Raw genomic sequence first — 105,226 nt, forward strand, 5'->3', positions numbered from 1 at the left:
AACATACAGGCACTGCCAAAGAGTGCCTACAAAATGTCCTAAAAAATAGCTGGCATGAACATCTCTCCTCAGAGATATCTGCCTTTTTCTGTAGAGGGTGATCCCCTAGGCCATTCACAAAGACAGGAAAATCTGGGGTTTATAGAGATGGGAAAAGCACCTTACTGATAAAAGGAGGTTGTACCAGCTTGTTCAGATGACTGGAGTTAGTTTAGGGATGAAACATGTCTGTTCCAAAACCAACTCACTGGCTCCATTAGCCAACACTGGGAAACTGGAGGCGATCTTTTTGGAAAAAGATGACAAATAAAGGAGTTGCAGACACTTTTTCCCTTCATAAATGTAAAAGGGCTCCCTGCAAAACCTTCACTGATCCACAGCTGCATTGCAATAGCTCAAAGAACTCAGAGACTGGAAAGGAGTGGATGTGGAGGAATCGCACAGCGCTAGCACTGAAATGGCGCAAGCTGAGCTCACCAAGCCGCAGTCAGGGATGTCACACCTCGGTTCCTCAGTGCTCAGCAGGCCAGCTGAGATGGAGAGAGATTAGCTCAAATGAAATGGAAGACGAAAAGTCTGGTAAAATTGCCACAAATAAAGAGTGGTTCCTGGAGAGACAAGCAGCTTCATCTGCAGCAGAGCTAATGAAGACTGAGGTTTTTTCATCATTTTTTGTGTGTCTTGTGGTTGGATTCTTTGGTGTGAATACCAATTAAAACTTTTCCTGTGGTTGGGGCAGCCATAATAGTTGTCTTCTGTGTGAATTCTCCAGTGGGTGGAGAGCGTGCTGCAACCTTGTGATCAGAGAAGGTCTGACTCAATTAGACCACTAACAACATCTCTTTCCTGCTCAGCCACCTATTCCTACAAAGTTGGGTATTTAATTCCTGCTAACTTCTGTTATACTTGGTTGAAATTAGTTAAGTGATTCAGAATTACTGGGATGTAGATGGACATGATGGCAGACCTAAGTGCACAGATTCCTGCATATGCACAAATGGAGCATAACCTCATATTGCTTACTCTGCAGGGAGCATCATATGCTGCAAATGTATGTATATGGACCTATGATATTATCCCCTGGGTAATGCTGGCTTGTGATTTAAATAAGAAAAGCTGAAACATGCCTTCTGTCAAGGTGATGATGTTTACTAAGGCAACAGCGAATACAGAAGTGTTCTTGAAGACACATGCCTTTCAGCTTAACAAAGGTCAGTACAGGCTAGTGGGTAGATCACTGTGTGGGACAAAGGAAACATTAAATCTAACTTCATGCTTTATTTGGAAAAGCAACTTCAGCTACAACTCCTGTTTGTAAGAGGAAAACAGTGATCCGTTCCATCCACATTGTTATCCTCTTCATTAATTTCCCATCACATTTTCATGGACTGATACCCCTTAAGCTGAGGAATGCTCACCACTTACGATGATGATGGTGACCACAGTTATTGTTGGTTATCCCACTTGTGTGACCAGGGAGCGGCTATTTCAGGTGACAGCACTTTCGTTTTTGGGAAGCAGAAGTCACCGTCAAGAGAAAGTCCACAGCTCTAATGTAAAGGTCTGCAAAATTTGAATGAATTTTCTTGACGCTCACTTCTTGGCACTGGAACAAGTGAACCTTGTAGCTCTCTGAGCTACTTACTTAACTCCTATTTTTAGTAAACTTTAAGAGTGAGAATAAAATAGGAAAGATGGTCTTATATTCGGCACTACCCTGGCTTAATTTCCTGGCTTGGTTGCAGTCTTTCTGTGTGACTTGAAATCTTGTACCCCTTTCCACCCTGTAAAATTCTTCACTGTCTAGCAGGGTCATTGTAAACTACTACTCCTTCCTCTTTTTAGGTATAAAGATACTAAATGATAAAAGTCTATATACAACCATATAAACATTAAATTAAGATTAATACAGTTCCAGAGCTACATAGTAACTCACAGAGATAGGATAAATAACTGAATTCTTAAAAAAGGCTAACTTTTTATAGACTACAGAAAACTATCTGCAGAATTCTTATTTTGTTCCATAATTTTAACAAAAACAACAAAACCCCCCCAACCATACTACTCCCAACCCCCCCCCCCCCCCCCCAAATCTTACCCCAGCTAGGATTTAAACCCTAAACAGAACACTTTTGTTAAGGCAACTATTTCACATTGTGTCCAGTGGTTGTATTAATTATGATGCACTGCTCCAGAACTATTGGCCCAGACTTATTGCTGTGAACTTTGGTGTAATAGGACTCTCAGAATAAGACCATTTCTGTGATCCAGTCACAATGGTGATCCCATCCTCTTGCTGTCAGAGCTGGAACATAGACTGAAACCAACTCTTCTCAGATGTCAACAGAGAATTACCATGTATTTGTGGATCTTACTCTTGAGAAATGTTATGCCAAGAACACCCCCACCTGGTCAAGGAAAGAAATGGAGTCAGAGAAAGATTACCACATCCGAAATATATTGCACAAAACCCTACTATTCTGTGCTTATTTTTGGAAAACTGCTGTTTCATGAATGTCAGCATGAATGAAATTCTACAGGTCATGCAGAGAGAAAATAAAGTTATAATGACAATTTTTAGTGTTTTGGTATTGTCCATTGAAAATTTGTCACACAATCCTTGTATTTCAGATTGTAGTGTAAATACTCAAGCTAGCTTGCCTGGCATCAGCAGTCAGGCCTCTGCAACACCAGCGTAAGTACAAACTAGTTTCATTTGTTGTTACTGAGGAAGACCACTTTTCTCACATAATAATCCAAGTGCTAGATATGGAATTCCTGTGCTCACAGGGATGACACCATACTGTACACATTTATTACTGAATTCTTTACATACGGCTGTTTATGTTGCCATCTTTTAATTCACAGTTAAATCTTATTTTACAGAATCTAATAAAAAGCACAATATCCATAAACTCTTTCCTCATTGAAACTCCCTATGAGATTTTCAGTGTTACTTTGGTGATGCTTGGACTGTAGCTTGGTTAGATCCCACTGGGAAGTTAAAGCCAACAGCATGTTACAGAATTCATAGAATTGAAATAGTAATGGAAATGAAGCATATGACCAGACTTACAATCTCATGAAGGTTTCATATAATAATTTTTCTACCAATCCTTTCAAAAGAACTTTTAAGTTACAGCTGGGTAAAGCAATGGTGTTTCTACCCTCTCTCCTGAGAAATGAGCCCAGGCACATTCATTGAAAGAATGCTGTGAATTTTAGCACATGGTTGTTTTTATTATTTGTTTCTTTCCTTTTTTTAGCAAGAAGATTTGTACAGAGTTGTACACTCACAAAGAGTGTCCGCCTGCATACAGCCGTGCACAGATCACAACATCAACACAAACGTTTTTCCTGTAGTGAGTATCAACTTTCCAAGAAGAGCAGAAAAGAAAATCAAGAAGGCCTATTTTATTTACTGTAGACAATCAACTTATAATAATCCCTAATTAGGCTTCCAACAAGATGTTTGGTTCCAGTCCAGAAGTTCTTAATTAGTCTATATAGCCATCGATTTCAAGGGGAGTTTTATCTGAGTCAGGATTTTGAATGAGGTCATGAGAAGTGAGCCTCGAGGAAGCAAACGGAGCCTCACCCTTGCGCAGGTGTGTGGGTGAAGTTGCAAGGAGCTTCTTCAGTCTCTGTAATCTTTTTGGTCTCCTGTAGGGAAAAGGCTGTATTTTTAGTGTGGTACTACAGGAATTTAGTAGCATCCAGACAGGGTTAAATGTGCTTCAGAAAAGGAAAACATCCCAGGAAAAACAAGAAAAAATGCAGGGAGAAGGAATTCACAGTAAAGTTCAGGAACAGCAAAGCTCTAGAACTATGAAACGAGGGTTTGAACTTGACACTGGGTTTCTGTGGAAAAAAAAAAAAAAAAAAAAAAAAAGAAGCACGTGGCAGGATACTGGGAGGAAAATGTGAGCAGGACGTGAAGAGCAGTGCTGGTGAGGAGCTGAGGCTGGACGGAGAACCAGAGGTCAAACCAGCTGCCTGGGAGGGGGCTTTGGGAGGTCTCTGGCCAAACCTCCCGCTCGTGCATGGGAAAGAAACTTGGCCTGAGCACTGGCGGGTCTGTAAAAGCACAGACAATGAAATGAGAAAAAGGAATGACTTTACAGAGAGAATGGGGTGACATGCTGTGCTGCTGCAGGAAGATGAGGACTGAGATACTGTAAAAGGCACAGTCCTCCCCTGCCAAATTTAAAGCCTCATGGCATATGGATAATTGGATCACTTAAAGTAAATCACCTCTGCGACACCAGCAAAATCATATACTTTTCTTAAAACTGATGTATTAGTTTTCTGAAACAGCTGAAGAATTTTGGACAAAATTTTCTATGCACATGCACAGAACTCCACACAAAGCAGATGCTTGGCTTAAAAATAGCAGCCCAGAAAATAGGAAAAATTCTGAGCAACTGAAAATGGATTCCTGAATGCAGCAATGCCTTTAACCTTGATAAGATACAGGTCCCCCTCTAAGACTTTAAAATATGAATTGAAAGATTTTGCAGACTGTGTGCATCTAACAGTGGGTAGATGATGAAGTCCAGCAAATGTAATTGTAGCAATCAATAGGTATGTATTGGCTTTGTAATTACCTTCCTATTAAAGCTAAATTAGCTAGGGTATATTTCAGGCATTTGATATAATTTAAAGGATTGCCGATAATTCTTATCTTATTGAAAAAAAGATTACTTCTTATTGGAAAGGCCATAAAGCAAACCTGAAAATCTTTATCCACGGAGTTTGTCTCACAGCCTGTGGTGTCATCAATAAAACACCTCACGGACTGCTCGCTGCTGCTGCTGCACAGAACTGAGGACTATTAAAAGTAGTAGGTATTGATCATTTTCTGTCCTGACACACCCTAACACATGTTTTAATGTTGGTATTGCTCTTGGATCATGTCTCACTCCTTTAGGACATGTCAGTTCAGCACCCAGCTGACCTATCCGGCATTCCTGGCATACCTTCAGTCAAGCCCCATGAGCTGATATCCATAAAAAGCCACTTCAGCTGACAGAAAGGGTACAATACCCTGGTTTTAAGTGCTGACTTTTTAAAATCTGCTTCGTAAAACTTATTTTTGCCTGGGCCACCCAGCTCTGTTGTTATTTTATGCTGCAAGGAGCAGCTTGCATCTTCCCCTCCAGCCATTAGCAAACAGTCTGAGGGGGGAGAAGGCAGCGGTTAAATCTCTCGTAAACCGAATGTTAACTCTCACAAATCACCTGGCGGGGGGAAGAGTCTGCCTTTGCACATGTGCCTCTTAGGTATTCTGTGCATGCTACAGTTTCTCTCCCATGCAGCCCAGGCAGTTTTCTCGGGATTATGCGATTTACATTCCACATAGGTCTATGTGGATCCATACCTCTCAGCAGGAGTGAATTTTACAGATTTACTGTACCAGCCAGAGGCCAGGGTAGGATTTGAATTTTTTTTCTTACCTAGATGTGATTCACAGCAGAGTCTCAAGGGCAGAACATCCCCCAGCTGCTGCAGGCTTAAACTCCTGGGAAAATCATACCTGTCTGAGGTGGAAGGTCCTTCCCAAGGCATAATCCCTGCCTAAGACTTTTTAAAGGAGCTAAAGAAAACTGAGGGCTCTGACACATGATCAAGTCATTGAATATTAATGAGCTACCATGCATCAGCTGAACCACAGCAGCTCCTGCATACTTAATTGTAGCCCATTGCTACCGCCAAGGATAACATAAAAGTATTACCTTTTTCACTGAAGTCTGGTGTGACTCATTTTATCTACTTTTGTACAAACTAAAAGCACACACACAGAGCCGGCTCCTGCCACTCAGCTGACACGTGGGAAGTCATGAAGCTATGGTCACAGGGGATATAGGGAAATCGGTAGTCAGGTTCATCAAAGTTGCTCATGCACTTCTGAAATGCCATGTCAAATGTCAGTACTGTAGAAAAAGCACTAGCAAATATCTCCTGATTTAAAAAAGACATCCTTCAACTGTCAGGAGAACAGCCACAATGACATGCTGAGCACTACTTTGACTTTGTCTCTACAGCGGCTCTGTTCCTAAACTCTCCCTCTACCTTAGGAGCTTGCACCTCACCCCAAAAGACCTTGTTTCTCACCAGAACTCCTTTGCGTGGCCACCATGGTCTTGACAAGAGGATGAAGAGATGGTTTGCAGACCAGTGCAGCCCCATCTCAGTAAGATGTCTCAGTCTGGTCCTCTCCTACTCAGTATGCGGCACAGCTTAGCTTTTAAATATTATTTTTTTAAGTTTATGCACACAAACAAGCTTTATAAGTTACTGAGAAAAGCGGCCTTCCTGGATTTTGGAGGTGGAGTTTTTTCGTTGTTTTTTTTGGTTTTTGCTACTGCAGAAAATGGCACATGGGGTCTATCCACAAGAAATGTTTTGCTTTTAGGTAATACCAGCCAGTGGGGTGGGGTGTAAGGACACTAGTAGGCTATTGGTATTTGGGTGATCTCAGGGGGCAGAAGCCACTGAACACTCTTAAAATGGTGTTGCTAAGGAAATCAGGTAAATACACTATGCTACAGTGATCATTGCCAGTTTATGAACACAAATGCTAGGATGGGAGAAGTTTCTACGGGCCACCAGTGTAAGACACGCTGGATTGCTGCTTTCAAAATTCCTTCCCTGAAATATATGCTTCAAGTGTGGCACTTCAACATGACTTGAGTCCTTTATATTTGTTCCTAGTTTGATATTGTGCAGCTTATTTAATGCAGTTCAGCCTCAGTATTCTAAGGGAACTGAGTATTCTTATGGGCCTGCACCCAAGAGAGATAAAATCTCATCTTGAGCTTAATTCAAGCTAGCAGCATGCAAATACAACAGTACAGTGCATGGGTGTCTGTGACAGCTGTGCAGCTAGACCTCCTCTGCACTAATCCCCAAAATTTCCTTTGGTAAGGTTAGTTTATGCTGAGATAATTCACGGTGTAGAAATCTCTTTGCAATTCCATTCACCTCTACTTCCTGTAAAAACTGATTTAAAAAAAATAATCATATTCCCTGATTATATATGCATTATTAGCACTCTGTCAACCTTACTGATGGCTTCCCGTTAAAATCTGAATTCTCCAATACCTTCTAAATAGACATTATAAGGTGGGATTTCACAAAACACATCATTAAGTGAATTTTGCACAAACCAAAGTCACTGAGAAAATTACAGAAAGAGTTGCAGCAAAGCTGGCAGGTTTTCAGAACAACAACAACAAAATCAAGCCAAAGAATCACTAACCAAGAACTCCTTTGCCATTGTCACTGCAAAATGACTTCACCAAGTAGACAGGACCACTCTGCTTTGACTGGTGAAGAAAGAATATTGAGAGGCTAATATCAATGTGAAAAATACATTCGCTTCTTTTCATACTATTTAAATTCCAGTTCTGTTACCGTACCATACTGATGATATGCAGGAGTAATATCTATAGAAAACATTATTTTATTTTACTTCCAGAACTTTTAGCCCTCCGAGAACTTCATGCCTTTCCATTTAAGATAGTTCAAGACCTTATATGAAGGCATGATTTTTGCAAATAGCCTTCACTCTTTGTACAGTGTTATACCAAAGGACTTCTTGCAGCCTCACTTTCTGTCCCCTGCTCATGCGCGTTTCTTGGAGCTGTGGATCCCAGGAGCACAAAGGAACCCCGCAATGGCTGCGCAATGGTCACGCCTGACAGGCAGTTTTGAGGACCTGTCTCTGGTGGCTGCTTCTAGGCAGAAACACTGACCGTGCCCACAGCACATGGTGTCATGCCCACTGCCCTTAACATCTCATCAGGGGTGTCTAGCTCCCTCCGTGAACTACATGTGGAATAGAAATGCATGGTTTTCCTGAGATCAGAGGGCCTAAAATCCTCCGCCTCCCCCCCCCCCCCCCCCCCCCGTTGCACTAGAGTATCTATACTTAGAAATTAAACCATACCAAAGCCTGTTCCTTGGGCTCACAGGTCACAGGTTGCTCAGAGCCCCGTCCAACCTGACCTTGAACATTTCCAGGGATGGGGCATCGACCACCTCTCTGGGCAACCTGTGCCTGCCTGCCAGTGTTTCACCACCCTCATCATAAAAAATTTCTTCCTTACATCTAGTCTAAATCTACCCTCCTCTAATTTAAAACCATTACCCCTTGTCCTATCACTACAGGCCCTGCTAAAAACTTTTTCCCCATCTTTCTTATAAGCCCCCTTTAAGTACTGGCAGGCTAAGGTCTCCCTGGAGCCTTCTCTTCTCCAGGCTGAACAACCCCAACTCTCTCGTGCTTTCCTCACAGGAGAGGCGTTCCATCCCTCTGATCATTTTTGTGGCCCTCCTCTGGACCCGCTCCAACAGGTCCCTGTCCTTCCTGTGCTGAGGACCCCAGAGCTGAAGGCAGGACTGCAGGTGGGGTCTCACCAGAGCGGAGCAGAGGGGCAGAATCCCCTCCCTCGACCTGCTGGCCACGCTGCTTTTGATGCAGCCCAGGATACGGTTGGCTCTCTGGGCTGCGAGCGCACATTGCCGGCTCATGGCCAGCACTTCATCCACCAGCACCCCCAGGTCCTTCTCCGCAGGGCTGCTCTCAATCCCTTCATCCCCAAGCCTGTATTGATACCGGGGGTTGCCCCGACCCATGTGCAGGACCTTGCACCCGGCCTTGTTGAACCTCACAAGCTTCACACGGGCCCAGTTCTGGAGCTCGTCCAGGTCCCTCTGGATGGCATCCCGTCCATCAGGTGTGTCAACTGCACCACTCAGCTTGGTGATGTCTGCAGACTTGCTGAGGGTGCGCTTGATCCCACTGTCCATGTCATTGATGAAGGTCCCAATGTGGTCCCCTGAAGGCCACCGTTTGTCACTGCTATTGGTGCTTCCAAAACAGGTTGTCTGTGTTCAAATTGCAACTGGGACAAGACGTTCCTGCAGAATCGAAGATGCCTCTGACAGACCCAGGTCTAACTGAGCTTCAGTGTTCAGATGCAGCTCCTGACACTTTACTAGTATATGCCTAATAGATAATTTTCAAGTTCATTATCGGCTTGACAAATAACAAATAACTAGCACTTTGGTATTTATCTGTAACGCAGCTATGATAAATGTCTTCACCGGCTAAGAAGGAGACGAGAAAAAGCCCTAAACTGGCTACCAAGACGGAGGTTAGCATTTATGCAACTACGGCTTCTCCGGAACACTGAGCTTTGATTCTCCAAGGTTGAGAGATTATTTCTATTTCTTTATTAAGATTCCCAAGATAAAGACAAAGTTGCCAAGCTTTTCGTGTTAAACATCAGGTAGAGAGGGAAACTGCACGCCCTAGGAAAAAAGGATGCTGTGAGGCAGAGGGGTTTTTTCTTTTTCTTAAATAAGCACGATAAAAGCGTTTAGCAAAAGTAGCAAACGTAAAGAGGAAAATAATGAACGCGAAGAGGGAAACCACGCGGGTCCTGTAGTGAGGACACGACGCTCATTTCTCAGCTGTGCCTGCTCGGAAAGGGACCATTTGCTGCCGGTTTAGAGACTCGGCAGTCGCCCCCTCCCACCTCGCAGAAGTTCCGTGCAGGTTCCCGCAGCCCCTCACCCCAGGCTCCCACGGGGCTGGGGGGCTGCGGCCGCACCTCGGCGAGTGCCCGGAGCCCCGTCGCCCCTGGGAAAAAGATCGGCGCGGCTTGCAAAGGCACCACGCAACACGCTAGGGAAGAAAACTCAGCGCAGCGTCCACCCCGACGTGATTTTTTTTTTTTTTTTTTTTCTCAATTGCCGGCGTGTTGGCTCGCCAGCCCCCCGCTTCCCTGGGATTAGCATGGAGGCTCCGGCGCGGGAACGGTTCCAGACTGACCGGCGAGAGAGACAATAGACAAAGCCGGGCTCTTTCATCTGGGGGCTGCTGGAGCGGAGCCCTGACAGGTGATGGATGAGCAGAAACCCGCACGGCTTCCCCACGTTCTCCCCAGCACGCCGCGCTTTATGGCGCCACACACTGCGCCCATTATCCCGCCCCGAGCCCCCGGCCGCCCTCCTCCTCCTCCTCCTCCTCCTCCTCCCCGGGGCGCTGGGGGGGCGGCTGCGCCCTCCGCCCGCCCCGCCGAGCCCCCGGGCCGGAGCCGGGAGGCGCCCGGGGGGGGGGGGGCTGCGCGCTGCCCTGCGCGGCCCCGCTGCGCGCCGGTGCCGCAGCACCACCTACGGCCGGCGGCGGGGCAGCGCCGGCGGGGACGGGACGGGACGGGACGGCGGGAAGGGCGGGCGGGGGGCACTGCCCGCGGGGGGTCGGCGCCGCTGGCCGCGCCTCCCCGCGTCCGGGCATCGCGGGGCGGGCGGGGGGCTGCGCCTGCGGGCGCGTCTGGGTCTGGGTCCGTGGGGTGGGAGCGGCGGCGGGGGCGTGTCCGTGTGCCGGTGGGGGCGTCTGTGTGTCTGTCTGTGTGCCTGGGTGTTTGTGTCTGTCTGGGGGGGGGTGTCTGCGTGTGTCTGTGTCCGTGTGTGGGTGTCTCTGTGTCTGTCTGTGGGGGGGTGTCTGCGTGTGTCTGTATGTGGGTGTCTGTGTGTCTGTCTGGGGGAGGTGTCTGCGTGTGTCTGTGTCCGTGTGTGGGTGTCTCTGTGTCTGTCTCTGGGGGTGTGTCTGCGTGTGTCTGTATGTGGGTGTCTGTGTGTCTGTCTGGGGGAGGTGTCTGCGTGTGTCTGTGTCCGTGTGTGGGTGTCTCTGTGTCTGTCTGTGGGGGGGTGTCTGCGTGTGGGTGCGTGTGACGCTGCCGTCCGGGCGTGCGCCTGCGTGACGAGGGCACCCACGGCGTGGGACGTCCCGGCGATCCGTCCTCCTGGGTCTTTGCTGCCATCAGCCCCATCAGGGCTTTCAGCCACCTGGGCACAGAACGGCCCGTGGGTTCCTCTGTCGCTTGCGGTACTCCACGCTTTGGGGTCATAACCGCCATCAGACGTGACCGTCGCACAAACGCTATGGAACAGACCCCTCGAGGGTCCCGGAGGGACACTATGTATGTTTAAGGAGGGACAGGAGCACAAGAGGGGGCTCCTCCTGCTCCATCCGTCCCTGGACGGCTGAATTCAGCCCTTCACAAGTCTCAGCTCCGGAAGATTTTAGCCCGTGCACGTGGTGCTTGTCCAAAAAGACAAAAACTACCTCACCTGCTTGGCAGGTCAAGACTTTTCGGTCTGGTTGCTTCTGTATGAATTTCTATATGCTTCTAAGGCAACCCATTAAGCATCTTACAGCAGCTTGGTTAGCTCTCCGGTGATAGAAACATTTCACTCTGTGATTCAATCACTTCCCTCAAAATTGGCTGAAGTCTAAGATGCTCTAAAGTACCTAAAGTCCTTTGGATGTGTGCTCCAAACTCATGCTTACTAAGAAAAAAAAATTAAGCTTTAAAGCTTCTGGTAGCACAGCAGTAGTGCCACTTTGGAAGCTAAAAAGGGATCTCTGATTAGCAAGCAGGAAATTCCCTGCAGTTTAACCTGGTTTTTTTCACTCATTTTTCATTCTATTTCAGATAGGGAGACAAGAAAGACTAAGTACAAATATTGTAAAAGAGATAATAGTGTAATTAATTGGGCTTGGGAGGGGGTGAGGAATGAATGAAGAACGAGTGACCTTTAAAATGAGCTGAATTTAATGGAGGGTTATGTGTACAAAATTTAGAATATTTATATCTGTCATTGTTAACACAGGTATAGAAATAGCACATCCATGGCCTTTTTTATGTATCAGCATAAGGGTGTGCGTTCCCTGCAAACGGGAGTTGTTGAGCATGGCTAATTTGGGTGGGGTTTTGTGCTTCAGGAATAAATCACAGAGAGGACTTAATGTTTGTCTTCGATGTGCACGTACAGTGGAGTCGTTGCACCTGTAGATGATGATTCGGAGACGTTAAGAGGAAGCTTGGGGAAGCAATGAGAAACCATCCGAGCTTGCTCCTGATAGACCTTGACTGACGTGCCCGGTATTCCCTATGTTACTAGTCAATACACAAAAACTAATAATTCAGCAAAACACAGCAAATGTGATTAATAGAGAGGCCTTTGAGTCCACCGTGTTATACAGGTGACAGTTCTATAAATTCAAACTTCAGGCGAGCAATGAAGAATGCGTGCCATTAAACTGAATAATAATACTATGATGCCAAATGAGAAAGCATGAATATAAATGACAGCTAGATGGACTGGAAAAGCAACAAGATAGAAAGTTGAGGTGAACTGCTGCGGCTTTGAAAGGTAAAAAGGTAAACCTGATTATCAGCTTTTGGATTGTTTTGCTTCTTACCACTGGCAATTTCCTCACCTCACAAAACACACAGACCTGTTCTTACTAATTTCATGGTGCACATCATACTGTTGATGAACAGATTTTATTTAGATTTTGTCACCACATAAACAGGTAATTTAAAAAGCCGGGCAGTAAAGCCGTTTTTGGCAGTGATGCTAGTATTTTAAATTATAAAAATTTGGATTTGATACAATGTTAGAGAGACCTTCAAAAAATTCAAGCTCTGGTTGGCATTGCGTACCAAATGTTACCCTTTTCATTGAACAATCCAGCTGCAAGCCTTATGGGTTTACCTAAAAAAAAAAACCCAAAAACTCCGAACCCCAATTCCTTTATTTCTACAACTTGCAATAGATGACTTCAGATTGCCAGTAAGGTTTGTGCCCATCCTCAAACCATTGCTGGCATTTCCACCATGCTGTTAGATGAATTTGGTTGATGCACTCTCTTCTGCTCAGTTTAAGGCAGAGACTGGTAGTATTTATGAAAATTTTTCTGTGCTACTTTTCAGAAAGTGGTTCTAATCTAATTAATAAATGTTTGAAACATTTTGTATTTTACTGTGATTAGCGAATAGAGATCGTTTTGAGACCCAGGCAAAGTTCTCTAACTGTTACGTTACAGGTTCCCTCCTGCCCCTCCCCCCCCCCCCCCCAACTTGCTCACATTCTGGCGCTGTGATTTCTGCATTCCTGAGACCAGCTTTAATAAGGGTGTAGGGGTGGTGGAGCACAATTGTGTGCAAGCACATAAGTTTTGCTTTGAAATCACAGGAGATCTTGACATTTCTAGCAGGCGGAACTTCCACTTGTGTAAAGCTGCTGGATTCAGTCCAGAGAATTTGGCTTGGATGAGTGAATAAAGCTAAACAGAGAGGCACTGCTGGGCATAGTCAAAATCTTAAATGAAAATTAAAAAGCTGCTTGCTTTGTCATACATGTGTTTCTGATGATTTTAATGAAACTATTAACATAGGGGAATTGCGCAACATTTCTCCCATTTTCCGAGGAACACTACCATATTATATAACATCGTGCCACTGATGTTCGGCTAGCTGCACTAATAAAAGTTAGCTGTGTCACAGTATTCATTTTAAATTGCCCTGATAATATGTTTCCATAAATTACAGCATCTGAGCTTTCTATATACAGTCCCTGTCCATGTGTTGAAACTTCAACTTGTTCCCTACTGTTCTTACTAACGAAAAACATTGCTATAAGCAATTTTCTATATACATATATTAATTTCAGATTACCGAGATTGCCTAATGAGATTATAATTCTCTGTCAAATATCTCTGACAGAGAATATACAGTACAGAATTTGGAAAACATCTTTATCTCGTGATGAAACCAACTTCCAGCAGGTTTTGTCAGAAATATTCCCAAGAAAGCCTTCACAGTTCTGCAAGAAATTATCCTGCAAAATGCTAATAAAGCAGAATTAGTTCAAGTTGCTGCTGACAGCAAAAAAACCTTCTCAATTGTTTCACCCTATCAGGCTCCCACACTTGGGAATTATTACAAGCAACTGGGAGGAACAAGAAAATGAACATGGGAGAAAGTGGAGAGAGAATTTTCTTTCCTCCAGTTACTCTCGGCACCTTGGGATGATCATCCTAAACTGGATCCCAATGCAGTTATATGGGTGAAATCGCCTCCAGTGGAGCACTTCTTAACACACAGGAAAAAGTTGGTTTGGTTTTATATGAATTCTGATTTTTGCGGGACTTCTGGATTATGTTTTATTCTGCAACACTGAAACAGTAGGGTTTTAAAAGAGAAGATTATTTTTCTCAAATTATTTTTGAAGTAAGGTGCTGCACACGCGTGCTTTACTAACCGACGTGGACAGGCAGGAGTTCAGTTGGTTGGAGGGAATGAGGGCTTTGGTAGTTTTTGGTTTAGTTTTCTGGGAGGTGGGGTTTTTTTTGCTGGTTTCTGTTTGAGATGCTGCAGCTCTGGTCACCTTGATAGAAATGGTGAATATTGATGCAAGTTACATCTTCTTGTGATGCTGGGAAATCAGGGAAGACGCTGTGCCTTTGACCACCATGTCCCGCTCACTGTGGTAAGATAGCGTTGCAATAAAGAAGGGTATTTAAAGCTCTGACTAGCTTAACAATGAATTTGGCCCTTTCCTATTCACAATGTCTGTACTAAACAGAGCCAAAGCATGAAGTAAAAAAATTATTAACTGATCATCCTTGGGTTATGCCAAATGTAAGGAGTCGTGCGGCCCAAGAGGAAATGGATCTGTAGAGCAAAACTGTTGGTGCTGAGGACGTGATGCCCCCTGTATATGTATTCTGGAGGTTTTACTTAAGGCCAGGTCTATTCTGGTGTCATGGACTGAACGCTCATTAGCACCTAGAGCTGTGAAGTGAACTTCTGGAGCACATCTCCTGGCTTAGTATCAGAGGAAAGGAGTTGTTTCACGTGCTCCAAGAGAGCTCCACCACATGGGCAAGAAAGTTGCTTCAAAAACTCCATTTCCCTGATCTAAATTAAAAAATTAATGCATACGCACCCAAATATAGGGTTTAATTACTACCATGGGGCCTGGTGTATATGGATGCAAACTTTGCCGTGTCACTCACCCTCATCTTAGATCCAGCCGTGGGCTATTGTGTTTGCAAAAAAAGCCACAACCGTCCTGCCCTCACCACACACAGGTCTCATTTGCAAGAGAAGGGGTGGTAAATGCAACTCACGTTTCCTGGACTTAATCTGCAGATTGGATATTAAGGAAGTGGGAAATGTGTGTCTGATGACCTCAGGCTATGTCTATGCTTGAAAATAAAACATGCCACAGATTATACCTTGGCTCACACCCATACACGTAAGCTCTCTTCCCTCCAAAACCAGGGTCTCCTCAGGTAAAAGCCTCGCTTTCTTGTAATGAAGCTGCACATCTCTCTTAACCATTTCCTGCTTTTTTTGTTGTTGTTTAACATTTTCAATTTGAGAATTGAATAAAAACATCTGTCAACAGCCAGATAAATCCTCTCTCTTCCTTCTCTCTTCAAAAGAGTGGCACTACCATGCTACTACAGCTTCTTGTAATCAGATTGACAAAACTTCCAGAAGCAGAAGAGCCTTATTATACACCCTGGCAAAGACTGGTGGAATGGGACATGATGATGAAATGATATTCCTATTTGGGAACTCAGTGTGGTGTACCCATCCCTTACTTAAGCATTCTTACTCTGAGGACCAGACCGCAGAGCGTGCGAGCACAACTTAAGTCTGCAGCACCTAACACTTGACCTCAGGGACCAATGCATCTCAAATCCTCCACGCTTTGCACAAAACTAATACAACTCAAGCCCTTCCTGCAGATTCTATGTAATTTGCAAATTGCTTTGCTTCCCTGGCACCCATTAAGATGCTGCTGATGCCCAGGGGCCCTAGTCATCATTGCTTCTAGTGTTGGCACTTCTGTAGGTGCTGTGGTCTCTCTGTTAGGTAAAAATTGCCTTTTATCCTCAGCTCACACTGAAATCTTCTCTGTCTTCTGCTATTTTTGACATTTTTTTTTGTTCTATAACACCAAAAATGGTGGTATACATTTGGTACACATAACACCAAATATTTCTATGCAGACAACATAGTTAAACAGGGTTCAGGTGTAAGCTGCCAGTATTTTGCCTCAGAATGCAGTGCGTGGTACAGTCACATCCTTTACTTGGATAAATTAGAGTTGCTCATTAAATAGAGCTATTCTGATTTGCGCTGGTCCAGGATTTGGTTTGATATGATGTGAAGAAAAAGTTCCTAAAATTTAGACACAGCATCCCGATGAAGGAATATATTCCTTGTATTTGGTACAGACAATTTCTTGGTTTAAAAATCTCTGCATCTATAAAACTCCTGTCCATGGTCACTTTAAAATTGCACATCCAATACTTGTCCATATCAGGAGCATTAATTCCAGTTAGGAGTGAAGGCTTAAGAACTACCTCTTTAGTCTAACAACTGGATGTTCAGGGGGAAGTATTTATTTTAAATCTATTTGTCTAGTAGACATCTTACAGGCTATCAATTTAGCATGAACATGGTTGTATAGACAAAGCTGCCTATCAAAATTAGCCCCCCCCCCCACTCCCCAAATCCAGGCTAATCCAATCACTTAAATGAATCTCATAAAGGAAAAACATACTTAGAGTCATCAGTAGTTCACTGCGTGAAGTAGTTCATTGCAAAAGATTTGCAAAGGCCTGTCGTAATGCCCAGCGTTGTTCAATATATTTATAAAAGTCATGGACAATGGGCTAGAGAATACTTTCATTACATTTGTAGATAATACTAGTGTGGGAAGGACTGAAAATGCAACAAAAAGACTCAGGTACAGCTTGCTACTGAAAAATGGTCCTATTTTCCCCAGGCCATTCTTTCCCTCAGACACAATCATTCACGTAGCAGTTGGAACTAATGTGACCAAAAAAAACCCTGAAAGGATTAGTTTTCAGCCGCCTATTGTAGACTGCAAAGTGACATGACACCTGGCTCTGAGCAAGGAATAGGGTGGGAATGTGTGAGCAGAGCTGGGGGCGGTGGGGGAGATGCCCTTTTCAGCCACAGACATTGTAAAGGGACCCTGCAGTTGCACCCTGATAATACACTGAAGGCTAGAAGCAGAGTTAAAAGATCATCTTGACAAATGGGAAATTCACTGAAAATAGGATTAAATAGGATAGGAGCAAAGTACTGTACTTAAGTAATATAAATGGCCATTGTAGGTGGATTACAAGATTGCAGTTCCCCCTTTTAAGTTTATTTTATTTCCATGCTGACTTCCAAGCGCACCATCTTGATCCTGTGCCTCTGTGCTACCTATGTGAATTTTGGGTTGTCTTTCCAGTTTGGTTATGATTAAGCATTAGGGCAAACCAGAGGGAAGGCTGTTCTACAAGTCAGTGAGCCGATACTCAACCCGCTGCCAATGGTTACTGCAGATAACATCTGTAGTAATCCTTGTGTCCTACAATTGTTTCACCTACAGCCTCCAGTTTCTGCCTTTTCAAACAAGGCAGGAGGTAAAAAAATTGCTCTCACAAGCGAAAATCACAACCTAAACAGTATGGTTAGAAGGCTTCACGTCTCTCATGTTGCATGTCCACAGTTAAACCCAACGCGGAGGTCTTTCCTCAGTCTTCAAGTGGAAACCTTGTGGAAGGGCTCAGCTCACCAGAGCTCTCAGCTGCCTTCTCAAGGTATCATTCTCGCTTATATTTAGGCTTTATATTAATTTGCTTTTATAGACAGGCACCTCAAAGATGTACCTGTGCCCTTCTATATACTTCAACAGGGTACAAGGGCTATATAGTTTCCTACATTGCCCTCGTTCCCTTCCCACTATGAATGAAGCAGTATTACGTATGTCTAACCTGAGATTTCTTTTCTTAGGCTTTTACCAGAGGGATAATAATTTATTTTCCTAGCATTTAGATCAAAGGAAAGCTATTTCTTTTTTTGAAGAATTACCTTCTGATGTCACTTAAACTAATGGAATTACACTAGAATATAAACAATGCGCAAAAGAAGAAACTCAGGCTCCTAAGCCGTGTTTACATAGGCGTCTGAGTGAGGAAACCCTTTTTCTGAGCTGCACACACATCATTCTCCATGGAGCGTGGTTTGCATAAAGCTGTATTGTTCGGCCTTCCAACTCACTCAGAAGGCTTTCTGTGTTTTGGCCGTCTTCTCCCCCCCCCCCCCCCCCCCCCAATACACAGCCCATTTTTCTCTTTTTAGCCTTACTGCTGCTGTGTCCTGCTTCTTTCTTTGGCCTCTTTGCAGGATGTAGCAGAGCTCAGACTCCCACCTCTCAGCACAGGAACAGTCTCTCTCTCAAACCAGCCTGCAGCCCGCAGGAACGCACCCTTACATCAGCCCCGGCCGGGGACCGGGAGCTTCTCCAAACAGATCCCGAGACCCTCGGCTTCTGGCAGCAACGCGAACCTCAGGGTGGGGAAGTCCGTGGCTCACCATTTAGCCTATGTCAGCAGCAACTCACACCCCCCTGGTTTTACTCTACAGGCATATAAAAAAAAAAGCGCCAAAGAAAACACGGAACGTGTAATACTGGATTTAAGTTTGCTTCCAAAACATTGTGCTCAACAGCTGATGCTGAAAAGAGAGAAAGGTCTTCGCCAGGGAGGATCAAGGAGTGGTGGAGCCGAGATAAAGAACGGTTCGCAAAATTCAGCTGTTGTTTGGCACCCATGGGTATTAAATCAATCATTGTAACTATTAGATTGTCTTTTGTTCTTTTCTTACTTATTTTGACTATCTGCTGATAATTATATAGCAGCAATAAGAGAGCGAGAGTAACATTTTACCCATATTCAATTATGCTACACTTCACCTTTCTCAGAGTATATTAATTATAATTCATGGCTTTAGCAAACCACTTTTAAAGGGCACTCAAATAAGGAAGAAAAACAAATGTAATCTCTCTGACTCCAGTGTACTCATGCAAGCCCTGTTAACCCACTGATTAAATGATCTAGCCTTGCATAATTACCCCTGTTATATGAACTGGTAAACAAAGGCAAAAACGTGGCTTTCCTAGTGAAAACCAGCACGAGGATATCATATCAATTAATTTCCATTGAAGCTTTAAAAATATTATTGTTAGAATGTTAGTATTTTGCCTTAACGTTCACAAATTTCAATCTGGATAAATTCTTACATTTGTAATCAATTATGGTGTTTCAGCAGGGGACGAGATGACCTGTAAGTCCCTCATATTTTAGACTGCACGGCAGAGTTCGTACTTCATCCGCTGGCTACAGTTTTACGTAATAACACTTAATAAAACTGAACATTTTCCTTGATACAAATGAACGTATTCTGGTGTTTGTTTAAAGGCATAACTACAGAAGAGGTATAATGTAATACAAACCAAATGTCTGATGAACCATTTTTTTTCCCCACCCAACATCTCTGTCTTCTTGAACCAGAGTTCTCTGGAGTGAGATTCAGAGTGCCCACGTGAAAAGGCGACGTCGCTACTAATCAGCTGAACAGGTCTAGTTTCTGGCTGGTGGGCTGACTGGCACGATCTGGCTACAACCATACCCTTATTCTTTCTCTGCCTCCAAACCAGCACTGTCACAACTGACGGAGCAAAGGCTCGAGCTGCAGGAGGACCTTCTCGGCTCCTGGGCTGTGGGGTGGGACTGAAGCATGCCGGGCACCGAGGCACTCTCGGCGCTTACACCCGTGCCCTGGCCCCATGCAGTGGTACAGCTGGAGCGTCTGCATTCCAGAAACGGCTGTCGTTCACCCTGCAACAGATTTATCTTCAGCTCCTTACAGGCAGTCAGCGTGGGGTAGTATCAAAAGCCTCACGGAAGCAAATGGCTTGATACTGCTGCTTCTCCCCTGCTACTTCTTCCTCTCTATTAAGGAAACTGTACTGCTTCGACATGGTCTGACGTGGCCCGTTACCTAACCGGGCTCTTATTTTCACACCCCTTCCTGATTTTTAAGGGCAGGCACTTGCCTCACCTCCCCTTTAGAAGTTACCACATGCAACTACAGTCTGTACTAAGGCAGTTCATCAAATACCTTATGATGAAGTTCATCAGGCCCAACCTACTCCAAAATACTGAATTTAGCTAAGGCTGGGGCACTGAAGCATGAACTCGATATTTCAGGATGTTATTTGCAGCATATCTACTAGCTATGGGATAATGGTGAAAAAAACACTGCCTAACGGACTGATCAGCAAGCAACGCTGCAAAGCTTTTCTATTACTAGGGCTGTGTTTTCTCCTATCAGTATTGTCAGTGCTACGTGCCATTGGAAGCATCATTCTTTCCTTTTCTCAGTCCATTTTAATGCTTCCATATCTTTAGTATTTTATGTTGAGAAAGATTCTTTCTCTACAAATATCTCCACTAATATCAATCTAGAGTCACTCCACTAAGTCAGTGCAGCAGTACCTATGGGAGACAGTATCTGGTTTTAAGTATTCCAAAGAGCTGAATTGCTTTGAAGTACCTCTTGGTTTCATTGCCTAGTTCTAGAGGCTTTTTGTGGATCCTAAATATTTTCAGGTCCCCCTGTCCATATTTGTTTGTATTTGCCTCTCACGTTCTATTTCACTGTTTAAAGGGCAAGGAAAGTTGACTGAATGGAAAGACCTTGGAGTCTACAATATCAAACAGCGGAGTGACCTCAAAGGAAAACATATTTCATTAAAAAGAAAAAAGAGTTTCCTTGCAAATCCAGCTTGTTTTACCCACCCAGATCTGCCTTTTTGCTGCCTCTGTGGTAACACATGTTTTATATGAATCTATATTAAGATGAATTTTAACCTACAAATAACTAGATACAGCTATGCAGTAGGAGGGAATTCCTACAAGATGATGTAAAGTTTTTTAAGCAGTAAAATTAAAAATAGCACATAAAACCTGACCAGTAGATTTGGATCTGAACCAAGGCAACACATTTGGGAAACATTATCAAGTTTATCAGGGGTAACATATCACAGAAAATCTGCTTCTGTTTATACGCCATTTATTATTCATTTTTGACATTTCCCTTTTTTCTTCAACCTTTTTTACCCCTAAGCAAATATATGTTAGACTTAACTGAAATGTGAGATAACAGACTGGTCTTTTAATTTTCTTCCCCTATAAGACAAAAGCAGATTTGACTAGGAGTAAAAAAAATTCTATGAAAGGTAAGTACAGGAAAAAAAAGTTGCCAGAGTAGCTCTGGTAATAAAGGGGAAGTCTGCCTCACAATGAAAACCAAGAAAAAGTAAAATGCCTAACAAGATTAAACTAAGGGCCAAATTCTGTCCTTCCCTATGCTGTCTTGCATTTCATGATGTATGAATAGAACATTACAGACTTCTGCTTCACACAACATACCCTATCTGTGATAAAAAGCTATTTTTTATATCTAGAACAAGTACATTAATAGGGTTATGCCAGTAGACTTTTTTGCCCATTATTGTTAGGATGTTTGCAGGTCAAAACAGTTTATAGTAACCAAGTCTAACTCAGGGAAAAATACAAACAATGAAAGCAAATTCAGTCTTGGTAAATGACCCAGTCCCTCAACTTTACTTACACAAATTCTCACTCATATCATCACAATACACTTTAAATGAGAAAGAGCTATAACTTTACTTGCTTTTGATCTGTCTTTGAAATAAATTAAAATAATTAAAAGTCAGTTTAAACCTGGTATAAAGTCAGCCAAGATTCGTGCAGTCTTTCTGCTGAACGTAGTTCAAGTTGAAGCTCAACTTAGATTTGAATTCTTTCATGTTAGTCGTTTGCCCATCAGTAGTTTTTATTTTTCTTCAATAGATTCAAATGCAAAATAGCAACATGTCTTTGAAAGTTGTTATTGAACAGTGGTTTGTTCTGATGCTGAGATCTCTAGCTGAGGTGAATGTTTATTTTTCTTTGCTTGGATGAGCAAAACTTCTGGAGTGGTTTCAGAAGCAGATCTTTCCTCTGTGTGGTCTAGAATCCACACTTAGACCCCATCCTATCAGCGAACACTCATTATATCTCAAAGAAAGCAAACACAATAATGGGTATAAAATGGTGAGGACATTTATTTTAAAATGCAAGCAAACCCCCATAATATAATAGTATAAATATATATTATTTTGTGTTTACTTATTCTTTAATTTTAGTAAATGCTGCAGTTTGTAAGTAGAGGCTTTTTTTAGAATCTATGTGAAAAAACAGCTCTGTGATTTTACCAGGTTTTGCATACTGTTGCTGATGTAAATGCTTTCTTTGATTATCTGCTAAATACTTCCAGTTGAACAATTATTTATGGTAATAAAAGATAACTGTGAAGATTCTTGTAATTACAACATACAATGAGTTTGCAGATTCACACCCAGACGTTACTAAGGAAATTTTGGGTAAATCTCCACTACTGTGACAGAGCATGAAACTCATGTTTTGGCAAATGTAAGGTAACGTGTCTTAAAAGACGGAATTTAGAAGACTTCTATTCAAAGTGGATACAGATGGACGAGACCAGAGAGAGTAAGTCAAAAGGAGATCCTAGTAACCCAGTAAGGTTGAACTGTTGAACCCTGTTGTGGAAATTAGCATCGCTGGTGATGCTGTCAGGTACCTGGGCGCTACTAGAAAAGATGATTTGTTAGCACGCATGATGAAAAAGTTATAACTTGTAAGAATGAAGAGGTTTTGTTTGGTGTTTCTTTTTGTTGTTTGTTTTCAGCTTGGCAATTTGAAGGCTAATGACTTGACAGGCTTTGCATCAGATCCTCAAAGATAAACTAAATGAGAATGAAAACCAAGTCATTTATTTTATATTGCTACTTGTGTTGCCTCTTTTTTGCGGTTGCAGAAACCCCAGCACAGACACAGCACTAGACACTGCTCAAAGCAAAAACTTTCAGATACTGGGAACACTTAGATGCTTAGTTGCCTCTCCTGAGGATCAGTGTAGGAGTTGGCATTTCGTCCAAGGTAATAATCCAGGATCTCCATAGTCTGCAGTGGAGAAACAGAATCATTTCTGGGGGTGATTCAGTCCACCCTAACATACAAGTCGAAGAAAGAATGAGGGTCTTCAGCATTCTGTCTCTCCATAGTCTTTGGAGGACCGCACATAGGAGGACATAATTTGCTACCTCAGGCAAAGCCCATGGCTGTTGCAAGTGGTGTCTCTTGAAATGTCAAATGAAAATTAAGGTTATAACACCTGCCACCTGTATTTTCAAGATGTCTGTGGCAGGCAGGACTCAAAAGTCTATGCTTCAAACAGCGTATCAGGTCAAAATGAACAAAACTGTGGAAGAATTCAGCTGCTTCATGTGGAGGCAAAATTTTCTGATTTTGAAAAGAGAGGATAAAAAAATTTAAAAATTTAATGCTATTAAAAAGAAGGCAAGAGGATGTCCTTTTAGCAGCTTTGATGCCAGTACTCTGACCATGAATTATTTTCATTCTGCTTTCAAGATCAGGGAGGTAAATGACCCGTCACTGCTAAGTCTAGAATGCTATCTTTCATTTTTATGCTTCTTGACCCATGAAGTTAATAAAAGATTTCTCAGACAATTCTTCCAGCAGAAGTTTCTAATACAATTATGATACAATTGAATGAACACCCTAGGAGAAATGGAACTTTCCAAATACACGCAAAATCCCAGACTGACTTTCCATGAGGGGAAACCCCTGATATTTCATGGGCCTTTTGTTTTACACAGAACTGGTCCCACTACTATCTGGCATGAACATAATCTGAATTAAATTGAAGCCTGTACCTCTCAGAGCTAAAATCCACAAATGTTTGCTTGTTAGTGTTTATGGGCTGATTTTTATTAAGCATGGCATTTCAAATTGTTCTTGGGGTCAAAGAGGACAGACTTTTTTTTTTTTTTTTCTTTTAATTTTACAAGTATGAAAGAACTGAGGAATCTCAAACTTTCCAATGTGAACAGTGATCAGTGGCTTGGACACCTGCGTCAAACTCTACCAAAATTGTTCTGTCTTTTCTCAGCTCAGTTACACTGTGCCTCTCGATTCAAACTCCTTGCATACTCAGGTAACATAATATCTATAACAGTAAACACCCAGTTTCTATTTGGAAAATACGTATATTAATAAGGACTACTGATAACTTGTTTGAAAAATAATCATGTCTCAGAAGTAATATTTTTCAACATAATAATTTAAACTAATTTTCAGGTATCATGGATTTGAGTACTTTTGCTGACTTCATTTAACCTACACTGGATTGTATTATTTAAAATTCTGGCCAATTAATCATGAATAACAAAAATAAAGAAAAAAATGGTCTTATTGGCATATCTCAATTAAAGTAATTACAGTTATACAACATATAATCAGAATAGCGGGTCTCAATGTGATTGTGAAACCACTGAACAAAAGGAATCTTCATTAGCTTTTTAAGCTTTCAAATTTAATAAGGCAAATGTCATTTTGACAGGCTGTGTAAAACAAATGTGGCATTTACCTTGTAGTTTTAATACACAGCTGCAAAGAATTGGCTAAGTCAGTGGTTACAAATAATCTTTCATTGTATAAATATCATAGATATTATTATGAAAATATACCCGAGTATGCATAATCTAAATGTACATTTCATCTGATACACGTAACAAACCTCCACAAAATTCCTTTAGTTAGGATGGCTAGATAACACAACTTTTCTTTCTCCAAATTAAAAATTTTCATAGAGACGTAATACCTGGTTCAGTCTTATATTGATACATTCCGTATTTTAGTAACTAGGACCATGTATCCCTCTTCGGTGAAGTTGCTCCAAGAAACCTAATTCAAGTCCACTGTAAGGAATGTTGTTTGGGAAGGTTTCTATTAAAGAGCCTTTGAGCTCTGATGCTGCATGCTATTTAAGTCTGAGTTTAATAGTTAAAGTGCCTGTAATTAATCACAGCCTTGGATGCAATACAAAAAAGAAAAAAAAAAAAAAAAAAGAAAAAAAATACATTAAATGGATTTTAACTTTTTTTTTCCCCAGCCACCCTAAACTAAATCAAACACAAAAGACCATAGAACTACCATATTTCACTGTCAGACATTTTTTTATTATGAGTTTATAAAGACACAAACAGGAACCACATAGAAAATTCCTGTGGAAAAAAAATTAAAATCATATAAACCCATTGCATTCAATTTAGAAATATATCTGAAATTGTCAAACATTAATACTGTTGAAAAACCAGTGTAAGATCACTTTTTTCCAATAACCTTCTCATAAATGTTACCAAAATGAGGTTCAGTTCCCATCTCTCTGAATTCACTGAGAAAACTGTTTACAAGAGCAGAAGGCAGATGGAGGCTGCAGACAGGTGAGCTAAGGTGAGCCACCTCACATTCTCTCACACACTGCTTTACATTACTCGATAAAGCCAAGCATCAAAGAGCAGAGGTTACAGCCTGAGGTGGGCTCTTAAGCAGCCACTGGAGTGGAAACAGGCTCTGCACAGTGCTGTGCTGCTGCCACAGAAAGGGACGTAAGGTTAGTAAGAACCCTTCAGCTTCCTCCTACCATGGCATCCTAAAATCATGTCTGTAAAGAGACAAGATTCTTCAGTTTGGGTAGAAACCTTTCCTGGTCAAAGCCCTTCAGAAGTTCTCTGTCCATCTAACATGATTTGACCTTCAGACATTGCCAAGTCACACAACCCACCGGACAGGGTAGTTTCTGAACCGCAGGGGGACTGCATCCATGTCAAGTCTCCTGCTTTATCCTTGTGTCATTATGGAATATCTAAACCAGTTGAGGTTGATCATCTTCCACTGTCCTCTTCCAACTTCTTTGTGTGTCTAGAGAAGATAGACAAACTCTTCCGCAATTTTCAAGGCAATAAGAGAGAGCTGTTTGACACATCACTAAAATCCATGGGAAATTTCTTTGAACCCTAGGATTTCACTGAAGTGGATGCAGAATCAGAATGAGAACAATCACTGTAACAGCAATTTTGATCCAAGCCACATACAAATATTTTAACCTTCAAGTTCTGTTAGCAATTTTAGAATGTCAAGAGGTACGTCAAATTCTTAATACCCAAGCCTTCATATTTAATTGTCAACAGCCCAAATACCCAAGACAAAAGAGTTGTATTAATTCCAGCTGGACCTCAAATTAAGATCTGTTGAAAAACTGTGATATATCTTCCTCTTAAACTAGGGATTAGCACTTGGTTGGTCTACTTTTTAACTATATACTTATTGATTTTCTAAAACACCTACTGCACTGCTCATTTTAGTTTTAATTTCAAAGCAGTCAAGTGCAAGAGATCTCTGCAAGATTATCATGTTACATCATTGATCTGCAGCAGCAGAAGACTCAATTTGCTCAGTAATAAGCAACTTAGGTCAAAGGCCACAACAGAGAAAAGACAAAGAGTATTGCTTACAGCCATGTCAGTCACAAACAGCTCTACCGAAAATCAATTGAGTTACATTTGTCCCAAACCAGTGTGAAAGAGAATTCTGTGTTTGCAGAATTTGGATTGTGTGCCAGTCACGAATTCACCTTTATTAGTCTCTAGCAGGAAGCATTACAGACTACTAACTTAAAATACTAGATCTGCTATATTGGATTTTTAACCAAAATGGTTTTATTCTCCTACTGGCAAATCAAATTCATGTCACTGTTTCAGCTCACTGGCTTCCATTGTGTTATCTACCACTGCTTCACGGTATGAATTCACAGATTCTGTAATCTTGCATTAGACAATTCCTCTGAGGTAAGAGAATAGTAATTAGTGTCCTACTTTTTAAAGAAAAAAAACCACACAAAACCAACCAAAAAACCACCTCTGCCAACTATTTGCAACTATTAACAAAAACTTTTGAATATGCCAGATTTTGTATTTCTTAACTTTTGATGTTCATAGAATCATGCACTTCTAACAGTCCTAGAACACATGCAATTTTAAAAGCGTATTCCTGACTATACAACCACAAGATGATTTACAGGAAAGATTTGGGAATTTTAATTTGACTTGTTCAGGGATCTGGTTGGAAGAATTGCATGGGATACAGCCCTGGAGAGAAAAGGAGCCCAGGAGAGCTGGATCATTTTCAAGGATCACCTCCTCCAAGCCCAAGAACGGTCCTTTCTGATAAACACGAAACCAAGCAAAGATGGCAGGAGGCCTCCATGGATGAACATGGAGCCCCTGACTCAACTCAAACATAAAGAGGCAGCATGTGGGAAGTGGGAGCAGGGACAAGAGACCTGGGAAGAATATAAAGACGCTGTCTGAGCATGCGTGGTTGGGGTTCGGAAAGCCAAAGCCCTTCTGAAGTTAAATTTGGTGAAGGATGTGAAGGCCAACAAAAAAGGCTTCTACAGGTATATCAGCAGCAACAGGAAAGCTATGGAAAATGTATGCCTGCTGCTAATTGGGGTATGGGACCTGGTGACAATGCAGAGAAAGTCAAGGAACTCAATGCCTTCTTCGCCTCAGCCTTTAATGGTAGGATTTGCCTTCAAGGAATCCCAGGCCCCTAAGACCAGAGAGAAAGGCTGAAGCAAGGAAGACTTACTCTTGGTGGAGAAGGATCAGGTTAGGGAACATTTACACAAACTGGACATACACAAGTCTATGGGACCTGATGCGATGCTCCACAAATGCTGAGAGAACTGGCTGATGTCTCTGAAGGCTTATTTATCTTGACTTTAGCAAGGCTTTTGACACTGCCTCCCATAACATCCTCACAGACAACCTGATGAAATATGGATGACAAACAGACAGTGAGGTATATTGAGAACTGGCTGAACTGCCAGGCTCACAGGGGTTGTGATTAGCAGCACAAAATCCATCTAAAGGCCAGTCACTAGTGGCGTACCCCAGTGGCTGATACTGGGACCAATACTGTTTAACATCTTCATTAATGACCCAGAGGGTGGGACAGAATGCACCCTCAGGAATTTTGCAGATGATACAAAACTGAGAGGAGTTGTTGATACACCAGATGGTTGTGCTGCCATTCAGAGGGACCCTGACAGACTGAGAACTGGACAGACAAGAATCTGTACCCGTTCTGGCCAAAACCAGATGTGGCATGAAAAAATGATGCCTTATTTCCCAAACGTGCATCCACCTAACTGGCACTGTATTTCTGTGAGAATATATTGATTCCATTAAACTTCTCAAGAAGTAAATGGGGAAGGGGGAAGAAAGATCATTTGATATCAAGAATTTATATCCTACTTTGTTTAATTCAGAGTAAATGTAAGAACACAAGTTATCTTACATACTACTTATGTCTTCCAGTTTAAATTTAACTGAAATACAACACAGAAAGCAACACAGAGAAGACTTTTTGTTGCTTTGTAAATTTTAGTAGACACGGAAAACATTACATAATTTATCTGAGTGATGTGGTCTATCACATACCAGTAAATATAATCTTAGTAACAAACCTTCATGACAGCCACTTAGTAGCAGCGGAAAGCTTAGAAGTCGTAAATTACGTTTCAAACCCATTCATTTGTTTGCAGCAGCATATTCTAGTCTTTCAAGTTTATACCCCCCTAAAATAATATTTTCTTCTACCACAAAACAAGCAAATTTTTTTAGGGCTGTTTTGACCCAAACTAGTCACACTCATTTATGCACATTCTGAAATGCTGTCATTATGAGGCTTAAATATTTATCATAATACAAACGTGTATTCTTACATAATGATGACCCAAAATAAGAAGAAACACCGACAAAATGGAGATCAATAACTTTAACCATTAGTCTATATAGCTCTTCTTCCAAGAGCAATTAACTTGCATGTATCTTAAGATTAAATGAATCATCCTCTGGTGACCTTACTGATTATAAATGCAACCCGAGATGGCCACCATAGCCTAGGATGACTAATGTGAAGATATAAAAGTCACAGAAGGGATTCATGCCCTCTACTCTGTCAAGAAGTATCAACAATTTCCTCTGGTCAAGATGACAGACAAGTGCCAAGAATTGTCAGAAAAAGCCAGGAATTGTTTAAGTGACATGAGGTTATATTGTTGTGGCATACAAGTGAAACATTTTAAATGCTTTTAAATAAACTATAAACTATATATATAAAGGTAAACCTACTATATCTCAGATCCAAAACTTCAAATGAGGTATTTCTCAACCTGTTTATGTTCTCTCTAAATACAGACAATCCCAATGCTTACTGTACCAAACTTTTTATTATTTGAAACAAACTTCTGTACAAAAACATCAAAGCAGGCAAAGAAATTCAGTGACTTCGGCAAACAGCACATGACAACTCACGGAATGCTTTAAGGTTTACATTTTTATTATACAAGTGACAAATAGCTTTCCTCTGGGCTACTTAAGGATAAGACTTCATTGTTTGACAAATAATTGCAGGTAAGCGTGTATTAACTTCAGTTACCAAAGCTCAACAGAATGACCTGTCATCCACCTAGATTTACCTAACTGGAAGTGACTCTGAAGACAGCAGGATTTTCCCTAATATACATTTTTAAATGTTGCCCATTAAAAACGGAGCTTGTAAACAGTGGATTTACTACTGTGAAAAAGCAATGTGATCACTGCTTCCAGGAAAAGAAAAAAACCTAGCGTGATTTCTAATTCTGTTCCTGACAACAACATAGTAATCTGCTGCTACAACTGCAGATGTGTGACATGAACACTGGAGTTGCGGTGCTGTCCAGTAACACGACACGTTAACATTGGCGCCTGTGGGTTCTGATCAGGCTCAAGAAACCTCACAGTGGTCATTCTGCTCAGAAATAAACTCCAAAGCAATCCCTACTCCAAAGAACTTAGGATATTAAGACTGTTTAAAGACTGAGTTCAATGACTCAATTTGTCACAGCACAGCCAAATTTCAGCAGACCAAATGCATCTTCAAAGTCTTAAGGTAATGTTTTTAGAAGTGATATGCATGAAAATTCCAGTGAGAGCACACAAACTCTGATTTACGTACACAGGAATAAGCAAATACAAATCTGAATCTGTGCACAAGCACTGGAGTTTTCACACATACATGCAAGCAAAGTACACAAAATTGAACACATTCTCAGAACATGACCTCTGCAAGAATATGTACAGCAACTGCAGACCACCCAGAAGACACACTTAACAGAGCATGAACACTTTGCTGCTTTTGGCAAAGTGCTTCTATTCCATTTACTGGAAAAATTACTAGAAAGTAAGAACAAACAACTCAGCAAGGAACTCAACTCCTTGAAGCATCAATCACATCTCAAAAACAAATGAAGAGCAGTCAGCTGATAGATATTTCTGTGTTGACTCTGAATCATCTAATGAATAATACTATCAAGGAACCTGATGGAGTGCCTAAGAACAGCTCAGCTCTTAAAACTTATTTATACCGTCCCTAGTTTGATGAGGCCAGTTTGACACTAGGGAAGTTTGCTGCTACAGAAGAGTGTTCTGCTTTATACAAGTTTATATCAGCAAAAAAAATTACTTACTGGGTAGAGCTGCCTGAGAGATAATGTTCATCATGATGTATTTACATTGACAAATCCTTTCTAGTTAAGTCAAGGCATTAGTATTTTCCCTCTCCTTTCTAAATCTAATAACATTATATAGAATTTTCAAAATCTAGCAATTGTCTTAAAACACATTTTCTGATTATTTATATTGATTCTGAAAAACGACATTAATTTCCTCAATTGTTGAAAGGTACAGGTTATACTTAATAAGAAAGGTAAAATGACCTCTTTGCAATACCTTTTTGGATGTCAGCCAGCACATAATCCTTAAAATTAGGTGGATCTCCACTTATTACAGGAAAGACAACGTATTTTATGAGAGTGATGACTTTCAGGTATTCTCCTATTCATACAAGTCTGAGGAGATCCTAAAACTAACTGACTACAAAACTGTGCGCATGTTCTTAAAACATATCCAGTGAATTTTACTTTCTCTTACACTAACTTTCTCCTCCTTTAAAGTTCTTTTTTTGTGGCATCTTCGACATTTCAGTTTATCTGATTTCCATTTTGTCTTCACTACTACTTACTTCTCTGAGAGAGAAGATGTTTAAGGATTAAAATGCACAGATAAACTGTCATAGCTGAAGTATCTAAAGTAAAAAAGTATTTTAAAAGTCAAAAGATAAAGGCTAGCATAAAAACTTAGGCTGCACTATATAAAGTCGGTCAGTCAGGTTATGAACAGATTCATGTATTTTAGCAATGTGAAGAAAATGGTTATGTAAATACACACAAGTATTAACACCAAACCGTATTAAATTATGTAAACATACACATCTTCTGTGATCAATACAAACATCTACTTGTCTCAGGATACTACTGCAGCATAGCTCGAATTTGTTTTGAAGTAGATTCATCATTCAGGTGTTTTGTAGTGAACCTAGAAATTACAAATTAAAACAATACTTTATGAAATGAACAGGGATTAGAAAAGACTGAAAACTTCAGTGCCTGTTTTTGAAATCACTGCAGTTCAATTACACAAAGGAGGAACTTACATGTTCCTCTAGTCATGGATCACTGGAATTTGACTGCTAATAGTCTGGTGCTCTTTATCTTATAAATACCCCTTGCAATAGATTATTCCCTGTTACTAATGGAGAATTGTGGCTAAATCCTGGCTAAAATACTGTTTGCCATCTGTCTATGACATTGTCATAATTTGGGGCCAAAATTATCTTTTTTTCCAGTTAAAAGCATCAAAAGAAGTAAAAATCATGCAAAGACATAGAAACAGGGTATATACTAAAAGGACTTAGGAATCTAGATTGAGTAATTTTGGCATAATCTATAAACCTAATTTTAAGCAGCTTTCTTAAATGTCCTGGGAGGACGGCAGAGCTTTAGTGTGTTTTTTTCCACGTAACCCCAAACATTCTCCACTGCTTATATTCATAGGGAGATTGATTATCACAAACTCAGAACACACCTGATACCTGTAGGATTTAAATCCACAGCGATTTTAATTCAAAAGACATCATAAGCAAATATGGAGGTGGTTATGACTGTAGTTCTCACTCTATCCAAGCTAGAGATTTCAATACAGTTCTGAAAAACTTTGTACTAAGACTACCTTCTCAGCTTCAGAGAAGTGTCAGACCATTGTGTCTTGCTTCCCAAGACAGCACCTTAAACACTTAGCTACAAGATTGGGATTTAGGTTGCTGTTTTCTTGAAGTTGTATAATTTAGCAAAATTTAAAAAAAAAAAAAAAAAGTCTTATTAAAAGGGAAAGAGAGAAGGGAAGTATCAAGAATTTGAGAAAAAGAAATTCTACTCTTTGCCTCCAAAATGTCTAGCTGCTGGGGTATTTTATATAACAAATCTTAGCTCAGATTATTTCATTTCCTTTTGAAGTATTGATTACCTTTTAGATGGCTAAGTTTTAGGTGATAAAACAAACTTCATGTGTCTCTGAAGAAGGACATTATGACTTCCAATACTAATAGTCATTGCTTATCAAAGTGAAATGGAATTGAAAGAAATGAATATTACTTAAGAAAACCCCAGGTTATGAAGGCAAACCTGAAAGGACAATTCTCTTAATAAATTAAGCTTCTAAGGTGAAAAATCGTAAATATAAAGAGACTGGTAGAAAAACAAAGAGGAATTTGTTAAGGCTGAATTGGGTAATTATGCCACACATACCTGAGAGCATTCAGAAGTCCCTCCACAGTGTCAGGTGGTTGTTCCTTTAAAACTTTTATGCATCCCTTCATCTGGGAACAGAAGCATGCCACTATTGAACAATAATATATGAATTGCACTAGCGGAAAACAAGGAGAAATTTCACCATAGACAGACAGGTTTTTTTCCCACTGAGTGTTAATGCTGCTTTATATATGACATAATAAAAGCATTATATCTTATTAAAAAATATCTTAAGTTAAAAACCTAACTTTTGAGAAAACATCTACTTCAGTAAGTATTTGTAGATAGTAAATTATATATCAAGTGTATGTATTTTAACTTGCAGATGATTTCTCCAATTCCAACTTAAAAAAATATCAAGAACAGCTGATATAAGCTAAAAAAAGAGATTTTGGAAGATCGCTCCATGCCATTGCTGTTAGCAACTATCAGAAGACATGTTTCAACTTTGACTTTTATTTTTATGCTTGCATACAAGGAAGTAATTTTCAGTATTCAGTTTTTAGTTGTAAACCTAACTGGTCATAACTTATGATTTGTTTCATAACTAGTGGTTACAAATTTAATCTGAGATAAGGAGTCCATGATGTTGATTTTAAACACTACACTGAATGAACACCTTCATGGAGACTGTAAAAAAACACAATGAAACTCTGTCCAAATTTACAAAAGGGGAAATGAAGCACAGAAAGCAGAGGTAGAACTCATTTGACCCACTATACACTCCCTATCTAGTCCGTAGAGAGAAGTAAGAAATTCCTCTAACCTATTCAGAATATACTTTCATATGCAATGAATCATGCTCCAGAAGTACCTATTTCTTCCCATTGCTATGAAGACATCTAATAGCTATCCAGAAATTAGTCTAGATTAATTTAATCTTATTTAAAATGACAGATAAAGATATGGCAGTGTCAAGATTTGAACCTTCTAATTTTCCAAGTCACATTACAGTGCTAAATCCACATGGCAGTATTTTCTTTGCAGCTAAAGAGCAACTCTGCCTTATTATGGAAGTGGCTGATGAAATTGAAGTCAGGGTCCATGTATTTGCCAATAAAAATTATTCAGAAAAATGTAGCTCAGCCTCCTGCACCATGACCAGCCTAACAGTCACTAATCATTGCTCAGTTGGCTCATTTCTACCAGGAAGACAAAACTAGCTTTGCAAGCAGCAGATCAGATGAAATTCTCAGGGTAGCAGCCCATGTTTTGAAGTGACACAGTTACATTTCCTGACCTAGAGAAACTCAGGACTATATTCACGTCACTCAGTCCAGGTTTACATGCCCCATGAAATCAGATCAGACAAACTCAAAGGGGATAAAAATTCAAACCATTCTTTTCCATTTTTCTTAGAATCAGAATCCCTAAAACAGTCAAAAAAGAGAAGCTGTTAGGATGTTCAAGCTAGGAGCCTGTAATTAACAGCTTGAAATACAGTCTCAAGTCTTGAAAGAGTAAGGAAAGGCTAATTTGTTCCACCATCCCTGACATTCTCTTGAAATGGCTCCCAAGAAGTGACTAATTTCGAGAAAAGAACTGTTTTTCACAGTAAAACAAACTCATCATCTGAAACTTTTTTTTTTTTTATTAGAGAAGAATCATCAAACTGCTTAGGCAAATTAAGATTTGGGACCATGTACTCATTTTTAAAAACTGAGTCATACATCTCCTGTCTCCCATTTATATCTAGCTAACTTTCCTGTAAGATTACAGGGCTTTAGGATAAATGTGAGAAACAAAGTACACACATCATATGTTTGGTCCTATCAAAATTTTACTTGTGGATTGTCTCTGTAGGCAAGAGACTGAATTAGCAGTCAGGAAGTCTGCATTCAATTCCCGGGCTCTATCTGCTGCATGACCTTGAGCGAATCAGTTCACCTCTTTGTGACATATCTTTCCCTCTGTAAAACAGAGTCAAAGAGGGGATGTGGTAAAATACTGATATCTGCAGATGAAAAATGCTAACAAAGACTCAGTGTCATGGAGCACAATAATACATATATATTTTTTCTTCTCTTTTGATGTAGGCTCTCTCATAAAGGAAAAGACTTTGCATCTTTTTTCATGAATTACAGCTGATTTCTACTGAAAGATGTAGCACATGACATCTAGGTTTATAAAAAACACGAAGCAAAAATAAGAGTACTTTTTTGTGTGTGCTTGCAGTATCTCAGATGAAAAAATAAGGTTCATTTCCCTGTCACTGGTCACGGCAAAGCTACAACTGAAGGCTCATTATCAGCATTACAATAACATTTCAGTTCTGCTACTTCAGATCTCGGACAAAAGGGAAAGAATGTCGAATATCTGCTTATTTACAACAGAACTACTGCCAAGATGAACATTTTAGTATAAATAAAGTACATGATTAATAAACAATTATGACCATAGAACTTATTCCAGGGTAGGTGTAATACAACATTATTTTAGTGTAACCATACAGTTGGCAGGAAAGCAGAGCTAAGACAAATGAGTATCTGTGTCTGGAAGAAAATACAAAGAACAAAAGACTGACCCTTATTTTAATTTCAAACAAAGTACACAGGTGAAGATAAATTCTAAATGTTGCCATTCAAAAGTAATTAAAATGATGTATACAAAGCTGTAAGCTTGTGCTGAAAAAAAGCTGCAGACTAGTATTCTCAAACCTACAGAGTATTAAAGAAAAGTCACTCTTACATCAATCTTTGATGTCTTTGAGAAAGCTCCCACAGGATGAACATGATCATACAGAATAATAACTCCCACCATTACTCGCATACAGAACATAAGGGTCTCTTCACTGGTGAATCTACTCCTGTACTCTCTGGAAAACAGAGCAAAAGAAATAAAGTTGACTTTTTACTGGACAATTTTGCAAACTAGATTATGAGTACATGAAATCTGAACTAAAACTGTATTTTAAGGTTGAAGATGCATCTTAGTAAAATTTTAAAGAATTTTGAATTGCATAAGTCCTTGCCAATTTAGAAGAATGGTTAGAAAGCAGAGATATGTAAACCCCTTCTAATAACCCTTCACAGTTCAGATCCTCACTTCAACAAAATGTCTGTGATGATGGCTTCACAGAAGACTTCCACAGTTCATGAAATATGATGGAGACTGATCATACTTCTGTTTAATCTTAGAAATACAACATATCAGGACCTCAAAGGAAAGCTACTCTTTTTGCTTAAATTCCTACTTTTAAACAGTTAACATTTAAGTGGGATCTAATTTCAGCAGCTAGTAAGTTCAGGGCTTCACCTAGGTGGATCATCGTCATTGCTCTCTCTCTCTCTCCCTATTCTAAGTCCATAGGCAAGCAACTTCAACAACCCAGGTTCACCGAGCATCTAAAATGTGGAAGCCTACTAAACAGGACTGGACTGAACAAAAAGTTCTTCTTTGACTTTTCAATACCAAAATAAGAATATGGATGGCACAGTGTCCTGGTTTTGGCTGGGATAGAGTTAATTTTCTTTCTAGTAGCTGGTACAGTGCTATGTTTTGAGTTCAGTATGAGAAGAATGTTGATAACACTGATGTTTTCAGTTGTTGCTAAGTAGTGTTTAGACTAAGTCAAGGATTTTTCAGCTTCTCATGCCCAGCCAGCAAGAAGGCTGGAGGGGCACAAGAAGCTGGGAGGGGACACAGCCAGGACAGCTGACCCAAACTGGCCAAAGGGGTATTCCAGACCATGTGACGTCATGCCCAGTATATAAACTGGGGGGAGTTGGCCTGGGGGGGGGATAGCTGCTTGGGAACTAATTGGGCATTGGTCAGTGACTTGTGAGCAGTTGCATTGTGTATCACTTGTTTGGTATGTTCCAATTCTTTTATTATTATTGTATTTTTATTATTGTTATTATTTTTTTTCCTTTCTGTCCTATTAAACTGTTCTTATCTCAAACCACGAGTTTTACTTTTCTTTCCCAATTCTCTCCCCTATCCCACTGGGTGTGGGGGGGAAGTGAGCAAGCGGCTGCGTGGTGCTTAGCTGCTGGCTGGGGTTAAACGACGACATGCAGTTAAGACAGCCCCTATTGGCTCTAATCCTTGAAACCATCATCAGGAAATGAAAAATTAACTACAGCAGAGAAAACCAGAAATTATCACAATTTTTCTAACAAATATTATTTTGAGTAGATAATACATAGATTTGTCTACTGTCACATTCATTGATTTTCAATATAAAACTTGATTTTTTCACCTAAATGTATTATTAAAAATTCTAAAATCTGTGCTATACTACCTCTCAATTTACAGTAACTTCAACTTTTATTCTTATACAGCACTGTAACATGAACAGTTTTAAAGGCTACAGATATTTTGATGTGAAAATGCTTGATTGTCCCCAAACTAGAACTAAATATCAGATAATCCTCTGGTAGATGACTCACAACTTTCTGTTTCTCTACTTTTGCCAAAAAATGAGCTGACGCATAAGGTTACTTTTCAATCACTACTTCTATGATCTCCCGGGATCGTGAGATGAGTCCCACCTCCTACATACACTTCTCCAGAATTTTCATAAACAAACACAATAACTTCAGCAGTTCTACCCCCTACATGGCACCATGAACAAACAATTCAAAGATGGGAAGACTACCTTGACTCTATCTTGTATGTGTTTTCCACTCAGAGAGACCTCTAACCCCAAAAATAGTCAACTACATGCATACCTAAACAATAGCAACCCCACTGCCTCTATCTACGCTAGTAGATAGGAACACAGTTGTACAGTTTCCATATAGCTGAACTTTCTCATATCCAGGATAAGATGGCTACATCCAAAAAACATCGACTCAAATGATCCTCAAAATAGTCCCTGTGTATAATTTGCAAAAGCAGTACTTGGAAGAGCCAGAATCTTGCTAATAACTGAACAGCATGGGCAAACAAGAGACAGTAGCTGGCCTATGGCCCTAGTTAGAGAAGACACAGACACTGAAGCACAAGATTACACTTGTATTTTAACCTTCTGATGAAATGCAGGCTGACCACGTAAACTCTCTCTAACAAAACTCAATGCTAATTCATGAAAAATATCATAAAGTGGTTAAAATAGGAGGTAGGGCTTTCTAATACCAGGTCATGCTTTGTATACAAAAGTGATAACAACTTAAGGCAAACACACAGGAACTCATTGGGAAAAAACACCTGTGTTTATCCCAGATGGCTACTTAAAATACAATACAAATGCTCTCATACAAGAAAAACAAGATGTAAGGTAAAACTTACGGTGTTTCCAACATGACTTTACATACACTAGCCATAGTACTTAGACAGTCCGTTGTATTTTCAATTGGTAACGTTTTGTTCTAGAAGGGTTAAAAACAGCCAATGTTCAGTAAACCATATTGTAAAATTAAAATCAAGAATGTCTGTGTTAGACCTTTTCTCCCCCATTACCTACTTCTGATACAAAATGTGTAGTCGCATTACTGAGTGTTTTCAGCATTGGTGTGGCTTCTGCATAAAACAGGGACATCCTATTGGCCATTTCATTGTTTACTTCATTCTCAATGTCTAGCTGATGAAAACATGAGAAAAAATAGTCAGTAAAACTCTTTAAAATCTTGCCAGCAGCATGAAAAAGGTATAGTATATGCTCATGTCAGCAAGCAGATTGTCGCATGAATAGTTCCACTCTAATCACGTCATCCGGACTGCTGATTAACTCTCAGTGTGAAGGAGAGAACATGACAGCTAGCGTATCAAAAAGAAAAAACATTACCACAAATGGTATAAATGTGTACTGATAAATAACTGAGTGTGAACAGCAGATCAGATTTCATTTACTTACATGCATGTTGTTTATTCTGTTGCGACTTATTGTCCGCCTGTAATAACTGAAGTCATTCTGAATTGCTGGATTTCTCATCTTCAAGGAAGATAAAAAGGAAATAATCAGTTTCAGTTCAAAATACACAGAAAAAAATCAGCATGTATTCAAAGACTTTGTTAACCTTGAGTTCATCAAAACGAAGAGTAAAATGTAAGATTTCTGCAAACTCTTTCGCTAGAGCCTGTTCCCGTTCCAGGTGCTGAGTTGGAGTATAAGGTGGGCACGTCAAGGACTCCAGTAAGCTCTGCAGGGCTTTCTCTGAGTAAAAATCAGAAGCACAAATTCTATTCAGTCCACCTTACAACAAAGTTTTAAGTACTGGGAAGGAAACCTCCAAACATGCAGAGCCCTAATAGAAATGCTTTTCCTTACTATACTAAGCTGAGAAACATTAGTCAAAGACACCTGTCTCTACAGGCGCTCTGCCATTTTCTCTCCATTTTGTATCACTGAGATATTTCCACTTTTTATCACCCTTTATCTGGGTTCCCTATCAAAAATTCTAAAGAAAGCATTTTTCTGGCATTCAGATATTCAATTCTTTCTCTTTCATCTTCCCCAATTAGCCATCAGCTCAGTAGAGATTATTCTGGCATCTCTGTTACTAAAAGTGTACTCTTAGGCTCTGATAGCAATGTAATTCAGCTCCCGCAGCTATAATTACTAGCATAACTCAAAAAGTGAAGGACTTAGTAAGCAGGATGTTGCAGAATTCCCTTGCATTGGGAGCTCTCCCACTTCATACATACATTTTTGCACACTGGTTCTCTTCCAGAGTCCTAATTCAAAGAGTAATTACATCATTTTGGAGGTTTGTAGGGATGACATAGTCAGTGTAAAACCTGCCCAACTTTGGATTTTCACCCTGTGAGAGAGTTTATTGATACCCTTCTCCCCGTTATCCCTGTTTTTAAAGTCTCACAATGTTATTGGTTTACATTCCTTTTAAAACTGAAAGATCCAAATTAAAAATATTAAATTGCATTAATACAATATGGACCAGTGAAGTGCTGAAGAGTGGCAGGCACCAGAGAGAATATACAGTTTTACCACATTCTTTTCTTGTACTCTGTTTAGATAATACAGATCTATTTTAAGTGACAAACTAATAAACCATGACAATTTTGAAATTAAATTAAGATTAAAAATATGCCTTGACAAATGTAATTGCAGTTAAATGTCTGTTGATATCAAGCAGAAAGAATAATAACCCTTTGATATCTGTGGAAGAAGAAGCTTTCTATTTTTTTTATATATAAAGTAGCGTAATAAACAGATATACTAAAACAGAGCTCACCTAATCTGAGTGAAAACTCATAAAAGCGCTTCAGCCTTACAACCAGAGGACATACTGAATTCCATGCTTTTTCTTGCAAGTGGATATCATTGGGATTTTGTATTGCCTGAAATGAAAATATTACTGTAAAGAACTGTGATACATGAATAACAAGCAAAAGGTGGTTTGGAATTTTTCTACTACGTTATTTTAGAAAGTAACTATTGTAAACTATAGAACAATTATGAGAATTTACATTGCACAGGAATAGGAAATTAGTAAGTCCAAAAATGCCATGTTTTCCACCTTCCCTCCCCCCTATAACATAGTGATTTAAAATTCCTCATTCCAATGCACCACTGACATACAGAAACACATTTTAACGTATTCTTTGGGGAGCAAAACTATTGTAGAAGCATCAGGTAAAACCTTTTGTATGAAATTGCAGAAATAGCCTTTTTTTTAAGGTTTTGATGCTTTTGAAATCTTCAACATATTCAGATTCTTAAGTAACCAACAGGTCACAGTAACAGTAACTGCAAAGCTGATGCGGGAAAAGCTTTGGTCAGCTGAGAAAAATTTTAAGTTACAGTTCAGAATTGTACTTCAGGACCAGTTTCATGGAATAACATGCCTGTAAAGTGGATGTAAGGTTATCATGTACTGTGGTTCATTATTTCACTTACACAAAAGAACAACTATTTTCAACTTTTTTATAGTGTATTTCTGACATCTGAGTATTATTTCTATGTCCTGAACTTTGACTTCTACCATGAGATATATGAAACGAGGTATATGAAATGCTGTTTCTTAATATGGAAAATAATTACTAATTACTAATAGTAAACCTAAAACAAGTTCCAACAGCCATCATTTAATGATTTCACATTAGAGCTCTATATTCAACATTACACATAATCTGTAACATATTCTCTAAATACAATTTTAATGAAGATTTTTGTATCGTTTCATAGAATGTGCTTGGATACAGAACAGAAGCAAGAAACACATCAAGTTTTGCTTGATTTTGCTTCCAAAGAACTGTCATTAACTTTAACAAACATACATCTCTAATTTCTTGTCCAGCTCCTTTGTAAGCCTGAAGGTCTGCAAGCATACTTTCTGAGTCTTGTAAAACCGCACTGATCTGATTCCATACCTCCCTTTCTCCATCTGTGGGCTGTGCATCTAAGAAACAGAAAAGCAAAATGCAAAAAGTCAAAAGGTAGCTACAGTACAAATGGCAAGATTACTCAGCTCTACTTAACAACATTATGTCCAGCTTGACTATGTGTAACTCTATTCTGATGTACTTTTTAAAAATATGCAATTATACTGCACTGCCATTCTGCTAACATCAAAGTTTCTGCTTTCTATAGCAAGGAAGGAAAAACAGTACAGGTTTTGCATGCTCTGAGTCATAATGCCTCTTCTCAAAACGCAGCATTTTACAGTGAAGCAGTATCATAGAGCAATGTTATTAGAAAACAGGATAACGCATCTGTCCTTTAGTAAAAATGTCCCTCTCTTTCATGAGCTCCACAGCTCGATTACAAAGAATTGTTCATTTTTCTTGCAGCTTGGGGATAAAATCAGGCCTTTCAGTGGATGGAGCAGTGTGGTATTATGCCACTTTGACACTCCTCCAGGCTTCCTTAACCAGGGTAATTTATTTCTCCTTTTGTAAAACACAGATACAGTACTGTTAAAAATAAACATTTTTCTTATGTACGTCAAAGATCATTCCTGCTACTAAAATTCAGTGCTGTCAATGATCAGTTTTCAGAGTGGGAGTGACCTGTAGACCTTTATTGTTCAGAGAAATGACATTTGGAAGTAGATCAATTCTCCCATTCAAATCCCATCCGATGGGATTTTCACAGCAGTGTGACACCAGGGAGCGATGTTATCCCTAGAACATTGACATATTAGACAAGGTAGAGGAGATCTGCCTTCTTTTGCTTTAAAACATAAAGACGACTGGCACTGACTAAAGAATGGGTGACCTATATACAGAATTGTAGTCAGTATTTGTAGAAACAATCACATTGTCCCAGCAGATTCCTACAGAGACACAACTTCCCCTCCCCCGCCCAATTTGTATTATCTTGTAAAGATAGAATTTTAATTTTTATGGAAGAAAAAAATACTTTGAAGGTGAATCTTAGGACTTAAGGACTACTTGTTTCAATTAAAAGCAATGAAATACCTTCAGTTCAAAACTCACTGATTAGGAAGAGCTACTGTAGGCATCTCTACATTAATAGACAGGAAATATTAAAAATACTTTTTTTCTATTTAGTCTTCTCACTCTCCTTAAGAAATGAGACACGGTTTTCCACCCATATACCAGTATGTGATTCATTTACCCACCCCCCCATTAGAAACAAATGAATGGGTTCACCTTGGAGAGTATGGAAAGAGCAGGCATTCTCTCCATGACATTTCAGGCTGGGATAATTTGTTTAAATGTGTCAAGTTATCCACGGGCCTTGCACGAACGACACACAAATGGCTGAGATTTACATGTCTGTAGCTCTGAAGCAACTAGTACTTAAAATCTTTCACATATTCTTATATCTCCATAAGTCCCTGGTGGCTGGGCACATGAAACAACCCTGATTTGACTTTCCTTTTATTCTGGACGTTTTCCCTAATCTTGTTTAAAAGACAGAAGAAGTGAAAGTAAAACTAAGCTGGGCTTGCTCAGCTGGGTTTTGTATCCAAAATAATTCATGTAACTAAAAAATTCCGCTATCCTTCAAAAAGCAAGAGAAAGTAGCACCAAGGGGAAAAACTATCCCAAACCGGAAAATCCCAGCTGGGACACGGCAGTTCAACTGATCTATTAGTCACATTAAGTTTACAGTGTTACTGACTGGTTCTTTCCCCAAGCTGCAAGAAATCTCAGGTATACACCATTAAGGGGTCTGTCACCTTGTGATAAAGAAACAAAACCAGTAAATGCTTCTGAGTTTAATGAAGAAAGTGGTAATCTTGCTAAACCGTTACATACCACAGAACAACGGAGTAGGGGCAAGGTAGGAGTCACCTATAAATCAATATCTATATTTTAATAGTTAAACAAAAGTTATCAAAATAACATTTTCAGCAAATATTAAGTCACAAAAGAGAATAAGTAATTTATTAGTACAATTAATGAGTGTAAAATTTGCACGTTCGGCTCACCTGAAGCATGGGTTGGTTAACAAGGTACTTCTATGTTACTTTTTACAATTTATTCGCTTTAAAAAATATTAGCCCCTAATAGAAATGTAAACACTATACACTGCTCAGCACTTTGGGACTTAAAAATGGCCTTTCGTAACACCCTTTATTGTTAGTCTTTTTCAAATTTTCCCAATTCATCTTTTGGGAGTTGGGAGACAGTTGAATATTTGAAACCCATTAAGCTTTCTGTAGTATCCCAGCACCGGGGGAAGTATGAGTAAAAAGAAGGTAGGTAGCTGGAAAAAGGAAAGAAAGGGAAGGGAGAAGAAGAGGGCTGCAAAGGCTATACAGCAACAGGCTTAGCTTGCATTTGCAGAAGTGTTTTATATTTATGCTGGAAGTGTTTAGCTTAAAAATAAAGGTAGGGAGGATGATTCAGGCTTTTTTAAAAAAAACATGCATCTTGCTTATGAAATATATGTTATGCAAACAGATGTTCTGGTAAGACCATGGTCATGTTTCAAAAGGGATTTTACATGAAGATCTTGCCAAAAATGGTCAGCTAAAATACCTCTAATCGATCACTTTGAAAAAGATTTCATCTTGCTGTCAACAACAATAATAATAATAATGGCAACAACAACTAAAAGGAATACAGACTTGTTCATAACAGATTTGGGCTTTTAAAATTGGTTTTCTATTCCAACAATACCAAAGCTTGTTTCTCTGTTCTGAGTAAAAAAAACCAAAACCATTCCTGAATCACAGTGAGGAACCACTGCTTGGCAGTGCTCACCTCTTAACCCCATACCACCAGAGAACCTGCACATGCTTAAGCTTAGAGCCCATTTATAAATAAAACCACAGCCACTGACTAATCCATGTTGAATGCAAGCCCTCTCCATAATAAGTTACCATAATCACTGGACTTACTGCATTTCAAGTCTGAGTTTTTAGAGTACTTTTGATTAGCATTCAGAATATGCTGTCTTTAATAAGACAAAATAGGAAACCCTTGCACCTCCCTTTGCCCAAATGTTTCTATAGTGAACCCTAAACCCGACAATTAAACTAATCCTCTATCAAATTAATTCAAGAGTCAGACCAGGCTTTACTCTTCTGTATACAGCAAATTTCCATTTAGAAAGCAAAAATTTTAGCTCTGGAGAGAAATGTAATTCCATTGGCTCCATCAGAAAAAAACAGGATATGAAAATTCATTCATTGCATGAACAAATGCTCTCTTTCATCTTCACACATGGTCTATTCCATGTTTTGGATGGGGCTTCAGACTTCATTAAAAAAAGGGGGAAAGCTGGACCCACCACAGTCCATTTGTGGATGCATTAAGTATTTCAGGTGCATGGTGGGGTGCGAAGGTGGAATCATCATTCTTTTCTTAGAAAAATATCTATTATTTGTTTCAGAAAAACCCTAACAGTGCAAGGTGTCTACCTCATTCTTCACCAAGCGTGCATTAGAAAAACCGTAGAAACTGCTATGTAAGAAAGACATTAGTACTCATATGACAAGATCAAATACAAAAAGGATATGAAGCCTTTACCAATATAAAATCAAGTATAACAATATCTCAGTAATTAATTTTTATGAAGAGATAACAAGACAGTACTAAAAGAAGTACTCCCAACCCACACACCCTTTCTGTAACTGAAATGCAGACCAAAAGCACAGAACTTTATTCCACCTTCAGTCAAACTGCATGTTAAGAGGATTCCCACTGAAGCTGGTTAGTGCTTGCATTTCAGTGAATATGGAATCGCATTTGTCAAAAATACATCACACCCTCCTGGCCCCAACTGCCTAGCAAAAGAATAGTGAGTAATACAAGTTGTCTTACAGGCTCTGCTTTTAGCTTTTTTTGTCCTGTCCACTGCTGAAGGTGGCCAATAATTCTACCAGCCACTGACAGCAAGTTAGAGAGCAGCACATGTATTTTACTGTATAATGCTAAGGTCCTATTTCAGGTTTGTCACCATGACAACAATTTTTCCCATTCCAGTCTGGGACAAAATTAGATGAAAGGCTAGTTTATGTCCTTAGAAAACACAAAAGGCATTACAACTACAGGCAATAATGCGTTTTAGAGGGTATCAGAACCTGCTATACTCCATATATTAAAAATAATAGTATGAGGTAGAAACAGTACCCTATCCAGTCTACACTGGATTTTTGAATTTCATCCTTTCTAAACTAGCTAGAACAAAGCGAAGCTCCCTAAATGGCTAATACTTGCTATGTGCATGGTGCTGTGCCAGGGATATCAGCGCCAGGCCTCAGCTCCGTGGCGGACACAGAGTGGACAACCTTTCTCCAACTGAGCCGTAGCTTCTTGCTTAGGGCAGTCTCTGCAGTGCGGGAGGCAAGAGTTTAACCTCCTGCAGGTTGGATACAGATAACATCTCTAGCCTTGCTGCCTGTGGAGTGAGCGCATTAATTAATATCCTATTATGCAAAAAGTGGGCAGTTGCTCTGCTGCCAGACATGTTCTAATAATAGACACTTTTAATCATACATGAACAATAACTGAAAATTGAATTAATCTTTCTGGGGATGGTGGGGGGAAATCCTAGAAAGCAAGTGTCCTTGATTCTTCAGGGGATGAGGGGGATTAAATTAGGATCAGGTAACGAGCCCACCTAGCTAACCTTTAGGAAAAAAGGAACCTGCTCAGGTTAAGGTTCGAGAGTTTAGTCTTATAAAAGGTATTTGTATCTGAGGAGGATGGGACTGAAGGTGTCACTTAAGGACACTTCCTCCCAATAACCTATAAGCATTAGTCTATTAGGTTCAAAACAAATTGTTACCTCAACCTTCAAATTATTTCCAAGAATTCACGTGGAATTATTTGTTTACTTTGCCTGAACAAGGCCTTCTACAGGCAGCAGAAGTTTGACAATAGATTTTCTGCAAAAAAGAGCACTCATAAACTTCTGTGGAAAGAGCCTCAAATGCCCGGAATTCATTTACCTGTGACTAATTTAAACAAGGTCAACATCTAAAGAACAAAACAGTTCTTGAACTGACAAAATCAGTTTCAAGAGAATTTGCCCTATGGGCTTGTGAAACCCTGAAATCCACAGACTCTCAAGGCTTGCCATGCACTCGCTCTTCCTAACATTATTTTCGAGTTGAGAGCTAAGAAGGAATTAAAGTAAAGTAAGTGGTATATAACCAAATCCAATATGTAGCAGTTTGATTAAGAATACCCACACCAGGATACAAGTGTAAAACAGCAATATGGTTCACTTTCCGGGAATGAAGAGATTCTTTTTCTTTATGTAAACCTTTCAGTAGACCTTAAAAAAGAGTAATTTGTCTGAATGCATATAGTTTGCATTTCATCTCAAAGAAAAGGCTATTTCACCTGCATAGGAGAACGCTATTGTTCGTATCACTCGCTGAAGCTACCACAGTCCCCATTTGTCCCTGTTTGCTTTCAAGGCTGGACTGAATGTTCTTCAGATTGCTTCTCCTTGTACAGATCCAGAGTAACCACCTAACTCTAAAATGATTACCAGAGAGCATAAAGAACTGCTTTTGCTATACAACATTAACTGAAATTAAAGCTGGATTCAAGCTTTTTCAAGTATGAGCATGGAGTAACGAAACTTGGCTCCCAGTTTGGAACAAAGAATAATGACAGTAAAAGGTGTCCTAAAAATTGCAAATGATGATATAGACAGCTGCAGGAGAAGGAGGGGGAAAAGATGATTTTAAACAATTTTTTTTGTAGCCTAAACTTTTCTAGGGAAAAATTAAAATAGCTATCTAAAAAAAACCCCAAACAACTGGGAGGTGAAATTTTGAAACTTACTTCTTCTTCTCCTTTCATGATTCTTTCCCATTTTCAAATATAGCACAAGGGCAGAATTTGAAAGAAAACACAACTTTGAATTGGGTGAAAAAATTTAGTTTTTCTACACGTTTCTGTTTCTACCTGCCCATTTTTCAAGACTTCAAGAATTGCATAGAAGACATGCACTGGAGGGACTAAAGCTGAATATGAAAAAATCAGGTTGGTGAAAAATACGTAAGACGAAAGCGAGCATGCAACTGATAAAAAGCAACTTGTAATTAAATGTATTTTAAACCAAACAAAAACCATAATGGAATTTTTCAGAAGGTGCAATACAAGATCGTCCTCCTCAAAATTTTCATCAAAACAGAATTCTGCCCTGGAGAACAATAATTCACAGGAAAATAAATGTATTTTTGTTGCAAGGAACAACTCATCCTTACAACACACTGCCTATAAAACGTATATTAATTAAGGAGGATAAGGGAAAACAATAAAATAAAAACCTACTATGGTGACCATACTGTGTAGCTTCACGACTGACCTAAGATATCTAAATCTGTACAACTGCCATCCTCTCCTGCATTTCTGTTCCCATCCAGGTGCCACTGCTGCGGCTCTTCCAGCCATGCCATCATCCACATCACCCTGACCTGACTGGAAGAGTAGTTAGTAGGTGGGGCAGAGAGGTAAGGTGGTAGTTTGGTGGGGGTTTTTTTGAACAGCTAGTTCTTACTAAGTTCATTTTCCCACATAGCTATCATTCAGAATGGGTGCAATCAATCCTGTGTACATTTCAACTCTAGCATAAGGATCTGAGACTATGTGGCAAAGCATCACCCATGGGATGACCTCCTTGGAGCAGCACAGGTTAAATCGACTATCAAATGAAGTTAACACATTAATGTCCTTTTCTCACTTTCTTTACATACACACTTGTATTACTTCTGACCAACATCAGCCCATAAAGCTTCTGACTTTTGAAGCATGGAGACAGATTGTATTTGTTCTGCTCCTGCATACAAGGAAAAAAGCTGTTTCTGTTTTTTTAGGCAATGCTTGTGTTGCATACTGTATGCATAGCATGCACACACCCTCCTTTCAGGTACAATACATACCAAATGAAGAGCAGCAAAAAAAACCAAACCAAAAACAGGACAGGAGAATCCAAAATCTCTGTAAACATTTCAGAAGTTCTGCTGACAGATTTACCTTGAGATTTCAGCTTACAGCTAATGGAAAAGTGCACAAAAACTAGAAAGCAATATGCTGACGCAAATGAAATACAGTAAACACATCAACTCAACATACCCCTCATCCTCTGAATGGCCAACTGTAGTGACCATTTTCATCCACAAACTCAAACTGAAAACTCAGGCCACAAAAAGTCACGTGTCCAGGAGCATGCAAGCAGGCTCTTACCTATGTCCACTAAGAGCATCTTTTTACATTGTACAATGGCTAATTAAAGGGGACCAAAGCACATAACTACAGCCGTCTTCAGTCACATCCCTTTGACACAACATAGATTTTGTGCCATAAAAACTCCAGGACTTTATTTCACAAGTAAAACATGTTAACCTTTCACTCAGGAGCATCAAACTCACTGAAATTTGGAGATGATAGTTTTGGTCCTCTCTAGGTAGATGTGCCTGACTAGCGTGGCCACGTGCTTGCACTAACCACTGGTCACCTCTTGTGGGAGCGGGTGCTTGGCAATGCACTTTTGCAAAAAAGCCCCCTTTGCTGCCAAGGCAATAAAACACGTATTTTCTCCTCTCACCACCACCTCCACTCCACCAAGGCTTCCCACTGCCAGACCACCCCTTTCCCGTCAAATCTGCAGCCTGGGTCAGGAGTGCTTTCTTACCATCCAGGACGTGATGGGGCTGATTAAACCTGGAGGCTCAGAGCAGCTGAAAACCTTCACGATAGCTTGGCAAAGCCACAGAGCGCTACTGAAGCCTTCGGAAGTTTGATAGAAAAAAATTACGTGGTGGTTTGGATAAAGGCTCGACCTCCCAGGTTTACAATAAAATTCTTAAATGATATAGACAGAAGAGGAAAAGGGATACACAGCTTGCAATACCTTCTCCTAAACCCAAACTAACCAATTATTATTTAAAACTGATTCTTCATAATGAGGTAAATAAGATATAGAAGATTAACATGTGTGCAAAGTTATAGTCATACACTCTAGCTCTCATCCAAGAAAGCATGTTTGAACAAATTTCAGTAGATGTAAGTATGTGTTTAAGTGACTTTTTGAACCAGTGCTTCAGAGTGCATACACACATAGAGTCTCGTATCATGTCACTAACATTTTTCTGAAAAATACTTCAGGAATAAGTGATTCAAGAAAGCTATTTCAAGGTGATAAAATGTGTGTCTCATCACCTGAAATTCTCTTTTAAACCATGCTTCAAAGTTATTTTAAAAACACTGGCTTCCCTCAAAACTTTTCTGGGTTTGTTTTTGAGTTTGTTTTTTTGTTTGTTTGTTTGTTTATAACAAAGGTATTAAGAGACAAAACATCACACACTGTTAGCATTTTAAATAAAAACCATTTCACATAAGTAGTGAAGTAAGATTAAACCCATATTTAAGGATATGATGACCAGTTTTCAAGACAATGTCTAGAAGTACATGCAGGGAAACTGTAACCAGCAAAAGTGAAATATCTTTGAATCAGATATAGATATGACAAGGAAATTAGAATGTGAAACACTGTTTTGCAAACTGATAACCATGCAATTAAGAGAGATGCAAATCAAGCACATACACTTTGACTACTTCACTACTTTTTAGAAAGTATAATAATCCCAGTTAAATCATCACTGAACAAGGCAAAAATAGTGCCACCTTCACTGCTTTTATTTTTTCAGCTTTTTATTTCCAGCATATATTTCCATTCAAGGAAGCAACATAAAGAAATCTTATTTTAACCCTGATTTGTTAAAGAAAGCTGAGGCCAAGTTCGTTCATATGTAAATTTAACAATGGCTCATAAATGTTTTGAAATTAATTAAAGGTAAGGCTTTACTTGCATATCTATGTTTCTGCCTCTACTCAGAATGAATTTAAGTAATTTTGTATGTTTTTATAAATATCAAAAAGCAATATTTAACTGAAGTGTAATTTGATTTGTTTGCAAATCCCTTTTGAATTGCTTTGTGATGCGTAAGCGCATGCAGTTTATTAGGAAATAATAAGCAAAGAAGGCAAGCCAGGCAAGAAGCTTTGCTCACTTTCAAAGTCAAGGAAAAAATTTGGCCCCTGATCAAGCTCTGTGCAAGTGAGAACTTTTAAAAGATTTCCCATTTGGTTCCTGAAAAATAGAAAAGGAAGAGAAAAGGAGTCCTGAGTGAACAAATGATTTTAGAGACAAGGACTTGGACAGATTGGTTGTGCTGGAAAATACACACTGCAAGCAATCAGATTTTAAAAGTTTTTCCTCAGTTCACTGCTAAGTCAGGGAAAAGATTCTCTCATTGTCTTGTAATTGTTTGAACTTACTTTCAAAATCCAGGAAAAAATGTGGATAGTTTTCAATTTCCCTGGTAAGGACCTTAAGAAGATTACCCATCCCAGCAAACCTAGTAAATGCAACAAAATCGTAAACAGTTATATACGTAAACTTAGAATACTACAACTAAGGGCTTGACACAGTCTGCATCATGTATTAAACATCTTGGCAAGTTCTGGACCATGAGAAACATTTTAATGGTCAATTGTGTGATATTTATGCATGGGGACAGAAAGAGGAAGACCTTGGATAAATACAGAAATAATTCTATTCAACAAATTGGAATTTAAACATCAGTATAGCATCACAGAGTACAAACAGATATTTATGGTTTTTTTTTATTTAGCAAGAGAAACAAACTCAGAACTATATCTGTATTTGTAAATCCTCTAAATTGTTGGACTCAGTATTACTGAATACCAGTCCAGAGTAAAAAATGAGGTCTTAATCCTTGGTTTGGATTCTTTAGCATAAATTCCTGTTATTTCATGAAAATAACTCAATTTAATAAAAAAAAATTTAATTGTTTCCAATCAGTAAGGTTTTATAAAATATTACTACAAAAATCTATCGGAAAGAAAAGCTAAAAAGCTTGTTCTTTTCAACTTTTAAAAATGTATGGATGCATTTAAAAAAATAAAAAGAAAAAAAAGAAGACGTTCAAATTCTATCTTTTTATCTGTTATTCCTATCTTTTATCATCTTGGAAGCCTTTGCATTTCAAGTTATTACCCTCCTCCCCAAATGAAAAGTGACCAATTCTTAAAAAAGCAAGTCTCTATGGAAGACAAAAAGGAAGGAAGATTTGAAAAAAAGTTTTTTACCAGTACAGTCCTTAGGAAGATACATTATTCTAAAACTATGTAGAAGTATAGCTTTCTTGGGCAAACTTAAAACTTTTTTCTCAGAAGAGAGAAAAATTAAACCATTAAAAGCACATATAAGGATAAAGAGGTCTGCCTGGAGGCATGTAGAAAAACGTAATTTTAGATTTAGAACTCAGATTGAAAAGTGATTTTTGCCTCAAAGATAAATATTCTCAGTTCTCTCAACCACGGCTCTTGGGGCTCACATCTGATGCTTATCTACTTTTCAGTTTAACTCTTCTCCCACTTATGAAATCAGACCACAAAAAACTTTTTCTAAGCATGTACATGGCTGATATTCCATATGAGGAGACAAAGTTTTTTTCAAATTCTCCCCCAAGCATTACAGAAGAAAAAGCATCACCAACCCTAATTTCTATATGCATATAAGGGATATATTCTATAGCAGGAAAACCTAGGAAGGAAACGTGAGGCTTGGAGATTTCAAAGCACCCATAGTCATTCCATAAAATGACATAAATTTAATCAATAATCCGTTCAGAGCATGCAGCCTCATGTAAACCAGGTTTTTGTTAGACAAATGGCTTTGTTTTGCGTTAACTACTTCAAAATTTTCTCTCCAGAACAAATCCAGTGAGCAGACTGTCAAGCCCTTTACAGTTAGCAACATCTTGCATATACAATATTAAAACATGAAGAAACATTCTCCATTATTCATAAAGTTACATTCATTTATATGCAGGAAAAAAATTATAGTTTTACTTTCAGAACAAGTTCTGCACTGTATGAACTGAGTCTGACTTTCTGATTAGCCTACAGATGGGAAAAAACATGCAAACAGAGCAAAATAGATTTTATACAGCATTAAAACTTGTATCTTCAATAATTTAACATTTTCATCACCCTGGTATAATACATTTTATCAGCATCAGGTAAGAGGGAGAAGATAATGTGCATACACTTATTTTCCTTGTCATAACCTTGAAAGAAACAATTTATATTATTATTAAATACTATCACAATCTAAATTACTGACTCAGTTTGGATTCTTCACTTTCAACTCGTTTTAAGCCATATCTTACCTCATTGCCTTCAATCTTCAGAGAGTATCCAACCATTTCTTCTACTGCCAAAGTTAGCACTGCATCCAGAGACTGGTTTAGTTGGGAGCATGCTTCGAACAGCAAGGCAGCCTTTTTGCCAAAAACCTGAGGATATGCTCCCTCATTTGCATTGAGTAGCTTGAGGTCATGTGCCTAAGCTCTGGTTTCTGATCCTTCTTACAGAAGTACAGCACATCACAGCTCTGGAGATTTCTGAGTATTTTTCCTGAACTTTTACTATATTTCTAACTTGTTTTTCATTTTATTCCCCTCTCCTTCAATCCCCGTGTAGAAACTGATTCAGCTATTTAGGTCAAAAGTATGAAACAAGAACCCTCCCACAAACTTCATAACCGTTTTCATGGTCAGCCTGCATTTTCCAATGTTCTCAAAGGCACTGGTTCAACACATCAGCTCAAAACCCAGTGATATTCAACATCAACATCTAGAAGATACAGTTCAGGCAGCTGCTAAACACGCTTTACTTCTTTATGATTGGAAATAATTTATTTATAGTTTCCTAAAAACCAAAACTAAAAGCAAGACCTAGTTCGAAGAAACTTTCACTTTAAACTATAAGTCATCATTCAACACTAAGTTTTTACCTCCTTATTAAGAGGCCAACCTTCACCTTAGTGGAAGTGCTAATAAACATAATTCCTTGTCCCAAACTGAATTATTTTATTCTGTATAGCTTGCTGCTTCCTTGTACTTGGATCTTCCAAACTCTTTCCCTGAAAACTCTGATAATGTATTCCAAACCTCAGGAACTGTAAGCCACTTCCAGAAGAATTTTTAACAAGATTTTAAAGTAACAAATGACATAAATTCTGAGCAGGTCAGTATGTATACTGTGGTTGCAACAGAAATGCAAATAAACAGCTGATGCACAGAAGCAAATCAGAAAGTTTTAACCTAAGAGCATAAAATTCCATTTAATTAAACTGGAAAGCATTTTATTTTACTTACTATAAAGTTAGTTTAAATGTTGAAATGAGACTCAATGCATATATAATAATATTGCTGTTGAAGCACTACTGAATGATAGTGTCCAAATCCCTTAAAATTCCAACTTTTAACAGTATGCTTTAAAAATGATGACATGTTGACAGGACAATGATGTTTGCACTTTGTTTTCTACTGTTTTCCAAACCATTAAAGCTTATCCTAAGATATTACATAAGCATATAGAAAGCACTTCCTAAGGTACTGTTGACAGTTTAAAGCTCATTACGCAATTTTTCATGCTCAACATGTAATTAGTGGCACACAGACACAAATAAACCATAAAACCAGTAATGAACAAGAAGGTACATTTAATATTTTGCATTTCATATACCATTATCCAGTGGCATACTTAAAAATGTTGAGCTTTAAACAAAATACACAAGCTAGTTTTCTAACACATCACTTTGTTCCTAAAATTTCATTCATTTAGTTTTGACACTCTAGAGGCATTATGTAGGGTGGGAAAAAAAATTCCTTCTCCCCTCCCCCATTAAACCAATCAGTTTCTTTTTGAATTGTGGTAAATAAAATACTGCTCCTCTCCCCCCCCAAACAAATAAAAATGCAGTCCTTCAAATCTGCCATAGATTTTATACACATATACTGAAAATATACTGAAATATCTATTTATTATATACTGAAATCCAGTTTTGAAAATTTAGCAAGTATTATCAACTAAATGTTGCACGTCCAAAGCTAGTATCATGTTATTTAACTCTTCTTTAAAATCTTTGTTTACACACTGTTTTAAGCGATTACATAATTTTGAAGTGTGGAGTTTTTTAAATGATAGCTACAGCACTATATTAATTGCTAGAGAAGTACTAATTTATTTCTTCTTCGTTTACAGGACTAACTTAATGAGTGCCAGCTCAAAACCATCAGCATCACTGTAGCCACACTGAAGGCAGAACAGACAGACAAAGCATTTAAACCTCATGTTAGTGAAAAAGGACACATTCACCAGCTCAACCCTTCCCTGCTCATCAGTACTCCTTTGCCAGATAGTATTTCCTAAATCTGTCTGCTTACATAAATGTAGTCTAACAGGCTTTTGTCAAACTGAGCTGTATCAGCAAATGGCTACTGCTTAAACTCATTTAGATCACCCAAACGAAGTGGGGCTGGGAGTGTTCTCATGAGCAGTTCCATTAGGAGTTTCAGGAGAAAGAGGCTCCCAAGTTCAGGAGTGGCAATGAATGATTAGGAATTGTAACTTCTAATGACACACCTACATGGGCGAAGACAGCATCCAGTCCACAGTCTGAGGGAACTACATTGTACTAAGCATATTAGCATCATTAAAGCAGTGGAACTGACCTCACTATGTGAATAATTAACTGTGGTTTCAAAAGAACACCAGCATCAAAAGCAAGATTCCAAATCGTTGTGATATTCACCTATAAAGTTTGTTGAGGTGCTTGTAAGGAAACAGAAGTGCGAGACTCAGAAAACAGTTTTATTCTATTAAGAAATAAAATCAAAATGAACAAAGAGTAAAAAATGCAGAAGTTTCTTAATGATAATCTACTTCGTTTTCTGAAGGAAATACTGTATCACTGTTTTTTGTTTGGGAAAGGAAGGAAGATATAAAAGATCATTTTTAATTGCATTTGCCAAATCCACTACCCATATTTCTGCTTTTTTTCTATGCAATAAACATATTAAGCCCACCTAATCTCTCTCCAAGTATTTGTGTAAGACTAGCTCCGAGAAACCTAGAATGCTGCAGTGCTGGGAGTCACGCACGGAGTGAAGGTACAGGCAGGACTGGAGCACTTTCTCACGGGTGCCCCACGCACACATCCCCTACCTTGCCCTTTCACCACCAGCACCTGAAGGAGGTCTGCAAGGGTCAGGCAACAGAACGGGTTTTATCGTAAGTCAGAAACTGGGAATATTATTGCTGTGAAAAGTGCAGTGCTGAAGTCAGGAATAGTCAAGGAAGCATTTTGATTTACATTTGCAGCAATGCCATAAAATCACTGGAGTTAGGGGTGGGGTCATCTAGATCCCAAACCAGGAATGGGAGCAGCTCTGTCACTCTGCACAGATGTTTGTCTAAACTATTCTCAAAAGCTCTTCAAAAAGCTCTTTAAGCTCAGTCATGATAGTTCATGTTTTATTACACCTGACCAGTCTCACTGCCCTTCTCTCTCCCCATTCTCAGTGGGTCACTCAACTCTAGGTACAGTGCTCCAAATACATCCAAGTATTGTCCCAGATATAATGAAGGAATTGTGTCTTGCAGAAAACTGTGCTTTACGCATCCCTCAAATATTATCTGCATAGTTTTATTTTACCCATTGCTTTCCCTTCTGCATTTTGGCAATTCATTAGTTGTGCTTTTATACAGCACGTTGTATCTATCCCCATCAAACTCCACAGTATTATTTTTTTTAATCATCTCTCCGATTTTCTTATAGGTAAGCAGATTTTCATGGATATGGTAGTATCATTATCTTCAATTGTTTTACCAGTAAATGTCTAAATTTTATAAACTGTAGCTGCATTGATAAAGAGAAATATAACAACTGATGTTTAATAGTCTCAGTTGTGCAAATAGATGTTAGTTTTGAAAAGTGGTATTATTCCTCTATGGACTTTATTTCAGAAATAAGCATAAGACTGTATTGTTATACTAAGAAAAAAATTAAGGAAAAAAAAAAAGTAAAAATAGTCATACATTTGTGTTTGTAATGCTGATTGCAAAAAAACCCCAAAGATATTTCACTGTGAAATACCCACAGTATTGTCTAGCAAAGCACAGATAAGGGAAAAACACACCCAAGTTTCTTCAAAGGCCAAACTATATTCATTTTCCAGGAAAAAAATCAAATTATCCCCAATGTTGGCCTGTAAATACTGTATTTATAAGATTCTTATAAGTAACATACTTGCAAAACAAGATGCACCAAGAAGCAATTTACGCACACAAGCACAGAAAAAACAGTGCCACACATTCCTTAGGCAGGTGAAGCATAAACAGACAAAAAAAAACCCCAAAATACTGAAACCCAAAAAACAGATGTAAAGAAGTGAAAAGTGGAATAAGAGAAGAAAGTCGCTCAAGGTGAAAGTAACCCAAGATAAAAGAATCATTCCTGCTTTGAACGATTATTTTATTACAGTTCCTAGATAAGCAACACTTCAAGCCAAGAACTTTTGCTCTTAACTGATACGCAGATTGCAGGACACAAAACCTACAAAAAAGGGGAGGCAAGTCAAAGGGAGTCAATAGATGGTTTGTAATGACAAATACATTTTTCATTAATCATAAAATGTTAAAGAGCTGGCCAACAATAAGAGTACCTGTAGCCCCAAGGATTAAAGAGCTTGGCTCGCGGTTTCAATAAAATCAAAAGGGTAATAAAAAAAAAAAAAGAAAAAGGATTACCTCAGATGAACTTAGAACTTATTCAAAGGGGGGATTTTTCTATATGCCAACCCTCACACCTGAACATACTTTGAACAGAAGTCCTATGTATTTTCAAAGTGCATAATGTCAGAAGAGCCATTATAAAAGGATAAAAACCAGGCAACCAAAATATCTGGATTCTGATTCATAGGTCATAATAAAAAAAAAAAAACAAAACCAAACCAAACCCCAACAGAAAAATGTAGAATAGAAGCCAATTAAGTAATTAGAAGAAAATTATATTTGAAATTAAGAAAACACTTGCACTTTGATCCTTCCACCTGAGTGTATAGTAACTACAGTAACCTAGCTTGAATATGGCATCGCATGCACAGACGCTTATACACAAAACAGGGACAGAATTGCCACGTACACAATAAATGGAGTCTCTATCAATTGATGCTGTTAGGTAAGCAAAGCAGGATACTAATGTTTACCCAACTGATACACAGTAGAGAGATGCCTTTGACAGAAACAGGTTTGGCTAGTTCAAGTGTTTCTTCCTTCAAAACAAAACCACTTCATTTTTTTCCAGGTGGGGTTTGGCTTAGTTCTTCTGAACTCTTGTAAGAGAATAGCAGCCACATCACCCTCTTCTGCTTAAAATTTCCTTGTCCTTGTCTTATCTCACCAAAATCATGATGAAAAAGGAAATAAACCACCTTAGAACACACGTAATTTTGGAAATCTGGATTTGGGCATTTGATAAGGTATCTGGTTTCAACATTTTTGGATATAGTGAGTGAAAAATCTATTACTGATCATAAACAGATACAGAGTCAGAAACAGGACTTTCAGATGAAATAATCAGGAACAGAAAAACATGTTGCTGCTCCTTTCTGCCTGTGAATGACTACCCATTATTCAGCCTTCTGACTACGCCATACAGAATATTTTGTACTATGCCCACAGAAAATCCAGTGCAAGTGTCTGAAAAAACCAAGATGAAAACTCTCATATTCTAGTTCTTCATACAACTACGGTAAAGACTTTCCTCAGAGTAATTTTATTTTCAAGGTATTTCTTGTGCCAGTTGATAATGGGAATAAGAATTTGCATGTTAACTTTATTCTTTATCTATTTTACTACTCTTTTTAATACATAAATGCCAAAACAGCACATCTAATCTCCGTCAAATCCTACAGTGACTGGATTTCTTACTGCATATTTGCTAGTGATCTGCTTTGAATGTGCCAGTATGTAGGACATAATGCATTTTGCCAGCTAAATTTGTATTTCTCGTTTGGAGGGTAATAATCTATAAGATACTGATCTGACGCAGTCTTTACAAGTACTCTTTTCTGGAAAAGCGGAGAGAAGTCAAACACTATCTTAAAATACTAAACAGACAGTTCTGATCAAAGAAACGTATTGACATTACTGGAATTAAGATGGCTGTGGCTGACTATATGTATCAATAGCTCAAGATTTGACGAATTAAAGATTAAATGTGGATCTTTGTAGGGGTTAGTTGTTATTAGTTTAAAATACTTCCAGTTGTGTAATACTGGTCTTATTAAATATCTTATTACACAAAATAAGAAAACTTGCTGACCAATTTGCATTGGAGTTCCACTAGGAAAAAAAAAATATTCAAAAAACCACTGTAAATAGACCGAAGGACAATATATACTTTTTTTTTTTTTTTTTAATTTAAAATTTCAGAAAAAGGTAAAAGAAAAAATAAGAAGTCTCTGGGTGAGAGTAAAGGAGGAAAGAACAGGTATGATCCCAAGACAGCAATTTGAGAGATCACCTAATCCCCAAAAGGTTGTAAAGGAAGGTTTTGCTAAACTGTGGAGGCATCTGAGTAACAGAATTGGGGAAGAAGCTTCAGGAGGGTTCATTAACCATGCATCTGTACAAGCTCCTGGAGTGATAAATGTTCTTTCTAGAACATAGAGGAGTTTACCAGAGGAATGGATATTTTAGATTTGTTTGATACTTATGGGGAAAATTAACTGAATATAAGGATGGAAATACAGAAGTTAATTAAAAACAGCAGAGGTTACTTAAACAAGGAGAAAACAGCAAACTAAAGATCATGATTTCAAAAAAGCAGTTTCAGTAAACTCAGATATCTGGAAGAATAGGTTTCTTGGAAAGTTGATTTAAGGGATAAGGGAGTGCAGGAAACTCGACAGTTAAGAAAATACACAACAGGTTACTCCAATGCACAAAACAGAGATTTAGAAATCAATATGCCTGTATAAGCATACGGAAGAATTGAAGGAAGTGAAGAAATATATAAGGAGGGAGCTTTGACAACTGACTGGAGATGAGAAAAGAGGAAATGCTATTTAGTACCTTAAATTTGCTGCAACATTGAAAATCTGAAAAAGTAGTTGTCAGTAGTTTACTGGCAAAAGAGAGGATGGTATTTTTAAACAGTATCTGGTATCTGTTGTATAGATCTGGTTTTGTTCAATACTTTTAATTAGTGACAGCCAGAAAAAAAGAAAATACATTTTTAAAATATGCACTAAGCTAGAAGGGAATTAAAATATTCTGGAAAATAGGATCATAATTCAAAATCACTTTGATAAACTGCAGATAATATCCAGAAGAAATTAAGTAAATACAAATGTAAAATACTCAAGGAAAAAAAACAAATCAATCTCACAAATGCAGATGGACTGGTAAGCAGAAAGACTGAGGAAAAAAATACTTAATCATTATACTGGAGTATAAATTAAACATACAGCAGGTTAGAAAGCTGTTAAACTCCAGAATTTTTCAGATTGCTCTCACAGTCAAGGGACGAGAGGACTGAATATTGAACAAGAACAGATCTTCTCCAAAACACTAGTCTAGGAGTTACAGAAAAGTAAAAATTCCAATAAAACTCCTCTTTTTTCTTAATTAGCTTTGTGTCATTTTTTAATCTCTTCTGATATTATTTCATGAACTCCTATTCTTTCACATTAGACACTCAATTCATTAAAACGTACAGGGGCAGATTGGGTCCATGGCATTTTTCTGCAAAACAGCTTGCATTGACAATTGCATTTAGTTAACAGGCAAGCACATTAACCCTCTTAATGATGTAAACATAAATGAGATTTTTTATTTTGCATTGTGCCTAATACTTTAAGAAGCACATTCCGTAGTAAATCTATTTCCAAGCTATATGTTTTACTTACACAGAAAGCCAAACAAGGTTTTGTGCCCCAACACAAGCTGCGAAAAAACTTTGCAATTTTTTTTTTGGTATATTAACAAGTCTGCTATCTGCCTAAGATGACAAATAAGGAGCAGTACTATGGGCAGTGCTGAATTACAACCATCCTTTTAATTAAAAATTAGGTTTCTTGTCAGTGTACATGAAAATTCAAATAACGTACTGACCCTGACAGGCTCCACAGTAATTAATTCAAATCACTACTGGAAGCTATTCCTAGTTTAGCAATGAAATTTGCACAATAACTTTTTATTAGGACAATAAAACTGATGCACAGTAGTGACTTTATATCCTACTCCTACTCTGCTATAAAATCTATTTTTAGCTAATTGACAAATTTGGACAGCAATTAATCACAAGCCCATTGATGACGCAGTTTGCTCCCTTCCCCACTGCAAGATGCACAAGCCTATAGAGGCCCATTATACAAAGAAAACAGAGCATTGTTCAACCATGCGAGCAAAGTTAAACCTATGCACAAAAGCGGACACTGTACAGTTGTTTTGCAACCCTACAACGCTGCTGGGTGGATTTCTTGCCAAGGAGACCCACGAAGCCGGCAGAGGAGCCTGCGGACATGCGCTCAGCCCGCACGGGCGGGGTGGGGCGGGGCAGGGCGGGGCTGGGCATTTGGCCACCCAGGCTGGCACCACACGAGACTGTCAAAGGACAGGCCAGAGGTGCTGACGCAAAGCACGGGAAAATCCACGCTCTAAGTAAAACCTGGCTGACTCACCTGAAACGCTCACTGCCTTTACACCCAAGGAAAAGGCCACGACTAGAGCCAACCGTTGGTTCGTATTTGCACTCGGTCATGGGTGCTACCTCACTTCTGCAGGAGACACATACACCAAACTGAGTTTCTGCAGGGACTACAGCTCCAGTTATCAGTGGATGACTTTCTCCTCTACTCTCACTTTTCAAACTGAAGCCAAATCAATGCAGACAATGTTTTAATAACCACATTTCAGAACAAGTACTGATATTAGAAAAAAATTATACTGCTTTCCCTTTCCTCCCACTGAAACTCAGAATTTAGTTTAAAAGTAACTGTGACTGCATCTAAAATTATGAAAACTGACATATCTACTCAAAAGGTAAACAGCATATGGCTGACCAGGTGTAGCAGGGAGTGAAGTCCCAAGGCTGGTAAGCGTTCTTAGCAGGGCATTCCAGCCCAGCATCTAACACACGCTGCATCAGCCCCTGGCAGCAGTCCTGTTTTCTCCATGTGAACAGAAATACCATTTTTATTTACACTTGTTCAAGAAGTTTTGATTAGCATTATTTCTTTTAAAGTTAAGAAGCAGACTAAAAGTTGAGAAAGAAGAAATCTGGTTTTCCTTTTGTAGTCTCTGACTAAAAACCAGATACACAGGATGAGATATGCTAACTTCAAAATGCCAGCTATCTGCAATCAAAAATGGAGGGAGGTAGTTACATCCAAGATTTTCTTATTGCCTTTGTTGAATACTCCTGTTTGAAAGGCAAATCATGCCTTTCAGAACTATAAAGTATGGAAAAGGCACTACGTTTAGAGCTTTATTTTTGCATAAAAACGATCCAAGAACCTTGTTTCATTTGCAATTTTAACTAACTGTCCATTCACACTTCCAGGTGACATAAGTCACATGGAAAAGAAATACACCCTTGTAAAGGCAACATTCATTAGTTTCCAAGAAAATTTTAAATTATAAACAACTATTTAAGTAGTTAATTTAAAAATATTTTTAGAACGTTGCTGAAAAACTTAAACTACACATGCACACAGAAATGCACATAACGTATGTACATACACAGAGACTTGCAAATGAGCATGTTTAACCAAGAACTGAGAATTAGTTGCCTGTTACAGGAAAAAAAGATACATGAAGACGAAAAGTGTAAGAAAATCAATATTAAAATAATTTACTTAACCAAACCTTTCTGTTTGCTGACTCAAAGGCATCTCTCTAGCTATCCAGAGACACAAGCTGTTGTACAGTGTACGAAGTACGGGGAGGAAGAATGCCTGTGTGATTTCAGCAATAATGGAGTCCTAAAACTCGGGTTCCTCTTTGCTCATGACTTAGATGATGTGAATTCTCTGGAGGATAGGATGAGGCGGAAAAAACCCTCAATTATTCCCAATTTCATGATAAACAAATGGAAGATAGAGATTTTCTGAAAAATATTGTTACTTAAGCCAACAAAAGTCTTTGTATTGTCTTTCAATCTTCATCATTGATACAACCAGCCTGTAATACAGCACTGAAACATTTTTGGAAATTGAATTATGCTTTCTTCCTTCTCCTCTGAGCCAATCTTTATTTTAGTTGCAATTTATTCAGCTGACTTACTAATAGAAACAGCGTAACTGAAAATTTCAGAAAAGCCTGAGAGATCAAGGAAAAAAATGCTCAGTGATTGAAGATTATCAGGGTTGATGAGAAGTAATGGAAATTTACTTAGGGAAAAAAAAGTTCAAAGAACACAGTTTTAAAGACTGGAATGGAAAGGAAAGACCTAAATCAATATATGTTTCAACAGTGCAAAAAACCTTTGCCATAAAAAAAGCCATTAACTACAGAGGATAGTATACTTTTAGTATAGAATGGATTTTTTTTGATACACTGATATTAGAAAAAAATATACATATGTATACACAATATAAACTATATATATATGTATATATACATTGGTCTCAGCTAAAAAGTTTGAATTTTTATATATTTAAATTTTACATGAAATACACCAAGATATTAATACTACCATCCAAACTACATAGCAAAAAAGAGTCTTTATGAAAAGAATACATTCAGGAAGTAGTAACTGTAAATGACAGTGATGGAATAGACATCAGGCGTCTGTCTCACCTTTCTGATCTTCCAAAGCAGAACTATTTGGGGTCTACAAAAGTCCAACTAATGCAGGACCCAGTCCAGTCCTATACTCTCCTTTTGTGTATGCTCTCCACACTGTCATCCAAGAAAAGGCACTAACTACTTTCAGTCAGGTCCTTTTCAACTCAATTCATGAAGAATCAGCTTGTTCTAGTTCAGAGTTTGCCCAGTCACTATCTTCCAACCATAAGGGCTAAAACGAAGCATTGCCTGAAACACCAACATTATAACCATACTACCAATTAAATTTCATTAACCTAAAGAACCAGTGCAAGAAGACCAAGAGTGTAGATTAATCTTTTCAATCAAATCAAATATGCAAATAAGAAGATCCTTATTTTCCTAGAAGACCGTTAAAATTATGTAATAAATGATTCCTACATTTTAATACTTTTCATCCAGGAACTGGATATCATAAGCTTCCTAAAATGGGGTTGATAATAAAAGGTTCCCTGAACACATGCTATGATCAGCATATTCTAGCCAGGAGGAAAACTCGGATATAAATCAACATAGCTGTCTGCCACCTGATTTGGTTTTGAAAAAAGGCTGCAGTTAAGGCTGTTATCCACTAAGTGGCATTATCAACTCAAACACCTGAATTTGACAAAAAATAATCATAGTACCGTGCATTTTAACCTCCTACAAGCAAATTGATGGAAAACATTTTCTTTGGATGATTCATTTTACTCAAGTTTGTCATAAATTTAGGCATTGCTCCAAACAGTCAAATCTATTAGTAAACCAGCATTACCAATTTACTTTTCATATCAAGACATTTGCAAATATTTAGCAGGATGGTCAGGTTAGAAATAAAACTATTGTGACAGACACTTTAAACAAAGCAATCAAAATACTGGAGTAATATGAGCTCAAATTAGACACATAAAGGTATAATAAGGTATTTTAAAAGTAGCTGGGTTTTCAGAAGTGCTATACATCAACAGTTCTAGTATTTCCTGTTGTGAAGTGTGAAAGTACCAAAAGTCACACCAGATATTTACTTTACTTTAGAGAAAACACTTAAAAAAAAGTAAATCATTAGATGGACTGATGCTACAAGGTATTAAAAAATTACAGTAATTGGGAAAAGTACAATGTTTCACTAATTATTTAAGGATTGGTTTTCAAAATGGTACTTAAGGATTAATGACTGTAAATACAGTTTTTTGAGAAATGTTTACTGGAAAAAAGCATTTAGGAATAGTAGAAATACAAGAAAAAAGTATCAGAACAGAACTCTCGTTTTAAAATATGTTCCCCCCCCCATTCCTATTGTTTGTCTCTGGTCTTTTATCACTGTCAATTTGTTCATACATAAAGATCTACTGAAAATAAAGGGGGGAAAAAAAATCAGTATTACTGTATATAAGAGTATAGGAAAATTAAATGGGCAACTACTTCTATCTCTGCCTCTTCAAAGCACATATTTTAAGCTTGTGAAATGTCCATGTATAGAACAAAAATTGTATAGAACTGAAAATTCTGAGCATACTTCAATGCTACAAGGATCAAGACATTCCTTTTTTTAAGTGATTTTTTTTTCCCTCGCTAGCCACAGAGGAATTGCATTAGGACATAGTCCTTTTTCCCTACATCCGCCTACGACAAACATTTGCTGCAAGTCAGCGACTCCAAAACCAAATTGTTTACAATTAACTCCAAAAGCCATTAAAAAAATTGTTTCTTTGTTCCAGTTGGAAAGAGAGACAGCCAGATGTGCGGCTTGTTGATCTTGCTCTTTTCTGACCTCTTGAGTGTAGGAAGAACTGCAGCTGAGGAAGGAAGTCAGCAAGTTGTGTTAGTGAAGGTGAACATTGCAAAAAAAAAAAAGTTTGCAATTTTTTTTCATGAAAGAAAAATTTACTTGGAATTTTTTAATTAAAAAAAGATAATATAAAGCTTTATTTCTCGCTATTGGTAAAAAATCAGAGCCTTTGTTTCAGGAGAAGTCATAGAGTCTGTCTTTTTGCTACTTTTGAAAAATTCGACCCTTGTTTCAAGAACTTCATGAAGTTTCACTGCTGTGAATTAGCAAACACCTCATCATTAACACCTGCTGGGACACCATCCTCCTTTGAGGATGCAAAAATTCAAGAAAAGCATTCTAATTTTAGGCTCTGACTGAATCACAGTCTACCACTACAGACTAAAATCAAGCCTAAAGCTGAATTCCAGATTGAGAATGTGATCACTTCTTTGGAAAACACATCTGGCAAACACCACTAGGCAACCAACTACGGCTTCCACAGTACCTTTCTTCACATTTCTCCCTGAAACACGTTTATGCATTGTATCTGTAAAACACCTGACAATGAATTAATTAGTAATCTGGTGTTGAAAACTTCATTACATGGTACTCCTTACGACAGTACAGAACATGAATGTACAAGACATTCTGCTAGCATAAAAAAGAACAATCTTTCAAAAACTGCACAGTAACAGACGTGAAACATGATCGTCTTGTTTCTGAACTTTGTATTACTTTCTAAAAAATGTCTAAAATGCATTCTGAAGTTCTATGACCACACTGCTCCTCATCTTATCAAGGTAGCTGAGAAGATAGTCAAAGTTATCAAGGCCTGAGGTGATACCTAAGGACACATTTGCGTGTGAAGCACAAATTCACTCCAGAGATTCAGCTATTAGATATTAATTCTAGCACCTGGGCATCAATCCAGACTCCTTATGCAGTTAGTGAAGCTTCCCAAATGTACTCCAGGCATCCAGCTTAATTGTCTGAATTAGGTTAAATTTTTTGTTTCTCTCACTGCATTACTAAGTTAATCTTAACAGCTCACACTAGTTTTCGTAGAAAAGGATGCCTAATTCTTGTCAAGCAGTTACTATTTCACAGATGTACATCCAAAGACCTGAATATCATCCTCATAGTTTCTTAATTAAATAATATGAAAGTAAACATAAGTTGAAAGATGAACTTTCCTATGTATTCTTGGAAAACACAAAATTGAAAATAAAAACTAGCTTACTTTCTTCTCACTCCACATTCTCCTCCCCCCCAAGGTCATTTAAAAACCAACATTAATAGATCACCATATACGTGCATATGTACACACAAAACCATTTCTGCAAACAGTTATACAAATATTTAATCTGATAAGAAAATTCAAATTCTGGAGAACTGAAACAATATTTCATGTCATACTTTTCGAAAGAGTTGTAAGGGATACTGGTCATTTTAAAAACAGCCTACGAAATTCAATCTTTGTCTTTGTACTAAGAGAAAGTAAAGACCTTATCACGTAAGACTTTCAGCACAGCTCAAACAGCTCACAGCTCTAAGCACAAAAAATTGCTTCTGCTGCATTAGTATTTAGAAATTATTATTGGCTTGTCACTCTCATATTAAGATTTGATTTTCAGAACCTTTTATTTTAGGAAAAAAAATATGTTTAGATGGTTCTACAGCCCATATTTTGTCATAGCCTTCTGAAAGAGTCAATCTTTAAGGTCGTTAAAGGCATATTTAAAGGGCTTCATTTTGAAAAAATAGTTTGTCTTAATATCTGTAAAAGGTCTCCAATAGCAAAGAGTTAGGACGTCAAAAATTTATCAGGTAAAAAAATACTACAAAATTTTCCTACCAGTTGTAGTTCCTCCCAGTTTATTATTTCCTACCAATGGAATTAATAAAAGCAGTGAACTACACTGTAGTAATATTAACTTTCTATGGACTATATTTAAAAGAATCAATAATTTAGCAAATCTCTATTTCTTCATTTCACAGTCTTTTGTCATAATTTCCTGTTTCTTCTAACATGTTAGAGCGTTCCATCTCCATTCCTACCATTTTTCCTTTTATTCTTCCTTTTCACTCTACTTGTCCTGTCTCCAAGATCTCCCTTCAGCTCATCTCAGTCCCCTCCACTAGCATGGATAAGCCCATGAGGAGCACTCATTTTTGAGATCCTTTCCTCTCAAGCTCAGAAAGATCATCCTTCATTTAAAAAGTAGAATGGCCTTAAATTTAAGTTGAAATGCTATCTTTATAAAATTTAATAGGTATGTCATATACATAATTCCTATTTTAAATTCCATACAATGTAATGTAATAGAAGGCCTTTTAAAGGAGAGAAGAAAGTGTAAAAACAAAACACACAAAGAAGCTTCACTGGTTAAGTATACAGTCCTTACAAGTATCACATCATTAGTTTACAAGGTAGAGAAGAGTAATTTCTTACACTGCAGAAACTGTCAAGCTATGATTATAGCCTTTAACCTTAATAAGTCTTTTCTTCCACCCCTCACACCCACCTCCTCCCTTGGACCTGGGTTTATTTGCCTATCCAGTGAAATGAAACGGGAATACTGTTGTCTTTCAACTACGCCAGTTCCACATTCACCAGAATCCTTTGTGGCCTCTAAATTAATGAATCTCTACACGTTCCAAACTCCTCTGCAGGCAGCTTTATTTCTTTTGAACAAACATCCACATGATTAGCAAACACCTTTACTCTGACAGACTGCCACTGAGATCCCTGGGTTCACTTGGGTACTGCAAAGCTGCTTTGACAGAAAGCCAGTCAGGCTGCTGCCACGTTGGGCTTGTTTTTACCTGCAACAAATTGAAGTTTCTGTGGTCATTTGTCCACTGCATCGCTTATTCAATGCATCTCACAGCAGTGGAATTAATCACAGCATTCACTGTTACTAAAGTAGGGTTAGCTCAGAAAGTCCTCTCCATACTCGATGGTTTCCGTCTCCCCAAGAAACCACCAGATTAAAGTTACCATCTCGCATGGCCTTATTTCCCACAATAAGGTAAGATATTATTCCCTTTCAGATATTTCCCACAATAAGGTAAGATATTATTCCCTTTAAGTGTTATTTGCTGCAACCACCCAGCTCAAATGTCATGTCTGCTTCGCGTTTCCCAGCAGCCCAGAAAGGGCTGGCGAACAGCGGCACGTTTGGGTCAGAACCACCAGAACCGGTGTACGCAACTTGTAGCCCTAGAGTCCTGGCACAGCGCTGACTGCAACTAGGCCGCACGTGAAGCGTGACACTGAGACTCGCCTTCTGTTCCCTGTAATCTGTGTGCTAAACATGAGTAGCCAAATTGTCATGACCTCTAGTATTTCACTAAAAAGAAGGTAATCTTCAGTGACAAATTCTCTGGTAATTACATCTACAGATTAAAACCTTCTCGCTCTTCCCTATCGCCCTCTGCTTCCTCCTCAGATATTGAAGCCTGCAGCTGTCCACAACCCCTTCGTGGTCTTCCTCATGTATCAAACCTTTTCTTGGAGCAGAGAGAAGTGAGGAGTTTAAAGGCAGTAAAACAATTTGTTGATGCAAGTAATGGCGCCGATTTCCTTGTGTTGACACCAGTACTTGTTTGAGTCCACAGTGAGCTGATGCGGAGGTCTAAACTGACAGAAAAGTAGCCTTCCAAGAAGTCTTCACAATCCTGTAGATTTTCAGCAGCAAATTCCCTAAACCAGCACATCCCAGATGAGTATAGGTGTTGATGCAAGAGAAGGGGCAGACAGAACTGAGCTACCTCTTTGAATGGCAACAAGCTAATCAAACAACAATGCACCCAATAATAAAATTAAATCCCGTACTTAGGCAGACCATGCAGAGTTGCTGGTGTGGTTCCTCTCAGGGAATATAAAAATTTAGGACAACTGAACTGTTACTATTTAAAATCTCGAATAACAGTGGACTCATTCAACAAAGACATAAACACCCTGTACAAAGTGAAGTCCAGCATATTGCACTCTTTAGCTTTCTCACAATTAACGTATAGAAGAAAGGGGGTACTAAACTCAAACACTTGGTTATGTCTTACCTAGAAATACAATGGTTCCAATTCACATTCAAAAATCCAGAGAGGCGATGCTAAACATTCAACGTCCGTCTGTGATAAAAAAAATTCAAGATTACACTTGGGATCACTGTGCTTTTCCCTCTCTCAATTTTTAGGTGAAACTTTCTATCTTAAAAAGGAAACATCCATGGAAAATGGAAATTTTCTTTGCAAAGTGAAATTTGTAGCATCCGAAACTTTTTTTAAGTAATACCATTCAAAAATGCTGTTGGGTTGAAATGATCAGGAACTTAAACTAAATTTTATCCCATGTAATTCTGCAGAACAGACTCAATTTAATTTGGATTTTATAATAAGCTCTTGCCAAGACTGGTACAGCCAAAGAAAATAACGTTCATTGATACTGGTATGCATTATATTAAGAATTAAAAGAAATAATGAAAATGCGAATACATTTCCAAAACATTTAGCAATTTATAATAAAGGCTATATCTATTTGAAACAATATTTACATTGAAAGAAGTCTGGTTAAAGCAGTTTTAAGTTCAGAAATGAATTTTTCAATCTTTTGAAACTACTGAAATAAAGAATGTAATTTAGATGCCTAACAGTGATCATTTCATTCTGCAAGTGTTGAGGGGGGAGGCTGAGAGAAAAACCAAGGGGACCAGATTCTTCATAAGGATCTATAAGGACAGCTGTTCTTATGTTACTTTTTCAACTCTTTAAATAAAATAAGTTACAGAGACACAAGTTTGCTCCCAGAACAAAGGTGAAGTCAACTTAAGAAAAAGAAATCCGCTGCAGAAAAGCTTGGAAGTGAACTTCCATTTCAACCATAACCTCAACAACGCTACTATAACTCCATAAACATTCTTCCCAAATATTCTGGTTCACTGTCCTCACAACTATGGAAAAACAGAGGTCCATAAATCAGATGAATTAAGCTTTGGCATTGAAAAAGCATGTGGTTGTGTTTCTGCAGCTATATTTATAAAGATATGACTAAAAACTAGTTCTAATCTAATGATGGATTTTTATTCATTTAATTTCAAAATAGTAGGAGTGCTTGATGGCTGTCTAAAGAGGAATTATCTTTTAAAACTCGCAGGTGGCATGGTGCAGTTATTTTTTTTTTCTTCTAAAAATACGTTCCTTACTGCCAATTATAACAATTCATTATAAAAGCAGATTAAATTAAATCAGAATGTAACACTAATTTCCCAAGTAGAGCACCCACATAGGGAACTAATTAGGAATAACTCCTCTGTGTAAACAAACCTTTGTACCAATTAGTAGCTGGTCAAGTCAGGAAACTCCCTTTCTCTAGGGGAAAAAAGTCTATTTTCAGCATTGCTTTAGTTTGCTGCTGGCTGCACATTCTCTGCAGTTCTGTAGCAACAGAGGGGTTTTAGAACTTATATTTCAGAGAGTTTAATGGGAACCTGTTCAAGATTTAAAAGAAAAAAAAATGGCAGTAGAAGGCGTTAAAAAAAAAACAACAAACAAACAACAAAAAAACCCATCACAGAATTAGGACTTCAAAAGGGATGAGAACAAATCCTGTTCTCTGCCTAAGCCAATTCTGTCCCAAGGGTTTTCACAGACCAGAACACTTAACAGTGAAATGATTCAAAACAAACAGTGGAGTAAATGAAAAAGTACATGGGAAGAAGAGTTCTCAGTTGTCGTTCTATAATAAGGAAAGCAAACAAATAAAAACCTCAAGGTGAGAATATTAAGCCCAGATATCATTTTGAAAACATCAGTTAGGTGCAACAGTAAAACTACATAACAGGATGCCACTCAAGGGAGGCTGAGTATTCATTTATCATTTATGACATTCAAATCTGCTAGACAGGTGTTCTGTGCAAGACAAAAAGTACTGAAGTTGACTCTTACCTCGCTGAAGATGATCCAGAGCCTTCTGATAATTAGATAGGGGCTGCAATCTGTGGATTTAAATTTTTTTAAAAAATAATTAGTAATTAAAACAGTTTCATTAATAACAAGTAAAAATCAGAAAAGTTACTTAAAATGCCTTCAAAACATAGTAATTTTCCTTTTTTTTTTTTAAAAAAAACAATAAGTATTGCTGCAAGGTATCTTCTACTGTGTCTTATGCCCAGAGCAAAAGGTCAATTAATCTCATAGTACAGCACATCACAGAGTTATGTAGCTTACGTGGGAAAGAAGCCAGGAAGGAGGCATCAGTGAACGGGCAAAGCAGGAACACCTCAGGACAGGGAAAGAACTGGAAGCACCTCACAGAACCCAGAAAACCACCATTCCCTATGGAGCGGTGATGTAGTAAGAGACAACTTCTGAGCCTCCAGCCCTACTGGGTTGCAAAACCCAGCTCTAGACACCATCATTTTCTACAGCATTTTACTGGTTGAAGATATATGAAAACATGACCCCTTCCCTCTTGACCCAACAAAAACAAAAATGACAAGTCTGAAGGACTCAGGAACACCAGCACTAATTAAATGAGCATCTGTGAGAAAGTTTCAAAGAGGGTATCCCACTTACCAGACCATGTTAACTCCCAAGCTACTAAGCATTTAGGTATTTTGCAAGCTTCATGTAATTAAGGTTAACTGGAAAGAGTGGTTAAGCAACAACGCAGCAAGATTAATGTTAAACAGAAACCAAAGCAGATTTACTACCAGAAATGAGAGAAAGTGAAGGTGATGGATAGAACGGAATGGATGAAAATGAGGAGAAAGGATTACCGGTGGGAGGAAGAGACTGGAAAGAACAGAAATGGAAACACTGCAGGTAAAGAAAATCGACTGTGAAAATTAGATGATTGTCAGAAATAAAAAAGGTAGAATTAAGCTTTGAAAGGGCAAGTCTAGCACAGACTATGCTGACATAACATAAACTGGCTTTGGAGGAATATCACAACACAAAAAAAGACCCTGCATCAGTTTGAGAAAGGGGAGGAAAGTATTTGTTAGCTAAATACCTTAAATACATTAATTAATCAATTAAATATCTCCTACCAAAGCAGACACCTCCAGAACTGTATTTATTTGAGCCATGACCTGATCCATTTATTTGATCCACTCCAGAAGGTGTTCATCAATGTGAAAAGATCAGTTTTTAGTCACTGAAGCCACAGGCAATACAGTTTAATTGAATTCACAACCCATTATCACAAGAAAGAAAACAGAAGTAAGAAAGGGAAAAGGGGAAAAAGGTACTAAATTTCCACTTCTTTTTGGAAGTATTAAATGGATATACAATTTCAAAGATCATAACTTGAGAGTGAACAACCACTTAATTCCCTTCAAATGCACAGGACATATCTCACCAAATTCTACAGAAGTGTTTGAACAGAAATGTTTTTCAGGAAAATTAATTAATTATAGACCAAGACTTACAAGTTTAATTATGGTAAAAAATTGCCAGAAACCTTTAAACTGTTTGCAAGTGGGACAGAAAAAAATCCAGGCTAAAACTCTATAGAATAAAAATGGAAGACTGCTATAAGAAATGAAATAGCATAAAAGTTGTGAAGTAGATGCAAGACCAGAAGATAAAATATATTCGATAGATACTGTAGAATTTGTATATTGCAAAACAAGACAATTGGATTATTTAAAAAAAACTGTATGTTCAGTGAGCTAATTAAAAATCTTGAGATCTAACACAGACCAAAAGAAAGGAAAATGAGAATTTTCTTCAGTTATATTCATAATTTCCATATTTTTATGTTAGACCAGTTTGTTCTGCTACATAACTTGGCTTATTTGGAGAAAATTAACAGTGCTGGCAACAATAAGTTCTCATGAAACAGGTGCAAAATATACCCACAAAAAGCTTACAGACTGTGGCTGGGAAGTAGACAATAGCACAATTACTTTGGAAGTCGAACTGCATTTTTATACAGAAAACCTAAATTTTGGAAACAAAAAACCAGCAACTATCAAGGAGTATCTCCTGTTCAGCTGAATCATGAAATTACAAAAACTTTAAAACTTATACAGAATAGCTATCCTAAGCACAACTTAAGTAGTAGCTAGCACTGAATTAGATTTTTAACAAAATACACATTACATTCTGGAAGTCTGTTCTTTAACCTTTTAAAAATTTATCCCAGATATCCAAATTTCTTTCAGTCTGAAACAAAATCAAACTAAAACAATCTCAAATGAGAAGTAAAAACAATGTCAGTCCAATTCATAGTTAATACAATGAACAGGTATGAAATGTGCATTAAAAAAAGGCTATGAACAGATGCCAGGAAGCACTTCTTGTTCCGCAAGCAATAACTCCGTGGAACGGGCTGCAACACAAGTTCATCGAGGTAAGACATTTGGACTGAGAGAGATGCCACTGAGTGGGAAAAAGCAAGTGCCATGGGAGAGAAAGAGGATAAACTACTCTGACTAAAAGAGCTTCAAATTTCCAGTTTTGGGTCTTTAAAAAGGAATATTCCTTTCAAAGTGGAGACAAACAGTCCAAGATTGATATCACAGTCTTCCATAGGAAAGTGGGAGGAATGAAGAGGGACAACACTGTTTATAAAATAACTAAATACCAAGATATATTCCTTACAACAATCCGACCTAAACATGGGGTGAAGGAACATGTTTACGAGCAACTGCTCTTCTCCTCAGGAGAATCATTTCTGAAAACACCAGCATGATAAAAATTGACAGAAATAAATAGACACTCTGGAAACCTTAGCAAAAACCTTAATGCTGTTTTAAAGGAAGGATGTCAACAAGGAGGCAAAGCATCACATGTTAATGCAGAAGAGAAAATTCTCTTCTACTGTTTTGGTAACATCCAGTAAGTCAATTTATCCCTAGTTAAAATGCATTTATACAATGAAACACAGAAGTCAGTTCAGTACCCTCAGCACTGTAGTCTGGGTGACCTGCTGGGAGTAAAGCTTATTATCCACCCAGGGATTTGAGCAGTTGTATCCCCAACCAATTTGACTTAAGGCAAAACACAGCTGCTACTTTGAAAGTTTCCTGCTGTGTAAGAAATAATTAAGGCTGTATGATCAGTATTCAACAAAGCGTAAATAGCAAAGATGCTAAATTAATTCTACTTGCAAATAAAGAGTTAAGTGAAGTTGCATTACAGAATGGACTACATAATTTTGTAGTTCAAAGGTGAAACAGAAGCGTTAAATAAGATGACATGTGCATCAGAGGCCAGACTCAAATCCTAACTATGCAACCACAATATTACTTCATGTTTTAGAAGTCCCTTCTCAAGAAGTAGAAAGTCTATGTTCCAGAATGAAGTAACAAGTCTGTATTTTGATTTAAGATATAAAAAATAAAAAAGGAGCAGCAGCAGAGCACACTTATCAATGTATGTACTGAAAAAGCACAGGCTCATTAAAGCCTTTACTACCAAGCTCATACTATTTAAATATTATGCAGAAAGATGCAAGAGATGTTGATGGCAATACAGGTACTTCAGGACGGTTCATCCTTAGAGCATCCTGACCAGAGCTTCGATTCTGTCCCCAAGCAACCCTCAAACCACAAACTGAACCAGGAATTCCCAGCCCAGGAATGGCACTTGGCCTGTCACTGTCCACGTGGGGACCAGGAGCTCAGTTTCTGATCGCTGGACCACTTCCAGGTGGAGGGCTATGTGGCCAGTTCACCAGACAGCCTACGTCATCCCAACGGCTATTCCTCATCTCCTACAGAAGAGAGGTGGTGAGACAGATGGAAGCGCTCCACATACTAGAGTCAACCCGTAAGTTGTCTGTTGGATCAGACTCTGCTAAGTCATTAGGATGCCAATAGCTTTAACACTGCTTCAAAAAAAAAAAAAAAACCAGACAAAAAACCTCCCATGCCCTACAGGTTTTGCTAAATATAAAGTTAGATTTGCACCTCCTTGAGAGCAGGCAATCAGACAATTAGAAGAGGACCGAAACATCTGCTTCAGACAGGGATTCCCCAGACAAAACTTCCCAAGGATCATGACAACTCAGGTTTGCGCAAGCAGGTTGCTACTGCTCCTTTAGTTAACAGAAGGCAAAGCTTAGGACAGGGATAAATTTTACACTACTGCCAGGATATACATCCTCTGGTTGAGGACACTGTAGATGCCATCTGCTTACATTTCATTTATTCATTTTGATTTAAAATGCCAGGCCATAATTCTTCATAATTTTTTTTTTTTAAACGAGCACTTTCCAAATGGCTAATTACACCTGTGTATTCCCTAGGGCTTTTCTTATAACAACAATACGAAACTCAATTATTGTATGATTTCAAGTTGCTCTGGATTATTTTTCCAGCTTTCCAGACACAGCTTTTCACTTTCAGGTTTGACAGAATTTTTTCTCTTACCTTTCTAAGCACACAAAGAAAGATAATCCTGCCATTGCCTTACCAAAGAAGCTGCTGAATCCCAGCTTCCTGGAAAGCAGGATCTGTGGCCACATATATGTCAGAAAATAAAGCAGATCAGGGCACACAGCCACACTCTGAGCTTGGAACCAGTGAGCATGGTAGAGCTCGTGGCTGTACAACTAAAATCCTATCCCTCCAAAAACAGCCTGGCCAGAGCCAAAGAGCCTTTTGGAAATGATCCATCGTCTCTCCTAACCCCAGAACTATGCTTGGGCATTATCTGGGAAAGCGTTAGTTGGCACAGGACAAAACTGTGTCACGAACAGTACTAAAAATGTAACGGTACAGTCGCATGCCATATCCATTCCTTATTTAGTTCCTACTATGAAAATGCATCACAATTATAGTACCCAGTTCCTTCTGGAGAACATCATTTTTAGAAGTTAATTCCATACGTAGCCAATGCATTTCAGAATTAACAGGTCACCTTTTCCAGGCATTATAGCTTCTGCCTTTAATATCACATCTTCACCTAGGTGATAGTTGCCTTCAAACCAAGAGAACAGAACCAAATAAACGTGTAACAGTTGAGCCTTTTTTCCCCCACATGTATTATATGCAGCACACGTGAAAATATGTACTCTCTAGGTTTTGGAGTTTTTTAATGTGTTCAGACAGACTGAAGATGAGCATCTGACTTCTTCATTTCAGCAAACCTGGACTGCTGCCAGTAGAACATTGGTCCTGACTGTCAGCTGGTATAAAGCAGGCATAGCTCTACTGACGGCATCCCAATGCACAGCAGCTGAGACTGCTTCTCCAAACTTTACCCACATCGGGGTAGCGGGCAAGGAAGAAATTCACTTTACAAGATTAGCATTTCAGGAACAAATCTGTGGGGTTTTTTCAATAATTCACATACTTATATATGTCTTCACAAATTTGTTTCTTTCTTCTAAGTCAGAAATCCCAACTTATTTACTTTAAAAAAAATCATGCAAACCTGAATCAAAAACATTTACTCTTATTTTGCACAAAAAGAAACATAAGCAAGAAGTCTTTGTAAATGCAACAGAGGCATATAAAAATTTTCCAAAGGAAAACACAACTACCATGGTGCAAATGTGAATATAAATATTATACTTAGCAAGAATCACTGTGTTTAAAACTTTGTATAGATCTAAGTGGTTATGCAGTACCACAGGATACTGAAAAATTACACTGACAGTACAAAAACATACACCACTTTCACAACCCCTTACCTACAGATCATCTCACTACATGCTTCTTCATTCCCAACTCTGCTTACCTTGGAGTATTCTTAAAAATGTGATGAATAGTATTGTGCGTTGGGTTTGTGTGGCCAGGTTCTGGTAGCAGGGAGACTACAGGGGTGGCTTCTGTGAGAAGCTGCTGGAAGTTCCCTCCTTGTCCAACAGAGCCAATGCCAGCCGGCTCCAAGACGGACCCGCCGCTGGCCAAGGCCGAGCCCATCAGTGACGGTGGTAGCGCCGCTGGGAGAACAGAGTTAAGAAGGGGGAAAAAACTTCTCAACAGCAACTGCAATTGCAGCCAGAGAGAGGAGTGAGAACATGTGAGAGCCCCAGCCCTGCAGACCCCCAGGTCAGTGCAGAAGGAGGGGGAGGAGATGCTCCAGGCGCCGGAGCAGAGATTCCCCTGCAGCCCGTGGGGAAGACCCTGGTGAGGCAGGCTGTCCCCCTGCAGCCCAGGGAGCTCCACGGGGGAGCAGATCTCCACCTGCAGCCTGGGGAGGACCCCACGCCGGAGCAGGTGGATGCCCGAAGGAGGCTGTGACCCCGTGGGAAGCCCACGCTGGAGCAAGCTCCTGGCAGGACCTGTGGCCCGTGGAGAGAGGAGCCCACGGAGCAGGTTTTCTGGCAGGACTTGTGACCCCACGGGGGACCCACACTGGAGCAGTGTGTGCCTGAAGGACTGCAGCCCGGGGAAGGGACCCACGCTGGAGCAGTTTGTGAAGAACTGTCTGCTGTGTGAGGGACCCCACCCTGGAGCAGGGGATGAGTGTGAGGAGGAAGGAGCAACAGAGATAACGTGTGATAAACTGACCCCAACCGCCATTCCCCATCCCCCTGCACTGCTCAAGGGGAGGACATGGAGAAATCAGGGGTAGAGTTAAGCCCATGAAGAGAGAAGGGAAGGTGTTTTAAGATTTCGGTTTTATTTCTCATTATCCTAATCTGATTTCATTGGCAATAAATTAAATTAATTTCCCCGAGTCAAGCCTGTTTTGCCCATGACAGTAATTGTCGAGTGATCTCTCCCTGTCCTTATCTTGACCCACAAGTCTTTCATTATATTTTCTTTCCCCTGTCCAGTTGAGGAGGGGAGTGATAGAGTGGCTTTGGTGGGCACCTGGTGTCCAGTCAGTGTCAACACACCACAGTATTGACAAAACTGCATATTCTTCTGTAAAACCTTGACAAACCATTTATAACTGTTGGAGTACTGGCTGCCAACCCGGTCCAGTGAGTCCACCTAATAACCATCTGTTCCAGCCTAATAGTCCCAGATGATGAACTCCCACGCCCCAGTTTACGTGGGAATACTTTAATCATAGTCCCTTGAACTACAGGTACAATTTCTGTCTTTCAAAAAGATTAAAAGATGACAAATCCACCCAACAGTGACATCAACACTCGACTAAAGACCATCACTCCAATTAACCAGAAAACTCACTATCAGATCTTCCAAGAAAAACAACCAAAAACCTACAACACACCAAAACCACTCCCACGTAAGTGAAGTAACAAATTTATTAAATCCCAGCGATGATAACACTGCTGGCATGCGACAGACATCTGTTTCTCACAGATCTTGGCCTACATCCTAGTTCTGATGTGGAAAAAAAATAATTAATAAACCATCTTGAAAGAAAAAGTGACTTTAGATCCAGAATTAGTATGGTCCTTTTGCTTTGTTCCCGGGATACCTATGGTGACACTAGAAAAGGATGATGCTAGGAAATGACTGCTCATTACTGAGATCTTCATTTTCTCCAGCTCCCTTTGGACTCCTTGACAAAATGCTTAATTTCATAAGAAAGTAAATGCTTGGGTCGAAGTTCTCCACTTTTCACAGTTGCCAAAGAAAAAAGTCTTGTTTCCACAGGTAGATCCATTCTGCTGTGATTTCTAAAAGTCTTGTGTTAGACTAAGCAAGAAGAGAGACAGCTGATTTACATGCCCCCATGTCAAATCGTTTCACAGCATCAGTAAGTAAAGGGAATGTGCAAGGCTGATGAAACCCAAGCTGATCAATACTGTGAATCATTGACTTGGAGACAGTTTTGAATGCACGTGCAGGACATCAGCAGGCAGCACAGCTGAAGCTGACAGTTCGAGACCATCCTGGTGCTGGCTGCACACTCTGATGCCAAACCAGGAGCCCATCAAACACCACCTAGTAACCCATGGCAGAAGCAGGTTGGATCTTATTTAGAGCTGTTAATTGCCTTCGTTCTATGGAGAAAATGTGATCCTCATCAGTGGGAGGGCTATGCTTTTTGTCAGAATATTTCAAAGGAAAGTCAGGCAATTATTGCTTTACTGTACACTGAAAGTCACTGTAAGAATGCAGGGCAAGTGGCCTCAAGGACTTCTCCAGTCATGGAAAGGCACTGAGATGTCCAGATTTGCATTCTGGGCAAGTCTTCAGAGAATCACCTGAATAGCCTGTTTTCTGGAAAACTGGACATGAAACTTTTTAACAGTGAAAAATTAAGCAATAAACTTAGCCATGCCTACCTACAGCCACTGGCACAAGATGGGAAAATACCACCCACAGTTATTCTTTGACCACCAGCAGGAAACTGTCTGCAGGTTTGGAGGACAGCCTAATCCTTGAGAACTAGGATTTTTATCTGCTTTCCAAGCTCATTTGTATCCAACTTCCCTTCAGAACCTCTCATCCATATAGGGGAAAAAAAAAAGTTATTAGAAGAATGAAATGTTTTACTTCAATGTCAGTTGAAGGGAATACTACCACATACTCTGCTAGTAATACCACATTAAACACAGAAAGCAGAATGTCTTGTACCACGTACAAGAAACAAACCTACCTGAATAACCTCCCCCCCGATCCTCATCTTGTGATTCTCTCTAAAGCGAGTCATATGGCAGCACTTTTTTCCTTTTATGGGCAAAAAAAAGGAGAAAGGAAGTCAGCACCCGAGCAGGACTGCATTGCCACATGAATCAAGAAGCTCAGAGCTGTACTACTACTCACTCATCCCTACCTCAGTGCATTAAGAATATATACCCTCAGAGAGGGATACCATGAATCAACTGCCATTTACTTAATGCATATATAACTACATGTCACCAAGTGTTTCACGCTGAACTTGTCACTAGAGAATGTATTAAAAACTAAAGGATAGAGGGCATGTAATATATTTGCATTTGCTTATCTACCATCTCCTTTCTTTGTGTGAATGTCCTGTCAATAGCATGCGAACTTCTTCTTTGGGAAGCAGCTGTAGTGATAGTATGACGCAAAGCAGCAATTAAAATTATAGTACTTTGCCGCATGAATTTCCACACGTGTCCCACACCACCCCAGTGCCCACCACCCACACCCAGCTCAGTTCACCTTCCTTTTCTTCAGCAGCTCTACAAGATGGAGTCAGGGAAAGTTACTAATGACCTGACTTACCAAATTTGGCTTTTTCTGAGAGAACTATGGAAATTTCTTTAGCTCAACACTAGGGAAAGGTAAATGACATACAGAATTCGTTATGTATCAGGCAAAAAAAGGAATAAAAGCCTTGTTGTTCTTCTATCAAGAGAAAGAAAGAAATCATTGTTTCTGCCTCAATAACCGATATTAGAGTTAAAAGCCTAAATCATGAGGACTCCCACCCATAAATAGATAAAGAAACGAGAAATTATAAGGAAACACATCTCCTCTCCATGCACGGGTGATGGGATCAGCATTTTGTAAGAACTCCCATCTCCTGCCCAAGCACAGGCAACAGGGCGCATCAGCCAGACCACCACAGCGTGCACACAGCCACCCACAGGACACCAGCAGACATCTTCCGTGCAGTCAGGGAACATATTTGTCAGCCTTACAGGTACCCATCATTGATTCAGAACCACCTTGCTTTCCGTCAGCTGTTTATGTGCAGTCATTCAGAGTTCTATTTGAGTATTGCAACTTAATATTCGACAGCTTGCTTTGGGAGTGATCCTGAAAACAACTGAATTCAATTACATGAGTTATGCTTGCTGGGTCACAGCCCACGCATCAAAGTCAAAATACAGATAAGCATTTCCAGGGTCAGAGTCTCTGTCCTTAAAACTTTTTTTTTTTTTTTTTTTTTTTTTTTTTTTAAGGAAGGAAACAGTTTCCCTGGTTATCAGATCATTATCACGTCAGATCACATGGCCAAACCAGCAGACTTCACTAAGGAGTTTAAAATAATCTCATAATTTTTTGAAGTCTAACATTGCTCTTACACAGAAAATGTAATTTGTCAAATGTATGTGTGTATATATATATTTCTTACTGTTAAAGACTACCATTTGCTCCTTGGAAGCTTTGAAGTGTTACCAGTGCATATTTAATTCTCTTTTGACAAATGTTACTTCAGTATAAACATGGAATATTTCTTTAAAAAGTAGTATCTTAACTTGTAGGTGTCCCTTTGTCTTATGAATAAATTAGAAGACACTGAATAACAGCAACCGCAAAAGTACAAACACTTTATTACGATTGTGGTGACTCAGACTGCCAGGATTTGGCAGCCCACAGTGTTCCTCAGCAGCAGAACAAAAGGGGATTTTTTTTGGCGGATTTACTTTTAGTTCAGTAAAGGACAACATGATACTGTCTGTGCCATAATGAATCAAAACCTCAGTAAAACAAAGGCGTAAGTAGTCAGACCCCAATAATTTTTTTTTGTCTCACAGTATAAAAATGGACAAGCAGATTATGTATACTTCTAAGGCCTCTAATATGTGTGCTCTCTCCCTGTCTTTCAGGAAAAAAAATAATATAAATAAAAGTAGTAAGATTATCTAGTTGCAGAAATACAATTCAGTTCTACAGGCAACACATTCCCAGAATACTTGGAAATCAGGAAATATTTTCTGTTTTCCTCTTGAATACAAGAGATGTTGGTACAAAATAGTAAGTGGATTTTTTAACACCTTCTCTAATTAAAAACATAAACCCCGTAGATCTAAGTATCTCACTCTAACAAAACCTCTTGAGTATTCAGAGCATGAAACACATTTTGAGAGAGACTCGTTTTCCAGCATCCCCATCATGATCTCATTTGGAACAGCAAACCATCCCCGCAGTAATTGGTATTACAGAGCTCTGCTGCAGCACAGCCTTGTTGAGAGGGTGAGGGAAGTGTTCCAGTCCTACAGGGCATTTATGCTTTAATAATAAAAACATAGGAAAAACAGTTACACAATATCAGCTCCCATTTCCTCTGCCGCCATCAATTATTAGCGAGATGATTACAAACTTATTTCCAGAAGCTTCTAAAGATGCCAATGTCTGTCATGAAATCTTTATCTGAAGGAGTCACCAACAGTCTACAGATGATCCCTGAAGCAAAACGCTGTGCAATTACAAAGCAATAGAGTACAAGGAGTCAGACTGTGTATATGTGGGTGGCAGAAAGTATAACTGAGATGAAATTAGACTGTTCCTGGAAATAAAATATAACAAATTTAACAATCTAGCCTTCCAAAATCTAAACATCTATTTCTAAGATCTAAAAATATCTAAAGTTTTTAACAAATTTTCCCCTCACCATTGCCTCCCTCGCTCAATTTCCACAGCATTAAACGAGCCCCTTCCAAAGAATTGGGACAAGCAAATCATCTGTGCCAAATAAATACCACTGCATATCTCTCACGGAGGCTATTTAAACACAATTCTGGAATCAATTTACTGGAGATAGGATCATATGGACCAGTTACCAGAGAGAATTTTCCTTCTCCAAAACCAATTCAGCTCCGTAAGTGGCACCATCATTCAGCTTTTCCGTGCCAGCTAACAACCAACAGTAATGAAGTTTTGCCCCACAGCTCTGCATCTCTATTAACATGCATGAGAGAAACCAGAAGATGAACTTTCTCCCCCTCTTCCCAGAAAGCCATTAACTCAAGCTAACCTTCCAGACTTAATCCAGGGCAGCTGCAAAACAAAAATTATAATGATCAGGATAGATACCAAATACACTTGCAATAAAGAAAATAAAACAGAAAGCAGGTTTTCTTTGAAATGTCTTTGAAAAACAACAAAACAACCCCTTCCTCCTGCTTCCCAGTCTAACCACATTCAGCCTAGATAACAACAGTCTTAGGACTCTACCAGGCTCAGTTCAGTTGCAGAGGCAAATAGTACCGAGCTGTCTTAAAATACCCCACCTTTCCAGTAGGCGCTAGTCCATCAGGACATGGGTCTTCTAGCTGTCTTGCATCTGCTAGCCAAGCACAGACACAGTGGATGTTGTAAACCATTTCAGCAAGGATGAGATAGATGCCTACGCTGGACAACTGAATCAACCAGCCTCAAATTGTGTTCTAACCCCCAAATAAGGGCTTTCTCCTGAAGGGAACCTCAGTCTTACCAAATTCTGGCCTTCGTCCCTCCCAGATCTACACTTTTCTTAGATTTACTAGTCCATATGAGACTAGAAGCACAAAATGGACTCACGGGAGAATTTTGAGCATGGCTACAATAAATTTGGGTATACAATGGAAATTACAATAACTGGGATAGTAAGCAGGAAGCCATCTAAGCTAACAGGAAACAAAGTTGTGAAGTCTGTACCTTAAATGTCACCTGTCCTGGAAGCTCAAGAGGTACCTATGTTATTAAAAAGGGTTGTAAAACCCTCAGGCCTCCCCAGGAGCAAGATGCAAAGTCACCTCTTTCACAAGCTGATGAGGAAAGGAGTCATGCAATTTTGAAGTTTCAGATGAGAAGGTAAGAGCGTGCCCCCAAGCACCATTGAGCAATATAAAAGCATCAGGAAAGCAACCACAGAGGAAGTAAAAGTGGGTGGTAGGCTCTTTCCAGGTTGAGAGGCTGGCTCACAACTACATCTCTGCACGCCAGGGTAGTGCCCTAACCCACAGACTATAGTCTGTCCTAGACTATTCCCGCTCAAGCTATGAAATGGAGAAATATTTATCGAATGAAAGAATGAAACACCCATAGAAACCAGATTTCCCTCACCTGAATGCCTTGATTACAGGGCAGGAGGCACTCTCCCTCTGGCCTAATTAATTCTTTTTTTCAAAGTGACACAGTTGCAGGTGAAATAAAGGACAGCTTATGACATGCTGCTTGTTGCCCTCTCCTGGGAAGAGTGAGATGTGAGCTCAAGTTACTTCAAGCTGAAAAGGGGACAGAGAATCAAGCTTCATACTTCATAAGTAAGGGATGTAACTAATGCACCATCAAATATAAGGAGAAGAGGGAGAGATAAACATCATCACAAATGCTTCTTCCTCAACTTTGAGTAAATAGCTTACACTTACTTACTTCTTAGTAAAACAAGCTTTCCAAACCCTGAGGGAACATTCCCATCTCAGGATGCCAAAGACAGTTAGGCAGGAGAGAGATGCCGCTCTCCAGAACAGTCATGCTCTAACAGCTCTGGATGGACACAGAAATGAAGCTCTGTGCATCTGATTTTCCTCACAGTAAAAAATGTGCTTTCTGACATGAGTTTTACGAACATCAACCTTAGCTTTGAGGCATCTAATTGTAAAATAGGCCACTAAAATAATTTATGAATTGAGGCTGTAATACAACGGGGAGAAGGATTCCCCCCCCTCCCCCCCAAATCCCATAAATTATATATAAAAAAAGCTTCTAACAACTATTTAAATTTTAAGTTAAACCTATGTGCATCAGAGCTATAGGAGAGTACAGAATGGCTTTTATCTAAAATGTTCGTCTACACATCCCCTTAAAAACATCGAACCACCTCCAGAGTGTTATTAAATTGTGTGAACTCCAATGCCCATACGACTCGGTCACCCAGAGCTCATCACAGACAAACAGGGGACCAAACTCAAGATCCCAGTATGCTCCATGCCATATTCTAGACATGACAACTCCCATGCCATATTGATGCTCTTCAACAGGTCTGAGGGACACACGCTTATAGATCACATTTAAGACTTTACCCAAACTGGACTAGCACTTGTGACAGGCACACATAACACCACAAGTTCCACTGCTACTGAAACCATCAAAATGAACTTTTCACATTTTACAAACTTCGCAAATTCCTTGCACAGATTTACTCAAAAATAAGCCTCGGACTTACACATTTGTTTCACCTTTTGCACTGCCAGTCATCCCAACCATGGTGTTAAAAGTCGACCTGTCCATTGCCACTACGAACAGCCCTGTAGAAGTATTATCACGGACAGGTAAAAAAGGATAAAATGCACAAAGAAGTCCCACAGAGCACTAGTTTTGTAGTCTATTGACAGATTCATAAATTAGACAAGAATATTTCAGCCATTGGCATGCAAAAGTAATCATTCCTTAATTAAGGTAAGACTGACTGATATTTAATTTAATGTCAACATGAAGATACCAACTATGAGATTATTTCTAAACATTTTAAATCCACAATACTAAATAAAAACCTTTCAAGCACCTGTGTGTCAGTGCTGCACTGGGTCATACCTATCTTAAAAAATATTTGTCCTACATCTATTACTGTTATTTTTCCTACAGAAGCAACTACTGCTACCAGTTTAAATCAAGAACTTGTATCAAGCAGTATATAAAGACAGAAAATAAGACACGTTTTTCATTTTAATTGCAAGTGTGAATTGGAATTCTGTGAAAGTAGAAGAATGGTAAATTCAGTACTTCACAAGAATTAGGACCTGCACATCTCACATCATTCACATCACTCTCATCATCATTCACACGAGTGCATAGCAGCTTCTATTACAATTTTAATTTAAACAACAAAATTCAAATTTATGACTGTTTTTTGCAACTCTCAAGCTGCCCCATATATTAAATATTTTAATTCATGCCTCTCAAACTGTCTTCTCTGATTTAACGTTACTGTTTTGCATTCCTAGATAACGTGAGTAGAAAGCACTGCTAAAAGAATGATTGATAATACTGAAACAGATCCAAATACATACTGAATTCAGCACGGAGGAAACACTAAGAGGTTTTGGCTCCTTCAAATCAACGTATATTATTAGCATGCATATTCCTCTGTCCACTGATGTTATAGGTCACAATGACATACTCAGTTTGCCTCCAGGGATTTAATAGGAGACCTAATGACGTCTGGATTACATACAGGTTTTGGATATAGAATAATATTTTTCTGGTTTGTATGAAACGTGAACGGAACGATCAAGTTCATGTGCTACTGCATGCATTAGGCACCTAGTGCTAAAGAATGCCAGTGATTCTACAAAACTCTTACAGTTTCTCTGAAAACTTTAATTAAAAGGGCATTTGGAAATACATATAAGTGTGATCAATTAAAGAGGTCTTATTTATAGTATCTGTACACCTATAAAATACGATTTCTGTTAAAGTATGGGAATTGATAGTCATCTAAATATCATCTAGTATTTTTGACACACATTTTAAGCTCTCATTTTGTGTAACACACGACATGTGGAAATCTGCAACATACTGCACATGCAAATCCTCAATGTCTTTGTGAGACTACCATACTGCTGAGGACAAGATATTTCAGCCTGACAAAACAGTGTCAAAAAATGATGTCATGAAGACAAGCTAAGCACACTAACAAAGAATTATCTTCCCAGCACTGTAAAATTCACTAATAGACTCACTATTATGAAGAAATGACATCTGCTGACAGTAACTATGCAGTAGTATGCAAGATGATCACCATTTTTCCTTTGTGAATTAACCAAGTATTTTTTATTCTAATTACTGGCATACATTGTCTTTTTAATCACTTGTGGTTTATTTACTTTCTGTTTTTAATAAAGAACAGAAGTTCATGGAAAAAACCCTAAGTGTCACTGCAAAAACAGCACAGGAGGGTAGTGAAGAAGTACAGAGCAGGATCCAATAAAAGATTAGAAACCATCTAAATAACCCTGAGAGCCTCGCTTATACTTGCCATAGTTTACATTTAAGTGTAATCTTAAAGACCAGATAGACTATACTACAGCGGTTCAAACGGAATAATTTTATTCTTAGTTGCTACTTTATGCTTTTTATGAATTTAAGTCAAACCCTTCATGCTATTCCCATAATCTGTAATTTCATTTCATTAAAACATTTTTTTTTAAGTCTACCCTAGGAAAGCTAAATTCATGAGTAGTAGGGCTTTATTGTTAGTTTTTAATTTGGGCCTGGTGAGGTGGGGTGTTAGGGGTATTACAGAAGAAAGAAGAATCCAACTTGAGAAATTACAAAGTTTATTCCTTAAAAAAATAAAGTAGTACGTTGCTGATGTGTAAGTCTTCCTTGCATGTTATAGAAATATACAAGTTAGCATAACAGAGAAAAGGGAAGTATCAGCTTGGTTCTTCCCTGTGTAATATGAGTTGGGGTATTTTTGTAGAGCAGTGCTGAGCATGTGAAATTCCTTGCCCACAAGGCAACCTCATGTCACGACAGCATTTCATTCCAGATCTCCCCACCTAAGAGTTCACAGCCAAAGCCGTTTTCATTTTTTTCTGTCCTTGCAGATGGTGAGAACAGGAGAAGCAAAGCAAAAACATCCCTGTCCCCCTTAACTTACCCCTTCCCCATACACATATAAACTGCCTTTAGGAGCTAGTGGGAAAAAAAAAAGCAGAGGGTGCAAAGATGAGCTGTATGGCAGTCAAAGACTACCAGGAACAGGCTGGAAACCAACACGCGTCACCACCCTCGGCAAGTTATTACCAACACCACCGAAAGCATGTGAAGTTAAGAGTCTTGCTGTCTTGCCAGTGAATTATGGAGCATTCAATTTTACACAGCGGCGTCACGTATTACTAAGACCTTAGCATAACAAACCCCAGATAAATAAAATTAAGGCTAACCGGTCTCGAAATTACATTAGGGAAATAATAGTAATAGGAAGAACAGATGCAAGCGCAGCATCTGTTCACCGTAACACATCTCAGCGTGGACAGAGATTGAAACACCGAGGTGAACGCCGCGTTACAGCTCGTGTTTTTCACCTCGCGCCTAGCGGCATCCCTCTGGAAGCACCGCGTTCACAGCAGCTGCATCCAACAACAACCGACCAGCAGCCGAACACAAAGTTCTGGGGATAACCGAAGTTGGGAGCTTAATCCCCCCTCTCTGCCCCCGCCACCGCACAGGGCGTACTCACTGCAGCACGGCGCTACGCCGGGCGGTCCGGTCGGCGTCCTCGGCCAGCCTTACAGCTAAGCCGGGCTCCGCTGGGCCCGGGGGCAGGCGGAGGCAGGTCCCCGCACCGGCGCTGCTCTCCCCGGCAGCCGCGGAGCCGCCGGCCGGCAACGAAAGCCCACAGACTTCCACCCCGGAGGGCCCGTGCCCGGGGGAAGCGTCTCCCCCGGCGGGGGCTCGCACGGCAACCGACGCCTTTCCAAACGCAGCCGGCAGCCGAGGCGAAGCGAGCCCTCCCAGCGCCCGCCGCCCCGGCGCTACAGGAGCCGCCAACGCTCTGGGGCCGGCGCTCTCCGGGGCAACAGTTGGCCGTGGCCCCCGGCCCCCGCCGCCGGGCCGCCCCCGCGGCGGCGGTGCGAGGGGCAGGGGCAAGCCGCGCCGCCCGCGGCCCGGGCCGGCCGGGGCGGGGTGACCCCGCACCAAGGAGCGGGCACAAAGGCGGCCGCGAGGGCAGGGGGGCGAGGGGAGAGAACCGCGGGGGCTGCAGAGCCCCGTCCCCGCCCCGCCGCCGGGGGGCTGCTGCGAGAACAGGCGGCGGAGGTGGCGCGGCTCGGCTCGGCCCGCCCGCCCCCGCGCAGCCGCCGGCACCCCCCGCCCCTCCCCCCCCGCTCACCTCAGCCACCCGTCGCCGCTCGCCGCCGCAGGGACCCTCGTCCATCCCCCGCGCCTCAGAGACAGCCGGCGGCACTGCGCGGCGCGGCCCAGCCCGGCCCGGCCCAGCGCGACGCTCGCAGACCCGCCCCGCGGTGGCTGCGTGCGGCTCCCGCCGGCAGCCGGCCCCGGGCGGGCGCGGCTCCCTCGGACCCGCCTCCCGCCGCCGCGGGCTGAGGGGGGAACAGGGACGGGGACGGAGGGGGGGGGGGGGGGGTGAGGCGCCCTCCGGCGCCCGCGGGGGCAGGAGCGGGAGGAGGGGACCCCGGGACGGCGGCGGAGGGGGAGGGGGAGGCGGCGGGGCTCTGAGCGAGGGGAGCGGGGAGAGGAGGCGGCGGGGGAGCGGGGTCCCTCGCCTCGCCTCGCCTCACGTCGCCTCACATCACCTCACATCACCTCGCCTCGCCTCCGCACAGACCTTACGCGGGGACCCTCCGGCTCCTCAGCCCGGCGGCTGGCGGGGGGGTCTGGGGGGGTCTGCTTAGAAATAAGGGCAGGGAGACGTGCGGCTGTTACCTGTGCTGCACCCGCGCCCGGGGGCATCGGCACTGACCCAAATCCGCCCCGTTTCGCAGAGATCCCAGCGGGTGGGCTCTTTTATTTCTTTTTTTTTTTTTTTTTTTTTTTTTTTTTCCGGGTGTCTGTGTGTGTGTAAATGCTTGAGTTCAGCGGGACTGCAAATACAGTTTTTGCATTTCTGGCTTTGCAGAAGGCAGCACTTCCTCAAGACGTCAAAAGCAGATCTGAGCCCATTCACAGCTCGTGAAAATACTTTGTACTTCCTCTTGCTGCTTTGAGGGTTAAATAAGGCTAAAGTTGCAAGAGTGGCTATGCAGCGCTCGGTTTCCCCCTTCCCCAAAAGCCAGCCTATGAGTCATTTACAGGAAGAAAGAAAGAAAGAAAGAAAAAAAACAAACCCAAGAAAAAAGCATAGAAGTAACAATATTGGAAGTCCAGCATAGAAATATCTGGTTATTTGTTCATACCAGGGGTTTGCTTGCCAAGCTCTTTAAATGTGAGAAGCCATGATGCTGACCACAAAGCCATTACAGCATTGTGCCAACGAACCCGAGAGTTCTCAGCTGCGTTCTGCCTGGGGCAGACGCTTCGAAGAAAGGGCCTGCGCGCACCGAGAGGTGTGATTCTCATGAATAAGGCAAGTTTTGAAGCGCTGTGAAGCCAAGTGGTTTGGTAGAGCTGTGAGCACGCAGGGTCTGCTGCCGACTTGACACTCTGGCCTGTCGCTCCCACTGAGCAGGCATCCCAGAGCGGCATCACTCACACGCTTGAACTTCTTGCCTTTACCGAGGCTGTATCCAGATGTCCTTGAACTGTTCTTCTTTGGCCTGAAAATTCCAAATTTTCTAGTTAGAAAATAATTTGAGTGACACAGTCTATTAAAAGGCTTGGTGTCTGTTACTGTAGCACATATTTAATATAGCTACCCTTACAGCACCCAGCTTAGTAGAGCACTAAGCTGCTGGCTTGCATTTTTTATCCACAAGTCTCAAAGTACCTTGTAAAAGAAGTAAATAGCATTGCTCTACTTTCAAGTGGGAAGAACAGTCACATGGAAAACTTGAACCAGGAGGAAGAACTGAACCTCAGAGTCCCAGCTAGCAGCTTAATGTCCCCTTTTACTTTTTTTTTCTGGGGCATGCCTTATGACTGCTGTATAATGGGCATGTCTTCATCTGGATGCTTTTACAAAAGAAGAGGCAGCTGTTACCCATAATTTGGAAATAGTCTGACTCTATTAGTGCATGTTGTGTATGCTGTCAGATTGTCTGCGCTAAATGCATCAGGGACTTAGCCAGAAGAATATTTTGATTCTGGATATGGATAGTATTTAGGAGTTAGAAAAGTCCAACTTTTAAATCCTGCCAAAAACAAAGGGACCGTTATATATTGATAAAATGAACTGTAGAACATCTACATAGCTCTAGTGTCACATACTGCTGTAAGACTGAAGTTGAACAGCCTGTAGGGGGAATGGCAGGCGAGTGATAGATTTCAGATTCTCAGCTCTGGACAATGACGTGAGAGACCAGGAAATAATTGTTTAATGGGTTACTTGCGTATTAGCCAAGCCACAGTGACTCTCTGTGCAGAACTGTCATCCCAGTGCTGATGCAAGACAAATTCAGTTTGAGGCATGTCGGTAGTGTTCAGATTCCTCAATAAAGTCATCTCTTATCCCATAAAGTTCTGCCTCGTTTCTACCAGCCCCATCCCAGTACATCAAACACCCTAAACTTCTCGGATGAAAGGACGTGCTTGCATTGACACAGGTCAATTGTGCCTCTCAATTTAGGTATACAAACACCTGAAAGTTCTTAGACGTTAATTAGGAGTCTAATCTCCTGTTAGAGTCAGCAGTTGGGACCAGGTCTGGTGCTTTCATATGGTTGTCTCGCACATCACAAGAATCAGGTAGGTGCCCACAGTCAGTTCTCTGGTGAGCAATGCAATGGACCAGCCACTAAGAGGCTGTGTTATCACAGCTCAAAGCTACCCAGGCTCTGTTGACCCGGGTCCTGATCCATGGGTAGGATAAGCAGAAACACTCAGGGCTTTTTAAGATCCCCCTGGTTATCTTGCCTTGGTTTCTACTGCTCTTCCAGAAGCATCAGATCTCTTGTAGGTCCTGTGACCCATAGAGGTAGCTCAGAATGCCCATTGCTACACAAATGAATCTGTCTTCGTGACAGTGGAAACTTAGACACCTGCATACAGACATCTAAAATTTAGGAGTCTGAATCTCACACTGAATCCTGCCCAAACTGATTTGCAATCTCAAATCCCAGCGGAATTTAACACATTGTATTTCACATTTGTGACAATGTATACACAACCAGTTGCCAGGGCTCAACTGGGACATTGCAGCATAGCAGCAATCTCATCCAATTTTTTTGGATGCTGGCCTTATAACATCTGCTGTAATTTGAATAGTGACATAGAGATCTCTTTTTTTTTTTTTTTTTCTTCTTTTTTTTTTTAAGCAGGAATGATTCATAAAGTCATCTACAATGTTGGCAAATACTTGAATTTTTATCTACCTGGAAGAGTGTTGTCTAGTCTTTTGTGGAGTTTGGCACCTTGCAAGTCTTGAAACTCATGGCTTTATGCGGAATTGCACTAACAATCATCTGGATGCAACCAACAGTCTCAGAACAGATGGGAACGTGAGTTTTCAGCTTTTGATGTTTAACCTGCTAAGCAGAACTAATGTATTTATCCAGCAGTTTTCTCAAGTTTTACATGTAGGAGTTGATTTGTGGAATAAAAGGGCATCTTTCTAAATGCTCATTTTAGCTCTGTGCAGACTGAAATGAAAAAGGTTAGTACAAAGAGCATTCTTAGGAAAAGAGAGGTTTAGAGCCCAGTTCAGAGATTACCAAATTCAAAGGAAAGCATCTTCAATTTCAGTGGCTGTTGAATCAGCCCCTTAATCATCTCTTCAGTCTGGAAGTACTTTATTTTTGTGGTTAACACAGAAGAAAAGGATAATGCTAATATATTCTATGGAGTAAATTAGATGAATATTCAGTATGATCCTGTCATCACTTGCATAATTCACGGTACCACTGATACTGTTTGGAATTGTAGCTGTTCATCACTTGTGAAGATGAACCTCAGTGCTATTTTGAAATTTAGAGACATAATTTTCTTCTGTTATACCACTGAAAATTAGGAGTAAAAACAGTAACTTTTGAGACATAACAAACCACGAGAGGAGAGGAGGGAATTAATCTATCATTTTACAACTCTGAATTGTGTCTGAAATTGTTTCCTATGAGAGAATTTTGCTGCTGTGGTTTTGTCAGTATTTTTCTGTCCTCTCAAAAAACCAACTTTGGGGGCACAGAGAAAACTTCTGCATCTCGGTTGTTGTAGATATCTTCAGCTTGAAGAGCTTTCTTTCTCAGCATACATTGAGCCTTTATTGCAGTAAACCCCGAGTTTATTTCTTGTATCAACTGATGCATGACATTGGAAGAAGCACGGGCAGCCAGCCCTTGGCTGATAAGGGACCAACCATGGCAGATTAGAGCAGCTACACCGTTCACCAAAAATACAGGAGTCTCAACTGAATACAGCTGGAAATCTGACCTGTGTTTATCTACCTGTTTGGAAGTCAATATACAGGAAGTATAATCCTCTTTAAAATACATGTACACACCTTGAAGGCACACAATAAAAAATTATTTATTTCATACATTAATTGTCTTCATTAGGCATTCAATGCTGACTCATTTTCATTGTCAATCTTACACAAATTAAACAACCCTACTTAGAAAAGTGGTATGATTAAGCTTCTGGTATAGGTTTTTAAAGATATCGATATTCATGCATACAGCTTAAAAATACTAAAGATTTATAAAATGTATTGCTTAAAATAAAAATAAATTGTATTTTAGTATTTTTTTTGCAAGTCAGAATAATATACATTAAATAATGGGACTTTAGCTATGTAATTGTATAGGAATGTAGTTAGATCCTAGGAATTTTTGGGGGTATGGTTCTCAACTGTAACTACCTTATCCACATATACATGGAAAAAGCATATTAATAGTGTTCCTGTACACTGATAGATTCTTGTTGTTAATGCTGTAGCACTGAAAATCATAAAAGCAATTAACAGGAAACTTACCTTTTGGATTCAAAAGTTTATCAAGAAGCAAACATGGAATATTTATTCATTCTGTATGCAGCTTCTACAATGAAACTGCAGGGTATTTTAGTGGAATTACATTGTACAAAAATTAGTTCAGATTTGCTTGAAATAATATTCCTATTGCAAAACAAATAGTAATAATTTCAATAGATCACTAGATACGTAATGTTTCATTTATCACTATTAATGTTAATAAGAAAATGTCGAAGTGCCAAACTATTTTAAGCTGGTCGGCACAAACCCATTTTCATTTGCATCTTGCAAGATGTATCCTGGCAACCGTATATTTTTGGATTCGTAACAATTTATTCTATTCATTTTATGCAAATGAGGTAACCAATACTGCAAGAATCATGAGAATTCAAGATGGATAACTTCCATCATTCAGAGCTATAGATAGATGACTAGGAATCTATGTGAGTCATATTTTTTAAAAAATAATCTATTAAACATTTCCTTCAGTGTATCTACCCAGCTAAAATGTTTATCTGACATGATTCACATACTTTTACTCAAAAATGGAAAGCACCAGCAACCCAAGCTGTGTCCTGTGAAGTAATGATTATCCCACACCACAGCCCTGCTTCTGCTTTGTTATTTTCTGAATTGAAAATGATGCTTTTTTGCGCAAATTCACGTAGAATTTATGGAGGGAAGAAGAAGAGCAGAGGCTCCAAACATTGACCACATCTATGCATGCCGACTTGCTAATTTGATAAGCTAACACAGTATCTACAGCAAACACTAAGTTTGAGTGATATATATGGTGTTTCTATCATATTGTGTGCCAATGTCATTGAAAGGACATTTTTCAGAAAGCTGTCTTCTGGTTTTGGTGGGTACGTGTGAATGACTTGTTTGCATTTGCTATAGAAGAAGGTTTACAGAAACCTGTATATTTTCAGTACATTCTATTATTATCAAAACCTTTTTTTGTTTGTTTTCAGAAGGCCTAAGGAGTTCAGCTGGGACAAGGCTCTGTTTATAGAAACATACTGCATATAATACCCTCATAAGTGCAGAACATTTATAAAAATAATGAATTCATTTTTTTAACTTCTGTTCTTCAAGAGCTTTCAGCCTGGATCAAAATCACTGAACCTGAATTCTCTAACAGTCAGGCCTATATAGTTCCTTCTAAAGCAGCAACAATAAATGAAACTTTCTGTAGCAGCATAGCTGGTAGACTGAACCAGAACCCTACAAGCTAGTCCTCAGTCAACATGGTAGCTATCGTTGATCCACTCTAAGACAACAATTTTCCACTGCTGACCAATAGGACTCAGTTATACCCAGAAGAAATTCAAACTGGACAACTGAAATGGTCCTCAGTTGCTTTTCCTGTCTGTGTATCAGAGTTAAGTGTACATATAGCAAGAGTGGTTTAACAGTTTCTGAAGCAACTCCTGGGCTACTAAAGTTTTCAGGTGGCCTAAGACCCCTTTTCCAATTCACCTTCATACATGGTACTGACCAACACAATATTCAGAACGTGCTTCATGAGATAACCAGTAGAGCCTTCCTTGAGTACAACAGGCTCTCTCTCAAATGTGAGGAGGATAGAGCTGATGAAAATGGAAATTTCAGCCATCTGATTTTGCCCCATTGCTGCATGACAGTCAGTGAATGTAGGTTTGACTGAAAGCTTTGTTAGAGAGTTAAAAGGTCAGGACTCCAATTTGATGATGTATGAAGTGACAAGCAGTTGTTACAGGAAATTACACAAGCGTGTTAAAGTAATGGTTGGGTTACTAAATTAGATTCTTAACTTTTGTAATAGGAAAAGCCAGGCTTTGAATTGCCCATACAACCTCAGTGTGGATCCCAATACATATACATTATGATATTTTTGCAAACTCCATATACATGAATGCCTGATGTTTATAAACCAACACACATAGCCTCTGACTCAGCCAGAAAGCAGGGTAGGTGCCCAACTGGACTACAGGAAAGATATATTAAAATGTTGATTCTGATGTTTCCTAATTCTTGAAATCTTAACTTTGCAGCTTTAAATACTGTATTTAACACATGCTTTATGTATGCAGCACAATTGTTTAAGGAATACATCAAACCAAATGAGACCTAATACCCTGTCTTGCATAGACTATTTGGAAAGGATTTGCAGGATCCAGGCTCTCCTTTGTAGGAGCATTAAGTTGTGAATGGATGTTATCTTCTCAGTTTCACTGTATCCATAAAGGACATTACCACTCCCAGCTGTTTGTCAACTTCTTGCCTGCATTTATAGTCTCCAAAGATTTGCTGGGATGATTTGCTAATATACTCAAAATGAGACAGTTTAGATTAAACATTTAAAGTAGTAGGTCTTTCCTGGGTCACCTCATTCCAACTGAACCATATTATGGTATGCTCACCCTGTCAACTCTTCAAGAAGACATGAGTAAATGTGACAACTTCCAGCATAACATGGAGAGAGATGGGGAGGTTGTTCCTGGAGTGCGCATCTGCTTAGCACCCAGCAAACTTAAGGAATTCAAAACTGGAATTCGTTCTCCCTTCTACTGTTATTTGGCTCTTCTGATATAGCAAAAAACTTAAAGAACATGCTGTAAGTTTTGTTAAAGTCACTTGGATTTATCTGTTGTTTGCTGTGTCAAAAAAAATCTCAGGATATATAAAAATCACTAGGTGTAAATCTAATTATTTCTTCCTGCAGGGTTCTTTTTTCTAATTACCCATGTTTCACAAATTGTAGAGGACCTATACTACATGCAAGGCAGTAGAAGACTGGCTTCTCCGCATTTTCTTTTCTGTTTTTGTTTGAGAACAAGAAGATAAATAAGTTTAAAATTTTCTTACATGTTTTAGTCATCTGACAAAAATTCCCACATTCCATTAATTGTTTTTTTTTCACCTAAAATCTGAAAAATCAAGAATTGTACCTCTTTAAAAAAGAGTGCTTCTCTCTTTTAGTCAAAAATTCAAAGAAAATTTAAGTGTTAAAGACTCCACTTAGATGGTGCCAAGATGGAAACAATTTAAGTCCTCCACAGTCTAGGCATTCCAAGCTTAGACTATCATTTGTCTAGTTTGTAATACAAACAGCATCGCAATAGAAGTGTTAGGAACATTGAGATAATGCTTTCTTCACTTCCCCAAAGTGCATTATTCTTTTTCTCTCTTATTAGAGTTAGAATAATTGTAGCCCACATACCATATTCCTGCTTTCAGATGGTGTTAAAACTGCTTAAAAAAAAGGTAAATGCCCTTAGTAGTAGTAAACTATCTGGGCCTTTTCTGGCATCTAAACTAGGAAAACTAAACACATTCTCCTGAGTTCTCTAAATAACCTTACATCTCTTCTTGCAAGCATTAAGTCTTTATGTAAATGAAATAAAATATTACTAATCTGAAAGATAAATACAGCAGTAATTATGAAAAGTCAATAGTCAGCACGTCAAGCAGATGTTTATAATGAACAGTGATTAATGCCGAGTCAATTATAAGCATAAATGGAAAGTTCATTTATATGGGTGGAAAAAGACCTGTTTCCACAATAAATTGAACAATCATAGGATCACAGGATCATAAAATAATTCATGCTGGAAAGGACCTCAGGCAGTTTCTAGTCCAACCTCCTGCTCAAAGCATAGTCAGCTGTGAGATCAGTATGTTACTCTGGTGTTTATCCAGCCGGGTCTTGAAAACCCCCAAGAATGGAAACTGCACCACCTCTTTGGGCAAAGCTGTTCTGCTGCTGACTGTCCTCATGTTGAAAAGACTTTTCCTTACATGCAGCCTGAACCTCCCTTTGTTTCAACGTACATGCATTGTATCTCCTCCTCCTGCCATACATCACTCTGAAGAGCCCGGCCCTGTCTTCTTGATAACCTTCTCACAGGCATTGGAAAGCTGCTGTTAGTTCCCCCCCTAATAGTGACATACAATAGACAGTAAATCTTTGCCTCATTTTTCCCATCAGTTGCTATGAATGGGAAGTAAATATCTGATTCCATCTCACTTTCTTCTGTGTACCCAATAATGTCACTTCTCCTAGCCCCCTGTCCCGCTCCCTGTTGTGTCTTTTGGGATTCATTCACCCCAAAGCCCCCAAAGCCTTTTCTATCATGATGTTGCCTTGAGCTTTTATTCTAGGGAGAGGAGCTCCTCACTTACCAGTGGTGACAAGAAGTTTCTAGGAGTCAGAAAGAGTGTCTCATTGCATTGGCAATGCTTCTTGCAACAGTCCTAGTTAGACATCCTGCAGTTCTGCCTTGTGTAGTTATTTCAGCTTTGTCACTGTGGTGCAAATCAAAGTATTTCTCTGACAATGTGATATGCAAAACGTCTTTCCTAGCTCCTTAACAGGTGGCAACAGAAAGCTATTTCCCTTATGACAAAAACTATGTTCATTCAGTTGTTAGAAGGAAGAACTGAGCATTGAATTGTAGCACAATTAACTTCACATAAAGCAAATGAAACTCATAAAAAGCTTTTCATTGGCTCCTTAAAGATTTTGTAACAGGAGTGAAGCATATTCTCTGCTTTAAGTCTTTCAGTGCATTTTCTACATGTCTTTCCTTACAAGATATGGCTTACTGCTGCTGCTATCACTTTTAAAAGGAGCTGTAGGACTGAACTGAGAGCTGTGTCTCAACGCAGCCTTAACAAGAAAATGTCTTAGCTGCACCAGAGCTTCCATCAGGATGAAGACAGAAGAAAACCATAGATAAAGATTGAAAAAGAATTAAAAGATTTCCTGGATAAGGCAGCCTCTACGTCTCCAAGATAGCAGAGGAGAAAACAACTAAAATACCTTTTCTTGCCATCATTACTAGATCAAATCATAAGCAGATCTATCTTCATCACAGTTTGAAATTCAGTTAAAATCTGACAAAAATGTGTGACTTAGGTGGATGCTGATTTTCCTAGTACTGCATGCAGAGCAGAAAGGAACTCTGCCTTTTGCTGAGGTTCAAGATGAGGGAAAGAATTTCCTCTCTGTGTGTTTTGCTTGTTTGACCAATGATTACAGATGATATTTTCTTTATTCTGAATGTTCAGCAGTAATAGGGAAAGCCATGCAATGAACAACACATAATGTGCCATTAGAGTTTTTCTTTCCCAAGCATTAGTTTGTATCACATTTTGTACTGAACTGTACTGACTCCTTCCCACCAAGTAAAGCACAGTATAAAGAGGAGGCTTAATGCAAAAGAGTCGGTGAAGCAATTAATGTTTTAGTCAAACAAGCGGGTTCAATTCATGCAGTACCAAATAAGCATTTCCAGCTCTGCTTCCCTGACAATCTTTACTATTAATTGAGCACATCTAGCTTGCAGTTTGCTGAATAGCACAAAGATGACGGCATGAGCCATGCTGCTGCACATGGCTTGCAGTCCACTGATTACCCTACAGCAAATGGAGAAAAAAGGGAGAAGGTTAAAAGTTGTATTTTCACCTCTTAACGGCTATGAAACCTACTGACTTTAGGGTCTGGTTCAGGGTTTCAGTGTCTGGCAGTCAGCAACTTTCAGATGTCTAAAGGGTTCCTCTCCCTCTGAGGGTAGCTGCCGTGTGAAGCTCAGCGAGAAGCAGCACAGATATGCATATTCAGTTCTGGGTACAATAGCTCCATTCTCACTGTCAGGTCAGCAGTCAAGTTCAGTGTAACTCCTCCTTCTGTTTCTGAATCAGGACTTTATGGAAATCCTGAGGATTTTTAATAAAGCAACTCTGCTGTGAAACAAATCTGCCCTTCGTGACAGCTCTTTGCTAAGCAGCACCAGTGCAGAGCTTATTAAGTCAAAATTTTAAAGTTCAAAGGCAGCATCAGGTTTCAGTAGGCGTCTCTCCTCATCTGCTCTTCACAGCAATATAATTTGTTACCACCCATATTTTTATTACACAAGTAACGTCTGCATGCTCTTGCTGTTGTAACACTCGGTCTATTTTAGTAACTAGTGAACCATTCACACATTTTTTCGGAAAAGTTAAAATTCTGATCTTTAAACTGATTCTTGTACCTAAATTCGGTTGCATTGTATGATTTCTAATCAGCAGCAAGCTCTTCCGTAACCCTGGAAATGGTCATTTTCAGTGATCCACATCACTGTGCAAAATTAAATCCATGCATCACAGAGCAGAGAAGAATATTATGCCATGACTCTCAATTCAGTCATTCATATGAGCTGACTTATGGTCAAATCTTGCTGCACAGAATATAATTTCTCATGAGGGTGAATTCCATCCTTTTAAATTTTAGTGTTACAGCCTTTGCAAAAGAACTGTTGCAGGTGATTATAATCTTGAGTGAAATCAGCATTGAAAATATTTCATTTTAAAAACAATAATGCAAAGCATGCCATTTCTGGCAGCACTCAAATAAACAGTTTTTTCCCCATTATTTTTATAGGAAACTTAAAAATCTTAAACAAAAAAATCTTTGCACCAATTCATGGGAATTTCTCCTGGTCTTATACCAATTTCAGTGCTTTGAGTTGCAATCCTGTGGAGCCCAGTTTTTAAGTGCAGAGGGCTACTAGTAGTGTTAAGTGCATGGAAAATTATTTCCTTTAAATGACTCGTTCTTGTGGTGCCTGCCTGTAGATAGAGTATCAGTCAGCCCTGCAGTTCTCCCATCATTGCAAATCCAGCCACCAGCCTGAACGTGGTATTTCTAACTCAGTGACTGGGTCTCTGCTTCCATTTTTTGAGGATTTATGAATGCAACCTTACTCCTTTCCTTCTTCATCCCACAGTAATCCTATAGATAGCTGCTGAGGATCATTGTCCAAGCTCCCTGGATATTTTTCTGCTGACTGGGAATCCTTCCTCAGCCACTGCCAGAAGAATTAAGCTTCACTCATAATTAAAAGGTTTTGGAAAACTGTTTTGAAGACAGTCAGGCCTCTCAGTGAGTGGAATGCTGTGGGTAAAAAAAAAAGTAATTTTTCCAACAATTTTTTATTAAACCAAATAATTCAATATCATCTTCTGGGACCAATTTCATATGTGACCAGTGGACTCAATGGGAGCTGGATGGGTGTATCTGAGGAAAGGACCTAACTGATGTATTTTTCCAGGGTAAATTCAGCCTTTTTTTTTTTTTTTTTTTTTTTGTTATTGTTGGTTTTTGTCAAATTTTCCATTTTCTGTGCAGGAAGTTTTCACCAAAAGAACTTTGGTGTCTGAAATGGTATGCAGCATATTATGTGAGGTGACAGTAGAGTAAATAGGATGCCTGTTAACGAAAGTGAATTTCCTTCTACACAGTCATTACTTTTGTCATGCTAACTTTCCATATCCTGTAAATATGAACCTCACCTCAAGCAGGAAACACATGTGCGCACGTTCTTGTAATTGAAAAAAATGATAGAAGGCAAAGTTAGCTGGCACTGAACTTCTAGACTGCAATGTTTGTGAAAAATCACAAACATACCAAGAGGAGTTTTAGTTAGAAAACATGAGGCATGAAGTTGTAAAGTAAGGGCTGGAAATGAACAGTGATATTTATTAGATTTTCTTAAACAGACCTGAGCATTCTGATTTCCTTCCCTTCAGGCTGAAGCCTTTTCTTGTGCATATAATAGAACCTAAAAAAACTCTAATAATGAGAATTCATCTTTGAAGTCTTGCAAAGTTTATAATACTGTATTCTACATAGTCCTGTAGTTGTCAAGGGCCTGTTTATGTTAGCACAAGCTGATATAGCTCAAACTGCTTGTGATGTACTTGAATGTGTAAAGTAACCTGTGTTTGTGTATATATAGAAATATCAGGACTATTTTACAGTGCAACAAAAACCCATCACTTCACAGTTGTTCACAAGGGAGACTTTATATACCTCGCACAGAAAAACATTGCACAGACTGAGTTTTAATGGAATTTGGGAGTGGAACTTCAGGGAGCCAAGGGAGAATCTGATTAAGAAAATCTCTTATGGCTTTAATTACAGAGAAACTACCTGCATGCAGTAAGGAAAAATGTGACTCTTCATCCCTATTTGCCTATTCACAGCTGGATGCATTAGGACTGTGCTGTGCGGTGTGCACTTCAGTAAGGCATAATGGCTGTGGTGACCTGGATAAGTTGCTAAGAACAGCAGTAATGGGCTGGGAATACTGACATAGCTATAGCAACGATATTGGTTATGAAGGAAAGTGAAAGAAGAAATCTCAAAATATATTTGACAAAAATGCAACATGATTATAGAAATTTACCTTTCTATAGCAGCTGTGTCATCATTTAAGTTCAGCTGGCAACAAAGCACCACAAAGCAGCTTGCTCACTCATCTCCCTGCTGGTGGGATGAGGAGGAGAAAATATAGAGAAATGCTTGTGGGTCAAGACACGGACAGGGAGGGATCACTCACCATTTATGGTCACTGGCAAAAAACAGACTCAACTTGGAGAAAAAACAAAATCAATTTAATTTACTACCAATCAAATCAAAACAAGGATGATGAGAAGTAGAACCAAATCTTAAAACACCTTCCCTCCACCCCTCCCTCCTTCCTGGCACAATTCCACTCCCAATTTTCTCTCCCTCCTCCCCCCAGTGGCGCAGGGGGACAGGGAATGGGGGTTGGGGTCAGTTCCTCTTGTCTCTGCCGCTCCTTCCTCCTCAGGGGAGGACTCCTCACTCCTCCCCTGCTCCACCATGGGGTCCCTCCCACAGGAGACAGTCCTCCATGAACTTCTCTGTCAAGGGGTCCTTCCCAGGGGCTGCAGTCCTTCAGTCACGGCCTGCTCCAGCACGGGCTTCCCCACGGAGCGGCGGCCATCTTGTGGGGCATCCACCCCCCTGCTCCGGCGTGGGCTCCTCTCTCCCCGGGCTGCAGGTGGGCATCTGCTCCCCCGCTCCCCTCCATGGCTGGGGGACACAGCCTGCCGCCTGGTCTCCCCACGGGCTGCGGGGGCATCCCCTCCTCCCCTCCTTCCTCACTGACCTGGGGGTCTGCACAGGGGTTCCTCTCCCCTCCCACTCCCCTCACTCACTGCAGGTTCCCCTCTTAACTCTGCTCTCCCAGCGGCGCTACCGCCGTCACTGACGGGCTCGGCCTGGGCCAGCGGCGGGGCCGACTCGGAGCCGGGGAAGCTTCTGGCAGCTTCTCACAGGAGATGGCCCTGCAGCCCCTCCCCTGCCACCAACACCCCACCACACAAACCCCAAACAAGCTGTCATCTGAAAACACATAGGTGATACCGTAGTGATGAATGCAAATTGTGGTAGTTGGGGCTGAGGCTGAAATTTGCTGGCTTAATCTGGAAAGCAGTTCTTAAAACCCCCACTTTATTTCACAGATACCTCAACATTTCATCAGTATTGTCTCCTATGGCCTTGATTTGAGCCTTTGCTTAAAATGGCTGCCATTTTAGAGCAAGCACCTACACCCTTATTTCACACATTAAGCCCGTTCTAGGAAGCAGAAGCAGGGACTCTGCTTCAGCTGTGTGAGGGCACAAGGAGTCAATGCGTTCCTGGCGCACACGGCGGGCACCAGAGCAGCGCTCTGCCTGCCGGCCCGGCCGCGCCTTGTGATCGAAGCTGCCCATCCAGGCCCTGTGCAAAGGATACGGAGTACTGAGCTTCTCCCATTCGTTTCCCGCAGAAGGCGCCTTGGGAAGAGCCGGGAAATTCTGTGTTTCCAATGGTGTGCCAGGGAGCAGCAGGGTCCTGGGCAGGAGTGTGGAGAACCAAGGGTGCCAGAGCCAGGGGGGGACCCGTCACGGTCAATCACGGCCCCTGCCATGACGCAGCAGGGCCAAGGCCTGCAAAATTCAGTCCTGGTGTAATTACTTTACAACTCTACGTCTGTAAGAAATATGAATTTTGATGGAAACTAGAAGCAAAAAGTTTTCTAAGCAAAGCGAAGCTGCTAAATTCTGTCTTCTCACTGGTTGTGTGAGAAAATAGTAATCCTTTTTCTTAACAGCTAGTTTAAAATCCAATGACCCTTTTTAGTACAGGTCTGCTCTGAATCTTCATCAGAGGCTGGTGTTTCTGGCAGCCCTGCAATGTCTGTCGGGGCATTTAATTGCTTTTTGCCTCAGAGATCCACATGTGGTTCTACAGACATTCAGATACAACATGGGATCTATCACAAGTGCAACGTTTGTAGGCATTTGTAAACATACAGGTCAGTTCTTGATCAACCCTTGTACGGCTTTTCTTCTTTATAGGTATACGCTTTCAGTTAGCTTTTGTCTATAAGCATGCTAAAAGAAAAGTAACAAAGTTTAGGGCTGGTGTCCCAACTGTGACCAGAGCATTCACCTGAGAGAAGGCTTAACTGTTCAAAGAACTGGCAAATGTGGGTCTCGGCAGCTTCTAGGTAACCAGTTCTAAAAAGCCCTTACAAAAGTCCTAGTGAAATAGGATCTTCTTTTAAAAAAAAAAAATCTGCACATACTGAAGTGCTGATTGCAGGAAGTGACACTAGGAACATTAGATGTTTGTGTCATAGTCAATAAGTATGGCTTTTAAGTCATTGCATGTCTTTATATGCTACACTTTTTTTTTTCCTTTTCTTTTTTTACTTCCTATTGCGACACCTTGTAACAAAGTCAGACCAGTTATGGTAGCAGGCTTGGGCTGCAGGAGGTATTCATTCCAACTGTGACAATATTTGTAAAAGAACATTCCTGGGAGGTCTACTGGCTTATTTCAAGATGAACTTTTTTATAGAGACCATCTTTCATTTGAATACTTGTTTAATGTTGGGGTTTTTTTCTCTTTGTTCCTTTGTTTTTTCATGGAAAATCCAGGGTGCAAAATTCAAGATGGTAAAAAAATTGCAATATTCATAACTTTCCCAGAGATACAATATTATAGATGATACAGAATGCACGGAGGTACAACAAAAAAAGCCGTGTTACAATAATCACTAATGTGCTTTAAAAGTAGAGCCAAAAACCCCTCCTAAGCCACATAAAATCACTTTTAATAAAAATTCACACCTCTCTGACTACTGCAAAACAGAGGTTATTTTCTCTATATCACTTTCTTTCCTTTCTATGAAACTTCATTTTCTGGGTCTCTCTGTTTTCAATTCATGTGAAATAGCAAGGTGTTAAACATAACTAAACTTTGATCCATTACTAGGATGTTCAACTGTTGCAAGTTCCAGGCTTAGGGGATGGGGAACAGAACCAGGTTACCCAACTGGGAGCTGCCAAGGAGAGCAGTCTTCTTGTATTGAAGGCATAAGAGCAAAGATAAACAATACTGCCATAAAGGCTTGTAAAACACCTGTTTAATGTAAATATAGGAACACATGTATTTATGTAATATTTAGATTCTTAAGGTTTCTCTTATCCTTCTTACTTCTAACTTAGGTGCTTCACAGTCCTCTGGCTAAGGATATGTATGTACCTCCTTCAATATTAAGTCTTCAGGCTGCACAAGAGCTGCTACTTATCTGAACTCTGATACAGTTCTTCAGAACTGCCTTTGAAGGATATTCAGATTTAGTCCTCCATGTGTTTTCCTTCTTTATGGATTTCTTGGTCCTCAATTCCATCAGGAAGGTGTTTCGACTTGTCTGTCATTATATGGTTGTTCAGCCCCTTGAGTTTTAAAAACATGATGTGCTTTTGTCATGGCGATATAGAGTTATTAGCTGCCTAGTAGTAAACATGTGGCATTTTCTTGACACTGAAGCCAGTTTGACAGTGAAGCCTACTCATCCTCCTTATTCCTGCTTTCTACTCCTTCTTCTCCTCCTGTTTGCTGGACTTTCAGATTATGCCAGTTATTTTTAACTCCCATAATTTCACTGATCTGCTTACAATCCTGTTTCACAAGGAATTATATTTTCACAACTGAAGATTTGATGAATTGGGGCAAAAGTGAAGGGGATTTTTCTACGCTGAACCAAGCATTTAGTAAAATATTCATCCTAACAAGGCCTTATTCAACTCTCAGTCTTTGTTGAGAGGATATAGTAAATCTAGGTTTAGGACTGCTAGCACCAGATCAAAATATAATGAACACATGATAATAATAATTATTCCAGTATAAACCAGCTGTGTAAGTTCAAGTCTCTTTTAGTGATTTCTTTACATGAGGCACAGACCTTGTAGTGGTAGGTTTTATGCATAGCAAGTCATTGTCTATCTGAACCACCTTATGCTTTATCAAATGCTTGCCATTCTCCCATGTTCAGCATAAAGATGGCAGAAAGACATAAAGCCAACATAAATTTTGTGTCATGTTCAAGACTAACTTTGTGAAAGCATGATTATCTGCCTGGTTTTAATCCAAACCAGTTTAAAATTCTTGGGTGATCAAAAAATGCTCAGTCAAGTATTGATAATCACATATTTATTTTCTCAGTGTGACACATGATATATTGAGACTTATAAATAATAAGAACATGTGAAATGGCAATCATACTTTATACAAATATATAACTAGAATTAATCTTTCCGCCTTCTGACAACTGCAGACATTGTGGTAACAAGTCACTTCAGAAAGAATGTAACTCCTCCCTCCAACTCTGTCCTTGAGGGATACCACTTTACATGATTCATCTGATCTAACTATAGATGTTTACACCTGAGCTAGCCATACCTTATAGACAATGAAGAGAAATGGGCATGTGATTCATCTGACCTATTTTAGCCACATCCTTTAGGACGAGTTTAATTGCAGTCTAGAAATATGTCGTAGTCTCCTTGACTATGAAATTAGTCTACGAGACCTGATCAGAAGAAGATGTCTGAAATAGGTTACATGAATACCATTTAAACTATCTGAAAACAGAGACCAAACTATGTAAGACATTCCACAAAGGAAGGGGGGGGGGAGGGGTGGGGGGGAAAAAAGGGATTGGATCTTAAAGCTACTCAGTGCCAGGAAAAATTGTAGGTGTTGGGTGCTTGCTGAGCCATTTTTGTGTTGTAAAGG

At 39.5% G+C, this 105,226-nt stretch overlaps 1 protein-coding gene across 4 annotated transcripts; it reads right to left on the reverse strand.

The window, feature by feature from the left end:
- Positions 1-28,963: 28,963 nt before the first annotated feature.
- Positions 28,964-87,797, reverse strand: CYRIA (CYFIP related Rac1 interactor A). 4 transcript variants are annotated; one of them, XM_049818668.1, is made up of 13 exons: positions 87,634-87,797; positions 70,183-70,232; positions 68,302-68,370; positions 49,790-49,869; positions 40,620-40,741; positions 39,575-39,680; positions 38,399-38,535; positions 38,236-38,313; positions 37,846-37,962; positions 37,671-37,750; positions 35,127-35,253; positions 32,436-32,506; positions 28,964-31,167 (listed from the first exon to the last, which is right to left on the reverse strand). In XM_049818668.1, exons 4-13 carry the CDS (start codon positions 49,860-49,862, stop codon positions 31,104-31,106), a joined length of 975 nt encoding a protein of 324 aa, XP_049674625.1. In that variant the 5' UTR covers positions 49,863-49,869; positions 68,302-68,370; positions 70,183-70,232; positions 87,634-87,797; the 3' UTR covers positions 28,964-31,103. The 4 variants fall into 4 exon arrangements, with proteins under 4 accessions (XP_049674625.1, XP_049674626.1, XP_049674627.1 ...); XM_049818669.1 differs by lacking the exon at positions 49,790-49,869 and adding an exon at positions 50,058-50,137; XM_049818670.1 differs by lacking the exon at positions 49,790-49,869.
- Between the last annotated feature and the right edge of the window lie 17,429 nt (positions 87,798-105,226).

Source organism: Accipiter gentilis, chromosome 16 (assembly GCF_929443795.1).
Source record: "Accipiter gentilis chromosome 16, bAccGen1.1, whole genome shotgun sequence".
In the NCBI taxonomy this organism is placed as follows: Eukaryota; Metazoa; Chordata; class Aves; order Accipitriformes; family Accipitridae; genus Astur; species Astur gentilis.

Excerpts from the sequence above, each read along its gene's own strand:
- CYRIA (XM_049818667.1), bottom strand. Across the intron at positions 39,681-40,619 it reads CTGGACAAGAAATTAGAGAT|GCAATACAAAATCCCAATGA; the intron begins GTATGTTTGTTA and ends TTTTCATTTCAG. Across the intron at positions 37,751-37,845 it reads CTACACATTTTGTATCAGAA|AACAAAACGTTACCAATTGA; the intron begins GTAGGTAATGGG and ends TAACCCTTCTAG.